At 34.1% G+C, this 141,630-nt stretch overlaps 4 protein-coding genes, 2 long non-coding RNA genes and 4 pseudogenes across 9 annotated transcripts; 9 read left to right on the forward strand and 1 right to left on the reverse strand.

Moving 5' to 3' along the window:
• The first annotated feature begins 10,194 nt into the window (after window positions 1-10,194).
• Window positions 10,195-12,488, forward strand: LOC132313019 (tyrosine decarboxylase-like). The gene is made up of 2 exons (XM_059811661.1): window positions 10,195-10,819; window positions 11,138-12,488. The coding sequence occupies exons 1-2, from the start codon at window positions 10,201-10,203 to the stop codon at window positions 12,025-12,027; spliced, it is 1,509 nt and encodes a 502-aa protein (XP_059667644.1). The 5' UTR covers window positions 10,195-10,200; the 3' UTR covers window positions 12,028-12,488.
• A 13,330-nt stretch (window positions 12,489-25,818) lies between these two features.
• On the forward strand, window positions 25,819-29,534 carry LOC132279662 (uncharacterized). Its single transcript, XM_059781701.1, has 4 exons — window positions 25,819-28,064; window positions 28,157-28,465; window positions 28,571-28,658; window positions 28,761-29,534. Exons 1-4 carry the CDS (start codon window positions 25,819-25,821, stop codon window positions 29,532-29,534), a joined length of 3,417 nt encoding a protein of 1,138 aa, XP_059637684.1.
• Window positions 29,535-30,071: 537 nt separating this feature from the next.
• Window positions 30,072-30,587, forward strand: LOC132311824 (uncharacterized). Its single transcript, XR_009483112.1, has 3 exons — window positions 30,072-30,099; window positions 30,184-30,422; window positions 30,528-30,587. It is a non-coding gene; the product is annotated as an uncharacterized LOC132311824 (long non-coding RNA).
• A 38,750-nt stretch (window positions 30,588-69,337) lies between these two features.
• LOC132279670 (tyrosine decarboxylase-like) lies at window positions 69,338-70,360 on the forward strand (annotated as a pseudogene).
• Window positions 70,361-83,049: 12,689 nt separating this feature from the next.
• LOC132313092 (tyrosine decarboxylase 1-like) lies at window positions 83,050-85,066 on the forward strand. The gene is made up of 2 exons (XM_059811778.1): window positions 83,050-83,708; window positions 83,818-85,066. Exons 1-2 carry the CDS (start codon window positions 83,060-83,062, stop codon window positions 84,711-84,713), a joined length of 1,545 nt encoding a protein of 514 aa, XP_059667761.1. The 5' UTR covers window positions 83,050-83,059; the 3' UTR covers window positions 84,714-85,066.
• Window positions 85,067-87,240: 2,174 nt separating this feature from the next.
• LOC132311834 (uncharacterized) lies at window positions 87,241-101,696 on the reverse strand. 4 transcript variants are annotated; one of them, XR_009483119.1, is made up of 5 exons: window positions 101,560-101,696; window positions 98,653-98,756; window positions 96,791-96,879; window positions 91,598-91,683; window positions 87,241-88,207 (listed from the first exon to the last, which is right to left on the reverse strand). It is a non-coding gene; the product is annotated as an uncharacterized LOC132311834 (long non-coding RNA). The 4 variants fall into 4 exon arrangements; XR_009483120.1 differs by lacking the exon at window positions 96,791-96,879 and having other exon boundaries at window positions 101,560-101,690; XR_009483116.1 differs by lacking the exon at window positions 87,241-88,207 and having other exon boundaries at window positions 91,597-91,683; window positions 101,560-101,692.
• Window positions 89,150-90,927, forward strand: LOC132311827 (tyrosine decarboxylase-like; annotated as a pseudogene).
• On the forward strand, window positions 92,745-95,125 carry LOC132274175 (tyrosine decarboxylase-like; annotated as a pseudogene).
• Window positions 95,604-96,179, forward strand: LOC132274249 (tyrosine/DOPA decarboxylase 5-like; annotated as a pseudogene).
• A 6,969-nt stretch (window positions 101,697-108,665) lies between the features above and the next one.
• LOC132311849 (BAG family molecular chaperone regulator 2-like) lies at window positions 108,666-111,762 on the forward strand. The gene is made up of 4 exons (XM_059809980.1): window positions 108,666-109,078; window positions 109,541-109,797; window positions 110,583-110,729; window positions 111,403-111,762. Exons 1-4 carry the CDS (start codon window positions 108,841-108,843, stop codon window positions 111,541-111,543), a joined length of 783 nt encoding a protein of 260 aa, XP_059665963.1. The 5' UTR covers window positions 108,666-108,840; the 3' UTR covers window positions 111,544-111,762.
• Window positions 111,763-141,630: the final 29,868 nt, after the last annotated feature.

Genomic DNA, 141,630 nt, shown 5'->3' on the forward strand with positions numbered 1-141,630 from the left:
CTTCTTCTAGGCCCAAGTGGACGGGCAAAGCAAAGAAGAAGGATGATAATAGGACTAGGCTAGCACAAAACATGGGTATTCAAAAAGGTTAAAGGGAATAAGGCAGTGTATGTTGAGGGCGAAGAAAACTGTTTCTTTTGTCGCTAACTAAAACACTAAAGGACGAACTGTTTAAGCAATGACGTGGCATAGGAAAATATATATTTAATCATTGAGTCATGTTATGTGGTTGCATCTATTAATTCCTGATGGATAGACTCTGGAGCCACTAAACATGTTTGCAATTCATCGTAAGGATTTCAGGAATCCAGAAGCCTTAATGATATGGATATATATTTATCTTTTGACCTGATGCCAAGGTTGTAGTTAGGTCAGTGGGAGTATTACATCTGAAATTAGAGAGTATGAGGATATTAGTATTAGAGAACTATCTTTATGCGCAGAAGTTAGACGCAATCTAATTTTTGTTTCACTTGTGGTTTATAAAAACTGTGTTGTTATTTTGTAAAACTAGTTTTATAAAATTCAATAGATATGCGATTGCTTCTGGTGCATTGAAAAATGATTAATATACTATAATCACAAACTCTTAAGATTTGGAGGATGTAGAAACTAATGTTGCATCTTCTAGATTGAATGTTAGGAGAAAAATTGTTATTCCTGACTCATTGTTTTTTTAATGTCTATTTTTGGGTTGTTATCAATCAAAATAAGATTCAAAGATTGGTTAAAGAAGGTTAATTACCTAGTGAGGCAGGGGAGCCTAAACCAAAATTGTGAACCCTGTTTTGAAGGATAGATAACTTTTAGGGCTTAATCAGCCAGATGAAATAGACATAAAGGACAATTGAAGTTGGTACACACGGACACGTGTGATCCAAGCAAGATTACTCACGTTTTGGATAAATTTACCTATTGCGACACAAGTCTTATACTTTTGGTATATTCCGAGAGGGTCAAGACTGATGTGGAGCACAGATTAGGTAAACTTATCAAGACACTTCGATCTGATCGAGGATATGAGTATTTCTTGGGATAGTGCAAAGACTATATGGTCAATGAGGTATTATGTACCAGTTTTCCGCAATTGACGCTAAATGCATTTAGGTGTCAAATAGGAATAACAGAATTCCACTTAACATGGTTAGATCTATGATCAGTTATGCCACATTATCTCTTTCATTTAAGAGTTTAGCGTTAATGACATCGATGTGCATTATGAACTGCATTCCATCTTAGTCTGTCTCAAGGATACCATTGAGCTGTGTTTTTGACTAAATTTTAATTTGAATCACATGCACATATAGGGTAGTCTTGCACATGTGCGCTTGATATGGACAAGTAAGTTGGAAACAGATCATACGCATGATAGATTTGATAGCTACTCTAAAAGTCACTAGGATGGATTATTTTATGATCTCAATGATAAAAGTTGATTGTTTACACTCACTGTTTATCTATAGGAGGATCATATTATGAATTACATACCTAGTAGCATAATGTTAGAGAATATGGTATGAGTACCAGATGTACCACATGTGAACACACTTATTATAGAGATTGAGAATAATAAATGAATTCCCTATTGATGCGTTAGCATCATCTAGTACACAGATTCCTGCATCGGTGCATTGATGTAGTGGGAGGATTATCATCCAATCCGACAGAATCATGTTTTTAGGTGAGACCGTTATGGACATCCCTGTTAAACATGAGTTGGACCCAGTAAGCTACACGGAAGCGTGAACCGATATGGATACAGATCGTTTTGGCGAGTTACTATGAAATCAGAGTTGGAATCTATGTATTCTAATAAATTCTGGGATCTTGTAGAACTTTCTAGTAGGGTGATTCCTATGGAAGGCAAGTTAATCTATAAAAAGATACCAGAAGATTTCTTAGTGAATAAATCATGAGTGTACAAGGGAATGTTATTATTTTTCTAATTCTATATATATTGATGACATCCTACTCATTTAGAATGATGTGGAAGTTTTGTCATCAATAAAGAGGTAGTTGTTCAATTACTTTTAAATGAAGGATTTTCAGGATGTAAGCTAGATTCCTAGGATCAAGCTTTTGCAAGATCAGGTTAAAAGGAAAATAGGCTTATCTTAATAATCCTACATTGATAAAGTTTTGACCAGGTTTGGTATGCATAACTCAAAGAATGAGTTCTTGCTTTATTGATATGGATGGCTCTCTCTAGTAAGTAGTTTTTCAAGACTATCAAAGGAGATTGAGCAAATGAGACTGGAACAATATGTTTCGGCATATGAGAGTCTCATATATGCCATGGTCTATACCAAACAGGACATCCGCTACATAGTAGGGATAGTCAGTAGAGATCAGTCCAATACTGGACTTGACAACTGGTCTATTGTGAAAAATATCATTAAGTACCTAAGAGAACCAATGATATCATATTCATTTATGGATGTGATGATATGGTCCTAGTCAGGTATGCTAGTTCTGATTTTCAATCAGAAGTAGATACTATGAGGTTCATGACTTAGTGTATGTTCACTTAATGGAAGGGAGATCAGTTAGTAGATTGTTAAGCAGATTTCAACTGCTGACTCAAACCTGTAGGTGGAATATATTGCAGCCTTAAAGGCGGCAAAGGAAGCCTATTAGTCTGATCTCACTGATTTAGAGGTTGTGGAGTATACTAGCCTGCCTATTGAGCTATGTTGTGACAATAGTGCAGAAGTAGTCCAAACCAATGACCCAAGGTTCCATAGAGGAACAAGATACACTGAGAGGAAGTATCATGTTCTACATGATATTGTCCGGCAAGAAAATGCACTTGTAGTTAGAACATTGCATTGGAACACAACTTTGTTGATCAATTATCAAAGGTGTCATTGATCAATAATTTTGATCATCATCTGGAGAACATTGGAGTTAGGTGCAATTTGAATTGGCTATGAGGACAAGTGGGAGCTGTTGGGATTTATATGCCCTGACATAGCAAATTCCTATCTGGATTATAATGACATATGATCCTGACATATCTGAAATATTTATGATTTATATAATTGGTGAATTCAATGTATTATGTTTCGATTCACTATGAAATTGATAGTGTCCATGTAATTACAAGAAATATTTATATATATGTATGTGATGGCAATCAATGCATGATATATAAATAGTAATTATAAATTGTTCATAGTCGGTAATTATGGATGGACTCATAATTAATTAAGACTTGAACTGGATCCGCGTTAGGTTGAGATATATTGCGAGAGCCGTCGTATGCAATTACTCCCTATCACCGTCATGGCATTTGACTCTTAAGCATGAGAAAATTATAGACTCTTTTATTAATTAATAATTACTTTGATTTGTTCGGCGGATTCTTCGGAATCCTTAGACCGACACTTTGGGTAGTTATGTAATTAATAGTTAGAATGTTATATTTTTAATATTTGCATTATTGCTACTTGTATTTATTTTGTATTGATTATGGTTGATCACAAAGTAAATTCGAAGGCCTTCGTATGTTTTTAGACAAAATGATTTATTATATATTTATTTATTAAATTATTATTTTTTTGTCAAACAAATGTTTTATTGTGATCAAGCTAGAAATAATCAAAGGTACTAAAATAAATGTATTAATTAAGTAGTCGGATTGATGTCATTATTTATCCGATAACTAATTATGCATAGAGGGGTCAAAGTGCAATATTGACTTAGTGGTTATTTATTATTTAATTAGAGTTCAATTAATTTCTTTTAGTGGAGTAGAAATTAATTTATGAATTAATTGAATTGGGTCCATGGATCGGGCCAATTATTAATTCATTGTAGCCAATAAAATAATAGGCCCAATGGATTCTCACTCATAGCCCAACTTGATATTGGAATCATATTAGATTTGAGACATGTGAATTAGAGATTGAGAATGATTAGTTGTTTCCTTTTCTTTACCTTTATGTTGCCTATAAATATACATGGTCTATGTATATTTTATGGGGTGATTTTTAGTAGAAGGAAAAAGGAATATATTTTCTCTCTCTAGAAAATTAGTGTTTATGTTCTCATCTAATGGAGGCTCCCACAAGCCTAGTTTTCCAAGGTCATTCATGGAGGCTTATGAGTGATTCCTAAAGGCAAAACAATTACCAAGAAGATAGAGATCCCTGGAAAAGGTGTCTAGTAAAAGGGATCTACAATAAGTGAGAACATTCACTTTAGAGGAGAGATCTAAGGTTTACTCAAACCTTGATGTAAGTATTCAATCTTTTAATTGAATGATACATCATGTTTTATTTTTGCATAAAACTTGTCTCTATGTGATGAATCAAGATCTATGAATTTAAATCCCTCGAAAAGTTTTTAAAACTAGCACGTTTCCCAACAGTATCAACTGTAACCTTCCCGCAAATGACAGTGCTCTTGCAGTCCAACTAGTAACTCTAGAAAGCATGCTATCAATAATGGATTGGCAATCATTTACTGTGAGTTTAGTAGAGATCAATTGTAAACCAAGGTATTTGATTGGTAATTCAGAACAGGAAAACTGGAAGATGTTGCAAATGGTATTCTTGGTTTGTGGTGGAGTTCCACAGAAAAAGAAGTTGCCTTTGTCGGGGTTAGGGTTGAGGCCAGAAAGGTTAGAGAAAGCATCAGTGGCTAATTTGAGTGACCGTGCAGACGTAATATCTCCATGGCAAAACATAAGTATGTCAGTTGCAAAGGTTAGATGAGATATTAGGGTTGCTTTACATCTCCAATGATATGTAAAGAATGGTTCATTACTTGTGATTAGATTGGTGGTACTTGAGAAAACATCCATTGCCAGTACAAAAAGGTATGGTGATAGAGGATCTCCTGTCTTAGTCCTTTAATGCTGTTGAAGAAACTACACAGTTCATCATTAATACAAACAGAAAATGATGCAGTGGATATACATGATTTAATTCAAGAGATGAACAATGGTGAGAATTGCATTAGTTGAAGAACAATGGTGGGAATGCATGTATTGTACAAGCAGCCATACTTCGAAAGAGAGGGTTGGGTTATGGACAAATTATGTCTGTGCGCGCACACATACTTAGAACAACCATTTCGAAAGAGAGGGTTGGGTTGTGGACAAATTATGTTTGTGCGCGCGCACACATACTTAGAACAACCATTTCATTCAACTTGAAAAATCACAATTGTCTTTTGGTGTGTGGACATGCTTGCTACCCCCATTGCATTATTGCTTAGTACTGTAAAATTATTCCAAGAATTTGGCCGTTTGAATGCTCTCGAAACCTTTATTCTAATTGGGGGAAAAAAAAGGAAACCTACGACAACAAGACCATTATTCCTTATTTCAGTCATTGGCCATCCTATAAGAATGCTAAACAAATAAACTTATAACTTTTTTTTTGGTAAGTATAATCCTTGAACTTACAAACATGGTTGAATATATTTTGATGTGAAAGATACAAATTATTAATCATTTCGAAAAAATAGATATATAAATGATATTACTCAGTGACCTAATTGATAGAGTTTTTTATTTTTTTATTTGTTGGATAATATTCCAAAACTTTTTATTTTACTACAGGTCAAAATACTAGGAGATATTTGTATACGTTTATAACCATTCAATATAATAGTTACCATACATGCATCAGCACGCACATAGATTTGCATATTAAATATTCAATCAAACTTGATACTTTGAAATCTCCTCAAATAGGTTTTAACATACTTACCCATCTACAATTGTGTATATATACTGGGCAAAGCAATCTTCCATAAAACTTTTTAATTAATCATGCATAGAATTCGCGAACACAAACTAGTATTTGATACTTAACTACCCCAAAAAAACCTCAGTTTTGTTTATTAAGAGCAATACAAAACTGACACAAAATTATGATTAGTCTACCTAAATCGGCAAACAATACCAATCTATACATTGGTTTAATCTAGAGAAACTATATATACATGTGCATATTATCCGTAGGAAACCAATAATAATATTATTTGAATTTTATATTAGGCATTATTATTTAGTTAATTTAGGCAATATATATTTCTTTATTTTTCTTATATAAGGACGATATTGTAATAAAATTAAGGTACAGAATTTTATGAATAAAAAGTTAAAACACTTTGGTGATTAATTTTCAATTCAAAGGATTAGTGGGGCATTAATTTTTTTTTTTTACAAAAATTACCTATAAATTTTGTAAAAGTCTTAAAATGAAATCTTTGTTTTTGCCCATCTTCATTTTTTATTTATTTAATTTTTTATAAAAATTATAAAAATATCCCAATTAAAATCTAACAATACCGCAGTATATATTATTGTTATTATTATTGTTTAATGTCGCCCCTCTCCTACAATTCTACGATCGTTCGGATCAGTAGATCACTGTCCCCAAAAGCAAGGACTCTGATGGCGTACAAGTGGGCTGTCAAAGTACCGAGGAGAACCACATGGGCCAACTAAGTGAGGGGGCCCACATGATTGGGCCCACAATAATGTCACACTGATTGACAATAATGCCGTTTTGTATTTAAATGCGGGCTTGGTAAAAATAATTGATGCATCGGGAAGAACCACGTTAGTGAAACTCTCAATTTATGTTGATGGTACAAGAAATTGAATTTTTTTATTTAAAATAGCACCTTACTTATGAGAGTATGTATATGATTCGGTAATTTAGCGAGTTAATATTTTTTATAAATTTTAAAGTATCAAATTTTAACTCTTTATTAAAAACTTACATCTCTCCTACACCAGTAGGTACCATCCTTGCCACTATGGTTATCATACCCAAGCATGGGCCTTACTCGACCAATGCTCCATTTTTTATTTTCTCCATTACCAGTGGCCCACGATGCTGAGATTAGCTTTGTGTTTCTGCAGAAAAAATTACAATACACCAAGAGTATTAATGTATAGTGTCATTACTCCCAGGGAAGTATGGCATATGTCACATTCTAAATCACATAAAGTGAGTACATGAAAATGATAAATTTTAAGTGACATGCAATAAACATAAGAACGAAAGCACATGCATTGACATAGCTTAAGAGCAAAAGTACACTCAAAATATGAAAGAGATTGTGAGACTTATAAGTCACACCATGAAATGATCGGGCCAATAGATTGTTTAGGTGTGGAGATCTGAACAAGGCTCTTCAGGGCGTGCGAACAGCTTCGACTCTCGGCCCAAGGGCTGTGGCTAAGCCAATTAACACCTAGGGGGCACGTGCCCCTTACCTGTCTCGCCCAATAAAATATATATAGTTAATTTGTATTTTTTTATAGTATATATGAAAAATTATATATCATGTCATCTCTAAATTTTTAATTTATAAAATTATCTTAATTTTTTCTTTCTTCTATTTTTTAAATTCTTTAAAAAAAAAAAACTCAAAATTCTCTTTTTGAAATATAGTATAATTTTTTTCCTTTCAAATATATTTTAATATTCTATTCTTTTTTTCTTTTTAAAGTTTTTCTTTACGTGCTATATCAATATTAATTAATTTTTTAATTTTTATTTTAAAATTATCCTCAAATTAAAATCCTAACTGTGCACCTACCAAACGGTATGAGGCGCTGGCGTCCTCGCTAGGAAAAATAATGGGGACATGACATGAAAACAGATGGTACATAAATGTGGTGACATGTGACTGATGTGGCCTGAATATTATAATAGTCATGTTAGTTGACGGGACAAGACAAGACAATCATTTTCTGCACTACACCTCGAAATGCTTAATTTCTGTGTTTGGTGTACTTCATCATCAATATACAACTTCAATTATTTTTTCCACGTAAGTCATTTTAGATCAAATTCTACCCAAAACCGAGTAATTTTAAATCTATCGGAAATCCTAAAATAACTGTGGAGTGGTAGTTTGAATATTCTGGTACTGGTACAACTTCCTCACTTGTGTTTAAATATTAGAAAGAGAACTTATTGGTTTGTCTGTTTGAATATAATATATATATATATATTAGTTTTTAACTGTTCTTAAAATAAGAAGTTATATACTCACTGTACTGTCAAGATATGTGTCACGAATGAAATTTTTCTTACTGTTATTAGGTATCATCTTTGCCACTATAATTACCATACCATACTAAACGTATTTGGATGTAATATCACTCTCAAACAAAACTATTTACTTATTTTAAATAAAAACTCTTCACGTCTCTATTTACTAAAAAAAAAAAAAAAAACTTTAATAAAAAGTAATATCACATGTGAAAATATTCCGAGATATTGTAGAATTTGTCACGGTGACTTGCATTTGGCATCCAGCCAACTGCCCAAAGACAATGCTATAAATTCTGCAATATATTCTCGCTCACTTGGCAACCACCACATCAACTCGATCTCTTATGATCTCATAGCCATACTTCATTTCTTCGTAACCTAATATATATATATATATATATATATATATATATATATATATTTAAAAAAATTAACAAAAACCAAATCACCTTAAAGCAGTAAACTGTGAGTAACTTAAAAATTATGTTCTAGATATCAATGACAATAAGCTCTATGCATGATAGATCATGTTCACAAGTTGACCCAGCAGATCTGATTCAGAGACGAAAAAGAACATGAAAAGTAAAAAGAAAAAGACAAATTAAAACGTAAAGATCAAAAAAAAAAAAAAAAAAACAAAAAAAAAAGAAAGAAAATACAAAAAGGAAAGTTGAAATAAGTTGAAAAATTTGGCGCACCCGCCCCCGCTTTTGCACTTTCACTTTCCCTTCCTTCCCTTTTGGTTTTGTTATTTCCCTCCTTCCCTTTTCGTTTTGTTCATTATTTCTATTTAATTTCTTTAATCCAAACCCTAATTCGTATAACCTTGTTCCATAAAAAACATATTGCTTTTGAATTCCTTTTTTATTTAAAACCCTAATTCCTCCCTCCTCTATTTTTACTTTTTTATTTCCTTTTTTTGAATCAAAACCCAGATTGCAGTGATTTCCTTCTAGGAATTGGTGATTTCTTCAATAAGATTCTCCTCTTCATCTACATGAAAGAAATCTACAATGAATCTGAGCTGGTATCTACAATTGACCTAATTAATGCTTGATGGTTGGGAAGTCTTAATATATGTTATTAATATTGTGCATTTAATAGTATTGTTCATTATTTGTTCAAAATACAGTGAAATTTTTGTTTTGAACTGAACATTGTAGATTTAGAACTTAATTTATGATTCTTTCATTTGTCTTCAATAAGCATTGTAGTGAATCTAAAATCTTCCATAATTGATTTTTTGAATTGACTTGGCTTCATTAGGTACCAATGTGTTATCCAAAAATTTTGGTATTAAATGTATGCGGCAATTACACATTTCACAGGCTATTATTTGATATTTATGAGAAAATAAACATTGCGAAGTTTCATAAATTAGAACACTAATGACCTTCACCATTAAAACAAGGTATTGACACAGTGTTAACTAACTTATGTCACACATAAATGTAAGAATTTATGATTATTTCATTTGTCATCTGTTAGTGTAAATTATGATATTTTTTTAGTTGAAATTGACATTGGTTAAGCATTCTAGTGAACCTTTAATCTTGGATAATTGTAGGGTTTTCTTCTATAATCTTCAATAAGCATTGTAGTGAATCTAAAATATTCCATAATTGATTTTTTTTAACTGAGTTGGCTTCATTAGGTACCAATGTGGTATCCAAAATTTTTGGTATTAAATGTATGCGACAATTACACATTTCACAGGTTATTATTTGATATTTATGAGAAAATAAATATTGCGTTTTTTTTTTTTGAAGGGTAAATGTTAGGGGTTAGTTGGTGCCAAGACTCGAACCCATACGCTCCAAGAGCCAACAGAAGACATCTTACCAGCTAAGCTAGAAGACTTTGGCAAGTTTAATAAATTGGTACACTGATCACCTTCACATCTCTCAAACAAAACTATTTACTTATTTTAAATAAAAACTCTTCACATCTCTATTTACTAAAAACAAAAAAAACAAAAAAAAAAAAAAAAAAAAAGAAAACTGAAACTTTCATTAAAAGTAATATCACATGTGAAAATATTCCGAGATATTGTAGAATTTATCGCGGTGACTTGCATTTGGCATCCAGCCAGCAGCCCAAAGACAATGCTAGAAATTGCTCACTTGGCAACCACCACATCAACTCGATCTCTTATGATCCCAAACCACACCAGATGGGTTCACAAGAAAACTTCATCACCAAAACCATGAACCCACTAGACCCCGAAGAATTCAGGAGACAAGGCCACCTACTCGTTGATTTCCTAGCAGACTATTACAAGAACATCGAGAAATACCCGGTCCGAAGCCGAGTCGAACCGGGTTATCTCCGGCAACGTTTGCCAGAGTCAGCCCCAAACAACCCTGAACCCATTGAAACAATTCTCCAAGATGTGGAGACTGATATTATTCCTGGCCTAACACATTGGCAAAGTCCCAACTTCTTTGCTTACTTTCCAATAAACACAAGCATTGCTGGTTTTCTAGGCGAAATGCTCTTATCCGGCTTTAATGTGGTCGCATTTAATTGGCAATCGTCACCGGCTGCGACTGAGCTGGAGAATATAGTCATGGATTGGCTTGCCAAGTTGCTCAAGCTTCCAAAGTCATTCCATTTCAGTGGTGGAGGTGGCGGTGTCATTCATGGTGGTACTTGTGAGGCCATTGTGTGCACCCTAACCGCCGCCAGAGATCAAAAGCTAAGCCAAATTGGTAAAGAAAACACAGGGAAGCTAGTCGTTTATGGCTCCGATCAAACCCATTCTTCATTCCTGAAAGCAGCTCACATTGCCGGTATTGATAAGCAATTCTTTATCCTCTTTTTATCAAATATATTAATGCTGCATTTTGTAGTACGAAATTCGTGTCTTTAAATTGGAATTCCAAAAAAATTAATTTAAAATTCCAACTACCTCATCAAATGCTGTTGATAAGAACACCTAAAGTTGACCATTTATGTAATCATGAGCTTCTAAGAATACTACTACTAAAAGACATGTCACTTGAAACTTTCTACAAACACATTTTTACACACTAAAATTTTGTCATGCAAGTAATAAATTGATTATGCTAGTGATATGTAGATTTTCAAAATTACTTTCGAATTAACAGGTATCCACCCCAAGAATTTTCGAGCAATCTCAACGACAAAATCTATGGAATTCGGGCTATCTCCAGACTCATTGCTGTCCACAATACTGTCAGATGTGAAAATGGGTTTAATCCCATTGTATATATGTGCCACAGTTGGGACTACCTCATCAAATGCTGTTGATCCATTAGGACCAATATGTGATGTTGCAAAACAACATGGCATATGGGTTCACGTGGACGCGGCGTATGCCGGGAGTGCATGCATATGCCCGGAGTTCAGGCGCTTCATTGATGGAGTAGAAGGAGCAACCTCATTTAGCTTCAATGCACACAAATGGTTGTTGACTGGCCTTGATTGTTGCTGCCTTTGGGTTAAAGACCCAAGTGCCCTTGTCAAGGCTCTCTCAACATACCCCGAATACTTGAGGAACAAGGCCACTGACTCAAAGCTGGTGGTGGACTACAAAGACTGGCAAATAGGCCTAAGCCGGCGATTTCAAGCCATGAAGCTATGGATTGTGCTAAGAAGCCATGGTGTGACTAAACTAAGAAACTATATAAGAGGTCATGTTGAAATGGCCAAGCATTTTGAAGGGTTTGTAGCAAGTGACAAGAGGTTTGAAGTTGTGGTGCCTAGAAATTTTGCTATGGTCTGTTTTAGGGTTTTGCCATCAGCAATATGTTGTGATGATGGTTACAAGGGTTTGTTCAATGGGGAATGCGCTAACGAGTTGAACCGCGAGTTATTGGAGTCCGTCAATGGGTCGGGCCGAGTCTACATGACTCATGCAGTGATCGGAGGGGTCTATGTGATCCGATTTGCCATCGGTGCGACGCTTACCGAGCATCGGCACGTGAACCTGGCCTGGAAGGTGGTGCAGGAGCATGCAGATGCCATGCTTAATTAGTAGGTTCTAAAGAATGTGAACTGCTGTTGAGGGTTTGGTCCAGAGGTGGAATGGAAATAAAAGGATACTACAAATTATGAAGTTTCTATATTGTATTAGTTCTTGTTTGTGTCTTAAATTTGATATTCAGTGTGAAGAAATTTTTGTTCAATTCTTTTGAAAATATAAAGGAATTATTCAAAATTATAAAACAATTATTGAGGAGCCTTCAACAGAGGCTAAATAAAATTCATGTAAGTGACACATCTTGGAATTCGAAAAGATATACAGCACCTCTTCTCTCTTTTTAAACTTGCTCCTTTTTGTTTTTTTTTTTTTTTTTGGGGTGTCGTCACTATCCATAGATTGCTATTATGTCTCAACAATTGTTAACAAAAATTAGAAATTTCAGTAAGGATTTAATTATAAGAACTTTGTTCCATTTTTCTTGATCTTTCGTTTGATATCCATTTTTGAAATACATTGGGATTATGGTACGTAGTTCTGTAACAAACCTTCGTTTACCTCCATAGCCCAATTCTTGTTCAATGCTTTGTAAAAATTTGAGTTACCAAATGCTCAATAACAACAGCCACGAGCCAAAACCCAAAAATAAGAAGACCCACCCGCAACACCAGTGAGAATGCATCACCTTCCCAATAAAAAGCTCATACCAAATTTTCACAAACCAACCCCGTCTCGAGCTGCACAACCACTGCCAAACCGAAGCATAAAAAAGGGTCATACATCAACAACAAAATAAACAGCTTACAACCTAAATTTGTTAGTCTTGTCTTTTTTATCTTTAGATGCATTCATCAAACAATCCTATTTTAATTATTAATTAATTAAGTCCATGACAAAACATACAGTATATACACACACACACACACACATGGGTTTCAAAACTTGATGTTTCTTTCATCTATTTCCAAATATCATTGATCAATAACTTACCAGATATAAAAAAAAACTCCAACACAATAATGTTAACCAATTCACACATCACCTCCTTTTCATTGTTAGAAAGTAAATCCGCACTATAAAGCATATGGAAGAAAATGCCAAAATCATCTAATATATACATATATAAACACACAAATCTGTACAATCCAGAATTTGGACCTAGACACAAACTCACAAAATCATCCAAGGAAAAGGTATGCTAAACCCCACAGCTAACAAAGTTAGCAATTCTAGGCGGGAATTTATTTTTTATTATTATTATTTTTTTCCTAGTTGGTACTCACACACACGTCTGATCCATATTTCTAAGGATTAAAAAGTTAGCAATTCTAGATTCTAAAGAATGTGAGCTGTTGTTGAGGGTCTGGTCCAGAGGTGGAGTGGAAATAAAAGGATACTACAAATTATGGAGTTTCTATATTGTATTAGTTTTTGTTTATATCTTAAATTTGATATTCAGTGTGAAGAAATTCTTGTTCAATTCTTTTGAAAATATAAAAGAATTATTCAAAATTATAAAACAATTATTGAGGAGCCTTCAGCAGAGGCTAAATAAAATTCATGTAATGACACATCTTGAAATTCGAAAAGATATACAGCACCTTTTCTCTTCATTTTGATCCCATATTTATTAAACTTTACCTGGCGCACTTACTCTCTTTTTAAACTTGCTCCTTTTTTTTTTGGTTTTATCACTATCCATAGATTGCTATTATTATTATTTTTTGGTTAATGGATAAGCTCGTATATAATAAGATAAAGAATGTACAATGTGATCCCCAAAGAAGGGGGTGATTACACCAAAAGAAAACAGCCAACAGTAGTTAACAAACAAGATTAATAACTCTGCAATTACTCTAACTGCAACTGTGCATATAAACCAGTAACTATGACGCAATCTCAATTTTCAATTTTCCTTCTCATCACGTGCCACACCTGTGATGGTCCCTTCATGCTAGTAACCAGCTGTGTCCACCTGCTGTGGTGCATGTTTGCTTGAAGAGGTTTTGCAGCTGTGTAAAGGAAGTGATTTTTCTCAGGTCATAGGAGTTTCTTAGCTTAATTGTTGCAAGTCTTGCTCTAACACAGCTTCTGATTTGGCCTATGATGGTGTTAGCAGAGGTTGATTGATTGCGAAAAGCCCTAACATTTCTCTCCATCCAGATGAAATATACAGTTGCAGCCCAAAAAAACTTGTGAAGAGAAAACTCAGATGAACGTCAATGGGTGGAACACCAAAGAACTAGTTGTGCCCAGGTTTTAGGCATAATATAAAATCCTGCTACATCTTGTATATACTTCCAGACGTGAGAAGAGTATTCACATTTAAAGAACAAATGATCTAGTGATTCCCAATCTACCTTGCAAAGATAACATCTGTTAGTGTAGTGCTTGTGACGAACTGGCTTGGCATGTATACAATCTGCCCCTTACTGCTAGCCAAAGAATGCGACTGTGTTTGGGCATGTGGTGTTTGAACCATACCACTTTGTGCCAATGAAAGATTGGAGATGGTGGACTGAAATAGGCAAGGGTGTGTGCCATTGAGTATATCTTGGTAGGGCTAGGTAACCATTTTATGGAATCTTGTTCAGTTGTGGGCTGAGGTAGCTCCTGAAGCTGTGAAAGGAATGTTTCAAGTTGAAAAAATGGATGCAGCTGAATTGTGTTTGGATTCACCCATTGGTGGTTGGAAATTAGGCTATCAACTAAGAGAGTGTTGTTCAGTTGAAGAATTTTCACACCATTGAGCCCCAATTACTGCACTATAGGACCATTTGGCAGCTAGTAATCTATCCATAGGCTAGTCTCCTTCCCTACCCCCACCCTATGCTTCAGTATTCCTCTTGCCATTGATCGAATTCTAAGTAGCTTCTTCCAAAAACCTGAACTCAATCCAATTGCTTTCACTGTCCAAAAACTTCTGCTTTTAATCAGGTATCTATAACACCAATCCACCCAAAGACTTTCCTTCCTAGAACAAAGTTTCCAAATATGCTTTAAACTTGCAATCCTATTTGTCAGTTCTAGATCATTGAAACCTAGACCTCCATTTGCTCTTAGTCTGCAAATTGCTTGCCAAGTAACTTTGGCCCCTTTGTTCCTTAGATCAACCCCAGTCCAGAGAAAGTTTCCAAGCACTTGATTGATTTGCTCTAAAAACCCCTTTGGTAAGATAAACACCTGTGACCAAAATGCTTGTATGGAATAAAGAACAGATTTGATTAGGACTGATCTACCAGCATAGGATAGAAATCTTGAAGCCCACTTACCCACTCTTGAAGTAATCTTTTCCCCCAGTGTTTGGCAGTCCCTTGCTCTAATTGCTGATGAGGATAATGGTAATCCCAAGTAAATCATAGGCAGTGAACCAGCTTCAAATTAGAGAATGGATAGTATATTAGACTTTAAGGTATTGTCAACTCTTGTAAAGAAAGTCCTTGATTTAACTCAATTAATTTGCATTCCAGACACATTGCAGAAGTTATTGAGTGTTTCCATCAAAACTTTAACTGAGTGTGTATTTGCATAGGAGAACATCAAGATATCATCAGCAAAGGTAAGATGAGTAATTGAAAGCTTCTTGCATCTCCAATGGAATTTGAACATAGGGTTCACTACAAGAAATATGGGTTTTAGTAACAGTCCTTTAGGGACAGTCCTAAAAACTGTCCCTAAAACCCTATGTTTTAGGGACAGTTTTTTAGGACTGTCCCTAAAACCTTATTTTTTGGCACAGTCTCAAGGACTGTCCCTAAAACCTAACTAGCCCGTCCCTAAAACCTTATTTTTTGGCACAATCTCATAAACTGTCCCTAAAACCTTAACTAGCCCGTCCCTAAAACTTTATTTTTTGGCACACTCTAAAGACTGTCCCTAAAACCTAAACTAGCCCGTCCCCAATTCCACAAAAAATAGCGCGGTAACATTTGGCACTTCATTTTTTGTTTGGCGCTACAAAAATATAATATATAAAATAATTTTATTTTATAAAATACTCAAAAGGGGCATAAACTACGTCGTTTAATCATATATCTCATTACATTTGTATACCTAGTCTTCAGTTCTGAACGCTCAAGCCATCACGCCTCTTCCACCGTCTTCTATCCTCTTCTACCGTCTTCCATCCTCTTCCACCCTTTTCCATCGTTGCAGAAGACGGAGGCTCTTCCACCCTCTTCCACCGTTGCAGAAGACAGAGGTTCTTAATCAAACATTCTTTGGGCTTCAATCTTCACCGAATCACAAGATTCAATCTTCACCAAATCTGGAGTCGGCTTGTGGTCTGAGGCTGAATCGCTGTGGGAAATACAGGTTTGCAGAAGCGATTCATTGTTGTTTCGAAGAGAATCTCGGGCTTGGTGGAGACTATCAAAATCAGGAGGTACTATTGTGATGGAACTTTATAAACCCTTATATATTCTGTTATGTGTTCCTTATATATTCTGTTATGTGTTCCTTATATATTTCTTGAGATATAGTTGAAATAGATTTTCTGTTTGTTCTTATGTTTTATTGTTACATACTTTTTGAATGGTGTGATCTGGTTGATTTGGCTGCAAATTTTCATGATAATTTAGGTCTTTATTTAGATTCAGTTGTTTAGGAAGCTGCAATTTCATTTTTTCAACAGTTTAAATAAGTTTATTGTTAATTTCTTCAAAGTTACTGTCAACGTATTTAATCAGATCTAGACTATCTCCAATGATGTTCCATCCACCTTGTCTCCTAAATCTTACTAAGAAAGATGCTCCGAGTTCAATGGGGGAACCTTTTTTATTCCCTTTAATACTTAGTCATGATGCTCCTATGTTGACCTAGACACCATACCTTATTAACCCCCCATCTAATACCAATTTTCATACTTTAACTCCTAAGGTTGACCTCAATCTCTTCACCTATCTTTCATTGTTAGTTAAAATGAAAATGTTTTGTTTACCTAAACCATGAACAGAATAAAAGCTTAAATACATTAAGGTTGAGTTCACGAGTCAGACACTTGAATATTTTTGAGGATCGATAAAGTCTCCATCTTCATTTTAGGTTCAACCTGTAGGTGAATCTAGCTAGCTAGCACCATATAATTTTTTATTTTTATTTTATAAAAATAAAAATAAAAATAACTCACAATAATGTCAAACTATTTTATGGTAATGTAACCATATAGTAGTTTGAAATTTTTATTTCTGTCTTCGGCCAATATAGTGCCCAAATGTATTAATCTTAATAGCCATTGATTTTAATTTGTTCTCCTGAAATCTTCCAAACCTTTAGACTGGTAAAGAGTAGCTAAAACTGATAAATGTCTGCCAAACCTTCAAATTGGTAGGAATTAGCTGATGCTTATAAATATGTTGGTCCCAACTCTACATGCCATTAATGAACTTTTCACATCAAACTTCTTTAAAATTAATATATATATATATATATATATATGTCTCAATGGTACTTCCAAACTCCATTAAAAAAAAAAAAAAATTATATGGCTGAAATCAAATATATTGATATCAGATTGGATTACAAAGTGTATTTCAAGTTTGCAAAACTACCAATGCATACTAATCAAATATATTGATATCAAATTGGTGTGTCAATTCTTTTTGGAGTATCTAATCAAATAATATATATAATGTATATATACCAAATTACCAATGCATTTATTTATTTTTTGGGGAAGTTTTTTATTAATTTAGATGTATGTGGCCTGCAAATCCATAGAAAATGGATTATACTCTTCGCACTTTGGATTAAAATTATGGACCTAGCCATTGGATTCTTCCCAACAACTTTCCTCATTACTTTTCTTAATAATTTCCATTATGATTTCAAGCTATTTGGCATCGGAGAAGATGACATACTAATCATATCTACTACAAACTGAGAGCTGGAATGTCCTAATTAAATTTACAAACTACTAGGCAAAAACTTAAGTATGCAAAACTTTCTATTGCACTGTTTTTGGGCTAAACCAGTTAATAATTATTTACCTTTTCATGACAATGATTGTAAGTTAGGTTACAGCAGCCCATAATTCTATCCCTTGGTGGTTATTCTTTCTATTTCTAAAACAAAGACACAATTATACACACACACCCTTTAATTTCACCTTTAATAATTAATTGCTAATTTCCCTTTGCTTTATACTACTCCACTATAACAATTAATTTTTGTAAAAAAACATTTATTTATAGCTTTGAAGAAAATGTCTTTTGTTGGCTTTTCTTGTTGATGATTGAAATGATACTGTTTTGATGCACTGTACGTGCTAAATACTCTCTAAATAAGAGGTTCGTATATATAACAAAATAAATCATGTGTATATATATAAACAAGTGTTCATAAGACACAATCCTCAGTCAAAAAAAGGTCAACAGAGACATTGAAGATGCCAAATACATTGACTTAAATTAATACAAAGGTAATCAAAGTGTAATTTTCATGTCTTTAGCTATTGTTGGTTGGTCCATCGAAACTACTTATTAGCAACTGGCTGGAATAGCAACTGAGTGGAATGCAAGCTGTAGGTGCTTGGAAGTATATGGTAGAGAATTTAGACCTAACCTTTACTTAGTACTTCAATTAATTGACCTAATTATTGAAAGTTTTGATAATGATGAGTATTCTCTTTGAAATTTATGGTAATACATCATTTCTAACCATGTAGATGCATATATCATTGTCTTGATTTTGAGGTTTGAGCACCTTTGGAATTATATGATTGTATTATTCAAAATTTGAAACATATAAAAAAAAAATAAAAAAATAAAAACAAAAAAAAAAAAACCAAATTTCCATTTCAGATGTCAAAACTGAAACACCTAATCTTGCTTCTTGAATGACAATGTTAAACAAGTGTGTCTCACCATCTAAGGCCACACCCAACTGCCTTAGTTTCTCACCCAAGCATTCTATTCTCTATCTGTTTTTGTTAATTTTTTTTTTTTACTCTTTTATGATTATGCTTGTTGGTGGGACCATCTAGCTGATTTTTACTTTTAACTCTTGTTTTCCTGGTTTAGATTGCATTATGTTTTGATTGACAACAGACCAATAAGTAGACTTCTTCAAATTCATTTGTTTATACCAAGCCATGCACAATCTATCCTTTGAAAGTAAAAATTCCCAAGCTAAAACACATTTAGCAGCTTTGTCAATGTCAATCAACTTTCGTATGCCCAAACCACCTTCAGATTTTGGAGTAGATAGCTTTTTCTAACACAAACCATGGAGCTTATAAGATTGAGAACTATAACCCCAAACAAAATTTTGCATTCTTCTCTCTATAATGTTAACAACAGCAGCTGGAAGAGAATAAACAGAGGTCCAATACAATGCCATAGGAGTAATAACAGCTCTAATCAATTCAACTCTCCCAGCTATAGATAAATTCATACTAGCCCATCTTATGGTAGCTGCTTCAACCTTTTCAATCAAAGGTTTACAATCCAATCTTTTTAGGCCTTTATTAGAAATCGAAACACCTAAATAAGTGAAAGGAAGATTTCCTTGTTTGCATCCAAGAATTCGAAGTATCATGGACTTTTTTCTCATCGATCTAGTAAAAAAAATCTTAGACTTATCTCCATTAATAGCCAAACCAGAAACTGAATCAAAGTGTCTCATCATTCTCCTTAAAGTCAAAACTGAGGCCATGTTGCCCTCCCTACTACAAGAAGGTCATCTGCAAAAAACTAGTGAGTAACCCCAACCTGTGCCCTTCGAGTTGCTTCAGAAACCACCAGATGTCCTGCATCACATTCATTTTGGAACATACCTGAAAGGTAATTTGTCACCAAGGTAAATAAGAGGGGAGATAGGGGGCAGCCTTGCCTAATTCCTCTAGATGATTTGAAAAAACCATAAAGACTACCATTAATTAACAATGAAAACCAAGCTGTGGTAATACATCCCTGAATCCAACCTATCCATTTGCTGCCAAACCTAAATAATTGAAGAATGTGAAACAAAAAGTTCCATTGAATAGAGTCATAAGCCTTTCAGTGGTCCACCTTCCAGACTAAAATAGGCTTAGTAGACTTGGCTCCAAAACCTCTCAATAATTCATTTGCAATGATAATATTATCTTGAATTTTCCTTCCACTTATAAAAGCATTATGTTCTTTCCTTACCAACTGATCCAAAACAGTCCCCAATCTTAAGGCAAGAATTTTAGTAATCACCTTGTACAAAGAATTGCAAAGTGAGATTGGTCTGAACTCCCCTACCTTGACAACATCTTTACCTTTTGGAATCAAAGTAATAAAAGTATTATTAAGCCCCTTATCCAAAGAAGAATGAACAAAAAAATGCAACACTGCATTAGTAACATCCTCCCCAACAATATCCCAATAAACCTTAAAGAATTTCATAGGAAAGCCATCAGGGCCAAGAGTTTTATCAGCTCCCATTGAAAATATAGTGGTCTTGATTTCCTCCCCTGTAATAGGTCTCTCAAGATACCCTGCTTCCTCAGGAGTAAGAACATTCCTAACATACTCTGCCGCTGGAATACTATACTGGCCTTTAGATGAGAACATTTCAGTATAGTAATTTAAAAGCTTATTTGGAATACCAATATCATTATGAATCAAATTACCAACATCATCCTGAAGTTTAGTAATGTTATTTTTCACTCTCCGAGCCTTAATCTGCTGATAAAAAAACTTTGAACATTGATCTTGGTCTTTAATCCAACTTACTCTAGCCTTCTAAAAAAGCAAAAGCTCCTCATTGGACTGAGCAATTTCATATTCTCTTCAAGCGTCATCCTTTTTCTGAATAAGATTATCATTAGCAGTAATTAACCTCTCAAAAACTGAACCAAACTTGGTTATATTCCAAATCTTAATAGCTTGTTTCACCCCCTTTCAGCTTTTTAATAACCCTAGCAAGAGTTTTTATTTTGCTTGAGATTAATTTATGTTATTAGAAAGAAAATAAAAACCAACTAACAATAATAATGGAAATTACAATGAAAGTTGTGAATTTTGTTTAGCATAAAAGAACTTCAAAGAAAAAATAAAAATTATTGACAACCCAAACCCAAACACACAAACACAAACACAAACACACACAAGAATTAGAAAACAATAGAAACTTGAGAGATGAAATGAAAATGAAAAGGAAAAACATGAATCTAAAAACTACCTGGGAGGTCCCAAGGCTCGCACTTATTAAGATCAACATCTGCAATAGCTTTGGACGTGAAAGTAAAATCAGAAACCTTATGAGTTAGATAATAGGTGACGAGTTCTTCATCCGTTGGGTGAAATCTGAACCCTGGAGGAAGACTCTCCTCCATCTCTACCACGACGCGATCGATAAAAAAAACCAAACAAGATTCTGGTGATTTCTTGAAGCTAGCAGAAGAGCCAAACTACGGTTGCACTGAGTTCACCTATAAATGGTGCCACTATTTGTCTTCTATACAGACCTCAACCTTCAAGAAGAAGCAGCCATAGCTAGTCTTTCTTTATTCCATTAATTACAGCTAACACTTTGACAAAGATGGTGCATGAAGATTTAGATTTTTCTTTCGTCAAGAGAGATTTGCAACTATGCCACACTATTCAACATGAGCTAGGAAATTGGATTTCCTTAATTGCCATTTGGGATTTGGTGTTATTACTAGGAAACCATGATAGTTTCAAAGAAGTAGACTTGAAATTGTGTTTAATAATTAATTAGGAGTAGTTTTAAAAAAAATTGTACTAAAAGGAATGGCAATTATAGTTTTGGCACAAGGGTTTGAGTCTGATTTACACCTCATAGAAGAAAATTGTTGTTTTAGTGGCATTGCCCAACCACCTTCACCCATTTCTACCCACCAAACCAAGTAGACTGACTGCTGCCCAATCGGAACATAAGCATCAATTTTTTTATTCACACTTGTAAGCTATCGTCAGCATCATATATATCATTACTAGGGTGGTGTGAATTGATATATTCATTAGGCTTGTTTATGTTTTATAAAAAATTTGTAGCTACTTTAATGAGAATTTAAGATGATACATACATACATATATATATATATATATATATATATATATATATATATATATATCATTTCAATATATATATATCATTTCAAATTTCTATTGGAAGTGTGATGAAATGTTATTTGCTATCGATCATAAACAACCCAAAACCAAGACCACAATTGATATTTGTCCGAATCTATAATACTGATATTTATATTGATATTTGTCCGAATCTATAATACTGTAATTATAATTATTAATGTAACTGATATTGCAATTGCAAATTATAATAGTATTAACACCCAATTTTATATGTTCAAAATCATTTCATTTGAATTCAATAAGAAATTAAAATGTATGACAATCCACATGATAACATTTTATTAATATGTTGCTATTATTCTTGAATTTTGAGTCCAGTAGGTTTTTTTTTTGTAAATGGCTTATATGACCCATTCCACTTATTGCTCAATTTTATACTAGTACTAGTTTAGGATAAGGATTAGATAAAGGGCTCGGAGGAATATAGGATTAAGATATGTGAAATTGGAAAACCATGATATTATCTATTTTAATTCTTCTTTGATTGTCAAATTTCTTCTTTGATTTTACATACTTTCACTGAGAGAGTAAGCTGAATGACGGCACATATCTATTTTTTTTTTTCTCTCTTTTTCTTAGTTGATGATTTTGTTTTTTTCTTTTTCTTTTTAAGTATTTAGAATTTGAACTTAATGTTGGCTGTGGTTGGAAGTATGAAATTGATAAAATTGAAAAAAAATATTTGATTAAATTTTTTTATTACTTTTCTCTAATTTTATTAATTTTAATTCCAAAACTTCAATCTTATACTCCCAAACACATCAAAAATATATATTTAAGCGTAAGGATACACAGTGGTGTGTCGGCAGTCGGCAATTGCATGTGTTATATACATGAATATAATAATAAAATTATTTGGGATGTGAACATCCAGCTGTAATGGGTTTGAGCCTTTTTAGTCCTAGTGGTTTTGACCAATACTCACCCAAGTTTCCTCATCTAACCCAACCCCCCCAAGGAAATGTGGCATCGTCAACACAATGGAAGTCATTAAATGGTTGTATAGTAGTTCCCATCTTTTTAATTCAATTCTATTTACCTTGCCCCAAAAAAAAAAAAAAAAAAAAAATTACCCTGTATTAGATTGTGAACACCATTGAATATTCTGTTATATAACATTTATTTTATTGAGAAGAAAAATACACTTACACATCAATGTGTCCATTTGGGGACTTTAATCTAGACCGTGAAGATAAATAGGTGTGTAATCTTTTTGTCAAATTAAAAAATAAATATTTACTATAACATTGTAATAGTGTTTGTCTGAAGTCTTAGCATTTAAAGTTGTTAATGTCTTGCAAATGTGGTAGACTAGTGTTAAGTGTTCCATATTATATTAATGGGTATAAATGAGTTATGTATTATTAGCACCACCTAATGACTCAAATTTTTGAGTCAGACTGCGAAACACCAGACTAGTGTTAAGTGTTCCATGTTGCTTCTATCCTTGCTCTATCTTTTGTTTGATGACTTCTTTCCTTGTGATGATCAGGTTTGCAGAAGTGATTCTTTGGTGTTTCGAAGAGAATCTCGGGCTTGGAGGAGGCCAGCTATCAGAATCAGGAGGTAATCTAAACCCTTATATATTCTGTGATGTGTTCCTTATATATTTTGTTATGTGTTCCTTATATATTTCTTGAGATATAGTTGAAATAGGCTTTCTGTTTGTTCTTACATTGAGATTGGGAAAGTAAAAACAGAGAAAGTGATTGAGCTGAAAAGTTTTATTGCTCATGCCCCCACAGTTTGAAAATGAGAAATTGAAATAAAGGAAAAACAAATGATTTGATCTTCAAGTTTGTTTTCGTGGCTGGCAGAATTGGATTTTTATTTTGAAAATTTCGTTATATGGTTGATTGTTTAATTATAATTCGCAGAAAGATAATTTATTTTTTCGTTGCAATGATTAATAACATTATGTAGATTACCCGTCACAAAGGGTTTTATTTTGGAATTCAAAAGCCAATTTTATCTTTGGCTTAAATTAGTCATTCACATTTGGACCAAATTTGAAAACTGAATTTTTAAAAACTTGGGCCAGCTTTGATCAACCCAAGAGCTTTTAAGTTTCAGATTTCTTGGTCATGTTTCACCAAATTTTAACTGAGCTATTAATTTTTTTTTCTTTCTTTCTGATTTTATGGTTGGATTAATGGAGTTTAAATAGGATTTATCACTACAAATTTTCAACAAACTCTGTTTCAACAACCATATTTTCTGATTTTGACGATGTGCCTAGTTCAAGAGATTGAGCAGGGAGATAGGAAGAAAAACATAGCTTAAACAGGGAGAGATAAAACTAAATTGGACCGGGCTAGCGTTTGCAGAAGAATAAGAAGTTGCTGTCCTTTATATTATTATTATTATTATTATTTTTTTGCTTCTGCTCTTCTCCTATTTACTCCAGATTTTTTCCATTGTTTGAATTGTAATCTTGCAATGTTGTAGAAGCTTTTAAGTCAGTTTGTAGTGCAGTGGTAGAAGTCTTTTTCGCCCATTGTTTAACAAGTTTTGAATTAAACAAATTAGACTGACTACAGTAAACCAAAACCGTATTTGTCTACAGTATACCATAAACAAATTAGAAATTAATTATCTTAAGACTTACCCAAAGCCATGGTGAGAAGGCTATAAACAATTTGCTAACTACTGCCCCAAATTTGAATATTTGGAGCTGATGAATCCCTTCTCAAGCCTCCAAAAAAGATACAATATAAATAAGACTAAATATTTAATGGGGAATAAGTAGAATCAAAATTTACAAGTTTGGCATGCCGACAAGGAAAGGAAGGAAACATTTCTGTGATGGAGTTACTCCACCTTCTTTTCATCCCAAGCCTTCAAATGACCATTAATTTCTCAGAAATATTAGGAGAGGTTGCCAGAGAAGATGTCATTGAAACTGAAGAAGTAAAAACAAAACAAAAAATGACATGATTACTCTTTTCCACTGTTATACAACCTAGAATAGAATCAATCATATATTCATATTGAATAAAGATTTAAATCTCCATTCCATCACTCATTTTATATCCATCTAATGTTATCCAATACCATCATTACATGAACTCAAATTAATAATGAAACAGTTAACCAAATAAAAATAAAAATACAGCGAAAAAATACTTTAACAAATTTCAATTACCCAAAAAACCAATAGAATTGCAGGGAAATTCTATTATGTGCGCTCCCATTCTGGAAACCCTTATCATCTACACAACTTCCAAGATCTACACCTCCATTTCTTTAACACCCTCATCTCTAATTAGAGTTAAGGGTTCCCCAATTTCATGAATATCCAGAAAGACATCTATGTCTATACAACCTGCATACACCTGAAACATCTAAAGTGCATCTAAATCTTCCTCTATCATCCTCTTTTCATTGGGTCAGAAGATAGATCTAGGAAATTATACCTACCAGTGTCTATAATACTAATGCCATGTGACCATGGCAGTGAACCAACAGAGTATGAAGAAACTCCATTTCTTAATTACTATGTCTTTCAATTTTCTTTAACTGTATTTCACTCTTTTTTTTTTTTTTTTTTGGTTCTTTTTTAAAGAAATGATAAGACGGTTCTTACACTCATTCATTGTTCCTTCCATGATGGGCTCCACACACTTATATACATACACACACACACACACACACACACACATATATATATATATATCCTTTATTAACTCTTGATGGATATATGTTCTTTTTTTTCTATTTTTTTTATTTTTTTTTATTTTTTTGTGTACATTTAAGCAGTTACATGGATAAGTCTTGGATTCATCATCACACTAGGGGAAGTGTAAAGTATTTTGATGGCATACATGACTTCATTGATGTGGCTAGGCGTCATGCAGAAGTAGACGGTAGGTCCCGATGTCCATGTCGTCGTTGCAAAAATAGGACTTATCATCAAATTGAAGAAGTTAAGCAGCATCTCTTGAGAAATGGGATGGACAAGGGGTATACCAATTGGATATATCACGGGGAGGCTCGTCAAAGCAACAATAATGTTAATATTGATGCTAATGTCAGTAGGGAAAATGTCCACGATGAAGATGGAAATGTAGATAATGTGTTTGAATTGTTGGATAACATACAAATGGGAAACTTCACTAATGCACCACAACAAGAAGATTCGCCTGAAGTTGATGTTGGAGGAGGAAGCTTTGATAGATTGTTAAATGATGCACAATGTGAATTGTGGCCAGGTTGTGAAAAATACTCTAAGTTGTCAGCGATATTAAAGTTGTTCCATGTGAAGGTTACAAGCCGAATGAGCAACAAATCATTTGACATGATGCTTGATGCATTTAAGGATATGCTTCCCGATAATAATGTGTTACCAAAGTCTCATTACGAGACTAAAAGCTTGTTACGAGACTTGGGTCTCGGATATGATTGTATACATGCATGTAAACATGATTGTGTTCTATTTTGGAGGGAAAACGCAAGTAAAGAAAATTGTCCACAATGTGGTGAATCGAGGTATAAACCTCACGAAGGTAAGGGTAAGAAAATCCCTCAAAAGGTTCTCCGGCACTTCCCATTGAAATCAAGACTTCAACGGTTGTTTATGTCAAAGGATACAGCCTTAGATATGCGGTGGCATAAGGAGAAACGTGTGAAGGAGACAAATGAGTTAAGACATCCAGCTGATTCAAAAGCTTGGGAAGATTTTGATAGTAAGCATAGTTGGTTTGCTGCTGATCCTCGTAATGTTCGTGTTGGATTAGCAACTGATGGATTCAATCCATTTGGAAATATGAGCAATGCGTATAGTATGTGGCCTGTGATGATTGTGCCTTACAATTTGCCACCTTGGATATGTATGAAGGAGCCATATATATTTATGTCGTTGCTTATTCCTGGTCCAACATCGCCTGGTAATGATATTGATGTGTACATGCAACCTTTGGTTGAAGAGTTAAAAGAATTGTGGCGGGATGGTGTGATGACATATGACGCGTACAGTAAATGTAACTTTAAAATGCATGCGGCAATGATTTGGACCATTAGTGATTTTCCCGCCTATGCGATGGTATCTGGATGGATGACAAAGGGTTATCTAGCATGTCCGATTTGTAACAAAGAAACATGTTCTTGTTTTTTGAAACACGGACGTAAGATATGCTACTTGGGAAGTCGTATGTTTTTATCGTTAGATCACATTTTCAGAAACCATCACAAGCAATTTAATGGCAAAAGTGAAGACAAAGGGCCACCAAAGCAGTTGACGGGTGATGATATTCTAGAACAACTTAACCTCATACCCGAGGTTAGTTTCGGAAAGGGGCCAAATAAAAAGAAGCGAACTCGTGAGGAATTTGAACTTAACTGGACGAAGAAGAGTATTTTCTTTGAACTACCTTACTGGAAGACCATTTTGTTGCGGCACAACCTGGATGTTATGCATATAGAGAAAAATATATGCGATAGTGTGTTGGGGACATTATTGGACATTGAAGGGAAAACTAAGGACACATTCAAAAGTCGGTTGGATTTAGAAGCAATGGGGATTAGAAAAGAACTCCACCTGAGACGTAATGGTGAAAAATTTGAGATGCCACAAGCGCGCTACACATTGTCAAAGAATAATAAAAGACAACTATGTGAATGGCTAAAATCAGTTAAGTTTCCAGATGGCTATGCATCGAACATAAGTCGGTGTGTGAATGTTAATAATTGTAAGATATCTGGATTGAAAAGTCATGATTCACACGTTCTCTTACAACGTCTCCTCCCTATTGCTATACGAGGATTCTTAAATTCAGATATTTGTAACACAATAGCTGAGCTTGGTTTATTCTTCAAGGAATTGTGTTGTCGAACTGTCAAAGTGGATGTGTTAGAGGCAATGGAAAGGGACATTGCTGTTATACTAAGTAAGTTAGAGATGATATTTCCTCCGTCATTTTTTGACATTATGGTGCACTTGGCTCTGCATTTGCCGCGTGAAGCCATCATCGCAGGCCCTGCACAATATCGATGGATGTACCCGATTGAAAGGTGCTGTATATTTTTAGTAAACCAACATTTTTTTTTAACAAGTTTTATTAGTTTGTTATTAAATATTATTGGTTTGATTAACGGTTATGTAGATTTTTGCATACTCTCAAATTGTACGTCCGCAACAAAGCACGTCCGGAAGGGTCCATTGCGGAAGCTTACGTGGACGATGAGTGCCTCACATTTTGTTCAAAATTTCTTGGAGGGATTGAGACAAGGTTCAATAGAGAAGAAAGAAATAGTGAGGGGAACTACAACAATAATTGGTCCACATTTTATGATCTAAAGCAAGTGGTTCGACCGATAGGAGCACAAAGTTTGGACATATTGCCCCGTGCGGACATAGAGATGGCCCGATTGTACGTTTTACAGAATTGTGAAGATGTTTTGTCATATGAAGAGTAAGTAACTCATTGCATGTCATATCTTGTCAGTTTCTATGAATATATAGTGTATTTCTTAATACATGTATACAATTGTATCATTAACATAATGTAATTGTTTAGAAAACACAAGGTAGAACTTGAGAGAGAAAATCCGCGCAATGTTTCTCAAAGACATGCTAAAGAATATTCGAGGTGGTTCGAAACAAAAGTAAGTCCATTATGCACCTATTGTACTTAATTAAATAAAATTCGTTAATTTAATTAAAATGAACTGTCATTCATTTATTTAACACTACACTTCTTTTAATAGATAAAGGAAATGCGTCATCATCAAAAGGAAACAACTTGTGATGATCTGTATTCATTAGCGTGTGGACCTCAATGTCTAGTAAGTCGATATTCCGCGTGTATTGTAAATGGGATTAGGTTCCATACTAAGGAAAGGGAGCAAAATCGACGAACACAGAATAGTGGCGTGTTAGTGAAAGGAGAAGACCAAGATTACTATGGTGCCCTAACAGATATCATTGAGTTAAGATATCCTCTGGGTAGAAAAATTTTTCTTTTCAAATGTGATTGGTTCGACGTTAGGATTGGTACCGGTGTACATAAAGATACCTATTTCACAAGTGTAAATGTAGCCAGTAGAGCGTACAAAAATCAGCCGTTTCTGTTAGCAAATCAAGCATTGCAATGCTTCTATGTCAAAGACAATAAATTACAAGGGACGTGGGAGGTAGTTCAAGATATAACAAGTAGAAGCTCGTTTGATGTACCTGAAAAAGAGGGTGAAACAGGAGTATATGATGAAATGCTCAACACTACAGCATACCAAGAGAGCGAACCAAGCATCGTGGATGGAGTTGTTGAAGCGGACTTGGACATGGATCCATTCCCTTTGAACAGGGACGATTTGGAGGGTGAAACTCTTGATGCTGAAATGATTCAAAAATGTAGGGGTGAAGCAGCCATTAATGATGACTTTTGGGATGTTGAGAATGATGAAGCTCTTGACATTCAATATAGTTCAGATGAGGAACCAGAATTAATGTCTGAAGATGATACTGATATGGATGACATGTGAAGCTTTTTATTCTTGAGCATGTACCTCATTTTATTGTTTTATGATTAATACTTTAAGTGACCAGCTGAATTATATTACCGAGCTTTATCTTTTGAGTTACTTTTTGTTTAAATTTCTCTTTAAGTATTGTTTATGTGCTTCATTAATTTGCAGCTTTGATTTGGTTAACTAAATTAATTGTTATATTTGAGCATTTACTTTTTTTTTTTGGGTTTATGATTATATTTAATGTGATCTATTCAGTTATATTGCCTCTAATTATTGAATTTTTTATTCAATGGAATTATGTAAATATGAAATGATGACTCAGAATATATTTTGCATATGCTTGTTTATTTTGATTTAATTTCACTTGATTCTTCATATCAGCTTGTAAACTAAATTATGGACACCTCCGAGGAACCGATGCGTAGAGTTTTAAGGTCCCGTAGGGCTGAAACTGAGCAACCATCTACAAGTTCACCTCCTACACAACCAAGTGGATTAGGTGAAGATAGGAATTCAACAAATGAAAGAATGGAAGGTGATGGTAGTAATGAGCAGACAGGGCCACAACCAAGTGGAGGTAATTATGCTTCATCATTGATTAACCATAAGTTCTTTTGTAAAATGCCTACGCTTTAATTAAGATGATAAATTTTTTTTTCAGGTCCGATACGAAAAGGGCGTGGAAGAGCAAAAAATGAAGCCTTGCACAAAATTAATGAAAACAATTGGCCAGTTCCAGTTGAGTTTGGAGAGGGTTATATTAAACCTGTTGGTTTAAATAACAAATTATGGACGGCTGAGGTTGGCATTAATACACGAGATACCGAAGCCCTTCTAAAGTATAAAACGTGGAGGGATGTTCCAGATTTTGAGAAAGAGGTCTGCTATGACCATTTGAAGGTAATGATAACCATCATTTAATGCTTGTTTTGGTTAAAAAAAAATCAGAGATTACTGGTCCAATTGGTTACAAATTATAGCTTACTTTAATTTTACATTATAAAGGAGGTCTTTGGAGTGGATGCATACGCAAATGACATTGATTTTAAGCGAGTAAATATGGGAATTTCCAGCGCATTGAGGAAATATAGATATAAATTGAAGTGTCATTTTGAAGAGCATCTTCCGATTGAGAATGCACGCCGCCATCCTTACAATGGTATTGGTAATGCTGTTTGGGAAAAATTGTGTGATACGTGGATGTCACCTAAATTTCAGGTTCAATTTCTTAACTACTTGTTTTTACTATTTAATATAATAACTTCATTCACTAGTTATTTAGGTTTCCTAACTTGTAATATTGTTTGAATTACTACTTAGGAAATAAGTGCAAAAAACAAAGAAAATCGTTCCAAGAATGAGGTTCCACATTATTCTGGATCAATGTCCTTCGTCAGACGTTACGATGATTATGTGCGTAATATACGAAACAATAATTATAAATTTTTTATTTTATATTCTACGTTCTAAACCATATATTTGTCTAATAGTCACTATTACTTTGTACTATAGGTCAAACTCAAAGAAAGGCAGAGCCAAGAAGATGGGGACGGTGAAAGGGAAGAGGATCCTGCTATTCGTTTGTACAAGGACACACATTTTAAGGAACAAGGTGGATGGGCACATGAGAAAGCTAAGAGGAATTTTGTAAGTTAACTATAAGCTACCATGTTAGATTATGAAATTTGGATCTCATAATATTGTCCACATATCGCAACTGATATAACACACTAGTATGTATTATTAATATTACTCGTGACTTTATCAAAATTATTTTATAGGATGAGATGAGTTTTATAGTGAACTAGGCTATGTAAATTTTAAATTTTAAATTTTAAATTTTTTTTTTTTTTGGGAACAAAATCATCAAATCACTGCTTCGTTTAGTTCTCTATTTTCTATGATTTCTTTTCCTTTTTAGATATTTTGCAATCAAACAAGACATGTTCTTCTTTAATTTATACCCTTTGATTTAGTTTAACTTTTATATCATTTTCTTTTCAGCTCTATAACTCATGGAAAAAATTTGAAGAGACTTCAGGGTGATTTTTTTGGAATTTTATGTTGAACGATTCAGAGTGATTTTTATTGAATTTTACATTGAACTGTAATTTGGTTTGTTTAGTTTGGTATAATAGAAAGAAAGGTTATATATGAAAAGTAAAATTTAATAGAAGAAGAAAGTACTGAATACTGATACTATTATTCATTAAACAAAAGGCCTTTATATAGGCAAATACACCAATAGATAAAAGTAAAAATTAAGGAAACAGATAAGCCACTAACAATAAAATTAATAGCATACTCCCACTACTGCATCAGTAGTGGAGCTCCTAAAGACTAGCTCAACTCCTAAAGACTAGCTCTCCTTTTTGCTTCATTTCCTAAAGACTAGGACAAAATAAACAAATTATGACTCACATGACAGCACAACAAACTCAGTTTTTCCAACATTCCCTCCCTTAAACTGAATGTTATGTCTGAAACATCAGTTTATTGGGTCACCTTCAAAGCACTCTCCCTCAATTTGAATCATTTGAAGTGCAGACATCAAGCAACTTTCTTAACTTCTAAAATGTAAGAAATTTGAGGGGCCTTGGTTAGTATATCAGTAACTTGGTCTTCACTCTTGCAGTAAGTGAGATCAATAATTCCATCATTCATGAGATCCCTTAAGAAGTGATACTTCACATCTATATGCTTGCTTCGTCCATGGAGAACAGAATTTTTAGAAAGTTTTATGGCTGAATTGCTATCACAATAGATTGTTGTTACTCCTTGTTGCTTGAAGTGTAACTCTTTAAGTATTTTCTTCAACCAAATAGCTTGACAGGCATATGAAGTTGCAGCAACGAATTCGGCTTTAGTGGTCGATAAAATGACAATGGGTTGCTTCTTTGATGACCATGAAACAACCCCTGAACCCAGCATAAAAGCATACCCCGAAGTGCTCTTTCTATCATCTTGATCTTCTGTATAATCACTATCAGCAAAGCCTATCAAATATGACTTTTCTCCCTTTCTGTAAAGTTTTCTAACAATAATTTCGACAGTAGTGAGCCTTAAATTTATTTAAATGTACAATATTTTTTTCTATTTGTTGATAAACAGCATGTAATACAAGAAATGCCATACAAGAAATGCCATTGTTTACTGTATGTGCGCATGTTATAAACCGAATCACTTTAATCTCTCTATTTTTATGTGCTGGTGCATGTGTGATTACATTTTCTGTTATTACTTGATTTATTCCTATGCCATATTTTTTTAATTTGATAGCGAACTTAAATATTTTGCAGGATGCAATGAAAGAAAAGGCTGCACAAAATTCTCAAAATTCTGATGGTACGAGTCCATCCATAAATGATGTTGAGATAGTACAAAACCAACTAGGCATAAGGAAGGGATATTGCCGTGGATTCGGACATGGTTTCGTGGCTCCAAAGCGTCAGCGTGCCTCTTCATCATATGATGAGGCTTCTAGGAAAAGGGCCGAAATTGCTGAAGAAAGAAGTGTACAAATGGCGGAAAAAATAGAAAAACTTGAGAAGATGCTTGAGCAGTACCAACAACAGCCGCCACCATGGTTCCTCCAATATCAGCAGCAGCAGCAGCAGCCGCCACCATGGTTCCTCCAATTCCAACAGCAGCAGCAGTCGCCACCATGGTTCCACCAACAACAGTCTCCATCAGATTCCCAACAGCAGCAAACCGCACCAAATTGGCATCAACAACCACCGCCACCTCCAGCAGACTCGTATTTTCAGCAGCCGCCACCAACAACAAGATGGCAATATCAGCTGCCGCCACCAACATGGTCTCACCAGCAAGCACCACCACAACCACCAACAGAATGAATAATGGATCTTGAAGAGGATGAAATAATTTTTTGTGCTACCACATGGTTTTAGTTTTTGTTTAGAAAACTAGAGATTTTATATTTTATGGATCTTGAATATATATATTGTGGATTGATTTTATTCTATGGATAGTAATATTTTTTTGAATGTTATTGTGGATCTATTTTGTATATGTTTTGTATGTATGTATCCGGAATGGTTAAATTCACAAATTAAGCATACAATATATATATATATATATAGACGGTTTAATATAATAATTATAATTAAAAATAATGTATTAGGGACGGTCCTGACCGTCCCTAATACAATAATATATTAAAATATATAATTAAAAATAATGTATTAGGGACGGTCCTGACCGTCCCTAATACATTAATATATTAAAATATATAATTAAAAATAATGTATTAGGGACGGTCCTGACTGTCCCTAATACAATAATATATTAAAATATACAATTAAAAATAATGTATTAGGGACGGTCTGACCGTCCCTAATACATTAATATATTAAAATATATAATTTAATTAATGTATTAGGGACGGTCTGACCGTCCCTAATACAATATATATTAAAATATATAATTAAAAATAATGTATTAGGGACGGTCCTGACCGTCCCTAATACATTAATATATTAAAATATATAATTCAAATAATGTATTAGGGACGGTCCTGACTGTCCCTAATACAATAATATATTAAAATATACAATTAAATTAATGTATTAGGGACGGTCTGACTGTCCCTAATACATTAATATATTAAAATATATAATTTAATTAATGTATTAGGGACGGTCTGACCGTCCCTAATACAATATATATTAAAATATATAATTAAAATAATATATTAGGGACGGTGTGGCCGTCCCTAATACAATATATATTAAAATATATAATTAAAAATAATGTATTAAGGACGGTCTGATCGTCCCTAATACAATAATATATTAAAATATATAATTAAAATAATCTATTAGGGACGGTCTGTCCGTCCCTAATACAATAATTATAATTGAAAAATTATGTATTAGGGACGGTCTGTCTGTCCCTAATACTCTAGTTTTTGGGGACAGTCATTTAAACTGTCCCTAATTCGTACCTTATTAGTGACAGTCTTGGCCGTCCCTAAAAAGTTTTAGGGACGGTGTTATTTGGGACAGGTTGGACTGTCCCTAAAGGTCAAAAGTATTAGGGACGGTCAACTTTGACCGTCCCTAAAGCTCTTTTGGCACGCAACTTTTAGTGACGGTCCAAACTGACTTTTAGGGACGGATTTGGTACTTTTAGGGACAGTTTCGACTGTCCCTAAAACCCGAATTTCTTGTAGTGGTTATTCACAATGCAGCTGTTAACACTTAGTGTGAGGACCTCCATTGCAATTACAAACAACATGGGTGAAAGGGGGTCACCTTGTCTTATACCCCTTTTCCCTTTGAAAAACCTAAATAACTCACCATTGAGTGAGATAGAATATGAAGGTGTGGAAATACACTGAGCTATCCAGTGTATGAAAATAGGTGGAAAACCAAACAATTGCATGGTATCAAGAATGAACTGTCAATGAATTAAATCAAAAGCCTTTCTAAGATCAATTTTGAGTGCACAATTTGGGGGATGATTGGCTTTATGATATCCATTCATTAGTTCATGTGCTAATATAATATTATCAGAGATATGCCTACCTTTTATAAATGCTGTTTGAGATGGACTTATAAGGATTGGAAGAATTAGTCCAAGTTTACAAGCAATGAGTTAAGAAATGGTCTTGTAAATAATGTTATAGCATGAATAGGTCTAAAATCATTGACTGAGGAAGGGTTTGGTGTTTTGGGTACCAAAGCTATGTAAGAACAATTTACCTCAATCAGCATCCTTCCTGAAATGAAGAAGTCCCTTACAGTAGTTATAACATCTTGCCCAAAAATTGGCCAAGCATGCTTGAAAAAACAAGAGTTAAAACCATCTGGTCCAGGACTCTTGTATGGGTGGAATGAAAGGATGCAAGACTGAATTTCTAAGTCTGTGGGGATAGCTGTGAGAGAGTAGAGAAGGTGAGGTGGAACAAACTTAGAAATGAGAGTAGAGAAAGAGTTCATACGTGGATAACTGCAACTGCTCTGACCAAGGATGGATTGGAAATGTATAAGGAGGTCCCTTTGAAGTTCTTTCCCTTTGATTTGATCCCCATCTACATCAGTGATTGACTGGATTTTCCTTCTATTGGCCTTGGAATTGAAACTCTTCATAAAGAATGATGTATTTTGGTCCCCTTCCCTAAGCTAATGAACCTGAGCTTTCTGTTTAAAAAATATTTCTTCAGCTAAGACCAACTCAGAGAACTTATGGCCAAGCTCTTTCTCAGAGGCTCTAAGCACATCATTTGTTAGGTTGGAATCCAGTCTTCTTTGGCAGGCAAAAAGGTCTTCCCTACAAGCTACAACTCTTTCTAAAATAGAGCTGTACACCTTCTTGTTCAACATCCTAAGAGGTTGCTTGAGGGCTCTTAATTTCTGCACCAATTTAAACATTCTTGAGCCATGTACCTCTATTTGCTATAATTGAGAAACAATGTGAAGGAATTCAGGATTCAATGTCCAGAAATTAAAGAATCTAAAGGGTATATTTCTCTTGGGAGCAATTGAACCAAATTTGACCACCATGGGGGAGTGATCAGAGACACCATGACGAAGAAATTGGCATTCAGCTTGTGGAAATTTGACCAAGTATCTTATCCAATTTTCTAGAGATGTTGGCACACCCAAAGCTCCCATTCGACCAAGTGTGAAATATTCCATTAAATTTCATGTCTTCAAGCCCATTAACATTCAGGAATTCTTTGAAATCATACATACCAGCTGTCCATCTCTTAGCTCCACCATGAGAATCATTAATATGTAGTAATACATTGAAGTCCCCAAGTAGGATCCATGGATCAGTAGAGGTTGTAATAAGGTTAAGGCTTTTCCACAGGGCTTTTCTTTTAGCTACTGTATTTGCAGCATAAACAAAGGAAGCTCTACATCTGGTTTTGAGTTCTCTAATATAAACAATACAATCAAGTGCCTAGCTACATTCATTGAATGAAATAATATCCACTTTTTGAGGATCCCACAGTAACCAAACTCTCCCCAATACAGATGATGAATTACATTTAATGATCAGGTAATGGGGTGCTATAAACTTATGGATTGTTGCCACATTTTCACTACTAACTTTGGTTTCAAGAACTGCCATAAGACTTCAACCAGAATCTCTAATTAGAAACCTAACCTCTTCTTGTTTGAGGGGAAAGTTTAGCCCTCTAATATTCCAAGCTCCCCAATTCATTGAGAAGAAGTCTTGAGGTTGCACATACCTCTAAACCCCTTGAGGTTAGTCAAACCTTTGGTTAATTTTGCTCTTTTGTCAATCTTAGAATGCTTGGAGTGGGAAGGTTTCCTTGGTTTCAGAAGTTTTTCAACAGCAGGTGAGAATGTTGGATCATTACTGCTTGAGAATATTTCACCATCAGATAATGAGGCTAATTCCACTGAATAATCATTGTTTTCGTGCAGGTTATCCACTGAAAGTGCTTCAAATTAGTTTGAGGTTGGTGTTGGTGCTGGGATGCTTTGTTTTACCTTATTCGATCACTTTTAGATTGGAAGGGGAGAGATCAATTATGAAATTGATTGCTTTTGTACTAGAAAGGATTGAGGCTGAAGCTTTAGGTGGATTAGAATTAAGCACGGGTAATGTAGGGTGATGACAGTTGGGGTTTGGGTCTGGTAGTGGGAGTAGAGGTTGTTGGTAATTGTCCCTTGGGGCTGTGCTTTTAACCCCTATCTGAGGATTAGCTTTGGTTGAAATATCCATTGCAGCTGCTGCTTTTGAAGTGGAAGCCAACTCCTTGAGGTGATCTGTGCTATTGGCTTGGAAAGGATTGGTAATAGGATAACAGGTTGATTTTCCATTTTTCCTTGTAACAATGTGCCATGAGCTTGAGTCAGCCGTTGTGTTCTGAACATTAACATTTTCTTCTTGTTTTACAACACAGCTGTCAGTGGTGTGGCCAAAAGTTGAGCACGCCCTACACTTCACAGAGATCCAAGGATATTGTTGTTTGGAAACGTGCTAGTTTTAAAAACTTTTCGAGGGATTTTCTTTCATAGATCTTGATTCATCACATAGAGACAAGTTTTATGCAAAAATAAAATATGATGTATCATTCAATTAATGAATTGAATACTTACATCAAAGGTCTGAGTAAACCTTTAAATCTTTCCTCTAAAGTGAATGTTCTCACTTATTGTAGATCCCTTAGCAAGATGCCTTCTCCTTGGATCTCCATCTTCTTGGTAATTATTTTGCCTTTAGGAATCACTCATAAGCCTCCATGAATGACCTTGAAAAACTAGGTTTGTGGGACCCTCCATTAGATGAGAACACTAACCCTAATTTTCTAGAGAGAGAAAATTTATTCATTTTTCCTTCTCCAAAAAATCACACCCAAAAATATACATAGACCATGTATATTTATAGGCAACAAAAAGATAAAGAAAAGGAAACAACAAATCCTTCTCAATCTCTAATTCACATGTCTCAAATCTAATATGATTCCAATATCAAGTTGGGCTATGAGTGAAAATCCATTGGGCCTATTATTTTATTGGTTATAATGAATTAATAATTGGCCCGGTCCATGGACCCAATTCAATTAATTCATAAATTAATTTCTATTCCACTAAAAGAAATTAATTGAACTCCAATTAAATAATAAATAACCACTAAGTTAATATTGCACTTTGACCCCTCTATGCATAATTAGTTATCGGATAAATAAAGCCATCAATTCGACTACTTAATTAATATATTTATTTTGGTACCATTGATTATTTCTGACTCGATCACAATAAAATATTTGTTTGACAAAAATAATAATTTAAATAAATAAATATATAATAAATTATTTTGTCTAAAAACATACGAAGGCCTTCGAATTTACTTTGTGATCAACCATAATCAATACAAAATAAATACAAGTAGCAATGATGTAAATATTGAAAATATAACCCTCTAACTATTAATTACATAACTACCCAAAGTGTCGGTCTAAGGATTCCGAAGAATCCGCCAAACAAATTAAAGTAATTATTAATTAATAAAAGAATTTATAATTTTCTCATGCTTAAGAGTCAAATGCTATGACGGTAATAGGGAGCAATTACATACGACGGCTCTCGCAATATATCTCAACCTAACGCGGATTCAGTTCAAGTCTTAATCAATTATGAATCCATCCATAATTACCGACCATGAACCATTTATGATTATTATTTATATTCATGTATTGATCGCCATCACATACATATATAAATCTTTCTTGTAATCAAGTGGACACTATCAATTCTAAAATGAATCGAAACATAATACATTGAATTCACCAATTGTATAAAACATAAATATTTCAGAAACGTCAGGAACTTATGTCACTTTAATCCAAATAGGAATTTGCTATGCCAGGGCATATAAATCCCAACAGCTCCCACTTGCCCTCATAGCCAATTCAAATTGCATCTAACTCCAATGTTATCCAGATGATGATCAAAATTATTAATCAATAACACCTTTGTTAATAGATCAACAAAGTTGTGTTCCAATGCAATGTTCTAGCCACAAGTACACTTTCTTGCCGGACAATATCATGTGGAACATGATACTTCCTCTCAGTGTATCTTGTTCCTCTATGGAACCTTGGGTCATTGGTTTGGACTACTTCTGCACTATTGTCGCAATATAGCTTGATAGGCAGACTAGTATGCTCCACAACCTCTAAAATCAGTGAGATCAAACCAAAAGGCTTCCTTTGTCGCCATTAAGGCTGCAATGTACTCCACCTGCAGGTTTGAGTCAGCAGTTAAAATCTGCTTAACAATCTACTAACTGATTTCCCTTCCATTGAATGAACATACACTAAGTCATGAACCTCATAGTATTTACTTCTGATTAAAAATCAGAACTAGCATACTTGACTAGGACCATATCATCACATCCATAAATGAGTATGAGATCATTGGTTCTCTTTAGGTACTTAATGATATTTTTCACAACAGACCAGTTATTAAGTTCAGGATTGGACTGATATCTACTGACTATCCCTACTATGTAGCGGATGTCCTGTTTGGTATATACCATAGCATATATGAGACTCCTATATGCCAAAGCATATAGTTCCAGTCTCATTTGCTCAATCTCTTCTGTCAGTCTTGTAAAACTACCTACTGGAGAGAGCAATCCATGTCAATCAAGCAAGAACACATACTTTGAGTTATGCATACCAAACCTGGTCAAAACTTTATCAATTTAGGATTATTAAGATAAGCCTATTTTCCTTTTAACGTGATCTTGCAAAAGTTTGATCATAGGAATATAGCTTACATCTTAAAAATCCTTCATTTAAAAGTAATTGAACAACTATCTTTTTATTGATGACAAAACTTCCACATCATCCTAAATGATTAGGATGTCATCAATATATATAGAATCAGAAAAATAATGACATTCCCTTGTACACTCATGATTTATTCACTAAGAAATCTTCTGGTATCTTTTTGTAGATCAACTTGCCTTCCATAGGAATCACCCTACTAGAAAGTTCTACAAGATCCCAGAATTTATTAGAATACATAGATTCCAACTCTGATTTCATAGTAATTCGCCAAAAAGATCTATATCCATATCGGTTCACGCTTCCGTGTAGCTTACTGGGTCCAACTCATGTTTAACAGGGATGTCCATAACGGTCTCATCTAAAAACATGATTCTGTCGGATTGGATGATAATCCTCCCACTACATCAATGTACCGATGCAGGAATCTGTGTATTAGATGATGCTAACGCATCAATAGGGAATTCATATATTATTCTCAATTTCTATTATAATAAGTGTGTTCATATGTGGTACATCTGGTACTCATACCATATTCTCTAACATTATGCTACTAGGTATATGATTTATAATATGATCCTCCTATAGATAAACAGTGAGTGTATACAATTAACTTTTATCATTGAGATCATAAAATAATCCATCCTAGTGCTTTTTAGAGTAGCTATCAAATCTATCATGCGTATGATCTGTTTCCAACTTACTTGTCCATATCAAGCGCACGTGTGCAAGACTACCCCATATATGCAAGTGATTCAAACTAAGATTTAGTAAAAAACACAGCTCAACGGTATCCTTGAGACTGACTAAGATGGAATGCAATTCATAATGTGCATTGATATCGTCAAAGCTAAACTCTAAAATAAAAGAGATAATGTATAGATCTAACCATGTTAAGCGGAATTCTGTTATTCCTTTTTGACACCTAAATCTATTTAGTGTCAATTGCGGGAAACCTGGTACACTATACCCTCATTGACCATATAGTCTTTGCACTGTCCCAAGAAATACTCATATCCACGATCAGATCGGATTATTTTGATAAGTTTACCTAATCTGTGCTCCACATCAGTCTTGACCCTTTTAGAATGTACCAAAATTTTAAGACTCATGTCGCATCAGATAAATTTATCCAAAACGTGAGTATACTTGCTTGGATGTTCATAAGACTACACGTGTCTGTGTGTACCGACTCCAATTATCCTTTATGTCTATTTCATCTGGCTGATTAAGCCCTTAGAGTTTTCTATCCTTCAAAACAGGATTCACAAGTTTGGATTAGGCCCCTCTGCCTCACTAGGTAATAAACCTTCTTTGACTAATCTTTGAATCTCATTTTGATTGATTACAACCCAATAATAGACACTAAAAATACAATGAGTCAGGAATAACAAATTTTCTCTTCACCTTCAATCTAGAAGATGCAACATTAGTTTCTACATCTTGCAAATCTTAAGAGCTTGTGCTTATAGTATATTAACCATCTTTCAATGCACCAGAAGTAATCGCATATCTATTCAATTTTATAAAACCAGTTTTACAAAACAACAATACAGTTTTATAAACCACAAGTAAAATATGAACTAGATTACGTCTAACTTCTGTGCATAAAGATAATTCTCTAATACTAATATCCTCATACTCTCTAATTTCAGATGTAATACTCCCACTGACTTAGCTACAACCTTGACATCAGGTCAAGTATAAATATATATCCATATTATCGAGGCTTCTGAATTCCTGAAATCCTTGCAACAATTGCAAACATGTTTAGTGGCTCCAGAATCTATCCATCAGGAATTAATAGATACAACCACATAACATGGCTCAATGATTAAATATACATTTTCCTATGCCACGTCATTGCTTAGACAGTTCGTCCTTTAGTATCTTAGTTAGCGACAAAAGAAACAGTTTTCTTCACCCTCAACATATATTGCCTTATTCCCTTTAACCTTTTGGATACCCATATCTTGTGCTAGCCTAGTCTTATTATCATCCTTCTTCTTTGCTTTGCTCGTCCACTTGGGGCTAGAAGAAGATGGTATAGACTAGGTTAGATTGATAGGAATGCTTATACTATTTGATTATCCTTTCATTTGTTACCAATTCTATAAGAATATCAGCGAGTGTGAACTTAAACTGATTCCTTATTTAGTTCACTCTAAAAGAGTCGAACGAGTTTGGTAACAAGGCAATAATCATGTCAACTTGAAACTTACCACCCAAGTCAGCCCTATTGATCTCCAGCTAATTTTTTAAATAATAAACTATCATTTTATAAAATTCGATCTCATACTGGAGTTCCTTAGGCTATCTTGATGGTATTCAAGTCTGACATAGTACTTTCGCGTACTCTCTATATAATCTCACCAAAACATCTTATTGACATTTAACATGATGCTTGAAGAAAATAAAATAATGTAAATGTTAGCTTTGGAGCGTATTCGAGGTAAACTCTAGAATATTGTACCAATTCATCTCATTTGCCTTATTTCACTTATTCAAAGCATTAATGTTCTCTTGGGTATCTTAAAGTAAAAGGATTAGGTTTAGGAGTATTAAATACATTTTGTACCCTTACGTTGTGAATAAAATATCTAAGTTCCTTTTCAAGTCATTATAAATGATGTCCAATATCATAGAATATTTTAGCAAGTAGATAAACTGGATTAGACATAAATAATCTGAATATAAATGCAATCATACAATATGCAAGGTGAATTATTAATACTGTCATGCATATTTAAAATTAAAATGAGTTTGTTAACCACATAATATAATAATTCTCAATCGAACAAAAGATCATTATCATTATTGGTGAACAATCCCTTCTAATTAATGCGGGTCCCTCAACTCTGTAGCATAATAAATCAACCAATCAATATGTCAATAACTTATCCTGTTGGAGGAGTTCATTATTACTATTGTTGAGATTCATTTACTATTAGGCGAGCACTTCCATTAAAATAGTATGTGGGTCCCTTAACCACTGCATGAAAAATCGGATAACCAATACGCCAATAACTTATTCGGTTGGCGAAGTTCATTATTGCTATTGGCGGGCAAATCCCATCATCTCCATATCTCTTAAGACAATGCCTTGTCTATCTATATGAAATGATTCCCGATTATGTTTAGCCTTTCTAAAATCACCTAGTGTAGACCACTCCGTTGGGGAGCTAACACTATTGATTTTAGATTGAGTGTATAACGTTATTAATGCTCTAATGAAAAATAAAACATTAAATATCTTGTCATTATAATTTAGACTCTTTAAATCATGCGTAAGGCCTTATTTTTAAAGATCTAATTACAATGACCATTTAATATTTTTTATTTTCATGAGACCACCATTCTTGTAATATTAAGACTCTTCAAATCATGCGTGGGACCTTATTTTTGAAGATCTAATTACAATGGTGTTAATAACGAAGGCCATGGGTCAATGTATAAAAATCTCCGCTCCCACTCAATTTTTAATCATTCATAATTAGGGTTTTCATTTTATTCATTTATATGATATAATGCATGCAAAACGTCTTGATTTTAATCCAATTAAATTTAGAAAATATTTGGACTTTAAACGATTCACTAATATTTAATTTGAAGCACATTTTAAAAATAATTTACAAAAATAATTTTTCGTTTCCCAATAAGTGCCCTCAAATTAATTAGTAATCAAATCCAATTAATTTTCATAATTTAATTAAATATCATGGATCCAATGCATGAACAATCATAATCAGTATTAAATTATTCCATGCATCACATAAATAATCAAACTACAGACAGAAACAATTTAAATGGCCAATGGATTCAACTTTTAATATTTAATTACTCTAAGTATTGTACAAGCGTCCTCCAACAGCTTGTAAACACGTGTAGGGAGCTGGTACGTGCTTACGGAGACAAAACAGCATTTGGAATGCGCCCGGAGGGCCCCATACGCACTCACACGCGCCTGGGGCATGCACCAGGTAAAGGCACGCGCTCCCACGCACCCCCACGCGCTGGGACGCCCCCCTACGCGCCTCCACGCGCGTGGGAACAATTTCCCTTGGCTGGCGCTTAAGATCCACGCGCCAGCCCATGTCCACTTCTTAGCGCGTGTTCCACACGCGCCAGGTGCACTTCCTTGCGCCGCATGGGATAACTTCCCATCATCCAAAAGCTCAGATTCCAATTGCACCATATAATTGTGTTCCGCGAAGCATGTGATCATCTGTCCTTCTATCTCCGGCCAATACCTCGCCGCCGGCAATCTTCCGGTCGCCGGAAAAACGCCGAAAATTCCAGAAAATATTTAAAAAAATTCCAGAAAATTAAATTAAGCCAAAAAAATTCCTGAAAAATTTTGAAAAATTTCAGAAAATTCCTGAAGCCTAATTTAACCCTTTTGAACATTCTTGAAGCTTCATAGTAACCTTTGATGAATATTACATGGTTTTAAAAATATTTACAATTTAAAATACAATGAAAAAAATTAAATTACATCATTGAATTTTCAAACGGCTAAATCAAAGCCTTAATTACATTCATCCAAAGATAAAATTACATTCAATATACTTATAAGCTTCATCCATGGCCCAATCATAAATCAACATTCATCCAATCACAAATATACATACATCATGATAATATAAAAAATATATACATATGCATATATAAATTTGGATCCATGAATGATGATTTTCATAAAATCATGATCTCTAGTGATGAATCAAACCATGCTCTGATACCACTGTTGGGAAACGTGCTAGTTTTAAAAACGTTTCGAGGGATTTTCTTTCACAGATCTTGATTCATCACATAGAGACAAGTTTTATGCAAAAATAAAATATGATGTATCATTCAATTAATGAATTGAATACTTACATCAAAGATCTGAGTAAACCTTTAAATCTTTCCTCTAAAGTGAATGTTCTCACTTATTGTAGATCCCTTAGCAAGATGCCTTCTCCTTGGATCTCCATCTTCTTGGTAATTATTTTGCCTTTAGGAATCACTCATAAGCCTCCATGAATGACCTTGGAAAACTAGGCTTGTGGGACCCTCCATTAGATGAGAACACTAACCCTAATTTTCTAGAGAGAGAAAATTTATTCCTTTTTCCTTCTCCAAAAAATCACACCAAAAAATATACATAATGTAATACCCCTAATTTTAAAAGGATAGTTCTGGAATTTATTTAAATGTTTAATTGTGTTTTTAGTTTATTTAGTTGGTTATTTGTAGTTGTTGTGTTTGTTTGTTTATTTAAATTGTTATTTAGTTAAATTTTTGTTTTGCTTAAATTGATTATTTATTTTATTTTAATGTGGCATGGGGTTATACACCCTGCCATAGTGCAACTGCTGTGGTGTCTGTCCCTGAGTCTGCGGCGGTGCCGGTAAAGCCAGATGTGTCTGTCCCTGAATCCGTGGAACCTGTGGAGCTGGTAGAGGCACTGGCGCCCTTTGTCCCTGCTGCACATACTGTCTCTGTCCCTGTCCTTGTCCTGCTTTAGGACACTGCCTGGTGGTATGACCATACTCTCCACAAGTGCAACAACTACCCTGGAAAGTACCAAATGGCCTCCTCTGTCGGTTAGCCTGTGGCTGACCCTGTCCTACCTGTGGTCCCCCATTCTGTTGCCTCTGAATATGTGCCCTATTCCAGTGAGCATCGGAACCACCTTTGTGCTTCTTCCAAGGTTGTTGTCCTTGGAACTTGCCTTTGTCATTCTGCCGGTGACCATTGCCATTCCCCTTTTCAGCTGACTGATTAGTAGAGTCTTTATCTCCCCGCTTCTCACCACGAGCCTGTCTGATGTCCACAGTCAACTGATACTATTGTAGAGCGGCGTCTACCACCTGAGCATAGGTAGTATAGGCTGGATTAGCTGTAATAGCTCTCTTGATAGACCACATCAGTCCCTTGAGAAAACTGTTGCGCTTCTTCTCCTCTGTATCCACCTCCTCCGGTGCAAAGAGAGACAAGCGTGTGAACTGCTGCTCATACTCCGCCACTGTCATGTTTCCCTACTGCAGACTTAGAAACTCGGTCTTCATAGTTGCCCTGACTGCATAGGGAAAATATTTCTCATCAAAGCGAGCACTGAACTCATCATAAGACAATGTCATCCTCTCCTCTGAGGTGGTAACTGACTCCCACCACTGTAGTGCATCCCCAACTAGCTTGAAAGTAGCAAGCATCTGCTTCTGAACCTCCGTGCACTGAACCAAACGAAGATGACGTTCAATGTCCGGTTTCCACTGGTGAGCTGCTCTCACATCGGTTGAGCCTGAGAACACAAGTGGACTCCCCTTTGTGAAAGAGCTCCTAGCCTTTCCCCAAGAATCCGTCTGAACCACTGGTGCTGGTACAGGTGCCGGCTGTACCTGAGGCTAATTCCGAAGTGCAGCTGTTACCCCAGCCTCTATAGCCTGAGCAACGAGGTCATTGAGGTGAGGAGGAATCTCTGGATCTCTGACCTGGTCCAGAGTCTGTTGAACATTCTCCTGTTCCTCCTGAAACTAATCCATGTCATCTTGAAACCCAAACCTTTGCTGCTCTTCCTTCATTTGCTGACGCCGTAGGAGATATTGTTGCCTACGTGCCGTTCTCCTTTCCTTCCTAGTTCCTTGCATGTTCTGTCCATTTCTAGCGTTAACCATCTGTTAACACGAAAAGACAGACGTCAGTACCCTTTCTATACGAACCATAAGGAATACAATGAATCCTAACTTAAGCTCTATTCAAGAGAAAACGCTACGCGGAAGACTTAATACGAAAACATCCTAGAGACACTTGAACCTGGAGTGCTCTGATACCAACTGAGATATCCCTCGGATCCGAGACACGGGTTGATCAGGCCCAGGCCCAAACCCGAGGGAATATCAAACAATTAATATTTTATAATGAACACGGAATACAAAATAAATTAAGAAATGAAATTAAAGCTGGAAGGAACTAAAAATGAAATCCGCAAAATATTATAATTATTGAAATCCATCAAACCCAAACTCCAAAACTCCATCAGTTTACAACTTGGGAATCCATCTCTAGTGGACCCCTATTAAACATCCAAATGGAAGATAGAACAACTGTAATAAACGTCCAGAAATAAAACTATAGAGAGAGCCCTACATCGTCGGAAGAGTGAATAGAGACCTCTGCTCAGCACGAACACGTCTAAGCCTGGAACTGTCATGTACCTGAAAAATAGAAGTGGGTCAGGCCCACACGCAAGTTCTATACTACTACAATCCAAATAGAAGCCCGATACGCATGTACATCCTAAACAATTCAACAATAGCTAATAGTCCGTAATTATATATATAGTCACACTAAAGGACTCTCACTGGACTACAGGCCGGTCTCAACCTGAATAGAGGTAACATGCTAAAACGCACACGAAGTGAGCATATGTACCTATACCTAAACAGGGTACACCTCCAACCATCGTAGCCAGCTACACATCCCGATGCATATACGCTCCCTAGCCATCGATCCTGAGGCTCAAGCTCATACCGAGGCACCATAACAGTACATATATAAAATCCATCCAAAATCCCTGGTATTGCCGCTCAGCAAGTAGTTGCCATGACAATACAAATCCACGGGACTTAACTTTTAGTTAATCCCATTCTTATTCCAAGTAGGTGGGTAATGGTATTGATTTAAAAACCAAACCCATCCTTAGTATGCCACCGTCCCATACCGGTGCCTACTTTCCAATCCTCCAGTAGTCAATAATACCAATAAATCAAGTATATATCAAATAAATTCCAACATCCAACATTCAATGTTAGCAGTGATAAAATAAGCATTGATAAATAGGGTCACAACAACAACATATACATGCCCAATTTAAGTTGTTCCCTTTAGTCTGATATAAAGACAGAATTAATTAAAACTTCCATTTAACACCTTACAAATGACATACAGATATGTAGGGTATGCATCACAAAATCCTAACCTCCACAGTTGATACTAACTGTGATAATGTAAGCATCAAAACAATATTCACAGTATGTATGTAGACATGCTCAAATTATAGTGTTCCATAAAACCGATCTAGTGTTAAACTCAAATCCTCCTAGTATTTAAGTTCCAACAGTTGCTATTACAGAAGTTAAGATAGCTATCATCTAGACCCATCCTTCCAATAATTTATACTAGCAGTGGTAAGGAAAAACGTGAACCACAGAACCACAATGCATCCACAAACATGCTTAGTCTAGGTTGAACAAGCATACAACACTACTGTAACTACCAGTTTCATAGCAAAACAGATATCATTTTAGTTTGGTTTAATCTTTATTAATCCTGGAATCATTTAAGAGTGCAAAGTGTATGAATCCTAAGGGAAAGAGTAAGGATAGAATCTTGCCTCAGAAACTTTTGTTCAAAGTTTCAACGTCGTCTTCTTAAAAAAATCCCGGCGAGTTCCAAAATCCGGTTACTGTTCACGGGTACGAAACACTATTCCCGAACACAAAATCTAATCTCCACCGTTCAGATTGTCGACACTGAGTCATGGACCTATCCTCCAAATTTCAGCTCGATCGGACCACGGACGAAGCGGTATCGGATGTTTAATGAAATCTGGGCAGAATGGAAAAAAACCTGTACGACCCAGTTACTGTTCACGAGTACGAATCACTGTTCCCGAGGTCAATCTTTGATCTTCACCGTTCAGATTGTGCGTCACTGAGTCATGAACCTCTCTTCCAAAATTCAGCTCGATCAGACCACGGACGAAGCGGGATCGGATGTTTGATGAAATCTGGGCAGAATGGAAAAAAACCCTGTGCGACCCAGTTACTGTTCACGAGTATGAATCACTGTTCCCGAGGTCAAACTCTGATCTTCACCGTTCAGATTGTGCATCACTTAGTCATGAAGCTATCCTCCAAATTTCAGCTCGATCGGACCACGGACGAAGCAGGATCGGATGTTTGATGAAATCTGGGCAGAATGGAAAAAACCTGTGCGACCCAGTTACTGTTCACGAGTACGAATCACTGTTCCCGAGGTCAAACTCTAATCTCCACCGTTCAGATTGTGCGTCACTGAGTGATGAACCTCTCCTCCAAAATTTAGCTCGATCGGACCACGGACGAAGTAGGATCGGAGCTTTGATCAAACCTTTGCAGAATGTGAAAAACTGCGTTTTTCCTTCTCCACTTCCACAAAACGTGTGCTTTGTTTAAAAAAACCGTACACAGATGTCTACCTTATACTTATAGAGTTTTCCTAAACCCTAGGTTCATTTAAGTCCAACTCACAATCCTAACCGGCCCATCCAATTAACGTAGAAACCTACGACGGCTATAATATAAAACCCTAATTTATATTGTAATTAAAACCATAATTAGATGTATTTACCTAATTACCCTATTCACCATTAAATACTTAACAAATAATCTAATTGAACAAAATAATAATTAGTAAACCCAATTAAACCAAATAAGACACACATAAAATAAGACACACATAGAATAATTAAACCAATTACACTTAAACCATTAATGCCAATTAAATAATTAAAACACTAACAAGTAATTCCAATCAAATAACTAAACCAATTACACTTAAACCATTAATGCCAATTAAATAATTAAAATACTAACAAGTAATTCCAATCAAATAACTAAAAATAAATATCATTTAAATAAATTAAATCACCACAAAAGAAAACAATTAAGCACCTAATAAAAAAAATAATGACACATAATCAAATAAAATGCACTTAAATAATAAATTAAATACCATTAAATACCAGGAATATCCTTTTTAAAATTAGGGGTATTACAGAGAACCAGGTACTGGATGTATTGAACAAGCATGCTAATTAAACATTCTTGTTATGCTTATGATTGGATATGTTGATATTGATATGTTATGCTATCATATATATATTATCAATACTGGATGGATGGTTTGTATGCACCGGTATGGGACGGTGTTATATTAGGGGGATTAGCTCAAAAATGCTAAGTCCTACCTACTCTGGATTAAGGGACGGATTAACTACAAAAGTTAAGTCCTACCTATATTTTGTGTCAGATCAATAAATAATTGAGTGGCACTTTGGTTTGGAATGGAATTTAAATATATTTTTATGATGCCACGATATGAGCCTGAGACTCAGAGTCGTTGGTTAGGGAGCGTATATGCATTGGGATGCATAGCTGGCTATGTTGGTTGGATGTGTCCCCTGCTAGGGCTAGGTAGTCATGCCCACATTTGGGTGCGTTTTCGCATGGTGCCTACTAGTCAGGTTGAGACAGGCCTGTAATCCAGTGAGAGTCCTGTAGTGTGATTATATATAGATATTTATCTATGGACTATTAGCTATTGTTGGATTGGTTAGGATGTACATGCGTATCGGGTCTCTACTTGGGTAGTAGTAGTATAGAACTTGCATGTGGGCCTGACCCACTCATCATGTTTCAGGTATCGGACATTTCCAGTCTAGAGCTTGTTCGTGCTGAGCAGAGACGATCTTTCATTCTACGGACGACATAGGACTTCTTTCCAAATATTAGATTTGGATTTTATTTTCAGTTTTTACTTTCATTTAGTTTGGGATTTTTATTAGGGGTCCACTAGAGATGGATTCTCGAGTTGTTAAACTGATGGAGTTTTAGATTATCAGATTCTAAGTATTTAATTATAAAGGATTTTACTTTTAGTTTCTTCCAGCTTAAACTTTATTTATTAAATTCATTTTGTCATCTGTGTTCGATTAAATATTAATTGTTTGATATCCTTCGGATCTGTGCTCGGACTTGATCACCCGTGGCTCTAGAATCGAGGGGTATCACACATAAACCATGTATATTTATAGGCAACAAAAAGATAAAGAAAAGGAAACAACAAATCATTCTCAATCTCTAATTCACATGTCTCAAATCTAATATGATTCCAATATCAAGTTGGGCTATGAGTGAGAATCCATTGGGCCTATTATTTTATTGGCTATAATGAATTAATAATTGGCCCGGTCCATAAACTCAATGCAATTAATTCATAAATTAATTTCTACTTCACTAAAAGAAATTAATTGAACTCTAATTAAATAATAAATAACCACTAAATCAATATTGCACTTTGACCCCTCTATGCATAATTAGTTATCGGATAAATAAATCCATCAATCCGACTACTTAATTAATATATTTATTTTGGTACCATTGATTATTTCTGACTCGATCACAATAAAACATTTGTTTGACAAAAATAATAATTTAAATAAATAAATATATAATAAATCATTTTGTTTAAAAACATACGAAGGCCTTCGAATTTACTTTGTGGTCAACCATAATCAATACAAAATAAATACAAGTAGCAATGATGCAAATATTGAAAATATAACCCTCCAACTATTAATTACATAACTACCCAAAGTGTCGGTTTAAGGATCCCGAAGAATCCGCCGAACAAATTAAAGTAATTATTAATTAATAAAAGAGTCTATAATTTTCTCATGCTTAAGAGTCAAATGCTATGACGGTGATAGGGAGCAATTACATACGATGGCTCTCGCAATATATCTCAACCTAACGCGGATTCAATTCAAGTCTTAATCAATTATGAGTCCATTCATAATTACCGACCATGAACCATTTATGATTATTATTTATATTCATGTATTGATCGCCATCACATACATATATAAATATCTCTTGTAATCAAGTGGACACTATTAATTCTAAAATGAATCGAAATATAATACATTGAATTCACCAATTGTATAAAACATAAATATTTCAGAAATGTCAGGAACTTATGTCACTTTAATCCAAATAGGAATTTGCTATGCCAGGGCATATAAATCCCAACAATTGTACACTGACGGTTTCAAATACGCCTCCTATTCTAACTTGGAATGAGGATCGTAGTGGGGAAGTATGTGAGATTTCGACACATAGCTTTACATAATCAATTATGTTTCTGTCTCTAGTACTTTCATCTGCAAAGAGAGGTTTCCCAATTGCACTACCTAGGTAGCTGAACCCTTTTGGGGACCAAAATTCAAGGGCACATTGAAAAATTTGACCCAGATTGACATTGTGGAAGGAGAATTATTAGATGCAGGTTTATCTTGCTCCTAGTGCCTTAGTGAAACAGGTCTACCTGCTAGATACCACTGCCTTCCAGCAATAATCCTCCTACAGTTATCAATTGTGTCGAAGGTAAAGAAAAATGTACCTTTGGAGTTTGCCACCACTTGCTTGAGACCCTTGCTGTTCCAAAGTTTGTGTGCAGCACTTGATATAGTCTTAAATGGCATTCTTCTCTGGAATTGGCCAAGTAAGCAACACTTCCAGTACTCAACACCTTCCTCAATTGCCTCCTCAGGTGGTTCAACCAACACTGTTTCCTCCTTTGAAGTCGATTCATGATATTGCAAGTCCCATGATGAAATGTTGGATTTGGCAATTGATGTCCAGGTCGGGTTTTGTGTGTTGTTTGGGATAAGGTGAGGTGTACTTCCTGATTGGTTCAACGAGGCACAATAATCTGGTTTGGTTGGATCAGTATTATGGTGGTTAGGATGGAATGAGAAGGACTCCGTAGGGTTAGAGGTAGAATCAGTCGAGCTCATGCTTTGGGCTACGGGAAATGTGTGAGTTGTAGTTGTGATTGCATGTGGGGTAGCTGGGTGGTTAGTTGTGATGAAGCTGAGTGATTGGTTATTGTGCTCCTGCAACAGTGAAGTGTTGACTTCGATAAGTTGATGTTGTGCAAGGGGTGCAGGCTGTGATGAGGCAACTGCTCAGGCATGTGATTGTTGGCCTATACCTCCAAATTCAAACTTAAATTGACTCGTGAAATACCAAAGGTACCCCTTGACTGAGCTAGTGGAGGCGCGTGGGTTACGTCCTGGCCTTCTTTGTGGGTTGACAGTGGAGGTGGTACAGGCATCATGTATGCATTAACTGTAGATGGGGTTGAATGAATTCCTGCTTCTTTCAGACAAATTGAATGGTGTTGTGGAGTTAAAGCCTTATCTGTGGTTGTATGGTTTAGTTGCCTGACAGTACGAGGAATGTTTTCTTGTATCTCTTTATTTATGGTTTCCTGTGCCTTCGCGGGACCATCAAACTGCCAAGCAACTTGCTCCTTTAACAAAGCTTGTAACTTAACAATTTTCAATTCTTTCTCCTGCAAAGTAGACTTGAGTTTCGCAACCTCCTCAATGAATTTAAACTTTGAAGCATCCATAACCGCCGCATCGATGCCATCAGGGAATAGGACTGTTGGGAAACGTGCATGTTTTAAAAACTTTTTGAGGGATTTTGATTCATAAATCTTGATTCATCACATAGAGACAATTTTTATGCAAAAATAAAATATGATGTATCATTCAATTAATGGATTGAATACTTACATCAAAGGTCTGAGTAAACCTTTAAATCTTTCCTCTAAAGTGAATGTTCTCACTTATTGTAGATCCCTTAGCAAGATACTTTCTCCTTGGATCCCCATCTTCTTGGTAATTGTTTTGCCTTTAGAAATCACTCATAAGCCTCCATGAATGACCTTGGAAAACTAGGCTTGTGGGAGCCTCCATTAGATGAGAACATAAACCCTAATTTTCTAGAGAGAGAAAATAAATTCCTTTTTCCTTCTTTTAAAATCATCCTTAAAATATACATAGACCATGTATATTTATAGGCAACATAAAGGTAAAGAAAAGGAAACAATGAATCCTTCTCAATCTCTAATTTACATGTCTCAAATCTAATATGATTCCAATATCAAGTTGGGCTATGAGTGAGAATCCATTGGGCCTATTATTTTATTGGCTACAATGAATTAATAGTTGGCCCGGTCCATGGACCCAATTCAATTAATTCATAAATTAATTTCGATTCCACTAAAAGAAATTAATTGAACTCCAATTAAATAATAAATAACCTTTAAGTCAATATTACACTATGACCCCTTTATGCATAATTAGTTATCGGATAAATAAAGCCATCAATCCGACTACTTAATTAATATATTTATTTTGGTACCTTCGATTATTTTTGACTCGATCATAATAAAATATTTGTTTGACAAAAATAATAATTTAAATAAATAAATATATAATAAATCATTTTGTCTAAAAACACACGAAGGTCTTCGAATTTACTTTGTAATCAATCATAATCAATACAAAATAAATACAAGTAGCAATGATGCAAATATTGAAAATATAATCCTCTAACTATTAATTACATAACTACCCAAAGTGTCGGTCTAAGGATCCCAAAGAATCCGACGAACAAATCAAAGTAATTATTAATTAATAAAAGAGTTTATACTTTTCTCATGCTTAAGGGTCAAATGCCATGAAGGTGATAGGGAGCAATTACATATGACGGCTCTCGCAATATATCTCAACCTAACGCGGATCCAGTTCAAGTCTTAATTAATTATGAGTCCATCCATAATTACTGATTATGAACAATTTATGATTGCTATTTATATATCATGCATTGATTGCCATCACATACATATATATAAATATCTCTTGTAATCAAATGGACACTATCAATTCTATAATGAATTGAAATATAATACATTGAATTCGCCAATTGTATAAAACATAAATATTTCAGAAACGTCAGGAACATATGTCACTTAATCCAAACAGGAATTTGCTATGCCAGGGCATATAAATCCCAACAGCTTCCACTTGCCCTCATAGCCAATTCAAATTGCACCTAACTCCAATGTTATCCAGATGTTGATCAAAATTATTGATCAATGACACATTTGATAATGGATCAACAAAGTTGTGTTCCAATGCAATGTTCTAGCTACAAGTACATTTTCTTGCCGGACAATATTATGTCGAACATGATACTTCCTCTCAGTGTATCTTGTTCCTCTATAGAACCTTGGGTCATTGGTTTGGACTACTTCTGCACTATTGTCACAACATAGCTCAATAGGCAGGCTAGTATACTCCACAACCTCTAAATCAGTGAGATCAAACCAATAGGCTTCCTTTGCCGCCTTTAAGGCTGCAATATATTCCACCTGCAGATTTAAGTCAGCAGTTGAAATCTGCTTAACAATCTACCAACTGATTTCCCTTTCATTAAGTGAACATACACTAAGTCATGAACCTCATAGTATCTACTTCTGATTGAAAATTAGAACTAGCATACCTGACTAGGACCATATCATCACATCCATAAATGAATATGATATCATTGGTTCTCCTTAGGTACTTAATGATATTTTTCACAACAGACCAGTTATCTAGTCCAGGATTGGACTAATATCATCTGACTATCCCTACAATGTAGCGGATGTCCTGTTCGGTATAGACCATGGCATATATGAGACTCCCATATGCCAAAGCATATAGTTCCAGTCTCATTTGCTCAATCTCCTCTGCCAGTCTTGGAAAACTACTTACTAGAGAGAGCAATCCATATCAATAAAGCAAGAACTCATTCTTTGAGTTATGCATACCAAACTTGATAAAACTTTTCCAATGTAGGATTATTAAGATAAACCTATTTTCCTTTTAACCTGATCTTGCAAAAGCTTGATTCTAGGAATATAGCTTACATCTTGAAAACCCTTCATTTAAAAGTAATTGAACAACTACCTCTTTATCGATGACAAAACTTCCACATCATTCTAAATGAGTAGGATGTCATATATATATATAGAATCAGAAAAATAATGACATTCCCTTGTACACTCATGATTTATTCACTAAAAAATCTTCTGGTATCTTTTTGTAGATTAACTTGTCTTCCGTAGGAATCACCCTACTAGAAAGTTCTACAAGATCCCAGAATTTATTAGAATACATAGATTCCAACTCTGATTTCATAGTAACTCGCCAAAACGATCTGTATTCATATCGGTTCACGCTTCCGTGTAGCTTACTGGGTCCAACTCATGTTTAACAGGGATGTCCATAATGGTCTCACCTAAAAACATAATTCTGTCGGATTGGATGATAATCCTCCCACTACATTAATGTATCGATGCAGGAATCTGTGTACTAGATGATGCCGACGCATCAATAGGGAATTCATTTATTATTCTCGATCTCTATAATAAGTGTGTTCACATGTGGTACATCTGGTACTCATACCATATTCTCTAACATTATGCTACTAGGTATGTAATTCATAATATGATCCTCCTATAGATAAACAGTGAGTGTAAACAATCAACTTTTATCATTGAGATCATAAAATAATCCATCCTAGTGACTTTTAGAGTAGCTATCAAATCTATCATGCGTATGATCTGTTTCCAACTTACTTGTTTATATCAAGCGCACATGTGCAAGACTACCCCATATGTGCATATGATTCAAACTAAGATTTAGTCAAAAACACAGCTCAACGGTATCCTTGACACAGACTAAGATGGAATGCAGTTCATAATACGCATCGATGTTATTAATGCTAAACTCTTAAATGAAAGAGATAATATAGCATAACAGATCATAGATCTAACCATGTTAAGTGGAATTCTGTTATTCCTATTTGACACCTAAATCCATTTAGCGTCAATTGCGGAAAACTTGGTACACCATACCCTCATTAACCATATAGTCTTTGCACTATCCCAAGAAATACTCATCTCCACGATCAAATCGGAGTGTCTTGATAAGTTTACCTAATCTGTGCTCCACATCAGTCTTGACCCTCTCGGAATATACCAAAAGTATAAGACTTGTGTCGCAACAGGTAAATTTATCCAAAACGTGAATAATCTTGCTTGGATATTCATAAGACCATACGTGTCTGTGTGTACCGACTCTAATTGTCCTTTATGTCTATTTCATTTAGCTAATTAAGCCCTTAGAGTTATCTATCCTTCAAAACAGGATTCACAAGTTTGGTTTAGACTCTTCTGCCTCACTAGGTAATAAACCTTCTTTCACCGATCTTTGAATCTCATTTTGATTGATAACAACCCAAAAATAGACATTAAAAATACAATGAGTCAGGAATAACAAATTTTCTCTTAACCTTCAATCTAGAAGATGCAACATTAGTTTCTACATCCTGCAAATCTTAAGAGCTTGTGATTATAGTATATTAACCATCTTTCAATGCACCAGAAGTAATCGCATATCTATTCAATTTTATAAAACCAGTTTTACAAAATAACAATACAGTTTTATAAACCACAAGTGAAACATGAACTAGATTGCGTCTAACTTCTGTGCATAAAGATAATTCTCTAATACTAATATCCTCATACTCTCTAATTTCAGATGTAATACTCCCACTGACTTAGCTACAACCTTGACATCAGGTTAAAAGACAAATATATATCCATATCATCGAAGCTTCTGGATTCCTGAAATCCTTGCAACGAATTACAAACATGTTTAGTAGCTCCAAAATCTATCCATCAGGAATTAATAGATACAACTACATAACATGGCTTAATGATTAAATATATATTTTCCTATGCCACGTCATTGCTTAGACAATTCGTCCTTGAGTGTCATAGTTAGCAGCAAAAGAAACAATTTAATTTGCCCTCAACATACACTGCCTTATTCCCTTTAACCTTTTAAATACCCATGTTTTGTGCTAGCCTAGTCCTATTATCATCCTTCTTCTTTGTTTTGCCCGTCCACTTGGGCCTAGAAGAAGATGGTATAAACTAGGTTAAATTGATAGGAACGCCCATACTCTTGATTATCCCTTCATCTGTTACCAATTCTATAAGAATATCAGCGAGTGTGAACTCAAACTGATTCCTTATTTAGTTCATTCTAACAGAATCGAACGAGTTTGGTAACAAGGCAATAATCATGTTAACTTGAAACTTACCACTCAAGTCAGCCCTATTGATCTCCAGCTAATTTTTAAATAATAAACAATCATTTTCCAAAATTCGATTTCATACTGGAGTTCCTTAGGCTATCTTGATGCTATTCAAGTTTGATATAGTACTTTGACATACTCTCTATCTAATCTCACCAAAACATTTTATTGACATTTAACATGATGCTTGAAGAAAATAAAATAATGTAAATGTTAGCTTTGGAACATATTCGAGGTAAACTCTAGAATATTGCACCAATTCATTTCATTTGTCTTATTTCACTTATTCAAAGCATTAATGTTCTCTTGGGTATCTTAAAGTAAAAGAATTAGGTTTAGGAGTAGTAAATACATTTGTACCCTTACGTTGTGAATAAAATATCTAATTTCCTTTCCCAGTCAATATTAATGAGGTCCAGTTACATTGAATATGTAAGCAAGCAGATAAACTGGATTAGACATAATTAATCTGAATATAAATGCATTCATACAATATGCAAGGTGAATTATTAATACTGTCATGTATGTTTAAAATTAAAATGAGTTTGTTAACCACATAATATAATAAATCTCAATCGAACAAGAAATCATTATCATTATTGGTGAACAATCTTTTTTAATTAATGCGGGTCCCTCAATTCTGTAGCATAATAAATCAACCAATCAATATGTCAATAACTTATCCTGTTGGAGGAGTTCATTATTACTATTGTAGAGATTCATTTGCTATTAGGTGAGCACTTTCACTAAAAATAATAATATATGGGTCCCTTAGCCACTGCATGAAAAATCGAATAACCAATACGCCAATAACTTATTCAGTTGGCGAAGTTCATTATTGCTATTGGTGAGCAAATCCCATCATCTCCATATCTCTTAAGACAATGCATTGTCTATCTATATGAAATAATTCCCGATTGTGTTTAGCCTTTCTAAAATCACCTAGTGTAGACCACTCCGTTGGGGAGCTAACACTATTGATTTTAGATTGAGTGTATAACGTGATTAATGCTCTAACGAAAAATAAAACATTAAATATGTTGTCATTATAATCTAGACTCTTTAAATCATGCGTATGGCCTTATTTTTAAAGATCTAATTATAATGAACATTTAATATTATTATTTTCATGAGATAACCATTCTTGTAATATTAAGACTCTTTAAATCATGCGTGGGGCCTTATTTTTGAAGATCTAATTACAATGGTGTTAATAACGAAGGCCATGGGGCAATGTATAAAAATCCCCGCTCCCACTCAATTTTTTAATCATTTATAATTAGGGTTTTTCAATTTATTCATTTACATGATATGATGCATGCAAAACGTCTTGATTTTAATTCAATTAAATTTAGAAAATATTTGGACTTTAAACGATTCACTATTATTTAATTTGAGACACATTTTAAAAATAATTTACAAAAATGATTTTTCGTTTACCAATAAGTGCCCTTAAATTAATTAATATTTAAATCCAATTAATTTTCATAATTTAATTAATATAAATCAAGTCATTTAATTAAATATCATGGATCCAATGCATGAATAATAATAATAAACAATTAATTATTTCATGCATCAGATAAATAAATAAATAACAGACAGAAGTAATTTAAATGGCCAATGAATTTAGCTTTTAACATTTAATTGCTCTACTTATTGCGCGAGGGTCTACCACCGACTTGTAAACACCTATAAAGAGCTGGTACGAGCTTGGAGAAGCAAAATAGTCCTTGGAACGCACCCGAAGGTCCCCACGCGCGCTAGCACGTACCTCGGGACGCTGTACCTCATCCTTACGCGCTTGTACGCACTGGGAAAAGCCTTAGGCACGTGGCACGCGCTCCCATGCGCCTGGAAGGTGCTCTGGCGCGTGGGACGCGCCTCCACTCGCATCCACGCACGTGGATGATAGATGCCCCATGCTGGCGCATGTTCCCTACGCGCCAGCAAGCCTTCTACTCCTGGCGCGTGTTCCTCACGCGCCAGGTGTAACTCCTTGCTGCTACATGGGATTATTCCCCCTTTCTTTAATCTGATCATGCGGCTGTTGATGCGGGTGCACCACATGCTGGTGCATCGCGTCACACCGGATCGGCTGGCCTATTTCTGGTGCTGATCTTGCCGCCGACGACACTCCGGTCGCCGGAAAATCACCGAAAAATAATAAAAATTCCCAGAAAATTAAATTTGGCCTTGAAAAATTTCAGAAAAATTCTAAAAATTCCCAGAAAATTTCTTAAGCCTAATTTAACCCTCTTGGACCTTCTTGAAGCTTCATAGCATCCTTTGATGAATATTACATGGCTTTAAAAATAATTACAATTTGAAATATAATGGAAAAAATTAAATTACATCATTGAACTTTCAAACGGCTAAATCAAAGCCTTAATTACATTCATCCAAAGATAAAATTACATTTATTTAACCTATAAGCTTCATCCATGGCCCAACCATACATCATCATTCATTCACAATTATACATACATCCTCATATATCAATATATATCAACATATTAAATCATACATCAACATACATCAATATATATATAATTTGGATCCATGATGATGATTTTGATAAAAACATGATCTCTAATAATGAATCAAACCATGCTCTGATACCACTGTTGGGAAACGTGCATGTTTTAAAAACTTTTTGAGGGATTTTGATTCATAGATCTTGATTCATCACATAGAGACAAGTTTTATGCAAAAATAAAATATGATGTATCATTCAATTAATGGATTGAATACTTACATCAAAGGTCTGAGTAAACCTTTAAATCTTTCCTCTAAAGTGAATGTTTTCACTTATTGTAGATCCCTTAGCAAGATGCCTTCTCCTTAGATCCCCATCTTCTTGGTAATTGCTTTGCCTTTAGAAATCACTCATAAGCTTCCACGAATGACTTTGGAAAATTAGGCTTGTGGGAGCCTCCATTAGATGAAAACATAAACCCTAATTTTCTAGAGAAAGAAAATAAATTCATTTTTCCTTCTTCTAAAATCATCCTTAAAATATACATAGACCATGTATATTTATAGGCAACATAAAGGTAAAGAAAAGGAAACAACGAATCATTCTCAATCTCTAATTTACATGTCTCAAATCTAATATGATTCCAATATCAAGTTGGGCTATGAGTGAGAATCGATTGGGCCTATTATTTTATTGGCTACAATGAATTAATAATTGGCCCGGTCCATGGACCCAATTCAATTAATTCATAAATTAATTTCTATTCCACTAAAAGAAATTAATTGAACTCCAATTAAATAATAAATAACCTCTAAGTCAATATTACACTTTGACCCTTCTATGCATAATTAGTTATCGGATAAATAAAGCCATCAATCCGACTACTTAATTAATATATTTATTTTGGTACCTTCGATTATTTCTGATTCGATCACAATAAAACATTTGTTTGACAAAAATAATAATTTAAATAAATAAATATATAATAAATCATTTTGTCTAAAAACACACGAATGCCTTCGAATTTACTTTGTGATCAACCATAATCAATACAAAATAAATACAAGTAGCAATGATACAAATATTGAAAATATAACCCTCTAACTATTAATTACATAACTACCCAAAGTGTCGGTCTAAGGATCCCGAAGAATTCGCCGAACAAATCAAAGTAATTATTAATTAATAAAAGAGTTTATACTTTTCTCATACTTAAGAGTCAAATGCCATGACGGTGATAGGGAGCAATTACATACGACGGCTCTCGCAATATATCTCAACCTAACGCGGATCCAGTTCAAGTCTTAATTAATTATGAGTCCATCCATAATTACTGACTATGAACAATTTATGATTACTATTTATATATCATGCATTGATTGCCATCACATACATATATATAAATATCTCTTGTAATCAAATGGACACTATCAATTCTATAATGAATCGAAATATAATACATTGAATTCGCCAATTGTATAAAATATAAATATTTCAGAAACGTTAGGAATATATGTCACTTAATCCAAACAGGAATTTGTTATGCCAGGACATATAAATCCCAACAAGGACAACATCACTGATTTCAAGACCGGTGGGATTCAAAACTCTATCATTCTGGACTGCACACCTTACCTTTTCTTTGGTAGCTCCAGTGACTGAAGGTGGACGTGGGAGGAGATGGTCATCAATAACATTGGAAGCTGCTTTCCTAGGCGGCAATGGGGGTTAAGGTGCTGCTGGACATTTTAGATGTGTGGAAGATTTTGTCAGGCTTAAGTGGGATGTGGTATTCTCATATTTGATTAGGTGATTTGTGGGTTGATTTAGAAAGAGATGCATAGAGTTGTGGTTTTGCGGTGTGGGGTGGGAGGAATGGTTGTTTGAGGTGGTTTAGCGGCCGACAATGGAGGGGGTTTGGGGGTTTCAGTGGTTTCTCTCTCATGGTGGTTTATTATGTCTCAATAATTGTTAACAAAAATTAGAAATTTCAGTAAGGATTTAATTATAAGAACTTTGTTCCATTTTTCTTGATCTTTCGTTTGATATCAATTTTTGAAATACATTGGGGTTATGGTACGTAGTTCCGTAACAAACCATCATATACCTCCATAGCCCAATTCTTGTTCAATGCTTTGTAAAAATTTGAGTTATGGGAACCATTAGTCTGTAACTCACGATATCTTTTGCATATACAGCCTTACCATCGACGAAAATAAAAAATTGATTTTGATTAGATCTTTGTGTTTTCCGTCTTACCTTAATAAATACAAAAATGAAAGTAAAATCCTAATTTTGATTTTAATTTTTCTTCTTTTGTTTTGAGAAAAATTTAATTGCTTTGGGTATAATAAGTACATGGTATCATGCACATACTAATTATAGACTGATATATTGTGGTAGGCTCTACTAAAATAGATGTTTCTTTTATCTACGTATCAATGTATAATTAGTACGTGATATCATATTATCACTGCATCCTAAGCAATTAAGTTTTTCTCTTATCGCAAATATCACTAAAATTCACTTTTACTATTTAATTTAATATAAAAAAATTGTTGTATATTTTAAAAAAATTGAACCAAAATTTTATTACAATGGTTATCAAATTCAAGATAAATTGTACACACCCATATTTCAAGATTGATGTCATGAAAATACAATGGTGACATCTATCATTTTTTTAATTTTTATTTGATTTCATATAATAAAATTGTTGTATATTTTTAAAAAATCTAACTAAAATTTTATTACAGTGGTTATCAAATTCAAGATGGATTCTACACATCCATATTTCTAAGGATTAAAAGAAGTACTTCAAAGAAATTTTGTTCAACTTTTGCAAGGCAACTACAAAAATAAGCAATGTTTTAAGCAAGATAGCTGGTTATTTATGCTCATTTTCTAGACGACGAAAGTTTTGGATTTTGACATGGAATAGGAATGGGATGGCTCTTAAATTACTTAGACTAAACCGGATTTTTTTTTTTTAACTTTTTTAGGGGATCTAAAATTTTACATATTATTTATATTTCTATTTTATCCTTTTAAAAATTCAAATATTCACCATTTACTTAAAGATAAATGATATCACTGTACCACAAGACTTTATAGTTACTATCAAAGCTTTTAATTACTAGAATGCTTGCAATGTTTGCTCCTAATGGGCTTTGGGCCTATCTATATTGGGCTGAAATGTGGCCCTTTGTTTTGGGTTAGAAACTTTTCTTTCCATTTTTTGTTCGTATTTGCCATATATATATATATACACACTTAAAATTATTGAAACTTCTATAGTACATTAGGTCTTTTTGGGGCATTATCCAGTGATCTAATTGATAAAGTATCCAGCTCCCCAAATGGGTATATCCATATTCGTGTCTCCTCTCTCCCTAGTTTACTAAGGAAAAAAAAAATAGGTCTGCATGTCTTCATGATATAAGATATCACGGACCTTTTAGAGAAAAAAAATATATAAGATACTATGGTGTTTATCATAGAATAAATGGGTAATAGTTCCAAACTTTATGGTTATATTATGTATCCCTATTTAAAAAATGACAGGTTTTATTCTTTTGATTTAAATTTTTGTTGAACTTTGTTCTGAGTGTGTTTATCCAGGTTTAATTTCTTGATGCCCCATTTGACATGAAGGAAGAAAATTAGAAAGAAATGAGAGACAAAGTGATGGATGAAACATTCTGTGAAAGGATAGTATTCTTTACTCATTTACCTTATACTAAATTGTTTTTTAACCTATACTAAAAAAAAAAAATACTAAATTTCTTGCACCCCCCCCCCCCCCCCCCCCCCCCCGGCGCCTACCCCTGGCTCCGCTTCTGCTCAGATTTTCCCTTAAATGTGTCTATGTTCTACCTTTTTTTTGCTTGGAATTTTTAACCCATTTGTTGATTTTGTCCATACAAGAGGCTTGACATGAAATTTAAACAAAAAAGCAATTGAAATTGTAAATTATTAGAGTTTCCACTTATTAGAAAACAGAAAAGAGACTTTGTAACAAACAAAGGAGGGATGCAATTCCAGTTGTTCTGGGCAGGGCTTTTGACTCCAAGTTCACATGCATTCCCATCTTTTGGACAAAGATCAATTGGAAATGGGCATTAAGGGCACATTAGGAATAAGTGTTGACTTAAGGTATATGAAAAAGAAACTAATTGGGAGCTGGGAAGAGTAGCGTCCATGTTTTGATTGATCTTTATGAAGTGGCTCTTTCCCGTCACATGCTTAAACCACATGGTTTTGGGCAATTATTACTTAAAAGAATTGTTAGCTGTAACGTTCCAAAATTTTAACACAAGGTACATTTTTCTTCGGTATTAAAATTTGGCGCGTGACTCACATATTCCATAATGAATCATTAAGTCAAAAAAATCAACTTCAATTGTGATTCCAGGTGCTAAAATTTGGTGCGGCACTCACATATACCATAATGAATCATCCACAATGAAGTCAGAAAATCAACTTCAATCATGATTCCATCATCTCATAACCAGTTTATAGCATTAACACCAATGATATAAAAATGCCACCAATAAGGTCAACCTTATTACAAAACTCCTTACTAAAAAACATAACAACTAAATTAATATGCAAAACATTCTCAAAGTCTTCTATCTCAACTGAGCCTCATTTGCATTCTTAATCAACGTGCACCTAAAAGTGATAAAAAAGTGAGTCCACAAGCTTAACAAGACATGACAAACACAATCATCGTTTAACAAGTTAATACATATCTTGTATTCCCATAAATAAATGCAACCCATAAAAGAGGGCCTATTTGAAATATATTATGATTTAAATAAACGATCATAACAATTGTAATTAAATCTAAAGTCTAGATACTTGACTGAATTCCAAAATATAAAAATTATATAGAAATTTATACAATTGTAATTATACATTTCATTAAAATAAACGATCAGATTATTATAATATTCTTAAGAAACAAATTAAGTTACAGATAATATACTAGTATAGAAAGTAAGGTTAACATATGTGATTAGTTTAACTTTCGTTATAATACAACCACCACTTTCATTAATATTAATATTGTTAACAATATTGCTATATAATAAAACTATATAACCGTAGAAAGAAAATATTTACCTCATTACTTCTACTTCCTTCTCATCCACGAATACGAATAGTGCTCAAACAAGAACTATTAAGAAATACTCTGCTTAAACAAGATAGTCGGAAAAATCTTTTTTTTTTTTTTGTTCAATAGTTGTTTAACGTGAAGGACATAAATCTATAGAAACTAACTTAAGTAACAAATTATGTGATAATATTATATACTTCTTTCAGAAACTCAAATTCTAATTTATATATCTTATCATCAATTGTAAGGACAATTAAAATATATTATTCCTTCTTTATCGTAGTTTTCTGTCCGTTAAATCAATAACAACCCTTATACCATCAAAATTTAAAGTTAACTCTTCTATACACTCCATTATACTTAAATAACTATATATATAACACTAGTCTTAAACTTCACGATTGTTACAATGCTCAAACCACGTGATAAAGATGGTAATGTAAAATTACTATATAAATGCAATATATGTATCGGGCAATGACCAATCTGTTTATACAGGATAAAATCCATTTTTTTTTTTTTGTTTTGAATAATATTCCAAAACTTTTTATTTTACTACAGGTCAAAATACTTGGAGATATTTGTATACGTTTATAACCATTCAATAGAATAGTTACCATACATGCATCAGCACATACATAGATTTGCATATTAAATATTCAATCAAACTTGATACTTGAAATCTCCGCAAATAGGTTTTAACAAGCTTACTCATTTACAATTGTGTATATATACTGGGCAAAGCAATCTTCCATAAAACTTTTTAATTAATCATGCATAGAATTCACGAACACAAACTCAGTATTTGATACTTGATTGCCCCAAAAAAACCTCAGTTTTTGTTTATTAAGAGCAACACAAAACTGACACAAAATTATGATTAGTCTACCTAAATCGGCAAACAATACCAATCTATACATTGGTTTGATCTAGAGAAACTATATACATGTGCATTATCAGTAGGAAACCAATAATAATATTATTTGAAATTTATATTAGGCATTATTTTTTTTAATTATTATTTAGTTAATTTAGGCAATATATATTTCTTTATTTTTCTTATATAAGGACGATATTGTAATAGAATTAAGGTACATAATTTTATGAATAAAAAGTTAAAACACTTTGGTGATTAATTTTCAATTCAAAGGATTGTTGGTAACTAATCTCCCATTAGACAAATTTAAGGTTTAGAAACCCAATTTCTTATAACCTACACAAATTGAATTTCTTATAACCTATACAAGAAAAAACCCTAATTCTAACCACAACTCTGATACAATAATTTTAATTCTTAAATAACTTGTAAAAAACAAGAATAATACAATAATTAAAGAAGGGAATTTAACAATTTGTAGGTCATTGAAGATTAAACCTTAAAATATGTTTGAGAATTCTTTAGGGCATTTTAAAAATTTCTTGAAAAATTAGAGTGCACTACCCGCTTGAAAGTTGTTGTATGATATGGTTGAATAACGATTACAAAATACTTATAGATGACAACAAGAACAAGGGTTTTAAAAAACAAAACACTTATATTTGATAACGACTACAAAACATACATGAGTCTCCCAACTTAGATATCAAAATTACATTTTACTAAATAAAATTAAAAAATCTTAATCAGTCATCAAATATTGATAATCACGTAGCAATTCAATCATAGCTGCTTTTTTTTTTTTTTTTTTTTTTTTCATTAGTAAAAAACTCACAAACCCATTTTATGCATTTGAAAACTTAAAACTCACACTATCCAATTTAAAATATAAAAAAGATACAACTGGGCACAATCATCATTTCCACTTTCACTTTCTGTGTTATTAAGTAATTACTCTTATCTCTCACACAAGGTGACCGCATATATACGTGTACATATATATACCTTTTTTCTTTCTTTCTTTTTAGGTTTTTGAAACAACCTGTTATTAGTTGCGTAGTCCAAATTCAGTTGTGCATATAGACAAACAAAATATAAGTTTAGGTTAATTTTATTGACACCCTTCAAGTTTGGTCAAATATCACCCTTAAATATTTTTTAAAAATAAATATCGCTTAAGTCCATTTTGACTTTTCCGTCACAATTTTCGTTAAAAATATGTAAAAAAATAATTTTGCCCATAAATTCCCTTTGACTTGGTCAAAAGTATTCTCTAACCTAAAAAAATTAAATAAAAAGACTACAATACCCTTAAATACACTATATATCATATATAAATATATATGTATGACACACACACACACACACACAGCAGGAACAAACTTTTGCTCATTGGATTGCCGGAGAGCTGAGGTTGTTTTTTCAATCGTTCTAGCTGTCCTCACGCAATAGATCCAACGAAAGACTCTCCTCCCTCTCTCACCACCACCGGTGCCACCAGCCACTACTGAATCTCTAGTTTTGCCAATCAAAGTACCATTGAAGGACTGGAAGTAGGGATGGCAATGGGGGCGGGTTTGGGCGGGTGTACCCTTCTCCGCCCCCACAACTGTTTAAAAATCCCGCCCCCCGTCCCCATCCGAAACAACAAAAACAGGGATACTTTTCACCCCATCCTCATAACCATTTAATATTTTTACTCCTGCGGATACCCGCCTTGCCCCGTTTAAGACCATAATATATTTATTGTTGAAATAGATTTGCTATTTTTTTTCCGCCCTCATCTTCAATTCTTCACCATTGCAAATTTTTTTTTAATCAAATTCTTTTTTTACTTTAATATTATTGTTATATATGGTACTTAATATATAAAGGGAAATATATATATTAATGAAATATGGGTACTTAAGTAATTTGCCTAACTAAACGGGGTGGTGCGGGGCGACCTTCCCGGCCCCAGCACCAAACCCGTGCGAATTTTTATTACATCAAACTAAACCCGCCCAAATAAACAAAACGGTCTCCCAAAACTGTCAAAAACGGTGCAAGGTGGGGCGGGTAACCGCGGGACGGGTCAAATTGCCATCCCTAACTGGAAGGAAGAAAAAGAGAAGTCATTGACCTCGCAGTAACTATAGGATAGAAAGATTGTTGCCTGCGGCAAAGGCGATGAACAAGTCGCCGCCGCCGCCATTCTCACGCCGACCAATCGCTACCCAAAAACAGTAACCAAATGTGCGTGAATGTGGTTGGGTTATAAAATCAGTTTAATCAGTGAAAAAATTTTGGTGGTTAGATTATAATTCTTGGTTCAATCTAAACTTTTAAAGTATACACAAATATTTTGACTAAAAGAGAACTGAAATTAATTGATCAAATGGAGATTGAGGGATTCTTTAAGATTCTGGTGGATAATTAACTTTGTATTGGAATTAACTGCACCGACGAGGTTTATGAGGCTTTTTATGCTCGTTTCCATGTCTATTGAGCCAACCGGTTACTCTTCCGACCGCCGTGCATATATATATATATATATATATATATTCTAAAATAAATTATATAGAGAGAGAAAGCAATGCTATACAAATTGAAATAATGTAACTCAACAATGACCTTGAGCAACTTCACTACTGTGCAACCGGTAGTATCTAAAGCATACTTTTAAGCTTTTAGTATATATATAATTGTAAATTTGCAAAATATTTAGGAATAGTTTAGTCTTTTAATATATTTCTTTATGTTAAAGTTTTTTTTTGACAAAGTTAAAGGGTGTTTAAGTTATTTTATATGTTGTCAGATATTTAAAGATAACAGTTGAGGTTTGAGTGAAAAACGAAACAAACGTTTGTAACATGAGTAATAGTAATTTTCAAAAATTATTTCAAAGTGATATTTGGCCAAATCGAAGGAATGTAAGTGAAATTAACCTTATAAGTTTTTTCTATTCCACATCAATAATTTTACAGGAGGTAAAAAGAAAAATGATTAACAAGTCGAAGGGGCCATGTGAATGAGAGAAAAATACTATTCAAATCGAGGCTCCTAAAAACATAGGAACATTTCAACAAACAACACTATATATACTTTCCTCTCTATTCTCATTTTCCATAGCCACAGGTGAGATTTTTTTTAGCCTAAAAACCAAGAAACTACCTAACCAACCTTGATCCAAATGGGTTCTGTCTTTTGAGAGTGCCAACATCAGTGAAGAAGAAAACATTTTCACCAAAACTATGAACCCACTAGACCCTGAGGAATTCAGGAGGTCGACAAGGCTACATAGTCATAGATTTCCTAGCTGACTATTACAAGAAGGTCGAGAAATACCCGGTCCGAAGCCAAGTCCAACCGGGTTATCTCCGGCAACGTTTGCCAGAGTCAGCCCCTAACAACCCTGAACCCATTGAAACATTCTCCAAGATGTGGAGACTGATATTATTGCTGGTCTAACTCATTAGCAAAGTCCAAACTTCTTCGCTTACTACCAATCAAATGCAAGCACTGCTGGTTATTTTCTCGGTGAAATGCTCGTCCGGCTTTAATGTGGTCGGATTTAGTTAGATATCATCACCTGCCGCCACTGAGCTAGAGAGCATAGTCATGGATTGGCTCGGCAAGTTGCTTAAGCTTCCAAAGTCATTCCATTTCAGTAGTAGTGGTGGTGGGGGTGTCATACATGGTAGTACTTGTGACTTTGTGAGGCCGTTTTGTGCACCCTAACCGCCGCTAGAGATCAAAAGCTGAGCCAAATTGGTAGAGAGAACATAGGGAAGCTAGTCGTCTATGGGTCCGATCAAACCCATTGTGCATTCCAGAAAGCAGCTCAGATTGCTGGTATTGTTAAGAAATTTTAATTTTATGCTCGTCTATCAAATATATTTATTGTAAATTACATTCAATTTTTCTCATGCATGCAAATTATAAATTGATTCGTAGATTAATTTTCTAAATAATTACTTTGGAACAGGTATCCACCCCCATAATTTTCGAAACATCTTGTCAACGAAATCTACAGAATTCACGCTATCTCTAGATTCATTACTGTCCACAATTGTATCAGATGTAAAAAATGGGTTAATCCATTGTATATATGTGCCACAGTTGGGACAACTCCAACGGGTGCTGTTGATCCACTGGAACCAATATGTGATGTTGCAAAACTATATGGCATATGGGTTCACGTCGACGCCGCATATGCCGGGGGTGCATGCATATACCCGGAGTTCTTTATATCAGGAGTGCTCGGTCATACTTAATAAAATTAAAATTTTGTGTGGTGGAGGGAGATCGCACGGGTTTGCCCGGGTTCTCTCATCCCATGTGGTGTGTGTGTGCGGGTGCACGTGTCTTGCTTTAAATTCTCTCAAATGCCACTTTTAGCATTGCAATCTTACAACCAAAGCACTAACATTCTATCCGGATAGAATTAATAAAGCTAACAAAAGTATTCATCTCAATATTTTTCCAATGAGGTATTATTCAGTGATGAATTATTTTATGGAGGAAAAAAGATGATGGAGGAAAAAAAAAAAAAAAAATGGAGAGAAAAAGAAGGAAATGATGGGGTGAAAAAAAAAATGGTGAAAAAAAAAATGAGGAGAGAGAAAGAAAAACCCAAGAGTTGGGTTGTGAAGGAAAAAAAAATTAAATAAATAAAAAAGACCAAGAGTCTTCTTAGGACACAGTTCTATATATGTCGAGGGGGATGGGCCCAAGCTCTAATGGAGTCACATACGGAAGTAACCCAACCTTCTGATTGGCAATTTAATCGCATGACGAAAGGCTCAATGGATAGAAACAATCTGCACTGCGTGACTAATTGACAACACTCTTTTTAGGAGGTTTCTCGAGGAGATTCTTTCTTACTCATCCCTATGGCATCAGTGTTGTGATATGACGTTAAGGAATGGCTTTGCCCTGAATGAATTTGAGGCGAGCATACTCTCACATGGTATAAGTCACATATACCATTGGAGGATTCACCTAAGTGAAAGTCGTTGTGAGGTCGCGACCGTGGGAGTTAGGCTGTTCCCTAGAGCTTTCATGAGAATCAAGATACCAGCGCATGGCCATAAATCGCGCTAACCCGCCAAACCAAGTCTATCATTAATACTATGTGTGTGGTATGTTGAAGTTTGGCTAAAGGAACCGAATTCAAGACTTAGTTCATTCAGGTTCCTCAAATGGAGACTATCACACTAAGTATAGGTTCAAGCCCAGAAAGCACATACGTTGATTGCATAGTATAAAGTTGTTCAATAATATTTTACTTGTTATTTTTATTAAAATAGGTGGGGATTGTTGGGAATATTTTAATAAAAATATAATTATATTGTATTAATTATGGTTTAATGGGATTTTATTCCACTAATTAAATTATACTTGTGGTGTATATTATTTCTATTATTATTATACTTTAACAGTTACATATTTTACTCCCTATATATACTCTATGTATAAAACATCTATAAGAGGACTTTTGAGTATATGGCAAGATCATAGAGTGACACTTTTGTAAGGGTTGTGAGCCTATTCTATTTTTTCCTTTGAGAGTTATTTGAATATTGAGTTTATGGACAAATAGACTTATATAGACTTGGACCTAGTCTTCCTGTGGTCGTGAACATAGAGGAGACGCCGCTGCGAGCTGATTGGGTTGTATCTTGGAGTTGACTAGTTTCACCTACCCGCACGAAGGGGAGGACTATCACACATGCCTCAACAGTCAGGCCAGCTCTTTCTTACCTATTTTATTATTGTCGTTTTCATTCTTAATTTCTATTATTTTATTAATCTGAATTATTTATCAGTTCTTACTCATTATTATATCCATATTGTTCAATGATGTATTATTCAGTTTAATAAAAAAAATTGTAATTAGATTTTTCACATTGGTGGTGTTGTTCATTTCATTGAATCATTGCGTTTGAATGTTGTATTTATATTTTTTCTATAAATATGTGAAATTTCCACAACAGAGACTTCATTAGAAACCACGGAGTAACTAACATTAGAAACTTCATAAGAGGTCAAGTTGAAATGGCGAAGCATTTTGAAGGGCTTGTAGCAAGTGACAATAGGTTTGAAGTTGTGGTACCTAGAAATTTTTCTATAGTCTGTTTTAGGGTTTTGCCATCAGCAACAATATGTTCTGATGATGGTTAGAAGGGGACGTTGTTATGTGCTAACGAGTTGAACCGCGAGTTACTGGAGTCCATTAATGGGTCTGGCCGACTGTACATGACTCATGCGGTGATTGGAGAAGTCTTTGGTTCACCGTTGGTGCCACCCTAACCGACCTTCACCACGTGAACATGGCTTGGAAGGTGGTGCAGAAGCATGCAGATGCCATGCTTAATTAGCACGTTCTAAACATTGTGAGTTTCTCTTGAGGGTCCAGAAGTGGAAAGGAAATAAAGGAACGGAGTTTTTATATTATATTTTTATTTTACTTTAAACATTTGTTTTGTATTCTTGTTTGTCCTATATGAATTTGGAAAACTAAATAAAATAAGAAAGTGCATTTGTTTTTTTTTTTTTTTTTTTTTTTTTTTTTTTTTTTTTTTTTTTTGCATTAGTAAAAAGCACACTAATTCATACTCAATTTTGTTCCTATGGGTATTAGAATAATCGAGATAGTACCTCTAAACTACTGCCTTGAACTCGTTTTAATCCTGGAATTATAGTGCCCCATCAACTATGAAGTTACCTAGATGGATTGAGAAAATATATATATATTTTTTATTAAAGGGTAAACTTGTATATGAGATGAAAGAATGTAAATGGGCCCCAAGATGGAGAAGAACGAGAAAACCATCCAAAGAACATCACCAGAGGCAACCCTATGTAACCTCTAAACAAAACTCTAGCTGCAGCAGAGAGGGCCTTGGTGTAGAATACAATATAACACCATTAGAAACCAACAAAATCATTATGGTACAAGCCAAGAGTGCACACAGGAGGTGGAACCAGCCTTGCACAAACAAATTATGAAGGTCTTGCTCAGTTGAGATTAGCCTAAGGTCTGTACTCTTCTTTATCTTGATTGTTGCAAGTCTTGATCTGATACAAGTCTTGGTTTGTGAAATAATGTGTTGAGGAGTAGAAACTGTTTGGCTTTTTTTTTTTAAGGGCGTGCCAGAGTCTTTTGACCCAAGGGGTTGGATAACTAAATTATCTTTGGTGCTGATCGAATATGAAATTGGCCCTTAATGAATCAGGCGACTGCTGGAAGGCAAAGATGACCCCTTCCTTCAGGTTTTTTCAACGCCTCAATAAGAGGGCTTTCGACAGCAAGGGCTGGAACTTGAAGAAGGGAACAACAAAAATTGTTCAAGCGTTCTTCAATTCTAGACTTTGGAATAAACGAAGGAGACAAAACAAGTTGTCCAAGCGTCTATCTAATCCAAGAACAACTTATAAAAACAAAATAGAGGAGATACGAGATCTAAGCATCCACTTTATTTAATAAGAAGTAGTCTTATACAAAAGTACAAGGATAAGAGTTTTATTCTAACACTACTCCTATGGAAAAAGAGAAATACAAATAAATAAAGGCTGAATAAAATTGCAGAGAAATAAAATTGCGTGAGTAAGAAAGTTGTTGAATGATCCTGGGATCCCTCACAAGGCCTCCTTCTTTTTCTATTTGAGGCTCATCTGTTTATTTTGGCAGTTTATTTTTAAATTCAAAAATTATATTTGAATTATAAAAACTTCTTTTTGCCTTTATCCACCTGTCTTAAAGCTTGGCTTTATCTACATGTCTTAAAGCTTTATCCAAACACATGTGTTTTAAAACACAAAGTGACGTGACTTTAGACTCCAAAATAAGAGTCCTATAAATTACCACACTATATTTCAATTGCACCAACAATCTTCCAAAACTATGCCATGTGGCAAAATTCTGATTTTGGGGCAAACAATCAGCACATCCCATGTGGCTGATTCTAAATTTTAATTTGTGGTGCAAACAAAAACATTCTTGAATGCCCTTACATTTCACTCTTGCCAAATGAAATAAATAATTGCTGACAATAGAAGCTTGTGTGTCAAAAACTTTGATGAACACCATCTATACAAAAACTGTAATGTCATTTCTCTCCCAAAAAACCATAAGTGGGTAGAATGTTCTCAATAATATTATATAACCCTTTGTTTTCTTTTTCTTTTTTTATGTTGCTGTTATTAAATAAGTATGGTATTGGTACTAGGATGACTGAATGCTCATTTTCATTTTCATTTTTTCTTTTTAAATAGGGATAATTCAATAAGAATAGAGTTTTGGGGGTCAAAAGACAAAATAATAGAGTCAAAATTAAGTTTTTCAAATTAATAAAATTTTATGAAAGTCTGATGTGTACATGGAAATTTATTGTACATAATCTTTTTATTCCCAAAAAGCCCTTCTATTATTAAATTATGCTACTATCCCTCTCATATTTAGAAAGAAAAACCCATCTATGGCAACCCTTCTTCCCAAATGAACAACCAACAATCCCATCTGCTATCTCTCTCTTACACCCACCTAACCACCAAACCCATTTAAAAAAAAATAAAAAAAGCAAATCTTTTCCTCGAAACCCAATTTAAACCCAAAATCCATATAAGACAAAATCAAAATCAAGATCCAAGCTGAGATTCAAAAACCCAACACGAAACATTATAAAAAAACAATATAAAGGTATTTTGGGAATAAAAATATGATGTACAGTAATTTTCCATATCCACGTCAGATTTTTATAAAATACTGATAATTTTAGAAAACTTAATTTTGACTTCATTTTTTTGTCCTTTGACCCTCAAAACTCCATTTTTATGGAATTATCTCTTTTAAATAAGTATGGTATTGGTACTAGGATGGATTCTTTTTGTGCTATTATTTTTTATTTATCAAAATTGTTTCCATAATTCATACATATATAATATATTTCAAAGTATGAAATATAAAGCTTTGTCTATTCTTAATGATTCTTTTGTGCTATTTTATGTCTAATATGTTTTATCGTTCACTTATTGTTTTGATTTGTTTTTCCATTAAGTTTAAAGATGAACCAGGTGATTAGAATTTAAAAAAAAAAAATAATAATCTCATGTTTCATTCAATTCAAGAAATGGAATAGATTTTAAGAGTTTTTATAAAACTCTATATATTACTTTCATGTTTATTTCATAAAGGACTTTTTTTTTTTTTTTTTAATATGAGATTATTCTACTTTTTTCTTTCTTATTTTGTTTTTCTATTTCATTTTGGGTTTTAAAAGTCAAAGAGGATATTTTGCATTAGGGTATAAGCCTTTTATGATTTTTCCATCTTTTTTCCCTTTAGATAAAGCTATGAGTATGGGTAAGTACAGTATGGATTTGAGACGTACTTAAGCTAAACTACCTTAAATACTGATTAAAACTCATTTATTTAATTTAATAAAAAAATATAATTAGAGAAGGAAATACCAATAACAATAATAATATAGTAGTAGGAAATATGGATGGAATTCGAATTACAGAATTAAATATATAATATTGAAAATTTTATTTAATAATATAATAGTAGGACGTAATACTACTACTTATAATAATTTAGTTGTATGAAATCAAATTAGAAAAGGAAATATATAATATTAAAACATTAAAAAACTGAAATTCAATTAAAAAAAAAAATCTAATTAGAGAACGAAATATATAGATATAGACAAATCTAATTAAAGAAGAAAAGATGTAAAATTAAAAATTAAACTACTGAAATTCAATAAAAGGAAATTTATACAAAATTATTTTTAGTTTTAGTTTTTTTATAATTTATTCTAAATTTTTATAATTTTATTTATTTCAATAAATAATATGGTTTTGTAATGTTATTATTTATATATAATAAATAATAAGACAAAATTATTCTTATATATTTTTTATGCTTTATAATTTTTTATTTTACCATTAGCTCACGTGCATCTCATGTATTTTACTAGTATAATATAAATGTGGCATACAAATATGTATATATATATTATTTTCACATATAAAAGAAAATCATATTTGTATATCATGTTTGCATGCTTACTCTCCCAACACTTATCTGTTCACTGGTAAATAGAAAGTTTTTATATTACACCAATCTGCTGAAAAAAAAATTAAGGATTTTTAAATTAATGAGGGATCTGGTTCTAAACTGTACACTCCAACTGCCCAAAGTTTGGTGATGAAGAAAAACAGATCGAGGACAATGAGTTAGGGATTTAATTTAAATTCGGATAGTTATTGAGTTTAACTTCCAAATGTCCTTTACAACATTTTACTTTTTATTTATTTATTTTACAAGAACACGTGTCACTTTTTTATTAGGCCGCATTGGTAGTGGCAAGTACTGTGCTTTTTAAAATCAACTAAATTTGGGATCTTGTTCTCTCCTGATTTTATCTTTTATCTTACTTCTACTGTTTGTGGTAGCTCCGGAGATTGCTTACTGAATTATTTATTTATTTAGAGTTTACTGGTCAGAAAATAATTTTAACATAAAATTTTATCATCACACTTAATTTATATTTAAATTAACTAATTACTCTTTCCTCCCCCAAACTATACACACTGACGCGCGCACCTCATTTATCAATTGAACAGTACATTTGCTGACAACTCAACCAACCTAAAAATAGAGAGACACAGATTGATATATAAGCCACATATATATATAACTAACCAAGTAACAAAACAAGTCTATATAAACTCTCTAATTCTGTCTCATTTAGCAACCAGCGCATGAATTATACTTTCCTCTCTATTCTCTCATAGGCCATAGTTTAGCTTTTTCTAAGAAACTACCTATGGATTGATGGAAACTGTCATGAGAGGAGGGGTCAAGTTGTTCAATCCATTTTTGCCTAAAAGGATTGTGCCCATTAGATCCATTTTTGGTTTAGTTTTTGAAAAACACAACCTACCATCGACTTTGAAAGGTGAAAGGTAGCGGAGACACTGGCCCTTGGTGAACAAAGTTGATAATGTTGGGAAACATGCAAGTTTTAAAAACTTTTCGAGGGATTTTGATTCATAAATCTTGATTCATCACATAGAGACAAATTTTATACAAAAATAAAAATATGATATATCATTCAATTAATGGATTGAATACTTACATCAAAGGTCTGAGTAAACCTTTAAAACTTTCCTCTAAAGTGAATGTTCTCACTTATTGTAGATCCCTTAGCAAGATGCCTTCTCCTTGGATCTCCATCTTCTTGGTAATTGTTTTGCCTTTAGGAATCACTCATAAGCCTCCATGAATGACCTTGGAAAACTAGACTTGTGGGAGCCTCCATTAGATGAGAACATAAACCCTAATTTTATACAGAGAGAAAAGTTATTCCTTTTTTCCTCTCATCAAAATCACCCTTAAAATATACATAGACCATGTATATTTATAGGCAATATAAAGGTAAAGAAAAGGAAACAACGAATCCTTCTCAATCTCTAATTTACATGTCTCAAATCTAATATGATTCCAATATCAAGTTGGGCTATGAGTGAGAATCCATTGGGCCTATTATTTTATTGGCTACAATGAATTAATGATTGGCCCGGTCCATGGACCCAATTAAATTAATTCATAAATTAATTTCTACTCCACTAAAAGAAATTAATTGAACTCCAATTAAATAATAAATAACCTCTAAGTCAATATTGCACTTTGACCCCTCTATGCATAATTAGTTATCGAATAAATAAAGGCATCAATCCGACTACTTAATTAATATATCTATTTTGGTACCTCTGATTATTTCTGGCTCGATCACAATAAAACATTTGTTTTACAAAAATAATAATTTAAATAAATAAATATATAATAAATCATTTTGTCTAAAAACACACGAAAGCCTTCGAATTTACTTTGTGATCAACCATAATCAATACAAAATAAATACAAGTAGCAATGATGCAAATATTGAAAATATAACCCTCTAACTATTAATTACATAACTACCCAAAGTGTCGGTCTAAGGATCCCGAAGAATCCGCCGAACAAATCAAAGTAATTATTAATTAATAAAAGAGTCTATACTTTTTTCATGCTTAAGAGTCAAATACCATGACGGTGATAGGGAGTAATTGCATACGACGGCTCTCGCAATATATCTCAACCTAACGCGGATCCTATTCAAGTCTTAATTAATTATGAGTCCATCCATAATTACCGACTATGAACAATTTATAATTACTATTTATATATCATGCATTGATTGCCATCACACACTATCAATTTCATAGTGAATCGAAACATAATACATTGAATTCACCAATTATATAAATCATAAATATTTCAGATATGTCAGAAACATATGTCACTATAATCCAGATAGGAATTTGCTATGCCAGGACATATAAATCCCAACAGATAATTAGTACTTACTGTCGAAGCTTTTAATTTCTATAAGAGTGAAGCTCAAAAAATCACTCTGTATTTTTTAAAGTGTGCAAGTAACATCATTAATATTCAAAAGTTACCTTTGTAGTTTCAAAATTGTGCAAATAAGGACTTCTGACCCTAGAATTGACTTGGGCGGGTCAAGTGATGAAAAAAGAGTATTTAATACCAACAATGTCCTTTTGGAGTACCCAAATTACCCTTTACTCATTTACATATGAGTAATGATAGAATTCAGAAAAACTCCCGAAATCTAATTTGACTAAGTTATGTCAAAAAAAAAAAAAAATACATTTTGTAGAACTTTAAAAACTCTCAAGATTTGGATATATACAACACTTCTCCTCAAGTATCACCTTTTGTAAAATTACTCTTGATCCTAGTTTTGTAGAACTTTAATAGAATTCCTTATAAATTTTAAAATAATAAATATTTAGTTTATACAGAGTATATATAATATTGTATTTGTATGGTTAAAAAAAATTTTACTTTGTAAATTTAAATTTATGGAACCGGGGAAGAAGTAATTTTTCGTATAATTTTAGAGAGTATATATAATATTGTATTTGTATGGTTAAAAAAAATTTTACTTTGTAAATTTAAATGTATGTTTCTTTTGCTCTTCTTATAATTTTATAATTTTAGAGAGTTTTTAATTTCCTGTTTGCCAAGAAAGAAGAAAGCACTATGTTTTTTATTTTCTTTCCTTTTTTTCCTTTTGTGCCGCCGTCCTCCGCTGCTGACCCACACCCAGTAACTTCCTATTTTTTATCTGACCCACTAAACTCTCCTCTGGAATTCCCTCCATCACAATGGCCAAACAATCTTCGTCGACGAACACTCTGGTTGGCAAAATTGAAGAGAAACACCCGGAAATTGAAGCTGCGACGTTCAATTCACCACCAAAGTGAGCGTTTTATACGACCTTATTCACCACAAGAGAGAGCAAATTTGGAAGGAGTGTAACCCTGTACAGAGCCTGCTCTTCTCGGACTGCAAATTGGGGATTAATGACCTTCCCAATCATGTGTACGAAGTGGGCTGGGATGTAATGTTGGTGGACGGGCAAAGTGGGAATTTTTCGGCAGCGCTGGGGTTGATGGCCTCGATATTCACCGCCCGCGTGCTGGCCAGAAGAATGGGAGGAAGCGGTTGAGGAAAGACCCATGTGTTACTACTTCGATCGTCTTTATGTGTGTTGGTTGTGAGGCTGTTTTGGGAAGAAGTAGTGGCATGAACCATTGAGGTTGAGTTTGGGAAGAAGTAGTGGCATAAACGCTATTTGTGCTTAATTACCCAAAACGACGCTTTTAGAGTTGTGTCTATTTGGATAATTTCAACTTGTAACCATTTTTTAATATTATTCTATAAAGAATATTTGAAGGCATTTGTATATTTACCTATCCCTTTTACAAGAAACTCTTATTTACAAAATTTTGAAACTATTGGATAGTTTTGAACACCATTCACAGTTGTAGTTATGGTTGGTTAATTTTAAATACATTAATTACTTTGACTTTCTATTCTTATGGAACCCTATCAACATTACTTTTTAGACAAAAATATCATTTTAAATTATGTCTTTCTTTTTATCTCCTTTTTTAATCGATTCATATGGAGATGTGTGCGTATTTATATATATATATAATAATTATTAATCGATTCATATAGAGATGTGTGCGTATTTATATGTATATATAATAATAATAATAATTATTATAACTAATGTGCTGTGAATGGATGCAAAATAGAAATGCTATCCTAAACAAAAAAAAAAAAACAAGATAGATTCTTAGATTTAAAAAAGATATATACAAAATTTGTTTTATATACATATATATTTCTTTTTTGGTGAATGAATTATTTTATTTTCTTTTATTTCATTTTTTTTTTCTTAAAATCCATTTATAAAAGGATAGTTGTAAAAATAAAAAATAAAAACAAAAAGAAACATATATCTATATATATATATATATAGGAAAAAACAAAAAAAGAAGAAATATATAATCAATTTTTTTTTTTTGACCTTTCTTTGTATTCTTTTTGGATTTTTTTCTCTTCTGACTGAATTATTCTATCTATATATTTTTTCCTTTTTCAGAATACATAGATAGGATAATTCATTCACAAGAAAAAAAAATCTAATAAGAATAACAAGAAAGGTAAAAAAAAAAAGAAAAAAATTCAAAATCGATTATATATTTCTTCTTTTTTTGTTTTTTCCTATATATATATATATGTTTATTTTTGTTTTTATTTTTTTATTTTTACAACTATCCTTCAATAAATGGATTTTAAGGGAAAAAAAAATGATATAAAAGAAAAGAAAATAATTCATTCACCAAAAATGAAATATATACGTATATAAAACTAATTTTGTATATATCTTTTTTAAATCTCATAATCTATATCTTGTTCTTTTTTCTTCCTTTTTTTTTCAGATTTTTTTCTATCTATCTATCTATCTTCTGCTTCTGCTTCTTCTGCTCCTCCTCCTCCTATATATATATATATATATATATATATATATATATATATATATATATGTTTATTTTTGTTTTTATTTTTTTATTTTTACAACTATCCTTCAATAAATGGATTTTAAGGAGAAAAAAAAATGATATAAAAGAAAAGGAAATAATTCATTCACCAAAAATGAAATATATACTTATATAAAACTAATTTTGTATATATCTTTTTTAAATCTCAGAATCTATATCTTGTTCTTTTTTCTTCCTTTTTTTTTTCAAATTTTTTTCTATCTATCTATCTATCTTCTGCTTCTGCTTCTTTGCTCCTCCTCCTCCTCCTCCTCCTCCTATCTATTTTTTTTTTTTTTTTTCCTTTTCCTTTTTCAGCATCCATTCATAGCACATTAGTTATAATAATAATAATTATTATTATTATTTATATATACATACATGCATTCGCACACATCTCTATATATATACATACATACATTCGCACACATTTCCATACGAATCGATTAAAAGAGGAGATAAGAAGAAAGACATAATTTAAAAGGGTATTTTTGTTTAAAAAGTAATTTTAATAGAATCCCATAAAAATAGAAAGTTAAAGTAATTAATGTATTTAAAGCTAACCAATCATAATTGCGACTGTAATTGGACAGTCGCTTCCGCGACTACAATTAGCACTCCTTTGTTTGAAATTTAGAGGAGTTTATTGCACTTCACCCATTTCTAAAATGGTAGGAATGTTTATTAATGGGCTATTGGGCTTTGGGCGTATCTGTCTTGGGCTGTAACGTGGCCTTTTGTTTCGGGTTAGAAACGTTGCTTTCCAATTATTGTTCATACGGCCTATTGGCCCAGCCCATTTGTGAGGCTCTCGTGCAATTTACTACTTTACGTACATGTACTTGCTTAATCGTTCCAACATGTACCCACACAGGTAAATTATACTTATCTTTCTTTCTTGAGATTTAGGCAACTTACTTGCTTGTTTGGCCTTTATTACTTTGATATTTTTTAAGATTTGGACTACTGACTTACTTTCACAATTCTTGAAATTTGGGTATGTGTTCAAAGACACTCTATGTTGATTTTATTTATTTACAGAGTGTCCACTAGAGACATTAATGCACCGGCTATTGAGGGATCTGAACTCTCTGCTGATAATAAAATATTCAAAAAATGACTAAGTTTCCATTTTCTTGTACTAAAAGACCTTAAAACCTTATATTTTAAAATAAAATTGACAAAAGTACCATGAATGGCATTAAAATCCGAAGTTTAATTTTCACACTAATTTTAATTTATTAAATTTTACAAAAACAAATTATTTATTTTTAATGACATTTGATTAGGTGTCTTTTTAGGATTGGATTAGGTTTCTCTTTTTTTCTTTACAAAAAAAGAAAAAAAAAAAATAAAAAAAAAAATAGCAGGTACTGTCACACGGTGACAAAAACCATTTCAAGTCCAAGATATCACAAATGAGTCATGTGAATAATATGTTTGGGACCATGATTTTATGCATTACTTTTGTATTCACCTAATTTCAAGTTCTGACCCTATTGAAGCTCCGTATTTATGATTGTCCTCAGCTGATTTTTGAAGTTGTTCCCTCCGTGATTTTATCTCGCTTCCAATCCTCGTGATGGCTCACGGTCACGAAGTAGAAATCATAGCTCACTTAATGCAACATAAAATGTTACTGTTTTCTTCTACCTAGACTAGACTTTACAGGTGACACCGATTGTGATGGGCAATTATCACAGCTCCTACCAATAATTTAGAAATGGAGAATTCTCAAAAAGAATAAAAAAATAAAAACATGTCTCTCAATTGGTTAGGGGTGCCACCTAATAAATATCTTGTGATACAAGTACTTGAAATAGAGAAAAACAAAAACTTATGTTACAAACGTTATAAACATGTAAGAAAACAACTCCTATATAAACCTGCATCTCTATTATCTTCTCCCATAGCCATAGTTAGTTATTCCTAGCATAAAAACCACCATATATATATATATATATATATATATATATATATATATATATATTTTGATCCAAATGGGTTCTGAGTCTTCTGAGAGTGCCAACATTAGTGAAGAAGAAAACATTTTCACCAAAACTATGAACCCACAAGACCCTGAGGAATTCAGGAGACAAGGCCACATAGTCATAGATTTCCTAGCTGACTATTACAAGAAGGTCCAGAAATACCCGGTCCGAAGCCAAGTCGAACCGGGTTATCTCCGAAAACGTTTGCCAGAGTCAGCCCCAAACAACCCTGAACCTATTGAAACAATTCTCCAAGATGTGGAGACTGATATTATTCCTGGTCTAACTCATTGGCAAAGTCCAAACTTCTTCGCTTACTACCAATCAAACGCAAGCACTTCTGGCTTTCTAGGTGAAATGCTCTTGTCCGGCTTTAATGTGGTCGGATTTAGTTGGATATCGTCCCCGGCCGCCACTGAGCTAGAGAGCATAGTCACGGATTGGCTTGCAAAGTTGCTTAAGCTTCCCAAGTCATTCCTTTTCAGTGGTGGTGGTGGGGGTGTGATACATGGTAGTACTTGCGAGGCCGTTTTGTGCACCCTAACCGCCGCTAGAGATCAAAAGCTGAGCCAAATTGGTAGAGAGAACATAGGGAGGCTAGTCGTCTATGGGTCCGATCAAACCCATTCTGCATTCCACAAAGCAGCTCAGATTGCCGGTATTGCTAAGAAATTTTAATTTTATGCTCGTATATCAAATATATTTATGCTAAATTACACTCAATTTTTCTCATGCAAATATGCAAATTATGAATTGATTTGGAACAGGTATCCACCCCAAGAATTTTCGAAACATCTTGTCAACGAAATCTACAGAATTCACCCTATCTCCAGATTCATTACTGTCCACAATTGTATCAGATGTGAAAAATAGGTTGATCCCATTGTATCTATGTGCCACAGTTGGGACAACTCCAACGGGTGCTGTTGATCCACTGGGACCAATATGTGATGTTGCAAAACTATATGGCATTTGGGTTCACGTCGACGCCGCTTATGCCGGGAGTGCATGCATTTGCCCGGAGTTCAGACACTTCATTGATGGAGTAGAAGGTGCAACCTCATTTAGCTTCAATGCACACAAATGGTTGTTGACTGGACTTGATTGTTGCTGCGTTTGGGTTAAAGACCCAAGTGCCCTTGTGAAGGCTCTCTCAACATACCCTGAGTACTTGAGGAACAAGGCCACTGATTCAAAGCTGGTGGTTGACTACAAAGACTGGCAAATATCCCTAAGCCGTCGATTCCGAGCCATGAAGCTATGGATTGTGCTCAGAAACCATGGAGTAACTAACATTAGAAACTTCATAAGAGGTCATGTTGAAATGGCCAAGCATTTTGAAAGGCTTGTAGCAAGTGACAAGAGGTTTGAAGTTGTGGTGCCTAGAAATTTCTCTATAGTATGTTTTAGGGTTTTGCCATCAGCAGCAATATGTGCTTGTTCTGATATTGATGATGGTTATAAGGGGTTGTTATGTGCTAACGAGTTGAACCGTGAGTTACTGGAGTCCATTAATGGGTCTGGCCGACTGTACATGACTCATGCAGTGATCGAAGGGGTCTACGTGATTCGATTCGCCATTGGCGCCACGCTAACCGACCTTCACCACGTGAACATGGCTTGGAAGGTGGTGCGTGAGCATGCAGATGCCATGCTTATTTAGCAAGTTCTAAACATTGTGAGCTTCCTCTGAGGGTCCACAAGTGGAATTAATGGAAATAAAGGAACCGAGTTTCTATATTGTATTCTTGTATTTTTATTTTATTTTATTTTAAACATTTGTATTGTATTCTTGTTTGTCGAGGATGAATTTGGAAAACTAAATAAAATAAAAATTGCTTCTTTTTCTTTTCCTATCTTTTCTATTTTTTTTCATTAGCAAGAAAGACATTCCATTAATATCCAATTTCATCCATGTGAGACTAGAACCATCAAGAAAGTACCTCCACACTTTTAATCTTAGAATTTTTTGGTAAGGAAGAAAGGAATGGTTAGCTATTATGGATATTAATTTCCTTCAACCTACTCATTCAAGAATCAATTGATGTTGAGAGTTAAAACTCTCTTCATTATATATAACAGAAGCATCATTCTCATATCAACCACACATATATATACAAAAATAAAAACCATACATATTTACACAGAACATGATATTTTACATGGTTCACAATATTATTATGAATCAAGAATAAGGATATACAATCATATGTCAAAACCTTACTCACACTCTTTCATCACACAATGCTACTTCTTTACACATGAGAATTATATATATTTTCCCCTCTCCTCACAACACTCATCAATCCTTTACATTTTCCTCGCTCCCTCTCTCACAAACTATTCTATTTATAGTCTTCAAACCAAAAAAAAATAATAAAATAAATAAAATAAAATATATTATATTATTATTTTATTGCTCATAAATTAAATAGTGAAAAATTTGCTATGTTAGCCGCCATTACTTTTTGAATAAACAATGTGATTTTACCATGATATCCATGCATCATGGCTAACCGTATCGTTCTTAGTAACAATATGACGGAATAAGCTTTGCTTACTTTTAAAATTATGATTTTAACCTAAATAAAATTCATTCTATTAAAAACATAATTTGAAATTAAACATATATAATCCCATATTAAAGAAATATTAACATTTATCATATCTTCTAAAGAATGCTCAAACCACGTGACAAAAATAGAGAAGTGAAAAAAAAAAAAAAAAAAAAAAGAAAAAAAGAAAAAAGAAAAGAGCGCAATTTATCATAATTTTTAAATACAACACATGTTTAGGCAATTAGCCGACTCTGTTGGTTCGAAATAAAAGTAATGATAATGATAAATAGGGGTATTAGACAAGCAACCATACTTAATAACTTTAATAACTTTAATTAAAAAACGTTTAAAGCGAGAACAAGGAGGCCATCACACAAGAATTAATGGGAACCAAGGAAAAGAGTGGTTAGATTATGACAAATTATGTGTGCGCATTCTTAGAACAACCATTTACAAGTTAAAAAAAATCATAATTATCTTTGTTTTTGTACGTGGACTGCTTGTACCCCATTGCATTATTGATTAGTACAATTATTCCAATATAATAACGGCAAATTGAATAATTGGAGTTATTTGAACCTACCTAAGTACTTTATATTGTAATATATATCCACGTGACAATTGTGAGATACACAGAATCAGAGTCCGTAGTATAAAAATAACTATAATAACTATCATGTGTCTGTTAAATTTTAATGTGAATAATTGCAACCATGTAGATGGTAATTATAGACTCCGGTTTGCACCATTTGAAAGTCTATAAAGAACTATATTATGCTCTAAACTCATTCATTAACTTCCTTCTCTACTTCCCTATCCAAGTCATAGTATATAATTTTAACTAGTGTTTAGAGAATTCCTTCTATTGTTAATGGCACTGGCACGAATTCTGATTTTGTTTGTATTTTGGGAACGATTTGCCACAAAACCCAATAGGAAACTTGATTTTGTTTGTATTTTGGCAAATAACATTAAAATTTGTTTTGGGTAATTTGTATCAACAATTATTGTGCTCCATCAAGTTACCTAGATGGATTGCAGAAAATATTTTTACCAAGAAATTCTCAATTTTCTGTTGGAAAAGAAGAAGGTTTAGCGTCGTGGCAAAACCCTAAAACATATTTTAGCAAAATGTGTAAGCAACACAACTTCAAACCTCTTGTCACTTGCTACAAGACCTTCAAAATGCTTGGCCATTTCAATATGAACTCTTATATACTGTAGTTTCTAATATTAGCTACACCATGGCTTCTTAGCTCAATCCGTAGCTAGCTTCATGGCTCCAAATAGCTTGGAGAGGAAATAAAAAGAAACTACAAGTTATAGAGTTTCTATGTTGTGTTAGTTCTTGTTTGTCCAGTATGAATTTAAAAAGAAAAAAAGAAATGCTTGTTTTAATCCAAGAAATATGGTTGTGTACGTAGAATCCATCTTGAAATTGATATCAAGTGCGAAGGAAATTTTGGATAAATTTTTGAAAACTTAAAGCAATTAATTCTATATTCAAAATCATAGAACAATTATTGAGAACATATTTTTGCAAGGCTAAATAAAAATCATATAACCGACCAGAAAAGGTGAATAATTTTTATTTCATTTCCATATTCAAATTGCTTTATGTTTTCAAAATTTTGAGTGGGGTCTGAGGGTAAAATTGAGTGTATTAGAATCGTTACAAGCTGTCCCCTTATATCGTCACATTTTAAATGCACTGAAGTTTTGTTCAACTTTTGTACGGTTGATGCACATTCTCTCTTAAAATAAAAGAATACTAAAGATCCGAGACATAGAATTTCTCAATTCTGACAACCAACCAACAAAACAACTTGTTACAAATAACATCTTATCGTTGCATCAAAATATATAAATGTTGACTAATCTGACTAACATTAAACTTGGTAAAATGAAATGGTTGAATAATTGAAAAATGAGATTATTCAGGAATACACATTGAATGCTGAGATTACAATATTATCAAACATGGATATGAAATTTTTTTTTTTTTTTTTTAAAGGTAAAGTTAAATTAAATATATAAAAGAAAAGATGTACAATAATAGCCTGAGGAAGGCTATGTTGATAGTACAAAGCCCAGCCCAATGAGAGCCAGCCCAGCCCAAAAAGAAGCAACAAACTCAATGGAGTCCAACATCCCCAAAGGAAGAAATACACCCGACTGGAACCAGTCTGCAATCCGGTGATCAGCAGAAACTACAACGAGGTGGCTGTTACACCTTTCATCTATCATATATCTATTTTGATTTGCGACAGAGAGCTGAAAGTTCGATACATCCTAGTATTTATGTGGGTAAAAAATGACGTGTACGGATGTATCGAGAAACCGTTGCTGATCAAAAGTAACACATTAATCGATGCACATGCATGAAAACGGGCCTTCAGCCAAAACCAGTCCTAAAGGACATAACCAAAGCCCAACAAAGAGCAAAGAAAGGCATGCAAGCCTAGCCCAATGGACCCATTACAAATCAAACCCAAAATCAAAACCAGATAACCACCATTAACAATCCAAAACCGTAGTGATGGTGGAGGTAATCTTTGCCAAGACAACTTGATGTGAAGATTTCCTCCCTCGAAAGATCCTAGGTGTCAAAGTGAATGTGAGATCTTCGTCTCTATTGGGACAAAGAAACAAAACCTTATTTATAACAGAATTCTGTATGTCATATTAGGCTGTCATGCAAATGCACTAGTAAGTATATATATAGCAGATTGATCCCATTGATACTCAAAGATCCCCACACACAAAATAATTGTACGATAGGAAAAAAATTATCATTTACTTTTTCACTTTATATTTAAATTAAGTAACTACTCTAATCTCACGCACTATGACACACAAACCTATTATCAATTGAATAGTACAAATTCTGTTTGTGCATATATAGAGTTATAGACAAAAATACATATATATATATATATAATATAATAAGGGTCTTTGAATCTAAATCAATAATTCTAACCCCACAATGGGGATATCAGTGAACCGCGGAACAACTATAGAGAGAACCTATTTGGATCAGTTAAAACTAGCTAGTTGAATTTTAAAAAGAAAAATAATTAACCAGGCAACGAGACTATTTGCATGGCAAGCCAAACTACTCTCCATCGTGTGCGACGACCTATGTTTTGATTCCACACCAACCATTGTGTGAATGGAGAGCCCTTCGACTTACCATAATCGAACCAGTCACCGCTCTTTTAAAAACTACTACACCCTAACAATGATAGGAAAATATCCTAACCCAGCACTTCTAACACAAAAAAAAAAAAAAAACACACACACACACCTTATAACAGAAAACATAATAAACATGAAACAGAACAACTCTATAAAAACTCTCCAATTCTATCTCATTTAGCAAACAGCCCATGAACTATTATACTTACATCTCTATTCTCTTCTCCCATAGCCATAGTTTTTTCTAGCCTAAAAACCACCATATACCATATATATACTTCACCAACCAGCTACTTAACCAACCTTGATCCAGATGGCCGGTTCCGAGTCTTTTGAAATTGCCAACATTAGTGCAGAATAAAGCATTTTCACCAAAACTATGAACCCACTAGACCCTGAGGAATTCAGGAGACAAGGCCACATAGTCATAGATTTCCTAGTAGACTATTACAAGAATGTTGAGAAATACCCAGTCCAAAGCCAAGTCGAAACGGGTTATCTCCAAAAACGTTTGCCAGAGTCTCCCCCTAGCAGCTCTGAACCTATTGAAACAATTCTCCAAGATGTGCAGAGTGATATTATTCCTGGTCTAACATATTGACAAAGTCCTAACTTCTTTGCTTACCACCAATCAAACGCAAGCACTGCTGGTTTTCTAGGTGAAATGCTCTTATCTGGCTTTAATGACGTTGGATTTAGTTGGATATCGTCACCGGCAGCCACTGAGCTAGAGAGCATAGACATGGATTGGCTTGGAAATTTGCTTAAGCTTCCAAAGTCATTCCTTTTCAGTGGTGGGGGTGGGGGTGTAATACATGGTAGTACTTGTGAGGCCATTTTGTGCACCCTAACCGCCGCTAGAGATCAAAAGCTAAGCCAAATTGGTAGAGAAAACACTGAGAAGCTAGTTGTTTATGCGTCCGATCAAACCCATTCTGCGTTCCAGAGAGCAGCTCAGATTGCCGGTATTGCTAAGCAATTTTTTAATCTCTCATCTCAAATTACATTGATGCTGCATTTTAGTAAGAAATTTGTGTCTTTAAATTAGAGTTGAAATATATATATATATATATATATATATATAAATTTCAAGTTTTTAGTTCTTAATTTCTTATTTCAGAAAGTGGATTTCATGCTTCCAAACACAACATGACCTTAAACTTTATAGGCTCTTACATTTTTACACACTAAATTTTCTTGTGCAACTTATAAATTGATTATGCTTACTATGCAGATTAATTTTCAAATTTACTTTTGAACAGGTATCCACCCCAATAATTTTCGAACCATCTTGTCAACGAGATCTAAAGAATTTACATTATCTCCAGACTCATTACTGTCCACAATTCTCTCAGATGTGAAAAATGGATTAATCCCATTGTGTTTATGTGCCACAATTGGGACTACCATCAGCTGCTGTTGATCCACTGGGACCAATATGTGATGTTGCAAAACTATATGGAATATGGGGTTCCCGTAGACGCGGCATACGCCGGAAGTGCATGCATATGCCCTGAGTTCAGACACTTCATTGATGGGGTAGAGGGTGCAACCTCATTTAGCTTCAATGCACACAAATGGTTGTTGACTGGCCTTGATTGTTGCTGCCTTTGGGTTAAGCACCCAAGTGTTCTTGTCGAGGCTCTCTCAACAGATCCTGAGATCTTGAGAACAAAGATTGGCAAATAGCCCTAAGCCGGAGATTTCAAGCCACGAAGCTATGGATTGTGCTCAGAAGCCATGGTGTAGCTAAACCTCAGAAGCTTTATAAGGGGTCATATTGAAATGGCCAAGCATTTTGACGGGCTTGTAGCAAGTGACAAGAGGTTTGAAGTTGTGGTGCCTAGACATTTTGCAATGGTCTGCTTTAGGGTTTTGCCATCAGCAACATTGTGTGATGATCATAAGCAGAAATTGAATGGGGAATGTGCTAACAAGTTGAACTGCGAGTTACTAGAATCCATCAATGGGTCCGGCCGACTGTACATGACTCATGCAGTGATCGGAGGGGTGTATGTGATTCAGTTTGCTGTCGGCAAGACGCTAACCAATCATCAACACATGAACCTGGCTTGGAAGGTAGTGCAGGAGCATGCAGATGCCTTGCTTAGTAAGTTCTAAACATTGGGAGCTCTGTTGATGGTCCAGAAGTGGAAAGGAAATAAAAGGGAAAAACTACTAGTTATGGAGCTTCTATTTTCTATATTGTATTCTAGTTTGTCTGGTATGAATTTGAAAAAAAATAAAAAAATATATATAAAAAAGAAGTGTTTGTTTTAATTTTAGAAATATAGATGTCAACAATTGGTCTTGAAGTTGATATCCAATGCGAGAAAATTTTTGTTAGAAAACAATTTTCTATATGAAATTAAATATTTTATTTCAGTTTCTGGAAATATGGAATGAATTGAAAGGAATAGGACGTTTCTCTTCTCATTTACTAAATCCTTGAATTCAATCAAATTACTTCATGTATCGAGGATAAAAAAAGTAAACTTATATTCAAAATCTTTTATCCCCAACCAGATTTTAAAAATATTTTTCAAATAACAGTGTGATCTGGACCTATTTCTCTAGCCAATGTGTGCAGCCAAAGGGTTTTTATTCCTTTGATGCCGTGAATAAACTCAAATGTGGGTCCCATTCAGTGTATCAATGGGATAAAAAACCCTTCGAGTATCCACGTCGATTTAAGAAATCGGTTTAAAAATCATTTTCCTTTTCCAAATCTGATTAGCCCCAATGTTAGTAATAAGTTGGAAAATAATAAGGGTAAGGAAGCTCTTAGTACCTGTAAATTAAACTTGTCCACCAACCAAGGGCCGCAACACACTGATACCTCCTTTACCTCTCAAATAATGACTGATGATTCAAATCCTGGACAAGTTGTACAGTTATTTGTTAGGGAGAAGAAAAAAATAAAAATTAGAGTATGATAAGAACTAACTGGTCTAAAAGCTTTTTGATTGTAATATCTCGAGATGAAAGCAAAAAGATAGGCAAACTATCTTTTTGAGAGTAATAGCCCTACAAGAGAATTATTTCAAAATCCATCTCAAACTTTTGAGATATATGGTGAAATTACCTTACCATTGTTTCTCGCTACACTGATACCATTTTAACAACAATCTACGCTAATCTAAATCATTAGAAGAAAGTACAACTTAGTAATTTATATTCTCGATCTTTTTGTACCGAGATATTTTTAGTTTAGCTAAAAACTTTCGTTTACTTGATTCCTCTTATACCCACAATATAGCTCTTTTATCCCGAGTATAACTTAATAATTAAAATCCGCAAGTTCACAATTACTTGCTACCCCCATGATACGTAATCAATCACAATACGGTGGGTTCTGGAGGATAACCTTGAGGGGACTAGAATCGTTGCAAACTGTCCCCCTGTATCATCACATTTTCCATGCATAGAAGATTTGTTCATTTTTTATCCACTTGAACGTAAATATTTTCACAAGAAAGTGAAAGAAATCAATTTAAAATAAATATCAGCATAGTTTAACATGAATATTATAACAAAACAAACTCTTAAAAATTGAGTTCTACTTGCATGGAGAACATGTTTTTTCTCTACATGTTATTGCTGAAGAAGTCTCCTTTACCAAGAAGTGATCAATTGTCACTAGTAACAATCAACAAAAATCTGGTATCTTATTTGAACAAAAATGGTGATATTCTTCCTCCATTGATCTGCACCTATTCCTAATCCTAAATGGAATGGAACGACGTAGGGATCCATATATAAACATAGGATCAGTTTCAATATGCTCGAATGACCCAAGAATATAGATTTTTTGGAAGTATCGTGATCATCCAATAAGGAAGGTTCAATTTTTTCAAATGAACAATTTGTAGACCTATTGACTTTAACAAGAGTTGATCATTTGGACATTTCAATTCATAGACATACATCATGGACTTATGAATGGAGATATTCCCGAAACTTACATGGCTGCTGACTGTGCGACAGACATCACACGTGCCATGAATATTATAATAATCATGTCAGGTGATATGACAAGACAATCATTTTCTGCACCACCTGGAAATGCCTAAGTTCTCTATCTTCCCTACCGTCTCATCCTTTCTCTATCTCACGCCAGCCTTGGAAATAACCCATTTCCAGAACCTACCTTGTGCATCTCGTGTACTTCATCAATATACACCTTCAATTATTTTGTGCATGTCAACAATTTTAGATCAAATTCTACCCGAAAACGGAGTAATTTTAAATCTCTTGGAAATCCCAATATAACTGTGGAGTAGTAGTTCGAATATCCTTGAACTGGTACAACTACCTTGCTTGTGTTTAAATATTAGAGAGAGGGGACCCATTTGGATCATTTAATGTACAGTTAAAACTAATTCAATTTAAAAAATGTAAAACAGAACCTTGTAGGAAACACGTAGTGACTTGCACTTGCACTTGCCAGGCTGCAGCCCAAAGAACAACTCTATAAATTCTCCAATTCTCTCTCACCTTTTATGTATTCCCCTCCACTCTCGTATCCCATTGCCATAGTTCAGTTTTTCCTAGCCTAAAACCCACCATACTTCACCAAGAAAGGAATTACCAAAACAATGAACCCACTAGACCCGATGAATTCAGGAGACAAGGCCATATAGTCATAGATTTCCTAGCAGACTATTACAAGAACATCGAGAAATACCCGGTCTGAAGCCAAGTCGAACCAGGTTACCTCCGAAATCGTTTGCCAAAGTCAGCCCCTACCAACGCTGAACCTATTGAAACAATTCTCCAAGATGCGCAGAGTGATATTATTCCTGGTCTAACACATTGGCAAAGTCCAAACTTCTTCGCTTACTACCAATCAAACGCAAGCACTTCTGGTTTTCTAGGTGAAATGCTCTTGTCCGGCTTTAATGTCGTCGGATTTAGTTGGATATCGTCACCTGCAGCCACTGAGCTAGAGAGCATAGTCATGGATTGGCTTGGAAAGTTACTTAAGCTTCCGAAGTCATTCCTTTTCAGTTGTGGTGGTGGGGGTGTCATACATGGTAGCACTTGTGAGGCCATTTGTGCACCCTAACCGCTGCAAGAGATCAAAAGCTGAGCCAAATTGGTAAAGAGAACATAGGGAAGCTAGTCGTTTATCGGTCTGATCAAACCCATTCTGCATTCCAGAAAGCAGCTCAGATTGCCGGTATTGTTAAGCAATTTTCATTTTATGCTCTTATATCAAGTATACTACATTTTGTAGTATTATATTTCGGAATTGGAAAACAAATAAATATAAAATTTCAAGTAATTTAGTAAATTAATTTCTTATTTCATGACTAAAATACTTGTCATTTAATTCTTTCACATGTACACTACAATTTTCTCACGCAAATTTTAAATTGATTATTAGTGATATGGAGATTAATTTTCAAAATAATTACTTTGGAACAGGTATCCACACCAAGAATTTTCGAAACATCTTGTCGACGAAATCTACAGAATTCAAGCTCTCTCCAGATTCATTGATGTCCACAATTGTATCAGATGTGAAAAATGGGTTAATCCCATTGTATTTATGTGCCACAGTTGGGACAACTCCAACAGGTGCTATTGATCCATTGGGACCAATATGTGATGTTGCAAAAATATATGGCGTATGGGTTCACGTGGACACAGCGTACGCCGGAAGTGCATGCATATGCCCGGAGTTCAGGCACTTCATTGACGGAGTAGAGGGTGCAACCTCATTTAGCTTCAATGCACACAAATGGTTGTTGACTGGACTTGATTGTTGCTGCCTTTGGGTAAAGGACCCAAGTGTCCTTGTCAAGGCTCTGTCAACAGACCCGAGATCTTGAGGAACAAGGCAACTGATTCAAAGCTGGTGGTTGACTACAAAGACTGGCAAGTATCCCTAAGCCAGCGATTTCGAGCCATGAATCTATGGATTGTGCTCAGAAACCATGGAGTTACTAACATTAGAAACTTTATAAGAGGTCATGTTGAAATGGCCAAGCATTTTGAAGGGCTTGTAGCAAGTGACAAGAGGTTTGAAGTTGTGGTGCCTAGACATTTTGCTATGGTCTGTTTTAGGGTTTTGCCATCAGCAATATGTTATGATGATGGTCATAAGAGTTTGTTAAATGGGGAATGTGTTAACCAGTTGAACCACGAGTTACTGGAGTTAATCAATGGGTCTGGACGAATTTACATGACTCATGCCGTAATCGGAGGGGCCTACATGATTCGGTTTGCCATCGGCGCGATGCTAACCGAACTTCGGCATGTGAACATGCCTTGGAAGGTGGTGCAGGAGCATGCAGATGTCATGCTTAATTAGTACATTCTAAACATTGTGTCCTATTGAGGGTCCGGAGGTGGAGAAAAAAAAATAAACTACAAGTTATGGAGTTTCTATATTGCATTAGTTATTGTTTGTCCAATATGAAATTTTAAAATAAGAAGAAGAAGAACTGCTTGTTTTAATCCTAGTAATATGGATGTGTACAATCCATCTTGAATTTGATACAGAGTGTGAGGAAATTTTGGTTTCATTTTCTGAAAACCTAAAGAGTGAGCCAAGCTAGGTCATTTTACCACAATGGTTGTTAATGGTAACAGAACTAGTAGACCAAATATTGCCAAGGGTAATTTAATATTTGACAACTTTTCTAGCCTATGCAACAAATACGACATATACGAAAAAGTATTGGGTGAAACAGCCACTAAAAAAGTTTCCTTGGTCCGTCACTGGGTGGAACCACATTTAGCTTCAATGCACACAAATGATTGTTGACTCGCTTTGATTGTTGCTACCTATGGGCCTTGATTGTTGCTGCCTATGGGTTAAGCACCCAAGTGATCTTGTCAAGGCTCTCTCAACAGATACTGAGATCTTGAGAAACAAGGCCACTGATTCAAAGCTGGTGAACTACAAAGACTGGCAAATAGCCCTAAGCCGGAGATTTCAAGACATGAAGCTATGGATTGTGCTAAGAAGCCATGGTGCAGGTAACCTTAGAAACTTTATAAGAGGTCATGTTGAAATGGCCAAGCATTTTGAAGAGCTTGTAGCAAGAAACAAAAGTTTTGAAGTTGTTGTGCCTAGAAATTTTGCTATGGTATACTTTAGGGTTTTTCCTACAGCAACAATGTGCGATGATAATCATAAGAAGTTGTTCAATGGGGAATGTGCTAACGAGTTGAACCAGGAGTTACTAGAGTCCATCAATGGGTCTAGCCGAGTGTTCATGACTCGTGCATAATCGGAGGGGCGTACGTGATTCGGTTCGCTGTTGGTGCCACTCTAACCGACTGTTGGCACGTGAACATGGCTTGGAAGGTGGTGCAGGAGCATGCAGATGCCATGCTTAGTACATTCTAAACATTGTGAACTACTGTTGAGGGTCCAGAAGTGGAAAGGAAACAAAAGGAAATAACTACTAGTTATGGAGTTTCTACTTTCTATATTGTAATCTTGTTTGTTCAGTATGAATTTGAAAAATAAATAAATAAATAATAAAATATAAAAAGAGGTGCTTGTTTTAATTTTAGAAATATGGATGTGTACAATCGGTCTTGAATTAAATTCATTGCATATTTCTAGAAACTGAAATAAAATATTTAATTTCATATAGAAAATTGTTTTCTAACAAAATTTTCAATCAACTTACTTTATATACCGAGGATATAAAAAGTAAACTTGAACTCAAAATTTATTATTCCCAACCGAATTTTAAAATATTTTTCAAAGAACAAAGCTATTTGGACCTATTTCTCTAGCCCATGTGTGTAGCTGAATGGGTTTTTATCCCTTTGATGCCGTGAATAAACTCAAATGTGGGTCCCATCCACCGTATCAAAGGGATAAAAATCCTTTTGGCTATCAACATCAGTTTAAGAAATCAGTTTAAAAATCATTGTCCTTTTTCAAATCTTATTAGCCCCAATATTACTAATAAGATTTTTTGTTGGAAAAGAAGAATGGTAAGGAAGTTCTTATTACCTGCAAATTAAAAATGGCCAACAACCAAGGGCTGTAACACACTCTGCTATCTTCTTTACCTCTCAAAATAATAACTGATGATTCAAATCCTGGATAAGGTATGCAAGTTATTTGTCAGGGAGAAGAAAAAAACAGAAATTAGAGTATGATAATAACTAATTGGTCTAAAAGCTTTTTGATTGTAATATCTCGAGATGAAAGCAAAAAGATAGGCAATCTATCTTTTAGAGAGTAATAGCCCAACGAGAAACTTATTTGGAAAACCATCTCAAAATTTTGAGATATATGATGAAATTACCGTACCATTCTTTCACCACGGTGACACAATTTTAGCAACAATCTACGCTAATCTAAATCATTAGAAGAGAGTGCAACTTAGTAATTTATATTCTCGATCTTTTCGTGCCGAAGATATTTTTAGTTTAGCTAAAAACTATCATTTACTTGATTCCTCTTATATCCACAATATAGCTATTTTATCCCGAGTATGACTTTAATTTACATCCACAAGTTCCAACAATTACATGCTACCCCCATGATACGTAATGAATCACAATCCAGTGGGGTCAGGAGGGTAACCTTAAGGGGACAAGAATTGTTGCTAGCTGTGCCCCTATATCATCACATTTTACATGCATAGAAGATTAGTTCATTTTTTGTAGGACAACTAAATCTGATGTTTTGCAAGTAGAACCACTCTGGTGAAAGCTAGGACCATGTCAATGCAAGCCCGCTCTATAATCTTCTTGTATCGTACTATCTTTATACCTGAACATGGACAAAAATAGGTGGAGGGTTTACTTGTTAAGCCTTGTAACCCAGCTACTTAACAGTGCATGTTCGTTAAACCAGCACCTGAAGGTCTCTATAAGGAATCCAGAACTTCCATCAAAAGATGTGGGGATCTTTTTCGTCCACTTGGGCGTAAATATTTTAAACAATAAAGTGAAATAAATCAATTAAAAATGGAGTTCTAGTTGCACTGAGAACATGTTTTTTCTCTACATGTTATTACTGAATAAGTTTCCTTTACCAAGAAGTGCTAAATTGTCACTATTAACAGTCAACAAAAATCTGGTATCTTATTTGAACAAAAATGGTGATATTCTTCCTCCATTGATCCATGCCTATTCCTAATCCTAGATGGAATGGAACGATGTAGGGATAAACATATAAACATAGTATCTATTTTGGGAAGTATCATGATCATCCAATAAGAAGGGTTCATTTTTCTTCAAATGAACAATTTGAAGTCCAATTGATTCTAACAAGAGTTGATCATTTGGACCTTTCAATTCATAGACATAGATCTTGGACTTATGAATAGGGATATTCCCGAAACTTACAAAGAAAAAGGAAGTGACGTAGACAAAAAGAAAAGCAACTTGGACAAAAAAAAAATAGTAACTTGGACATTTGACGAGAATGGGTCACCAACGTTGTTATGCAAGCCTGAAGTTTACTGTCTGATAACCATCCAAATAGCATGTTTATAGAATGGATTAAAATCAGCATCGATCTATAAAGTACACTAGTACAGTAAATAAGTAAATAATTTTTTGTATTGCCCTTTTATCCCACTATTGGTTCCATCTGTGGGAGGTATTGGCAGGGGCGTCTAGATATAGGCCTAACTATAAGTATCATTTACAGAAAATGACTGCTTTCAAGTTCAAAACCAAGATGCCCTGAAATTTGAATCTGCATTCTGACATTTAAGTTATTTTTTTTTTGATAAGTAACATTTAAGTTATTTAACAGATCCAAACTTTTACCATTGCACCAAACAATGGGGCCTCACCCTCCTACTTTGTACCAACAATGACAATATCATCAGGAGAAGGGAAAATCGCATTTTGTACCTCAGAACATTGAGAGCGCGAAGAGAATCCAAATTAAGCTCAACCCCAATATTTCAGCATGTTATCTTCAGCTTGCCCAATCCACTAATCTTCAAGTTCTTATTCTGACATAATTTCAAAAAGAGAAATCATGCTAAATCAAATGAGAAAAGAAATGCAAATAAAAAGGCTTGAATAAGAGAAGTGCAGTGGAAGTGGATCATGGTGTTTCCATAAACTGAGAATGCACAAAAAAAACAACCAGATCAATCCACCTTTCCCGTATTTGCCTTACTTTTACGGAGTCTCTGAAAGAATAATTGAAAATATAAAAAACTAACATTTGAAAAGAAGTTCGAAGGTGCCAGCCCGTTTTGTTGATAATCATTGGGTAGTCATACCAAAGACCAGGGATCAGATCTGGGTTGTGTGAATGTGCATGTGCATGTTGGCCTTGTTAGGTCAGGGGATGGACAAATTATAGGGTTATGAAGGGCTATCCCCTCATGTAGCCCATTCCCGTGGAAAAAAAATAAAAAAAATAAATGAATAATAATAATAACAAATAATTGAAAAAAAAAAGAGAGAGAAGAAATTGAAAAGAAGTTCAATAATATGACTTTTAATTCAAGCTTAAGTCACTCCTACAGTCCACTAAATCGCGGGATATCAATTCAACTTTACAGTAGTTTAATTCAACACATTAAATTATCTATAAAAGACTTTAAAAGATCAAGATTAATTCTGGCAAATATCAAAATACTTTGGAAAAATCCATGCTTTCACTTGGATTACAAGGAGTGAAACAGCATGAGTAAGTATCTCAGGTTGGACTAATCTTGAATTTCCAACGCTGGACCAAACTGTGTCTGCTTGAAAAGCAGAAAACATAATCCATGACCTTCTCTAAATAGAAGAAATAGCTAAACCAGCACTATTGTGTTTCTAAGAGAATCAATGAGAACTATAACATAAACAAAGTTTATTGTTCAAGATTGTAAAGATAATGAAAAGGAGTTGGCTTTTTGCCTATCTTGAATTTAAATATGACCAAGTAAATCAAGACTCAATCAAGAGAATATAAAAAAGGAAGTGAAACTGTTAGTTTGGAAATGAACATTATAGGAGGATGCCAATAAACAAAAAAGTATTATACCCAAAAATATTTGTATTCGTATGTATATAATATCTATATTCGTATGTACTGTAATTGACTATGGCATAAACCTAGTAAAATTAAACCATTTTAAATTCTCATATGAACTAGACTATTTAATCAGCAAAGCAAAACACGAGTTAGCCAATGAAAGAATTCAGGATTATACATTGAACCAGTGTTCTCTGATATAGGAAAATGGTGTCATTCATGACTTGAGTATGAACATAGACAATGAATGCTGATGTAGAGTCATCTATCAACTATTTATCTTAAAGCAAGTAAGAGTGTCAAAATGATCACATATGCTATGTTCTCTTATGTATGCTTTAAGTGGTAGTCTTCTTAAGACTAATTCCAACTGATCTTTTCATGATCAGAAGGTTTTTGAAAAGCTCTATATTGCTCTATCACTGGTTTAAACCTCACGACACAACCTCCCATCGTGAAGCTCTAATAGACAGTGAATATAGAAACAGGAAGGAAAACCGAGAGAAGGCATTTGACGCGCACGCACACAAACAAATAAATAAATAAATAAAATAACATTCAGCTAGTAAAAAGTACACAGCAACTTAAATATAAAGCTGCATCAACCATCAGGTAGTAAAAATAAATGATGGAAAGGCATCCATCATATGGGAAAAGAGAGAGAGAGAGAGAGAGAGAGAGATAATAATAAATAAAATAACGATATAAATTTAAGACAAGAAATGAGAAGCTATTTGAAGCCCTTCACCATAACCTTAATAATATCGATAGTATAAGTATTTAGTTATCTACATCATATCTAAAGAAAATGAACTTTTATTGTCGATGTTCACATCCCATTCCCTTGTATCTCAATGCATTGGTCCAACTTCTCCAAAGACATAAAAATAAAAATTTAAGATTCTGAAAACAGTTTAAGTTTTATAAATTTGGTAGAACTCCATGGAAAACAACCCAACTACTGAAAAGGCAATCAGATTGAAGATAGTGACCCAAAATATATGGTTAAAATTAGTGATTTGACATGCACACTCCATTTTTTCCACTTGCCACTTCTCATAAGGTGCCACTTATCCTTTCTCTTTCTTTTCTTTTTTTCCTTTTTTTGCAATATAACCACACTTCCCCTCACTGTAGCCTGACAGGATATCTATCCTATTGTGATTAAAGTTTTATTTTCAGTGAGATACAGATGTTGGGTAATCGGGCACTAACTCTCAAATCTCAATCATGATCTGCGAACATAGACAGGACTAAGGATTTATTCATTGGAAGGGAAAATAGAACTAAATTGGAGGATTTATATTTGATTCCGCATATTTATTCATTAAATTCTGCAAATAGAATATTTCACTCATCAGCAAATGCAAATACATGTACTGCTGAAAACAGAAATTCAAAAGTACACCATACTCCATTTAATTAGAACAAACTGACAAGTTTAAACGATATAATCAATTAACTTATCATCATAACAAATTCAAATCACATTTTATAGATTAAAAAAAAAAAAAATAGACAAAAAAGACAAAAGTAAGAGAAATTAACAGAAATCAAATTATATCATTAACAAGTACACAATTAAAAAACAAACATGAAGTACAAATTTCGTATTAAAGATTGATTAGCTACCGGAAACAGTTCAGAAACTCAATGGCAAAGATTCGTATAACATTTATATATGTGTGCGTGCTCGTGTGTGTATATATTTGTGTTTAAAGAAAACCCTAATTAAACTTCTATGTTTGAGCCTACATATGAAGATTAGAGAGAGCGCTTACGAGAGAGAGGAGAGAGAGTGTTGTTACGTAGAAAGTTAGAGAGAGATGGGACGCAGAGAGGAGTGTTAACTGTAAAGTGGAAAACTGAGATTAGCAAAGAGGTTCTGGGAAAGTGAACCCAATCTGTATCTCTCTCTAAAGGTAAGCCACAAGGACCACAACAACCGGACCAAATACGAACCCTATAAGGGCCCAAACTACAAACACCAAAAGCCCATAACAAGTACTGAATGTTCAAATTCCGTTTTTGACCATCACTCACTCTACTGCTAATGATAATAGAATGAAAGGTCGGCCCTTACTCCGTTCCTTGCGACAAAATGAAGGCAATGGAAAGCTCTTGCCTAGCTTTGTGCTCCATTTTTGTTTTTGATTTTGTTTTTGTTTTATATACATATACATATATATATATATATATATATAAGGACTTATTTGTATCAATTTTTTGTTTTCTGCGAACTGAATATTAAATTTCGAAGATACAATTATAAAAAGTCTTATTTTTAGATAATTACCTTTTATAACTCTTTGAAAAGTGTTTTCTAAGTTAAAATTGTTTCCAGAAAAGTGAACTAAGCATGTTCTAAAATTTTCCCTCTTTAGATAGATAGAGTCGTGATAGAGATTTTAAATTCAAAGAGTATGGAGTGGTATGTCCGTCTTACCCAATAATTTCTTAATGATGGAGTGCCTTACATGTTCACTGTCACCTCGATCTTATGATTCTTCGAAATTAAAGAAAATATAATTATTCCATTAGGTAATGCCCAAAAATTTTCTTCCTTCAATTTAGGTGGCCTACCTTATCTCCTCTCTTCTTCTTTTTTTCAAAAATTAAAGCAATTTTCATTAATTAAAATATGTACAAGAGGCCTTAGGCCCAAAAGTGCAACGACCCACTCCACCACATGGTATGATATTGTCCGCTTTGGGCCTGAGTCCGCACAGTCTTGCTCTTGAGTTTCACCCCAAAAGGTCTCATACCAATTGGAGATGATGCACTTACATTTAAGCACTTCACATTTCCTCTACCCAGGCGATGTGGGACTTGTGCACCTTGTAGCTCGCCAGTGTGGTAACCTGACAGTGTCTCTTGCACCCGTCCACGGCACACCCGCCCACAAGGTCATCACAATTCGCCTCGGTAGAGGAAAGGTGAAGTGCTTATATGTAAGTGCATCATCTCCAATTGGTATGAGGCCTTTTGGGGTAAAACTCAAGAGCAAAACCGTGCGGGTTCAGGCCCAAAACGGACAATATCATACCATGTGGTGGAGTGGGTCGTTACAAAGAGCAACAAGCCCAAACAACCCAACAAAGGAGGACCCGATCCCAAATGATAACTACCATTAACGGCACCGGCTGTCAATGGAGACCATATGCAATCCAGTAACATCAATTTGCGGCTAAGCCGCCATGATTCAATTTGGAGGGTGCGGAGGAGGTCTTGTAGAAGACGGTGAAATGTTCTAGTCCATAAGGATAGATCTAGATTCCAAGCAATCCTTGAGACGAACAAGCTTCAAGATAGCAGCGATGGTGGAAGAGATATTGGCCCTCTGTGAAGCTTTCTTCCCTCTGAAGATTCTAACATTCCTTTCCTCCCAGGTATGGTACACCATGGCTAATAAGCCCAATTTCCTATGTAAATTTTTAGGTGTGTTTGCATTCCATTGAGCACTAGACCACTGTACAAGATTTTCCCAATTGGTGGTAGCTGTCTAAATATTGCACTTATATTTGATAAAACGTCATATCGGAAAGATGAATCAACAATTAAGAAGTAAGTGATTATGAGATTCAGGTGACATAATCTACAAGTCACTATTACAACTTGGCTCTTGCTAATCAAGTGATCACTATTACAACCTGGCTCTTGCTAATTAAGTGATCTACGTGAGATATCAATAGGCTATTTTATGGCACTTCACATTTTGAAGTCGAAAGACTAGCATGTACAAGTGTCTCCAAGAAGAAGTAACATGGTGTTTATATATTTTGGAACATTTTGTCTGTTTTAAGATAACCTTAATAATAATAATAATAATAATACATGGATCGCTCCTACTCGCAATTTATTTTTGTTTAATATGAATCAGGGATATAATAGAACCACGTACTACATACACTTATATATGTATCCAGACACACATTTCTAGATTCTCATCACCAACTTTTTGCTAATTATATATATATATATATATATATATATATATACACACACACATTTATGGATTCTCATCACCAACTTTATACGAAACCATGTGATAATCTTCCTCTCCATCGCTCTCCAACCATCCATTGTTGGTAGAATATAACGATGGTTCTCCAACCTATATATATATATAGGGTAAAGGGCAATAAACCCCCTCAAACTATGCTCTCTTTAGCAAGAAACTCCCTTAAACTTTTATTTTTACAATTAACCCCCTAAACTATCCCTTTTTTTGCAAATATCCCAATTCCGTTCAAATTCCGGTGAATTATCAACGTTAAAGTGGTGTGTGACATCACATAAGCTAAGCATAAATTTTAAATGGCAAGAATAACCTTATTACCCATTTAAATCGGGTTGTCTTTTGACCCGATTTAAAACCCACTCCAACTCCCAAATCTAGTCAGCTTCGTCAAAGAAACTCCATCTCTCTACCAGACTCTCTCTCTCTCGTTCTCAAGCAGATCCTACCAGCAGATCCGATGGCGGCGAAGATCAGCCGAGGAATATAACAGCAATAGATTCTGATGGTGACAGCAAGAATCAACACGGTGGCGACAAGGTTGAAAGTCTGAACTAATGACGATAAAGCCTGATAACCGGCGATCGTGATGGCGATGTTGTTTCGACGGCGAGACCCACCAACGTGCCTGTTGCAGCGGCAGTGGTTTCAGTGAAAGTTCTCTTATATGGGTTTGGCGATGATGGTTTGAGAATTTTACGTTCGCTATTGGGTTTGCCTGGTGATCACTCTTGGGGTTTTGCGATTGGTTTGCTTGTTGATCGACGACAACATATTTTTTAGATTTTGCGATTGGGATTACTTGATGATTGACAACATATTCTTGGGTTTTGTGATTGGGTTGGCAACTTTTGTAATTGGATATTGCCGCTAGAGTTTGGGGTTTTGTGATTGGGTTGCCGATGATTGCGATTCATAGCCAGAGATTGTATCGAATGAGAGATAACACTGTGATGTTTGGGATATTTTTAGTTGCTGGCTTTCGGTGTAAATTTGCCCTGTTACTGTTTTTTTTTTTTTTTTTTTTTTTAATTGCTTTTCTTGTTGTGCATTTGGTTGCTTATGACTATTTGATTTTGGCAAATTTAGGGTTTCAATAGTCACTGGTCAGAGCAACAAATTTAGGGTTTCAATTATCAAAGAGATGGGGATTGTTTGGCGCGAATTTTAGCAAAAAGCACACATAACAGTAATATGTGATAAAACTTGATGTGCTGTCAATGTTGGCAGGAGGGATTACATCAGCAGATGAAGGTTAAAAAACAACAAAATGACATACCAGTTTATTGTAAGGGTAAAATGGTCAATTCATTTTTCTGTCAACTACTGTTAGACTACTGTCCTTAAATTGCACATTTTTAATAGTTGAGGGGGGCAATTGTTAATATAGGGGGGTTTTGTGAAATATTCTAATAATTCAGGGGGGTTTATTGCCTTTTACCCATATATATATATATATATACAGCTAAATCATGAAGATGGCAGTTAGTCTGATGGGTCATTTCTGCCAGTGGAGCATAGCTTGGAGAACATCATGAATGGGGTGGTCTGATGTGTCACTTTTGCCTGCCAACATGGAACTAAACTATTCTCTCCAAAATGGGTCAAACTGTCATGATTGCCACGTGGACCCTCGGCCCCACTCACACCGGTAAAAACAAAATGAGATGGAAAAGTGGCCGGGCGTCTTTGTCGCTTTCATTGCAAAAGCGACAAATACAACAAAGCCTGTCAAAGGACAGCTCCATCAGTCCTGCACTTTCTCCATTGCTTCCCGCCAATAATCTACGGCAGTCCTTGCTCCACGAATTAGATATATCCCTCTACAATATACGTACAATTTGAGGACTGAATAAAATTATTTTTAAAATAAAGTACATAAAACTCCTCCTAAATTACCGTGCTTTTGTAAATAACGCTTTAAACTAAAAATTATTCCGTTAAACTATTAATTTGTTATAATTAAGGATAAACTAATCATAAAAAATTATATTATCTTTTTTAGTTAAATTTGTCAATTCTTATTAAATTATTTTTATTATCTTTTCCCTTATCTAAATACTATTAATTATACTTATTTATCTTAATTTTATTATTAGTATCCATTTATCATAAAAATGGAAAAAATAGAATACATTTGTAATAATATTTTCTAATATAATTAACTTATAATTAAACTACACTATTTATTATAAAACTTCTTATACTAAGTTTAAACCTTTTTTTACCATAAAAAAATACCTTCTTTTTCATACAATATAGTCATGAAAATTTAAGAAATTATTTAAATAAAAAATACTTTCATTTTCATGCAATGTATTTATGAAAAAAATAAAGATTACTTAAATTGTTTTAAAATTTTCTATTGAAGATTTTTATTTCAACAATTGATATAAAAATTAAAGATAAATTTACGCAAATTTAGTGGATAATATGTTATCAATATAGCATGAGTTTTTTTTTTCATAATTTATTTCAATAAGAAAAATAAATTATGGTCCTTTAATGAGAAATAGTTTAGGCATTAGGGCATTTTTGCAACTGAATGAGATAGTTCAGGGAGTATTATGCATAAAATATAGTTTCAGGGAGTTTATTACAAATTCGGATATAATTCAAGAATTTTTTTTGCACTTTACCCTCTTTTTAAGCTTAATATATCTGTCCAAGGAAAAAGATATCTAATCAACTGCATTTATACTTAGTAGTTACTGATGTTTCGCATCCGGTGATTGGAATTATTTATGTATGAAATTATTTATTGAAATAGGAAGAGCTTATTCTGGTTTGAATGGCGTTAGAATGTCTAATATTGCAATCACACACACGTATATAATACACACACACACATATGCCTCGTGGCTCCTATTTCAACTCAAAAGGTTAATATATTTATTGGAGTAACCATTGTCCCATATAAATTCTAAATAGAGAAAATAAAAAATATTTGTTAGACTATTTATAAAACTTGTTAGCATACCATATGAATAAAAATTAGTAATTAAAAAGTCACAAGTCTGACAATTCCAAGTAAATTTTAGAATTGTTAGTTCAGCAATTCGAGTATATATTTTGATTTTAAAAAATTAATGGAAATTATAGTTTGACAGAAACTGTTAACTTAATATATATATATATATATATATATATATATATATATATATATATATATTTTCTTCTGGTGGTACATCTCAATAACAGTTGTTGAGAAACAATTACTATATCATTATATTTGCAACTACTAAATGCATGATTCAGTAATACACTAGTATACTCTTTAATTACAAAGAACAACCTTAACTAAAACGATTTAAACTACTTTAACTTAATAGATAAAGTTAGATATATGTATATAATATGTGACGTAAATGTAGTATATTATAGCTAGGAAGTTGCTGCTCCTGAGTCCTGTTCTCTGGAGAACACCTTCATATTTTTTGTATATACTGATTAAAACATTAAATGGAGAAAATATTTTTCGAAATTCATTTTTTCCATATTATAAATTCATTAAATAAACAGGACGAAAGCGCCATGAGTGGTTTCTCAATCCAATTCCAACTTTTTTTTAATTCTTTTCTCCAACATTTTTGAAATTTTCTTCTTTTCTCTCTCTAAGAAGTTGATAGATCAAAATTTCATCTTTTGATTGCAATGCGTTAAGTTTCACATGTAATTGAATCTCCTTCCTTACTTATTGAGCTCCATAATTATATTTGAGAATGATTATAGACAATTGAAGATCCAGATTAGTTCTGCCTCACAATGGTGAGGATCATACTTAAAACATAATAATATATATATATATATATATATATTTCAATAAGGGATTATTACATATAAATGGTGCTAATGAATCATATTTACCATTTAATGGAGTCAAAGTCTTATAGTTTCAAAAAAATGAAGACATAAAAAAATACTATTTACCCTCACAGAGGTACCACATTTAAATATATAGGTATCACTTTTTTTTATCATGTAACATGTTTTGTGCTGCATAAAAAAATGGTACTTGATGTACAAAAAGTGATACCTATACCACCAAAAAGTGATACATATATGAATAAAAGTAGTTTCTCTATACCCAAAACAAAAGTAGTATCTAGTGCACAACAAATAGTACCTGCGTGCACAAAAAGTGATACCTATATGCCTAAAAGTGATACTTCTATGAAAGTAAATAATATTTTTCATGTCCACGTCAATATTTTGGTCAACTTCATTTTTTCAAAACTATAAAACTTTGATTCCGTCGAATAATAAATATAGGTCATTAGTGTCATGTAATAACCCCTTTCAATGAAGTCATATATGAGAGGAAAAATAAAAAAAAAAATGAACGGGCATAAGCGGTAATAAAAAATTACATGTTTCTTTTTTTCAACACCACCAAAGACTGTGATCATCCGGTGCCAAACACACACTGACATCAGAGCAATCTCAGCCACTCGAAACACACCAACAAGTGGGTCCCCTCTCTTTCACGTGCAACTTTCACTTTCACTTTCACTTCTCACAGTTCTCACCAGAACTTTCCAGTCAAGGGTAGTTCAGTAAAGTAATCCCAAAAACACCAGTTTCTACCTAAAACCAACCAATCAACACACGCCTAAAACAAAAAAATCAAGTATTCCAGATTGGCACATTTTTTACAAACCAATCAAAAGTCTTCCACGTGTCATTGACACGACATCTCGAAAAGTAAAATCACTTTTGCTTCCATTGGATGCTTCCGTAAACTGTCGGCAACTCTCGCTTAGCTGTCATTACAGCTGACAGAACTCACTCACTTTGTCGCTCTCTCATTGGCCACACAAAATTCTCCATTCATTTTTACAAATTTTCCAAGCAAACCCCTCCTTCACTAGTACATAGCATCACCACAACATTTTATATAATGTACACTATATATATATACACACACAGTATAAACACAGCCCTGTTTGTGTCGGCAGAAAATGGGTAGTTAGTTCTTGGTGTTTAAGAAATATATATATATTTTTTCTTGGTAATTTATGTTTGTAAGTTGGAGATAACGAAGATGATGAAGAGAAGATTGAATTTTAACAGTAAAATGAGAGAGAGTTCTGCAAATGCGATGACGACGACATCGTCAATGTCGAAAGAAGAAAAGGTTGATTGGGAGATGAGACCCGGTGGAATGTTGGTCCAGAAGAGAAGCGAGAATTGTTCAGATGCTCCGGCTCCGAATTTGCTTCTACGGATAGCTTACGGGGCGGTCCGATACGAGATCTCGGTGAATTCTCAAGCAACATTTGGTAAGCTTACTCAGAAATGTGCAATATATATTTATGTAACCGAGTGCCAGTCATTATCTTTTTCACTTATTTATAGTTTCTGTTTGGTTACCGAGAAAATGTAGGAAAAATAGGTGAACGCTTGACTCTTTGTTTCTAGACTGCTACTATAAGTTACAATGTAGTACGTGAAAATGGCATAGTTTTAATTTAGATCTACTTTTGTTAAATTTTCTTTTCCTACATGGTTCGCCCATCATTCCAATTTGTTTTATTGAATTTTCTCGGCAACCAACCGGATTAGAGATCTTGAACAAATGATAGCGTCTTTTGGAGGGAAAATCATGAGATTAAGTTATAAACATTTTAAAATGACTATAATGCCATCGCTGGAGTAAACTACTGCCGTAGTTTTATGCAATGTAGTACGGATGTTAATGGAAAACTTTGAGGGTAAGATTGTAAAATCGTGTTGGGTGGCAGGTGAGCTGAAGAAGCTGCTGACGGTGGAGACTGGGTTACAACCAGCCGAGCAGAGACTAATTTTCCGAGGAAAAGAGAGAGAAAATGGGGACTATCTGGACATGTGTGGGGTCAAAGACCGAACAAAAGTCATATTGATGGAGGATCCATCCAGCAGGGAGAAAAGATTCATCGAGATGCGTAAGAATGCGAAGATCCAGAGCGTACATCGCGCCATCAACGACGTGTCCATGGAGGTTGATAAGCTGGCAGAGCAGGTGAGCAAAACTCTTCGTTGTTCAATTATTATGAGAACTACGTTTCACTGGCTTATTTGTTGTATTGCGTAATTGCTGGCCGTTTGATTAGGAGAATAATAAAGAGTCCAGAAATTATAGTGGTCCTATTAAAAAGCTGTCCAGCGTCCACTTAAAGAAGTGTCACGTCGCAGTACAGATATTTGCTAGACTTTCCAGTTGTTAATTTTAATATTAATTTATATCTCAAAAAAAAAAAAAAAAAATCTTAGTCTTACACAGAAACATATATGGATATATGTATAAATAATAAAAAATCCGGTCAAGAGATTAATTTCGAGAAAAATATCCACCAAATTTATTTTTTTTAAATGCATTATTTTTTTTCAATATATATTTATATATTCATACTTCTGAAATGACAAAATATTGAAGGAGTGTCCTTAATTAGAGAGTTTATAATTTAAAAGGTCTCAATTGGAGACCACCACATATAAACACTGTAAATTTTTCTTTGTTAGATAATGTAATAACTGTGACGATTTGAGTGAAAAACAATTTACAAATTATGTGATTTCATTGACATTATTACATTGTTTTACTATTATAGTTGATTTCCTTTAATTATATATAATGTCTGACATGCAGCATACCACCCTGTTAGAATTTATATATAATAATATCATTACTATTCACGTAAATGTATTGTCTCACTACTTTATTATTTCATCAACCTATGGTTGGTTATTACTTAATGGTACACACTTGATTTATTATTGTTGTTGCTGTTCCTATTAAATCCACAGGTCTCTGCCATCGAAAAGTCAATTGGAAATGGTAATAAGGTACCCGAAGTTCAGATCACAACATTAATAGAGATGTTAATGCTACAAGCTGTCAAGCTAGATACCATTTCTGCAGAAGGAGATGCGTATGCTCAAAAAATTATGCAGGTACTATAAATTCCTTGTTCTAGTATTTTAATTTTATTTTAGTCTTAATATTTGGTATAAATTGCACAAAATATATTTTCAATGGTGAGGTTGTTCTAATGTGGCCTCAAGGTTACGAGTTTGAAACAAAGAAACAATCTCGTTATATAAAGATAAGGTTTTATACATTTGACCCTTCTCAGACTCCGTAACGACGAAAATCTGATATACTAGATTTTGCTCTTTTTATATTCTCAAACTCCAATTCACATTCTTGCATTTCAAAATTTGAACTTTTATCGTTGTATGGAACAATGATCAAACAACCTTAACGTAATATGAAAGTTCAGAGTTTATAATTTTTTAAGAAATTAAGTTGCCAGTCCATTTTGCTAATCATGCATTAATTTTCTTTTATTCATTAACCTCAAAATCTCGGGTGTCAATGGAGAGAAAAGTACTAGAAAATTGATAAACTTATCCGTATTTGTTACTGACTGATGTGACAATCAATGATTGAGATAAATACGTAGGAGATAAATTATATTCTTAAATATTGACAAGAGGCTTTGTTGGGCTCTATCCATTGAAGTCGCACAAAAAATCGATCATTTTTTATATCATTACTCAAAGTAGTACTATTGTTGAATAAACAAACCATCATTTATCTAATTTGGATTTGTTTTGTTTGCAGGGCAAGAAAGTTCAGAAATGTGTTGAAACACTTGATGTGGTGAAGGTATCAAATGCACGAATAAAGCCTGTGGTAGTGACAACCAAATGGGAGACATTTGATCCTCCTCCAACCACCACCCATTGGGAATTTTTTGACTGATTCTGATTTGCTCATTATTTATTTTTTTATTTTATTTTTTTTTTTTTCATGTATGTATCTACTAAATATATAAGCAAGCCATTCCACTTGTACTTACAGTCCCTCCCTACAACTCAGCCAATAAAAGTTGGTCATATTTTAGTAGACAACTAAAGTTTTGTTGAACATTTTGATGTGGATAATTAAGTTTAAAATCATTAATAGAACTATTTTCCTATATGTGCACCATCAATTCCATTGATACAAACAATCAAATATTGTAAATCAATTTTTTATTTTTTTTTCGTTCACAACTGCATTAGAAAATGCCTTAGGGTAGTTCACTTTTGTGTGACATGATCAAATACCATTAAAATAGATTATTGTGTGTGTGTGTGTGTGTTTTTTTTTTTCTTTTTTTCTTTTTTTCTTTTTTTTGTACTATGTTTCCAACTTGAAGGCAAAGAAGTAAGATTGAACATAACTCAACGATATATGTAAGCTGACATGTTGGAAGTTCCACCGGGTCTTCCAGCTTCACCATTGTTAATGTATTTAGCTCCTTACAAACTTTATTCTTTTTCAAGATTAAAAATGGAATTTCTAGTACCATCTCACATGTACATAAAATCAACACAATTAAGTGAATAATCAAAGAATAATTAATGATAGGGAGTCCGGCAGTCCGACAAAGTCTATTAATTTTGTACGAGGACATCAAATGTGAACTAGACATTGCTTCTAATATAGTAGTGCAAAGATTAAATTGAGACTACGACACCATTCATTTTAAAAAACAACTGATATTATAAAGCAGTCCTGCAATACCAAGATCACAGTTCATGTCTCTGTATATGCGCCACCACCTAGTTTTTTTTTTTCAATGCCACCACCTAGTTCAAAGGTTCATTTTCGTCTGTAATTTATTCTATTCCTTTATTATGTCACAGTTCATGCCTCTGCATTATATTCCCATAAATATAATGAGTTCTACTAGCACTGAGAAGATGTTTTCTGTAGAAAATTTTATTTACCTAAGGAAGTTACCTTTTCCAATAACTAGTAACACTCAACAGAAGTTGTTATTGAACAAAAATGGTGATATTTTAGGTCTTGGACCTACGAAATGGGGATATTCCCGCAACTAATACTGTAGTTTACAGATAACCAGCCAAACAGCAGGTTTATAGAATGGATTAAAATCGTCACCGATCTATACAGTGGTAAATGAATATATCATTTTTGTATTGCCCTACTATCTCGCTATATTGGTTCCACCTGCGGGAGGTATTGGGAGGGGCGTCTAAATATAGGCTTAACTACAAGTATGATTTACAAAAAGTGGATGCTCTCAAAGTTCGAAAACAAGATGCTCTGAAATTTGAATATGCATTCTCAAATTAATAGATCCAAGCACTTAGCATTGCACCAACCTATGGAGCCTCACCCTCCTACTTTGCACCAACAACAACTATATCATCAGGAGAAGGGATCGAAAATCACATTTGTACCTCAAAACATGGAGAGCGCGAAGAGAAATCAAACATTTCGGCATATTATCATTAGCTTGCCCAATCCATTCAACTTCCAAGTTCTTGTCCTGACATAATTTCAGAGAGAAAAATCATGCTAAGCCAAATGAGAAATAAATAAATAGCACATAAAAAAACTTGAATAAGAGAGGTGCAGTGATCTGGTGAACATTTAATAGCCACCACTCATATTCTGCTCCAATGATCTATAGAGAACACTAATAAGAGATCATTGTTTCATTGATTCAAGCCGCAATCACCAATTATAAACCATGGAATAAAATGTCGAACTACAAATGTTGGAAACCATGCATAACTAGACGTACTTTTGTTAAATCAAAACCAGATAGCGAAAGCAAACAATTTAATGGAAAACCTCTTAAATGCTGGTAATGTGTCATTGCAGAAACCAAGAAAAAAACAAACCAGTTTAAATTGTCATATAACCTACACTACTGAATCAGCAAAGCACAGGTTAGACGGCGATAGAATTCAGAATTACACATTAACCAGTGTTCTCTGATATAGGAAAATGGTATCATTTATGTATGCTTTAAGTGGTAGTCTTCTTAAGACTAATTCCGACTAGTCTTTTCATGATCAGAAGGTTTACTGAAAAGCTTTTTATTGCTCTATCACCGGTTCAAACCTCATGACACAACCTCCCATCATGAAGCTCTAATAAACAGTGAATACGGAATCAGGAAGAAAAAACGGAAAGAAGGCATTTGACACAAATGAAAAGTTCAAAAAAAAAAAAAATGCACAGCAACTTAAGGATAAATCTGCATAACCATCAAGTAGTAATAAAATAATTGATGGAAAGGCAATCTATCATACAGGAACAAGAAGAAAAAAAAAAAGATATAAATAAATAGGAGAACGATATAAATTTAAGACAAAAAATGAGATGCTATTAAAGCCCTTCACCGTGACCTTAGCAGTATCAATAGTATAAAATTTTAAGTTATCTACATTCTCTCTGAAGAAAATGTACTTTTATTGTCGACATTCATATGTCATCCCTTACATCTCAATGCATAGGTCCAACTCCTCCACAACACATAAAAATAAAAAAAAATAAAAATAAATAAATAAATAAAAAAGTTCAGATTCTGAAAACAATTGAAGATTTATCAATTTTCTAGAATTCCATAAAAAAGCAAAATTTACCAAAATTTTAATATTTACCTCATGTTTAATTTGATAAAATAAAAAATAACAACTGTTTTAACTTTCAAAACTTTCCCAATATGAGATGAAAAAGAGGGGAAACATATTCCTGAAATTTTGGCATGAAGTTGTATACATATGTGGGTAAAAGTAATCAAAACCAAGCAACTCAGGTATTTAAGATATTTAACTGCAACCAAAAACAACTCAACTACTGAAAATGCAATCAGAAACTAGATGGTGATCCAAAATATAGTTAAAAATAATAATACGGCATTCACACTCCATTTTTTCCGCTTGTCACTTCTCATAAGGGTGTCATTTGTCCTCCTTTTTTTCTTTCTTTTTTTTTTTTTTTTTTTTTTTTTGAAGTTTTAATTTCAGTGAGATACAGATATTGGGAACTTGAGCAGTAACTCTCAAATGTCAATCACATCTGCGGACATAGTCATAGATAGGAATAACAATTTATTCATTGAAGATTAATCGGAAGTGGAAGTAGTAATAAATTGGAGAATTTTACATTTGATTTGGCATATTTATTCATTAAATTGTGAAAATAGAATATTCAATCATTAGTAAAAGCAAATACATGTATCCGAGAGAGAAAAAAATATATATTCGAAAGCACACTCCATTTAGTTAGAACAAAGGAAGTTTGAACGATAACTTATCACCATAACAAAATTCAAATGACATTTTTAAGATTATAAAAAATAAAAATAAAAAATAAAAAAAAAAACAAAATTAAGAGAACCTAAATCTTTATCCTCATAACAAAATCAAATTACATAATTAACAAGGACACGATTCAAAAACAAACACAAACTACAAAATTTGAATTAAAGATTGATGAGCTACAGGAAACAGCTTAGAACCTCAATGGCAAACATGGGTATAACATTTCTAAACTGTGCGCGCGTGTATATCTATACTTGTGTTTAAAGAAAACCCTAAATTACAATTCTATGCTTGATAGAGAGCTTACCAGCAAAAGAGGGAGAGCGAGGGATAGAGAGAGGTAGGAGATCCAGAGAGAATGAAGTCGAAAGTTGAAAAATCAGAATCTGCATGTCTACAGGTAATGAGGATTTGGAAAAGTGAACCCAATCTGTATCTGTCTACAGGTAAGTCAGAAGGCCCACAACAATGGGACAAAAAACAAACTTAGTTTTGCCCCCACAAGGGCCCAAACCCCTAACAACAAAAGCCCAAGGCAAGTACCAACTACCAACATTCAAAATCGGTTTCTGACTATCACTCACTCTTACTGCTAATGATACTGATACCTACAGAAAGCTCATTCTAAGCTAGAAATTATTAGACAGTGTAAAATTATGAGACATGATTCCAAGTAAATGCAAACCATTCTAAATTCTCATATCAACTAGACTACAGAATCAGCAAAGCAAAGCACTAACCATTGTTATCTGATATAGGAAAATGGTATCATTCATGAGTTGAATATGAACCATTTGCAGAGTCATCTATCATTTATTGCTCTAATACACAGTGAATACAGAAACATGAAGGAAAAGTGAGACAAGGATTTGAGACAAAAGAAAAGTTTAAACTAAAAAAAACACCCTTCAGCTAGTAAAAAGTACACAGCAACTCACATCTACACAATTTTATTCAATGGTCATTGTCTGTCCCGATGAACCAGCGCTGCACACAGTAATCGGCGTGATCTCGTTTCATCTTTGATGATATGAAGCAATTTCCACAGCTTTCACAGTCATACTTCTTATGGTGGAATCTTTTGGCATGGTCTCCACTCTTCTCACGGTGCTTAAGTTGGGGAAAAGTATGACAATGCTTTGTCACTGCCTTTGCCGAGCCAAGGTCCTTGAGCGATGCCTTATTGGTTTTGCGATAGTCACACGGAAGGCAAATGAATGGAGGTGATTTGGAGACTGCACGTGTGTAGGTGGAGTAGTTGATGTATGTAGTGTGAGGAGTTGGTAGGAGGATCACAGTGGTGTTTGCCGGAGCAGAAACCCTAGCCTAAAGAAAATTCAACAAAGATGAGATTTCTCTTGAAGCGATTTGAAATTCCAAAAATTTGCTCTGAAGTGATGTTCAGAGATTTCTCTTCCATTTCAATCTGGTTTTGACTCAGAAGAAGATTTGAAATTTCCAAAATTTGCTCGGGCTTTTTCTTGCATTTCAATCTTGTTTTGACTCAGAACAAGATTGATTTCTCTTGCATTTCAATCTTGTTTTGACTCACAACAAGATTGATTTCTCTTGCATTTCAATCTTGTTTCGTCTCAGAACAAGATTTGAATTCTTTTAACTTGAAAAAGCATTTCTCATGCGATCTTGTTCTTCGCGTGATCGTAGGCCGGAACAAGATCATGAGAAATCGTAATCCTTAGTGTGATCGTCGACCGGAACAAGATTTGAATCATTTTAACTTGAGAAAACATTTCTCGTGCGATCTTATTCTTACCGTGATCGTCGGCCAGAACGAGATCGCATGAGAAATCGTAATGAAACAAATTTAAACGGTGAAAATTTAGAGATTATACCGGGAAGCTCGCCGGAAATCTCTCCCCAACTCGCTTCATCATCGCCGGAAATCTCTCTGCAACTGCCTTCATCATCGCGGGAAATTTCTTCTCTCTCTCTTCCCTCGCTCGATCTCAGATCGCGCTCTTTTTATTTACAACTGAGTTCAAATTTGGCGTGGTTCCTATTTACTCCGTAAAATTATGTAGCGCAAATTAATTTCAGGTCAAGCTCGAATTATGTGTTGGGCAACCCGAGTGCAGCCGAATTATGAAAGGACACGAATGAACCTGAATTACAAAACTCAATTAATTTATCAAATGAACTTGAAAAATAATCCCGGATTACAAAATCCGATCAACCCAAAAATAACTCTATAAGTAAAGATCTAGTTGCATTATAGTTCAAACTCTTTTAAAATAACTATATAATTTTATTATTACAAATAATAAATAATACCTCAAGTAAAATTTAAGAATTCACAAGTAAAATTAAATATTTTGGAAATAGAGAGGAAAAAAATACCCTTAATTAGCTAATACAAAAATTTGATGAAATGTGAAAACCTCAATTCATATACACAAATAATTAATAACAACATAAGTAAAATAATTACTAAATATTTTGGAAACGGAAATTAAAAAAAATTACCTTTAATTTTCAATACAATATTTGATAAGATGCGAAAAAACCCAATTCATATGCGACTGAATTAAATTAGTACTAGTAAAACATTTAGAATGATTTTATTTTAACAACATATCTTCAAGCAAGAGTGTGGATAAAGACATGTGGATGGGCCCAGTAGACAAGAAGCATAGCATGAGACATACCCATTTCACACAGAGACCCAATTCATTTTAAACGAAAAAGTCCAGGCCCAAAACCAGAATTGCCAATCCTACATGGAAAATGAAACTTTATTCTTGCATACCAAGAATTATGCACGAGGTTATGGAAATTTAATGAATGACAAGTTGTAAAAGAAAAGAACTTAGGATGTGTTTCACTATATGGAATTGGAATTGGAATTGGAATTGGAATTGGAATCGGAATCGGTGAAAATGGAATTAGATTATAAGTTTATTCCTTTACCTGCCACGTAGGTTTCTTATATATTACAAATTACCATACATGATTACACCTAACATATTACTATTTATAGGTTGTTCATCACTCACCTACCCCAAACTTTCTACTTTTATGTAATCTCATATCAATACAATACATTGTATTTTTTTTTTTTCTCTCTTTCTCTATTTTTAACATGGTATCAAAAACTTTCGATATTAGGTAAATAATCTACCAGTTTATCATAGTCACCGCCAGGGATGGCACCATCAGCCCCATCCTCGGCGGCGATCAACCTTCAAACTTATACTTTTGCTTCCCAACCTTCAATCTCAAGTTCATAATTAGCAAAAGCCTTATTTGGCCGCCCAATCAACCTCCAAGACACATCATCACAGTTTCATAGTAATAGCGCCATAAGTTCGCCTCGTCAATGCTTCATTCTTAGACACAGTCAACATTGATGCAAGCTGTAGTGTGTCACTTGCCATGTCAAACACAGCCAGCAGCGGTGCCAACCATAGTGTCACGTCACCTACCATGTCAGACATAGTCAACAACGGTGCCAGCAGTAATACCATGTCACTTGCCACATCAGTTGTTTACTGTGCCTCCATCATGGGTGAAAACTCATCTCTACCAAATTTCCGTCTTCATGATCTTGCCTTCAATATCAAGTTGGGTTCATACTCACCTTGAGTTTGAGGGGGCTGTTAGATTATAAGTTTACCTTAGATTATCAGTTTACCCCTTTACCTACTACCTAGGTTTCACGCATATTACAATTACCATATATGATTACACCTACCATATTACTATTTATAGGTTACTCATTCATCACTCACCTACCCCAAACATTCCCCTATACATAGGACTTTTATGTAATCTTATATCAATACAATACATTGTATTTCTCTATTTTTCTATTTCTAACATCTCCAATTCTACAAATTTCAATTTTAAAGTTCCAATTCCATGCAACCAAACCCATCATTAAGGAAATCAGGGCAGAGACTCCCAATAAGAATTCAATTATCCTCTAAACAATTTTCTGGTTCTTAGTTTACTTTGTCGTTTTCTCTCATTATTCTTGTTCCAGTGTAATTGCATTGATTTTGTTGATCATTACCGGTTTGTAATTATTTGCACTTAAACTTTGGCGTCGTTTATAGAGATCAAGTTAGCTCACTTGGTTTATGCAACTTCGATTGGGTAAGATGACTGGAGCAAAAAGTTCTCGATGGCAAGAGGAGATTTTTGGAAGTTACGAGAGAAGTTCCAGTAATAGATTGATGCTCTCCGGTAGGAAAACGTGAACTTACGAACAAGGGCCAAGCAAAAGAGGGCCCGCAGTCACCGAACCAAAGAGATATGGAGCAGGGTAATGTCGAGGAATCGTAGATACAGGACGGAACGATTTACATTTAGAAAGACTTCCCTACTCAGATGATACTAAGTCTTATCATTCGTGCCAACAACCAATTATATCTTGTTATCTATTTACCCTATAAAAGTGTATTCTATTTGTATTTTTTATATACACTTTTTTGTAATAATAATATATACTTTTCAAATAACTATTAACACCTCTTCTAAAAGTCACGTTTTATTATTTATATACAATTAAATCATTAAATTTACTTTAATAAATAAATGTGACTTTTCAAATAAATACTAACACCTCTTCTAAAAGTCACTTTTTAACTGCACTTTGTATTTTTTATATATATTTTTTTGTAATAATAATATATACTTTTCAAATAACTACTAACATCTCTTCTAAAAGTCACCTTTTATTATTTATATACAATTAAATCATTTAATTTATTTTAATAAATAAATGTGACTTTTCAAATAACTACTAACACCTCTTCTAAAAGTCACCTTTTAACTGCAAACACATTTTTATCACCCTATATCTCACTCTTCTCTATTTCTTTCCATCTCTCTTTGAAAAGAATTTCTTCACAAAAAGTTTGTTAGAGGTTTCTTTTTCCACATACAATTTCAACGGCTTAAAGAGGAGACTTGTCTTTTGATTCATGTACATCAAATTACAACTCAAAACCTTTTCAATTTTTTTTTTTTTTTTTTTAAAGGTATGTTTTAATTTGAATTAAAGAACAATTTATATATTTTATCTTTCTATCTAATCATATATATATATTTATATTGTTTCATACATAATTAGTACATGAGGAGTTATAATATTTTATATGTTCTTCTAATAGTTCAGTTTTGGAATTCTTTTATTATTACATGGATAAAATATATGAAATATTGTATTTTATATGCAATATACGTGTACAAGTATACATAGATAACTGACGCATACAATCATTGTTTGAAATGTCAGTTAATTATCACAGAATTCTTTCACGAATGAATCATTATATATACAATACATAATTAGTACATGAGGAGTTTTTATATTTTATATGTTAAAGTATATTCAATTTTGATTTTTATACCCTATAAAAGTGTATTTGATTTATAATATTTATATACATTTTAAAATACTTAATATAATTAAAAAATATTTTTATGTGACTTTTCAAGTTTCCCATTTACATTGTTATACACCTTTTAATTCCCAATCATTGCACTGTTTAGGATTTCAACACTTTTTTATATTCTTGTCAATGCACTTTTACACCTTTAGATAGATAGATTTACATTCTCAACTATGCACCTATTTGCAAAGAAAGGAAAAATAAATAATAAATAAATAAATAATAAAATCCGGCCTGTTTTATATACTTTGGTTGTCTTCTTTTGTAAGTGTTTCTCTTAAATTCAAACACTTTTTCTTTCATGAAGAGTTATTGTCCAATTAAAATATATCACCTCTCAAATTAAATTATTTTGTATTTATTATTATTATTATTACAATAAAAGAGCATGCTTTGCTTCCTTAAAACTATTGAAAGTTTATTATCATAGAAAAAAGTAGACGAATATTTCAACTTCCTAAATTACTCTCTTTCTCTCTCTCTCTCCCTCTTTTTCCATCTTTCTATGCAATTTTTTTTGTGCAAAAAATTATTAGAAAATTTTATTCACGGTCACCTTTGAACCGCTTTGGTTGGAAACACATCTTTTATTGTCTATCAAATTAGTTTTCAAGAAAGTTAATGGGAAAAACTTCTTATAGTTGAACAGACATATCATTTTATGAATAGGTGTGTAGTATCCTATAAATAGTAGAGTAATCCAATAATTTTCTTAATTTCCTTCTTTGTCAATGCAACCAATATACTATCTCATTATATATATATATATACCTATGTTGAATCCATGAGCAATATGATAATGGAAGACTTGGTAAATGTTTTTTTGTGAACGTGACAATCTTGGAGCCTTTCAACCCTCCAACACGCCAGAAGTTTCTTACTCTCTATTACTATAATATGTTTTTACTGATATTTTATTGGACTGTTATTATTTTATAATACTTTATTTGTACTATTTATATTCTGCTACAACTAAGTGTTTTGGTTTATCTACATCCTGATCATGTTTAAATATTAAAAAATTCTCATTTTATGCATATATAACGTGTTTACTCTTCTTTGTTGCTTTTCTGTCTAATTTTGTGTTCCTTTCCTATTTAATTTTTTACGAAATATTGTTCTTTTATATACGTTTGCCTAATTCTCTCCAAAGTATTTATTATTCTGTTATATACTTTGTTTATATTTGGAAGTCTATTCCATGAAGATTTTTGGAAGTATTGAGAAATTGCAATGTGAAAAAAAATAATAATAATAAAAAATATACTGAGAAATTAAGAATTTCTCTAGAGTTACATTTATAATAAAATGGCATTTAGTTCAACCAGTTTAATATATACTTTATCTGTAATATGTGTATTACATATACATATATATGTGTGTATATCTATCATCAGAAACCAATTTCTATTTACTTATATTGATTTTAAAAAAACGAAAACAAAAAAAGCATGGATATGATCTTCAATTGAAAAAAAATTATTTCATCTCAGTACATCATATTCTTCAAATAAAAACTCACGTTAATTTCACTTCTTTAATCATTTATATTACTGAAAGTCACATTTTTTTTTAGAAAAGTATCATAAACTAAAAAATTTCTTAATTGTGAAATCTTTTTTTTTTTTTTTTTTTTTCCACTCTTTTTCTTTAGCGTTAAGGAAAAACATGATTGATTAAATTTAAAATTCTATCGTGCATCAAGCAGTGTAAAAGTTATTTTCTAAATTCTTTCGTAAGTAGAGAAGCTTTACAATCCTTGACTAAAAGTCAATCTTTTAAAATAATAAATTATTAATATTAAATAATAAATTAATAAATATGTGTCTAAATCAAAAGTTAAAAGTTGTGTTTATTCAACCGCATTAGAATAAAAAGCTCGTAACATTCTTGTATATAAAGTAATTCAATTTTACTGAAATTGATATTATTAAACATCTTTTAAAGAAACCAAATGATGGTTAAAAGTTATAAATTTCATTTATAAATAAATCTCTCCTGACGAATTTTAGTTATCTCTGAATTTCTGGTATGTATTAATTCAATGTATTGAAATCTATTCATATGAAAAAGTATGAATTTCAATTTATTTAGAGTGTTGGAAGAATTTATTGGATAAAAATGAAAGTGTTATGAAGGTGAGAGTGAAATACATAAATGTTATACTCATTTTCTGAATTTAGAAATTAGAGAGGCACACTTATAAATGTTATACAGAGTGAAATAGGCAAGTGTTATAATCATTTTCTGAATTTAGAAACGTTTACGATGCGTAAAGAGACACTTTTAACAGCAAACACTTGTAGAAAAATTAGATTGTTCATAATTATATATTTTATTTATGAATATATCATAATACTTACTCTATATCATAATAATTATGTGTGAACAACTTTAAAGTCTATATATAATATGATATCATGTATATTATATTCTATTCAGTCATACATAACAAAAAATTAAATAAAAAATCAATATAAGACGTGCACGTATAATTATTTATTTTTTATTGCATGTTTTAAAATCTATTTATAAAAAATGTAATGTTTTATATGTACTACCTCCGTCCCAAAAAAAGTGTCCTTAATGGGGAACCGTGTCAATTCAATTTGTGAGAGTCACGGTTCTCTAAAAGTGACACTTTTTATGGGACGGAGGGAGTGGTATTTATAAGTGTACTGTCGTATTCTAATACATCATATGATTTGATATAATAAATCTCTTGTACAATTGATTCAATAGTCTTTTTCATTACTTTGCAAAATAAAATTATATTCTTTAATTGTTCGGTTATAAATACCACAAGAATATTAGGATTTGCATAAGGTTTTAGATAAAGAGACTTTGAAGATGATGAAAAGTCTTATTTACCTTTGAGATTAATAGTCAAATAGTTATTCTGATTATAAATTGATAACTTAAAGTTTTGAATTTATTTTGCTCGAAATTTATAAATACATAAACCAAATTAATTTAGCACTTTTATCTGCAAGTTACGTTAATTTCATTTTAGATTTTATTTTTCTATTTAATGTTTAAATTATTTTTACATATCATCTAAGCTATTTTACTATCTCAAAATATTGCTAAGTTCAATCACGTGCGATGCACGTGGTTCTATCTAGTATAAGCAAAAGTGAATACAACCATCTTTAACGTGCCATTACTTAATCTGTTGATGATATCATGTCATGAATACAACCATCTTTAAGAGTACGTCTTGAAGATACTATTGGTCACCAAAAACAATTGAATTAGCCTCACGAAGCCAAGATATTATTGGTCACCAAAAGCAAAAGGTGATTTTGAAATCAATTGGTTCATCAACCACATTTTGTGATTATTCGGGGTGTTTATAAGAAAGACATTTGAGTGATGCTACTAGTTAAATAAAATAATGTTCTACTTTATTATGAAAATGGGAAATTATGAAAATGGGAAAATGAGTTTGTAACATCACAAGGCCAGATGTGTTTGTTAGCCATGTTATGAAGATTTACATGGATGATAGTGCATACATTATTTCTTTGCTCTCTTTTTTTTCTTTTTTCTTTTTTTTGAATTACCATATCCATCCATATGGTCAATACAAGGTTGTGTGGAAAATTGGCTTCATTTTGTATACCAAAAATAACAAAGACTTATTCTATTATACCATGTTCGGTAGGAAGGAAAAAAGAGGGGTGGAAGGAAAATAAAAACGGAAGAACAAATTTTCTTTATTCGTTTGAAAAGATATAAGGAAAGAAAGAATAATAGGAAGGATGATGCATCCTTCCTCATTCACAAATTTTCATCCGCCCAAATATGGGCGGAAGATAGGAGAGAAGACAAGTGAGCCTATTATAAAAGTTTTAAATTACTACATTATCCTTCAAAAAAAAAGTAAGTAATGAGTTTAATGGTAAAAATAACTTACAAGATTATATTTCGTTTTATCCTATCAAATTAAATTGCCAGTTTTTTCTATTCTCTTCCATCCAACCGAAAAAAAAGAGGGAAATTTTTTAATCTCTTCCCTATGAATGTCTCAGTCATGCCTTCTTTTCTCCCTTCCATTCAAATTTTTTTCTTCTTACCGAAAGGAGCATTAATATTCTAACAATTCCTTAATATATTTTGGAATGGTAGCTAAAGGTGGTTGCCAATTTGCCATTTTCTCATACCTTTTTTCCAACAAAAAAAAAGATTGAGCTGTGTGTTTGTTTAAATTGAAACTTCATTCCACTTCTCAATATCAATTCCAAGTTTCAATTGTTGCCTCGTCAACACAATTTTCATTTTCTAGTCTCTATAACTACTGTCATTGACCAATTTCGAGTAAAGTGAAGGGCTAAAATGATGTCGCAAGTCCGGAACAAGATAGTAAACCTTCTTGAATTTTAGCTTGGCCAAGCGAATGTGCCTGCATTTGAGTCTCCCTCCCACTAATTTGTTAGGAAAAAAATATTGGGGTAAACTACAATGACCTCCCCTGAGGTTTGGCTTAATTGCAAATAAACCTGAGGCTTGATATTTTTTTTACAAAGATCCCTATGTCAGATTTAGAGTGAATTTACTTATTTACCCCTCATTGTTATATGTTAAAGAAAACTAAAATATCTCACTATGTTGAATTAAAATTTTACCCATATTTAAAATAAAATAAAATAAAAAAATTCCTCTCTCTCACCCACTCCAACAACACCCTCACCACCTCTTCCCACCACCATCACAGGCACCATCCCCTTGCCCTACCCTACATAAATCCATTACCTCCTCTTCTGTTGGCTTATTTGCCACTGTCATCTCAGCCTTCAGACTTATGAAAACACAAAGCGGTTTGCCCCAAAATTCTTCGGGTCACGCTTCCACCACCACATCACTTGACGCCGTGTGCTTATATATAATCGATTCCACCTCCACACTGCTCAAATTCTCTCTATCGTTGATGATTACATCCTTCGATCAGTATTTGATTCAGTGTAGGCCGATGTCAGAATTTCCTTCAATATGTCTTTGATGGGTTATTGTGATTGGGGCTAAAATCATAAAACCACCACTACTTTCATTTTTTGATCAGAAAACCCTAATATGTTTCTAAAAACCCCAACACTTTTACAAAATTATTACATTGCTCTAATTCTATTAGTTTGTGGCATTAAAATGACACGTGTTGCTCACTTGCATTAGCAAAATATTTTTTGTGATAAAATTACCATTGCAAAACACGTGTCAACCATGAGTTGTTACACTTTTTTGTTATTCTAAAAATGCCACTAAGCATGTTAAATAATAGAAGCCACCGTTTACTTATCCACAGAAAATTATTGAAGTTTAATGTTTGAATTAAAATTTTAAATAGTTTATGATTGAAGACATTAAAATAATATTTTAAAATTTTTATTTTAAAAATTTACCATCAAATTATGCATTTCCTTTTTAAGCATAGATGAAAATAATTCAAAATTTTAAAAATATAAATAAATAATGATCTTTTAATGGCTTATTTAGTTTTTTGTTTACCAAATTGTGAATTCTACAAAAGACTTTTTTATTTAAATTAAATGAACTAATTTATTATTTAATACATAATGTAATATTCATAAATTGACTTGAACTAAATTATAATATTCATATATGTGCTTTAGGGTAATTTTATAATTTGTAAAATTTGATTTTTGCTTTTTTAAATAAAGTGGTATATCATAAAAGCAATTTAGTCATTTAACAAGCCTTAACAGTTCATTGACAGAATTGGGGCAATGTGATAACTTTGTAATAGTATTGGGGCCGGTTTTAAGAAACGGGTTGGAGTGGTGAGAACGAAGCTTTTGGGTTTAACTCGGGGTCGTTCTTGGTTCAATTGGGTTTGTCATGGGTGTGATTGGGTTCGTCGTGTGTCCAATTGGGTGTTGGGTAGGTGATGGTGGTGGCGTTGGGTGTCGGCGATGTACGATTTGAGGTGGGGACAAACAATTGTGACACACAAACAATATCTTAGATTCCTATGGCTAGCTTTGATGATAGCCATTACTTAGAAAGTTTTTTCTAAGCTAGGGTACTCTACATTAGCTTCCTTTACAAACCATCAAGCTTAAACAGTATTATAGACCATCCAATTGAACTCATACAACATGCACAGACATATATTCGTATATGAGTAAATACACACACTAAGAAAGCTCTCAATTGATGATTTCAATTTGCGGTGGGGACAAACAACTGTACGATTTGGGTGTCAGCTATATACGATTTGAGGTGGGAACAAACAACTGTGACACACAAACAATATCTTATGTTTAGCTTTGATGATAGCCATTACTTAGAAATGTTTTTTCTAAGCTAGGGTATTCTGCATTAGCTTCTTTCATAAACCACTAAGCTTAATTGAATTCACATAACATGCACACACATGTATTCGTATATGAGTAAATACACACACTAAGAAAGCTCTCAATTGATGATTTCAATTTAAGGTGGGGACAAATAACTGTACGATTTGGGTGTTGGCGATGTACAATTTGAGGTGGGGATAAACAACTATAACATGCAAACAATATCTTATGGCTAGCTTTGATGATAACCATTACTTAGAAATGTTTATTCTAAGATAGGGTACTCTGCATTAGCTTCATTCACAAACCATTAAGCTTAAACAAGAATAGAGACCATTCAATTGAACTCACACAATACGCACACACATATATTAGTATATGAGTGAGTAAATACACACACTAAGAAAACTCTCAATTGATAATTTTGATTTGAGATGGGAACAAACAACTGTACGATTTGGGTGTTGGCGATGTATCATTTGAGGTGGTGACAAATAACAGTGACACATAAACAATATCTTATGGCTAGCTTTGATGATAGCCATTACTTAGAAACGTTTATTCTAACCTATAGGGTATGCTGAATTAGCTTCCTTCACAAACCATCAAGCTTAAACAAGAATAGAGACCATCCAATTGAACTCATATAACATGCACATACATATATTCGTATATGAGTAAATACACACACTAAGAAAGTTCTCAATTGATGATTTCTATTGATGGATTAATGAATTACTCCATATGATTACCACAATACTTCACTATTTTGCCTTGGATAATTTCTTTTCATTCCGTGGAATATAATCTGTTTGTAGTAACAGATTGTTTCTTTAATGGGATCAATATTTCTTTCCATTAGAACACTACGATATGTTTATTAGTGCGAGAAAGAGGAAAACAAATTGGTGGAGAAATCTAGAAAGATGAAGGGAGGGTTGTGAATTGTATTTGGTTGATGCCTTTGCATGTACATGTCTTGTCTTGATTTTTTGGTTAATTTTCAATTAAGTGTATTTCTTTCTAAATTAGAATCTCTAATGTAATGGATTAGCAGTTGGCTATGGTGGTGGCCATGGTGGGAGGGGGAAAGTGGCGGATAGTAGCCATGGTGGGAGGGATGAGGTGACTGTGTGTATATGTATGTAAATATATGTATGTACATGTTTGATTTATCTTTAGAAAGAGGGAAAAAAAAAAAAAAAAAAAAAATAGAATAGAATGAAGGATATTTTTGTCCATTAAAATAATACATTTTGTCATATGGGAAAAAATCACATAACTCTCTATACTATCATTTTCGTCCAAAAAGTCCCTACTAAAATTAAACACCCCCTTGAACTATAATCGGTATAAAATGACAAAACTGCCCTTATAAGTTAATTGTTAAATTTAAAATTTATAATATTATTGTAAAATTACAAAACTACCCCTCAGTCTTCATCCTCATGGGACAAAATTATATTTCACAAACCAAATCAGTGGAGGTGCTCCGGTCGTCACTCACGTGCTGGACAGCCACACCATCATGTCAGACAAAAATTTCTTCAAGATTGTAACGACCCACTTTACCACATGGTATGATATTGTCCGTTTTGGGCCTGAGCCCGCATGGTTTTGCTCTTCGGCTTTACCCCAAAAGACCTCATACCAATTAGAGTGACACGCCTACATATATGCACTTCACCTTTCCCTTACCCAGGCTATGTGGGACTGTGCACCCGTAACTCCCAGTGTGGTAGCCTGCCAATGTCTCGCACTCGCCCACAGGGTCATCACAATACACCCCCCTTGGAGGCCAGATGTCCCCGTCGGCACCCATCTGGCTGGGTCAGGCTCTGATACCATTTATAATGACCCACTCCACCTTATGGTATGATATTGTCCGCTTTAGGCCTGAATCCGCACGGTTTTGTTCTTGGGCTTTACCTCAAAAAGCCTCATACCAATTAGATATAACACCACCACATATAAGCACTTCACATTTCCCTTTCCTAGGCGATGTGGGACTGTGCACCCGTAACTCCCCAGTGTGGTAGCTTGTCAGTGTCTCGCACCCGCCCACAGGGTCATCACAATCCACCCCCCTTAGAGGCCCGACGTCCTCGTCAACATACTTCCGACTGGGTCAGGCTCTGATACCATTTGTAACGACCCACTCCACCACATGGTATGATATTGTCCGCTTTGGGCCTGAGCCCGCACGATTTTGCTCTTGGACTTTACCCCAAAAGGCCTCATACCAGTTGGAGTGACACACCTACATATAAGCTATTCACCTTTCTTTTACCTAGGCTATATGAGACTTTGCACCCATAGCTCCCAGTGTGGTAGTTTGCCAGTGTCTCGCACCCGCCCACAGGGTCATCACAATCCACCTCTTTGGAGGCCCGACGTCCCCGTCGGCACACTTCCGGTTAGGTTAGGCTCTGATACCATTTGTAACGACCCATTCTACCACATGGTATGATATTGTCGGCTTTGGGCCTGAGCCCGCACGATTTTGCTCTTGGGCTTTACCCCAAAAGGCCTCATACAAATTAAAGATAACACCACCACATATAAGTACTTCACATTTCCCTTTCCCAGGTGATGTGGGACTGTGCACCCGTTGCTCCCCAGTGTGGTAGCCTGTCAGTGTCTCACACCCGCCCACAGGGTCATCACAAAGATCTTCATCGCTGGCGTCGAGGTTACTCATCCGAATCTCAAGGTCGTGCTATTTGGCGGCCTGCCCATCAGACTCGGTTTCCCTAACGGGCGATCTGCCAGCTCCGCCTGGGTCCACCTCCGCCCCTCCCGGGGTGCAAAGTCGTCGGATTCTGCCAGTCGATGACTACTCTGATAGATTAAGGAGCTATCCTCTGCAATTCTGCAAAAGTGGACGGTGCCCGTGGATCTATCTCTGTTGCGCCTTCGGTTTGTTACAAGTTTGGAGCAACAGGGTTTGTTAATATCTCCGACGGTGGCCATTTAGGGTGTGACTGGCTTCTGGAGGGTGCTCCTGGCGAGTAAATTCCTCTTCGTCATGTGAGGCAGAAGCCGCTGCTCTCTGAGCTTCTATACGCGGCGACGCTCCTTCGTCTGTTTCTCGAGTGACCAAAAAACCTTGTCACCACAGCCGGCGGATCCGTTGGGAAAGATATTGCCGACATCTGATGGCTTCGCCGCAATCGCCGGACTGAAGTTCCCTTGAGGTGGATGTGGAGGGAAAAACCCCCACCAATTATAGCATCCCACATGGCAGCAGAAGAAAAGCCCATTACTAAACTAAAAACATCAAGAAGCCTACTATCAGCTGGAAGCCCAACAACAACAGTCATATGTGTATACCAATTCAGCCCAACCAAGTGAAGGAAGCTCCACTTAACATAAAAGCCAAATGGAAAGCCCAATCTCGGCAGGTCCATAAATCCCTAACGCTTGTTATAAAAACATGCACACGATCAGTAAGCATAAATACCCACGACTGGGAATAAAGCTAGAAAATGGCTCCATGTAATTCTCTAAATAAAGCTTATAAATAGAGCATGAATGAGAATGAAAAGATCATCGAATTCCCATCATTATTATTCTCTTCAAAAATTGCTGATTGTCTCATCAATTTTTTGTGTATTACCTCTTGATTTGTTTCTTTAAGTGTTTGGGTGTGAGAAATTGCACCCACAGTGAAGCACAGAGACCCAACCGTAAAGAAGCTTTGAGCCAACATAGACCCAATCGGCATTGAAATAAAATTGAGAATGAGGTTTAGGAGTTGATTAAATTGAACAATACCTTAAGTAAGAACTTCAGGAGATGATTAGACGGTGAAGATGGTAGGTGGAGCCCATTGCGTGGACAACGTCGGACCCGACCTTGAACGAGACAATGGATGCGACAGTCTCCGGTAACTGCTCCATAATGAGCATCTTCGCGCCGCGATATTCGAACAAGAATAGGAGGAGAGTGTACTAGATAATGCACTGTAACAACCCCACTTGAACCATGAAGCTGCCAGAGAAATCGCCGTACAAGGCGGTCAAGAGAGGGATACCCACCAACTCAGGAGTATTTTTGTAATTTTACAATAATATTATAAATTTTAAATTTAACAATTAAATTATAAGGGCAGTTTTGTCCTTTTATACCGATTTGGGGACAACTTGATAACCTTTTATAATTCAGGGGGTGTTTAATTTTAGTGAAGACTTTTTAGACGAATATGATAATACAGGGGGTTATCTGATTTTTTTCCTTTAAAAGTAACATTAGGGTAATAACATCTTTTCAACATAGTTGATGATTATTTTGATCCCTTCAAATAAAATTTCTGACAAACCCAGTGTATTTGCAAAATGAGAACTTGAGGGAAAGTTGCAAAAAAAAAATAAATAAATAATACAAATTTCAAATTTATTTACAATTATATCAAAGCGTCATTGTAATTTATCCAAAAAATTGTGAGTATTGAAAGGTCACTCCTGAGGTTGACCGTTACATTTTGAATGGAGTATTCTATTCACTGCAAATTCAAGAGAGTTGTGCATAATTCCATTGCACATTGTACCCAAATAGCACCTTAACAAATCAAAAGTCAACTTCCATTTGGGACCGGGACAATCAAAAGTCAGCAAACATGGCAATTTGAGGCCACAAACTACCATTCAAGACCATAAAAAGTTTTACAAATTACCAATTCATGCCATTTATAGGCAACACCCATTTGATTTAAATCTGCAACCCATCTAGAAATTCTCTGTTTTACATTGGCTTTCATGTCAATCATCTACGAGATGTCCACAAAAGAACACAATTTGTTGTTTAAAAAAGTGTGCCAAAAGCTCAATTCGACTCTCTAGATTCCAAGGCAAATCACCATAAAAAGGAACAGCTAGGCTTTGCCAAGAGGTGAGATTAGTACCATCAAATTTTATGCAAGATAAAGAATTAATTTAAGGGGTTACAACCATAATCCCAATCAAATGTAACAGAGTATAACTCAGACCTAACTCACGACACATGATATGTTCAATTCAGACCTAATTTTTTAAGCATTACCATTCAATTCGAGTTCAATTTATCCTTAAATTTTAAACTTAGATTTGTAAATCAAGTTGAGATTCCATATATATATATATATATAACATACCCACACTAAAAACTACACGGCAATCGTGTTTTAATTGAAATTTTGTTTTCAAATTGCACAATTTGAATCATTAAATCATATTCAAATAATGTTTTTGCAAATAAAAAATCGAGAAGGATATGGTACAAAAAAAAAAAAAAAAAAAATCATTCCTACGTCGTAAATATGTATGAAACTTTTTAGAAGTCTGAAATAAATAAATTTAGAAAACTAATAACATACTGTTAATTACAAAGACTAATATTTTTCTCATCTCAAAATACCAAAAGTAAAAATGGGGATGTGTGAGTTGGCTTCTTTCAAATTCCATTTTCTTTACTTAAGTAATCTATACAACTATTTTTATTATTTTTATTTTTTTCCAACTTAACTTACTGACTAAGAGTCCGTTTAGGGTTGGGTTTGTTGTTGGAAGAAAAAAATATATTTTATGGATAGAGCTGTCAAAAAATTGTTATTAGTAATACAAAAAATTGTGGTAAGTAAAAAACATGTTGGGCATTTGGTGACAAATTATAATGAGTATTTCTCATAATTAATTTATTTTGTAACAATTTATTTAAAACAATTCTATTACTAATTTTACAATAACATCCTTTAATGTGATGTTACCATATGTTACAGTAGCAACTTTATTAAAATTATCTAATGAAAAAAGTTATCTAAAATATTTAACTTCTATTCTAAACCGTTTTAAAAGTTACAAATTGTAGTTTCATTCAAACATTTTATTGAATTAAATTTGGTAGCCATTAAAAGCTCATTTAATTGTTAGCAAACACATCTAAACGCAAATTTTTAAAATAAAATTACTTTTAAACGGTAGAGAAACAATCTCAAATAAGCTCTAAGTAAGGGTGACAATTTGTGTTCGTGTCATGTCTTATTGATATTTAATAATCATGTCAAGAACACTTAACACTAACTTAAACCCTTTTATTAAACAAGTAAACGTGTTAACTCGTTTAATGTCAAGAACACTTAACACTAACTTAAACCCGTTTATTAAATAAGTAAACGTGTTAACTCGTTTAATGACCTGTTTATCAAAACGAGACATCAATATTTAATCAAATACTAAATTATAATAAAAAAATTATCATAATTAATCCAAATATTTAAAATAAAAAGAAAAATAATAAAGCATAGACAAAATTTATGTTGAGATGAATTAATTATCCATAGTAATTGGTTTTGAATAGGTAACATATTACATATGTCATATTCATGATTATAACATGTTGAGTTAAATGGGTTATAAACGAATTACACGGGTTAAAATTTTTCACCCTAATCCGATATGGTTAAGTAAACGGGTTAATCGTGTCGACCCTTTTATGACCCAAACCTATTTATACCAAACCCAAACCTTTTTAACTCGTGTCATGTTGTAATTTACCACCCCTAACTCTTAGTCACATATACTTAAGAATATTAAATAGTCCGTATTTATTAACATTTTGAATATTTTTGTATTAAAAAAATTAATAAATTAAAATGATAATTGTTTCAATGAAATAATTACAAATTAGGAAATAAACTATGGCTCTCACGTTGTTCCTCCTCACCGCTACCGCTATATGTGACTGAGTGGTTAAGTAAGAAAAAAACAAAAAAAATACCTGGCTGTTTACTACCTCTGCCAAGAAGAACGGAGTATTACGGTTTCGAGGCAGTGACCAAGAAGAACGGAGTATTACGTTTTCGAGGCAGTGACAGAGAGAAACGTTTTCGGGGCAGTAACAGAGAGAGACGAATATGCTTTAGGGCTTTCGAAAGCGGTTTCAGAGCTCTCACGGCGGCCGGCAAGAGGTCCGACGCAGCCTATGTCACCGGCAACCGCAGTTTCAGTCCGCAAATCAAGGTACTAGAGGTAGTACCGGTGTCGCAGGCTTTGGGAAAATTCCTAGGGGGCGTCTCTGAAGCCTCACGTCACCAAGCTATGAGGAAAGTGTGGGAACACATTCGTCTGAACAAACTCACGGTCTATTCCTTTCTCCCTTATTGTATTTGTTCTTGTTATTGCTTTTGAGTAGCTAGGTTGAACGAAAATACTGCTATTGCCATATTTTTCTTTTGTTATCTCAGTCAATTTTAGATTATCTCATTCTTTCTCAGTAATGCAATTATTTTTTGGTTTGCATATAGTCATTTTCTCTTATTTTATCTTCAATTAGTACTCCAAACCTTTTCAAGAATGTCTTCATTTCAGCTTAGAGGATGGTGTGTTTTTTAAATTTCTTTGTTAGACATTTGAAACTACTATGTGATTGTGATGTTTAAATTGATGTTTGTGTTGTTGAAATTTCCTGTCGGGCTTGATTTGTTAGACATTTGAAACTACTACGTGATTGTGATTGTGATGTTTAAATTGATAACTCAAAAAAAATTTTAATAGGTTATGAAATCTTCGATTGAAGCATAGGAAAAATAATAGAAGAAACCTATACATAAGAGTGTTCTTATTATCAGTTAACCTATACATAAGAGTGTTCTTATTCTCAACTGATAATAGTGATTTAAGGAGGACAAGACCTTTAGCTGGTGGATGCATCACTGGAACCCCAACTAAACAAGAAATGTGTCAGGATCTTTTTTGAGATATAAAAGAAGAAATTATTCAATAGTTATAGTTGAAAAAAACATGCACAACAGACTTAATTTTTCATGTATTTTTGGTTGCTTTAACTATAATAATATTAGTTAACAGCGGTATCTATTTTTGTTCCTATCAGTGAAAATTTTCTGGCTTTACACATCTTTTTAGTAGCCAAAGAAACTTCAATAATGGATTTATGAGCATTGTCAAACTTGATAGCGAATTTCCTTAGGACTCGTCTTGTCACATCTATTTGGGATTTGAGAGAGCAATCTCCAAAAAATGGTGAAGTTAGTCAAGAAAAAGAGTGAAAATAGGTAGAGCCATAGAGGAGATTGACCATTGTTTTAGATTATCTAGTTTGACAGCATAGGTGAGTATATTTTTGTTTGCTATCCAGTGTACTTGTCTAGAACTAAAGGAAATCATTTTTGGAAATATGTTGGTTGTGCAACTTCTAGTGCTTTGTTTGTTTATTATTATTATTATTATTAAAGTTCTGTTTTCTTATTTTTGTTTTTACATGGACTTCGGAAGAGGAATACCATCCTTCTTTATTATCAATTATCTTGTTCTTCCTTTATCATGAACACGTGCCAAATGCAAGAAAGGCGGAGTTTGAAAATGTGATCTCGATTCCATTTTAAGCTTTTGTTTGGTGATAAGCTTGTGGCTGGTTACATGGCACCTGGGGCCGTTCCTCTGCCTTAATTTGGGCAAATTGGCTTCAAGGGAAGGACTGAGGAGTACTTTAAACACAAAAGGCAGTCTAGTCTCTCTTTTATCTTTTATCTATGTATGATTAACACTTTGTATAAGATGGTTATTTATTGTTATAATTCTCCCTGCTTTGCAGACCGAAGGTAACATTAAAGAGATTCAGTGTGATGACGAGCTGAAGACGCTCTTTGATGGGAAGGAGAGTGTTGAAATTCTGAAGGTGCCAAAAATGTTGGACAAGCATTTCGGGTGATCTTTGTTAGGCTATACTTGGATATCGTCAAACTTCATGTTCCTTTGCTTAACTTTGCATTTTGGGTGATATTTGGGAGGCTATACTTTGGATATCGTGAAACTTAATGTTCCTTTGCTTAACTTCTGAATTATATGTGTCTCGCTTTAGTTAATGCATCTATCCTTTCCTTGACTCTTGATTTATGTGTCTCGCTTTAGTTAATGCATCTATTAGTTACTATGTTTTCTCCTTTGCTTACTTCTGAATTATATGTGTCCCTATTTAGTTACTGCATCTACAATTACTATGTTTTCTAAGGGTTGCTTTGCTATTTAAAGAGTTAATGCCTGTAACTGGAAGGTTTTGCTATTTAATCTTCAAATTTGTCAGTGATATGCAAATTATATGATAAATCATCGCTTATAAATATAAAAAGAAAAGAATACTACCTAGTGCCAGTGTTGAGTGTGTTTTTTTTGTTTAGGTAAATCCTAAATACTCATTTATCTAATTGAGAATTTGAACTCTGTAAAGGGGGAATTGATACTATTTAAGCTTGGTCCTCCTTGAGTAAGTATTCGGTCTCTACAAGGTGTCAAAAGAGGGCCCTTGGAGACATCTAACATTTATATGAAAGTGACTATTTATTAGGGGCTCATAGTTGGTTATGGTTTGGTTTATAAGGTTGGTTTCTTCATCCTTAGCATAATTTTGACTATGAGAATAAAGCCCCCGTTTACCAAATGCTTTATGCCGGTGGCTCATTCCGTCTCCGTCAAGGTTCCAATCACGATCAGAAAACTCATGCTTATTGGACTTCCATCAATTAAGAGCATGCAAGATGTCATCAATCTTGTACGTCTGGTCTGTATCTTATGCATATTATCCTTGTTAGAACTCATAGTTTGCAGTATATGATATTCACCTGGGGTTTGAGTCCTATTGGTGTAGTGTAATATAGCTTCTGATTCCATCTGAACAATATATTTGGGTTAGTATAACAAGTAAATGATCCTTGTCTTGATTATGTTTGTCTAAGGATTCTGATAAATATACTTCTCACATGAATGAATATATATATATATATATACACTTTCCAACTTTTAAAGCACATGGGACATATTTGGTGACAAAAATAGCATAGGGTTTTGCCACTTTTTCAAAATATATGAGGATTTCGTGTATTTGGCCTTTTTAAATATATATCTATATATATATATATATATATGTTTATGTGAAAGAAAATCATTAACATATTGCAATAGGCTTCCCGATTTTTGAATGGCTGGAATCAGCCTAGTACTTGTGTCTACTTTTGCCATTTCACCCTGTGAGTAAATGAAGAAAAATATTATGGATCAATTATTATGTCCCTGAATTGGAATGCCGTCGAGTGTCTATTTAGTTGTCCTTGGAATTTGAATGCTTTCATAATTTACATACCATTGTACTTGGGAGACAAAGTTCATTTTACTGTTGAATGATATTAGTTCATTATAATTTCAAAATTGAAGATGCGGTCTTTGAATTTAAAATTTCAAACTTGAATATTCAAAACTTAGAACGGCAAGTTAGTAACTTTACAAGGAGATAATACATGTCCCACATGTCCTCTTAAAAATTATTACTTCCCATAAGTGGCACTTAAATTAGAACGGACGGAGTACGTGAATGGAGTGTGGGATTTCACCACCCTAATATCATTTGATAGGTCCCATACCTCCACTCAAATTATGTGAGTATGGTGCGGGGCTTTACCAACATCATATGATAGGTTTCATACCCCCACCCTATTCACCAACATCATATGATAGGTTTCATACCCCCACCCTATTCAACATCTTCCGCATTCGGAAGAAAGGAAAAGGGAATGATCCCAATTGGGCTTAATGTCACGCCCTACCTATGGAGGTTAGGTCACGCATGCGACACTAAGCCCGTGACATTAGCTTGTGTGAATTCTGTTTTCGTATCCCTCTGGTGTCAATGTTAATGAATCTCCAAACGGCCTCTTTAAATCATCTAGGAGAAAAGGGGAAGGGACCCCTTGTCTCCTTACTTAAAGGAGGACTTTCATCACTTATTGCAGGTGACGGAAAAGCTTTTATCAGATACTGTAAACGTATTTCATAAAAAAAAATTAAAAAAGTTTTGTTTGAATATTGGTCAAAATTGAAACACTAAATTGATATTTTTACATGTTTTCGTACTGTAGCAACGAGTATACCCCAAAATATTCAAAAACTAATTATAAAGTATGGGAAAATTTAAAGCATAAGAAGAGTAAAAACAAACATGCATATAAATTTCTGGACTTCCATACCATAAATTTGCTAGTATAAGTTAGCATAACCAAAACAAGGGCTGGCTCCATTTTCTTCATTGCTGAGGTGGGACAATCCAGATAGAAGGCACTTGAATGTTCAAGTCATAATCATAAATTGGAGTGATGCTGTTATCTTCCAAGTTGAAGATGCCCAAGTCATGAGAGTCTTGGGGGTATTCAGCATCCGGACTAGTGAAGTAAATACTATTCTCGGCCAACCCAGGGAAATCACGGGTAGAGAGGGAGACAGAGTCGTTAATACCGATAAACAATGCCCGGTTGCCTAAACTCGGCAAGAGTAGCCACTCCTTGTTAACAAAGTCTAGCTTATACACATCAAATAGAATCGTCTTCTTGGATCGACCATCCATATAGTACCTAACAACCATTAACAGCTCCCCGGAAGACTCCACTAGATAACGATCGGGATCCCAAAGACGTCTCAGCTGGCTTTGGTGTTGGTCCATTGTGGGGTCTACCCGAGGAGGCAAATGGGAAATGATGAGAGTGTTCTTTGGAGAGGCAGGGTTGCGGAGATCCCAAGCTTCTATAAATTTAGAAAATGAGGACAATGCATAAAATTTCTGGTCCTTGTTGAAATAGATGACATCTTTGTATGCTGATGCTGGTCCATTTAAGGCAGTCCATGAAGTATCCCCAATTCTGCAGAAGGCGAGTTCGGATTCCTGGTAACCTTGGATGGCCATCACAATGCAATCACAAGAACAACTACTCTCCTCCTCATTATCATTGCTGTTGGTGTTTTGATGATGATCGGAAGGGAATGGGGACGGGGCTGAGGATAAAACAATCTTCTTGAAGAAAGCCTCCTCATTCATCAGTTCTTGAGATGAAATGGGCGAGAACTTACTCCAAATCATGAACTCGGTAACAATACTGTTATTATTATTGTTGAGGCGTGAAGATGAGATGAAACAAGGGAGTGTTTGGATAGGAGGGAGAGGGAGGTAAGGGAGATAAGAGTGAAGGAAAGGATTGAAAAGGTAGAGAGAGGAATTGCGAGGGTGGATAAAGGCGAGCCAGCCATGAGACGAACCGAAGCAGATGGCCTCGTGTGGGGAAAGTAATTCCCTTTGCCATGGAAGCATTACATTATTCGTCACCGTCTTCATCTTCACCACTTTCTTGTCCCTAAGGCTGAAGAATCGGTAGTAATCCCTCTCGTCCTCCATTGTTACAAGTTTGAAACTTTCTCCGTCGTGGTCGGGTTGAGCAACCAAACCAGAGCCAGCAGGTAGCATGAGGCACGGTGCTGATCGGAGGGGGAGGGGTCCTCGTGCCTCCTCTTCTTCAACTACTACTACATCTGTTGTTGCTTGAGCAGCAGAAGAAGAAAAACGACGACGACTTGACGGAAAGGTCGCACGTTTTTTCAATACTCCGACCGATCTGCCTCCAACACCAAGAAAATCAAAATACTCCGATGATGATCGGACGGGAGAGAGCAAACCACCACCACCACCACATGTGGAGTGGTGAAATCTGGCCGCCGAATTGGAATTATTGGACCATGTTTTAGGCATACACCGGCGGCAATGCAGCAACCGATCGCCTAAACCCCTCCAATTAGCCATATCTCTCTTCTCCGACTTACTCCAAAACCCTAAATACTCCTCAACAAATAAATAATTTTCGTTTTTTAAGAAATTCAGTAAACAAATACTACGGTAGATACCAAATGGATAAAGAATTAAAGATCGAGGTGGACTCCACCTCTACATGCCGATCTCACACCCTTTTAGACATCTTGAAAATGTTCACAGATTTATTTGGTGACATTTAGACGTATTCAAATATCCAGGTACTTGGCACCTGACCAATGGAACCCTCTTAATACACTAAATTCTTCTCGGAAAAGAGAAAAAGAAAAAAGAAAACACTAAATTCTTCACAATATATATATATATATATATATATATATATATATATATATATAATAGGTTGATAATACCACATAAATTTGATGACATTTTATCACTGTATATTCATTCTATTATGTATTTCAATTTTCTACTGTTTACAAAGAATATGTATCGAATTCGAATAAAAACTGTAATGGATATATCTAGGTTGGATTACGAAACACTGTAATTTTTCCTCATTATTATTCAAAATGTTTTGCTTCAGATGTGCTTGCCATTTTTTTTTTTTCCTTCGCTTCTTCGCCGACTCTATGATGCATATGCAGATTGAAAATATTTTCATTGGTAAATTGTTTTAGCCGATGGTTTCTCTATCTTGACACATGCATATAAAAAAAACAATAGTATGAATAATAATCAAAAGATTAAATAAAGATTTTATTGGGGGATATAAATGGGATATTTTTGGTCGGCGAACAGATTAGCCAGTTGCTCCTCTTGCCGGTAGGAAAAGAGGTTCTCTTCAAAACAGTGTTTACTGCTCTTTCCACTTGGTATATAATGTGTTTCAAGCTTCCCAAAAACAAAAATAAAAAATAAAAAAGCTCTAACGAAACAATTCCGTAAATTCTGGTGGTGCCCACAGAAGGATTCAGCTGCTGTAATAAGTTGGCTGAAATGGGGCTGTTTATGTGGGGCTGTCCAGTGGACTGGGTTTTCGAAATGTGGAAGCATATATAACATCGCCCTTCTGGCCAAACAGGCTTGGAACTTCCAGGCTCGGAGGCAGGGTCTGGTCTACCAATTATTCAAAGCAAAAGATTTCAAGCACAGCTCATTCTTGCAAGCCAAACAGGGCTCCAATCCATTAATGGCGACCAAGCGCACCAGCCAATGTCAATTTTATGCAAAAACACAATTTTCAAGCACAAATCAGTTAGCACCAAATTCTACAATATTAGGCAATTGCATATATAATCAAGTGTCATAACATCACCACCTTGTTCCTACCAGCCATAATGAAAGAGAAACAACTAACTTAGATGAAAGGAGGAAAGGGAAACCTAATTCGTAAGCCAAAAGAGATGGATAGAAACTACATTGTGTTGTGTTGGGGGCAACCCAAACTGGATGTGGGTCGATGATCTTCAACCTGCTTGGATACGCTCGCCATTATCATAGCCATGATATTTGTTGGTAAATTCCATAAAGTTATCATCCGTGAAGTACATGAAATTCCCCATTAACTCTGGATAATCGCGAGTTAAAAGAGAAAAAAGAATGATTAGAACCCACAAAAAGTTCTCACTTATTGTGATCAAAATCGAACTTGCCAACATCAAATCCCAGAGTCCAATAAGCCTCATCTTCAGGAACGAAATCATTTTCTTGTTGATCATTCTGATCATCATTAATGTATTCACTACTTTCTCTTCCAACCTACGAGGATGATCACTAAGGTCCCAAGCTTCAATGTCATAATCTGATCTCATAACATAAAATAGCTTAACCTTGCTGAAATATATGAGGTTAGGACAGTAAAAGACAGTCCACTTATTGTCGCCAGGTTTGCTGAAGGCAATATCATCAGATCCTCTGTGGATGGCCATTACAGTGCAGTCATTTTCGTGTAAGTCCTGGTTTTGATGATGATGAAGAACAACAGGGGACCGCTGGGCAGATGACATAACAAGAGGTGAATTTTTGGAAGAAAAAAAAAATGAAGCTGTACAAACCGGGCATACAAGCAAGAGCTGCTGCAACTATAGACGAAATAATTTTTTTGGTATCTGTGAATCATGGAGCAATGTTATTTCCCATATTCAAATGTTAGTTTCCTTTATATTCAATCGCATTAGTTACTTGTTCACCACATTTATTCTTTCAGTCCAGATAAATATCACTGAAAAAAATTCGTGATGTTTATCATATTCCAATAAAAACAGCTTACCTACTAGGACGACCTAGAGAACAACCAACATGAAATAAGTAAAGAGCAACCAACATGAAAAAGTAAACAAAGCAGCAGATTCTACAATAAAGAATGCAAACTATAAGATGTCCTACTCAGCTTGAAGTCCTACCAAACTATAA

Source organism: Cornus florida, unplaced genomic scaffold (genome assembly GCF_030987335.1).
Source record: "Cornus florida cultivar Cherokee Brave unplaced genomic scaffold, ASM3098733v1 CherokeeBrave_3.0.0_Hap2_Chr01, whole genome shotgun sequence".
NCBI classification, from domain to species: Eukaryota; Viridiplantae; Streptophyta; class Magnoliopsida; order Cornales; family Cornaceae; genus Cornus; species Cornus florida.

Bases quoted from the DNA above. Each gene is read 5' to 3' on its own strand.
- LOC132311849 (XM_059809980.1), top strand. From the start codon at position 108,841: ATGATGAAGAGAAGATTGAATTTTAACAGTAAAATGAGAGAGAGTTCT. The intron at 109,798-110,582 runs GTGAGCAAAACT...TTAAATCCACAG, and splicing joins TTGATAAGCTGGCAGAGCAG to GTCTCTGCCATCGAAAAGTC. The intron at 110,730-111,402 runs GTACTATAAATT...TTTTGTTTGCAG, and splicing joins ATGCTCAAAAAATTATGCAG to GGCAAGAAAGTTCAGAAATG.
- LOC132313092 (XM_059811778.1), top strand. From the start codon at position 83,060: ATGGGTTCTGAGTCTTCTGAGAGTGCCAACATTAGTGAAGAAGAAAAC. The intron at 83,709-83,817 runs GTATTGCTAAGA...GATTTGGAACAG, and splicing joins CAAAGCAGCTCAGATTGCCG to GTATCCACCCCAAGAATTTT.
- LOC132313019 (XM_059811661.1), top strand. From the start codon at position 10,201: ATGGGTTCACAAGAAAACTTCATCACCAAAACCATGAACCCACTAGAC. The intron at 10,820-11,137 runs GTATTGATAAGC...TCGAATTAACAG, and splicing joins GAAAGCAGCTCACATTGCCG to GTATCCACCCCAAGAATTTT.
- LOC132279662 (XM_059781701.1), top strand. From the start codon at position 25,819: ATGGATAAGTCTTGGATTCATCATCACACTAGGGGAAGTGTAAAGTAT. The intron at 28,065-28,156 runs GTGCTGTATATT...ACGGTTATGTAG, and splicing joins TGGATGTACCCGATTGAAAG to ATTTTTGCATACTCTCAAAT. The intron at 28,659-28,760 runs GTAAGTCCATTA...TTCTTTTAATAG, and splicing joins CGAGGTGGTTCGAAACAAAA to ATAAAGGAAATGCGTCATCA.